Source organism: Bidens hawaiensis, unplaced genomic scaffold (genome assembly GCF_021521415.1).
Source record: "Bidens hawaiensis isolate Kalapana, Puna unplaced genomic scaffold, B.hawaiensis_p1.1 tig00012328_1, whole genome shotgun sequence".
In the NCBI taxonomy this organism is placed as follows: domain Eukaryota; kingdom Viridiplantae; phylum Streptophyta; class Magnoliopsida; order Asterales; family Asteraceae; genus Bidens; species Bidens hawaiensis.
Genome location: NW_027492003.1, coordinates 533,025 through 667,530, shown reverse-complemented (window position 1 = coordinate 667,530; position 134,506 = coordinate 533,025). Strand labels below are relative to the sequence as shown.

Below are 134,506 nucleotides of genomic sequence, written 5' to 3'. Positions count from 1 at the left end.
AATTAAAACAAGAATAGGAAAAATATGTTATAAATATAATTAATATATAATATTTTAATAGCATGTGAGAAAAAGTGAAAAACCTACCGGGAACGCCAAGCCAAACTTGGACGCCAGCGTGGATCCCGATCATGTCAACATAGCTGGCTTGAGTGGGGGTGATGGGGCGCGATTTGGTCACGCAATGCTAGCTTAACTGTGAAAGTCACCGTTCGAAAAAAAAGAAACAATTTTGCGACCATGTGACCAGTTTGAAACTTGCACGTTGTTAGATGCTTCAGAATTTGGATTCAATGAGAATATTCTACCACAAACGTACAAGCATTTCAAACACTTTGTTTCTAAGTAGAAGTTGGCTTCCATATTCATATGACCACATAGGTTTGTTTAATCAATGACTTGTTTTATCTATTAAGATTGATTAACTTTTTGACTTGATTTTGTTTATATTTAAGTTAAAACTTAAAAGTCTATTGTTTGATATTTTAATATTTTATTTTGTATTTTTTTAGTTTATATATTAGTTACAACGTTATCTAACTTAGAAGATGACACATAACAGAAGCGATAAAAACTATATATTTTGATAAATAGTTAAATAAAAACATGCACGGGAAAAAATATATTATTATAATTTAAAAGATGGTCTAACCATCGCATCACATATGAACCGTTTAGTATTTTGATGGCAAACTTATATAAATTTTAAAATTAAGGTATATATACTTTATATGAGTTAGGTTACTGTATAATAATTCTTAACATACAAAAATATACACGGATTACGTTCAACCCAAAAACAAAACGCTCAAAGCCAAAAATACAAAAAAACGCTCAAGAAAATCATAATACGCTCAAAACGGATTTCGTGAAGAAAAGCAAAAAAAAAATGATCAATTAACGATCCAAATCTGTATTTTCGTACGTTAAGGATTTTTGTATTCTATATTCTATCTACTTTATATTTTGTGACTTTGTGTCTATTATAAAATTGAAGTAATAAAGCTCTACAACATTATTTGTTTTATAACAAAGATAACTTTTTTTAACCGAGTTTAAAGTTACTCTCAATACTCGAGCGAGTCTTCTTGATACGATATGTCAACCATCTAATTTTAACGCTCCCTCCATGTCTGACTCACCATGGAACGTCATCAAGGAGACCACGACAACACTGTGAGAAAACCTATTGAGTACTATAAAATATTAAGCCTTAACTATCAACCGATACGATTTCAACATAAGGCCAACCGCGTCTGACGAAGATAAAAAAAAAAAAAAACGTAAAATAAGATTTTAATTATCCAAACGAGAGGGTCATTCTGACATCATAAATATATACACACAAAAAGAAATCGACTTATCTTGTTATAACTTTTTACAAAATAATAATAACAACAATAACAATAACAATAACAATAATAATAATTCTCAATTTCTCTCTCTCTCCCCAAATCTCTCACCGATTACCAGGTATGTATGTATCTATCTCAATACCTAATTTCTTCATTCATTATTATTATTTTTTCATTCATATATGCGTTGTTAATTCCGTCTCGTTCCATCAATTTCCCCTAAATTATCCAAATCTCAATTCATATGCTATCAAATTAACCACCGGCTAATTATCCTGTATTGATATTGCTTACAGCTTTACGGTTAATTGATTGATTATGATGTAATTGTTCAATTTGTATATTTACCTAGGTTTTCCCCAAATTTGCCCTAGGTGTGCTGAACAGTGTTCATAGATAGTTTACAGTTATAATAATAATAATAATCCAAATTATGATCTATTGGCCGATAATAATCCATACTTACAGATTGACTGATGAATTGATGATAATCCTAGCTTTCATTTTCGTTGCCGAGAGCAATCCCGTAGCATAATAATCGTAGATTTTACACTCGGTTTACGTTTGGTATATACTCGATTTCGTTTGTGCGTTTCTCTGTTTCGTTCGTAATAAAAATTTTTAGTGAAAGTCAAGTGTAAATAAATGGTTATTAAATGATCATATGAACTCAGTCATCACACGATGCGTTAGTTCCTTTCGTTCCGTCAGTTTTCCCTAATTTATTTAAATCTCAATTCATAAGCTATTAAATTAACGGCCGGTTGAAGATTTTATGCTAATATTGTGTACAGCTTCGCGGTTAATTGATTAATAATGATGTAATTGCTCAATTTGTTTGTATACCTAGGTTTTCCCCAAATTTACCCTAGGTGTGCTTGTTAGTTCATATAGTTTACAGTGTTAGATATTAATAATCCAAACTATGATCTGTTGGCCGATAATAATCCATATTTAACTTTCACTTTCATTGCCATGAGCAATCCTGTAGCATAATAATCATTGATTTTGCACTCGATTTATGTTTGATTTATAATCGATTTCGCTTTTAAGTTTATTCAGTTTGTTCATAGTTATTAGTGTGAGAGAAATCAAGTGAAAAACAAGTGTAAATAAATAAATGATTATGCTACATGATTGCTGTAATAAAAGTGAAAGTTTGGATTATCATTGGTCAAAATGTATCCCTGGGTGCTTAATAATTTACAATGGGAGAATTGGATTTTAATGATCCAAACCATGATCTATTGGCTGATAGTAATCCATACTTATAGACTTACAATTTGACTAATGATAATCCTAGCGTAATAATCATATATTTTACATTCAGTTTATTTTTGATTTATACTTCATTTTGTTTGTATGTTTATCCGGTTTGTTCATAGTTATTAGTGTGAGAGAAATCGAGTGAAAATCAAGTTTAAATAAATGAGATCATTGTACTGGGATTGCTGTAGACAACAAAAGTGAAAGGTAGGATTATCATTGGTTAACCCTAGATGCTTAATAGTTCATATATAGTTTACAGTGGGAAATTGGATTTTATATTGGCGATATCTGTCCATACTTACGGCTTGATCAATTATAATCCTTACTTTGATACAAGCAATAACATTAGTATCTTGTTGGTCCATATGGAAAACTCGGAATGATAAAATATTCAAGAACGAACCTTTTTCGATAGATAAGGTGGTGATTGATATCAAGACGACATCATTCCCTTGTATCATGAATAGGAGCAGGAGGTGTTGGGTTTGGGAAGATTGATGCGTGTTCAATTTTGTTAATTTTCCTTTGTAGTTTGGGTGTTTGTTTTGTTCTCGTTTGGTTACTTGAATGTAGTTCTTTCTCACTTTCTTGTATGTTTGGGCTCTTGCAGCTTGCAAGTTACCTTTTTGTGTTTTTCTAATATAATTTGGCCTTTAAAAAAGAACAAAAGATAATCCTAACGTTTACTTTTGTTGCCTAGAGCAATCCCGTAGCATAATAATCATAGATTTTAGACTCAAATTACGTCTGATTTATACTCGATTTCGCTCGTACGTTTCTTCATTTCGTTCATAATCATCACTGTGAGAGAATTCGTGTGAAAGTCACGTATAAATCTATGATGATTATTCTACTGGGATTGCTCTTGACAACAAAAGTGAAAGTTAAGATTATCATTGGTCAAAATGTAAGTATGGATTATTATCAGCTAACATCTCATAATTAGGATTATAAAAGTCCAATTTTTCGTTTATAGTGGGATAATAATAATAATAGTAATAGTAGTAATAATAATTGCTGTTTTTGTGATTCTTGTTTGTGGACATAGGAGGGAGGTGGAGAATTGATTAGAAACAGATGTACCGGCATATGGCGGCAACTGCAACGCATGGCGGACAGCCGACCGATAGTGGTGATGCTGTAGTGACTCTTGATCAAGTTCCTAGATGGAGTGATGGAGATTTCAGATATTCTTATGAAATTGAAGATCCTAATTTTCCAAACATACATTTTCCTGATCCGTTAGCATCGTCTTCTGGGGCGGATAGTAGTGGAAAAGTTTCTAGGTTTCCTGTTGATCATGAAGTTAATTCTAAGATTTATCTCTGGAGAGGGAATCCGTGGAATCTTGAGGTTGATGCGGTTGTTAACTCTACAAATGAGGTGAGCAGTTAATTCTTGTAAATATTTAGTGTTTAATTTTTATTTTGTAAGTTATATTTTTGTTGATCTTTTTTTTATTAATTTCAGAATTTGGATGAAGCTCATTGCAGTCCTGGTTTACATGCTGCTGCTGGGCCTGGTCTTGCTGAAGAATGTGCAACATTGGTAACATGATCTTTCTATTTATCGTTATACTTTAATACAAAGTTGTAATATTTACAGGCCTGTAAACAAACCGAACGGAACATGTTTGTACGTCGAGCATGAACCGTTAAGCGGACAAGGTTTTCCTGTTCAAGTTCGTTTATTAAGAAAATGAACTTGTTTGTGTTCATTCATGTTTGTTCGTGAACATAACAAACGGTCATGAATGTAAATGAAAATATACTTGAACGAGCATAATTGAGCTAAAACCAATCAAATATAAATGTGAACGGTTCATTTACAGGCCTGATTATTTATGTCATGTTGTTTACTGTTCAATTGAATCAAAGACATTGGTATATTTTTCGTGTCCCCATTTAATAACTGAATCTCTAAAGGCAAAATATCTGTTACCAAAAAACGTGTATTTTTGGTTCACAGGGCGGCTGCAGAACAGGGATGGCGAAAGTAACTAACGCATACGATCTTCCTGCAAGGTGAGCTGTCAAATTGTTGTTTGTTTATGATCAAACTATTAAATTCTACACTAACACCTAAAATTATATGTGAATGTATCTTCTTACAGGAGGGTTATACATACAGTGGGACCCAAGTATGCTGTAAAATACCATACTGCAGCAGAAAATGCTTTGAGTCACTGCTATCGTTCTTGTTTAGAGCTCTTGATAGAGAACGGGCTTCAAAGGTTATTTATACAATCATTTATTTTTATCTAGTTTCACATTCTGTGTAGTATATTTGGTAAAATATTGTGTTTACTGTTTACTGAAATCTGTTATTGCAGCATTGCAATGGGTTGCATTTACACAGAGGCAAAAAATTACCCAAGGGAACCTGCAGCTCACGTGGCAATAAGTAAGCAGCCATTGATAAAAAAATGCAGATAAAAATGTTTACTTGTATTATTTATACATTTGTAACTTGTACTCAATTGATACTTTATCTTTACTAATGCTTATTTTTATCAGGAACTGTGCGTCGATTTCTTGAGAAGCAAAAGGATAAAATTACAGCTGTAGTGTTTTGCTTAACGACAGCAAATGACACTGAAATATATAAGAGGTACGCTGGTTGACATTAAGTGTGTTTTCGTCATTGACATGTTTATTTAGCTCGAATTGGTATACATGAATCTTGTAATGAAGTGGTATGCAAATACATGAACTTATATTTGATTTGCAAATGTAGACTACTTCCACTCTATTTTCCTCGTGATAAAAAAGAGGAAGAGATTGCCGTTTCTAAGCTTCCTGCTGATGTTGGAGACGAAAATGGTGAAACAGTTATAGACGAAAGAAAAATCAGAATAAAACCATTACCAAATGTCAAAAAAAACAGCTCCTAAAATTCCCCGAGCCTCATTAGATGTTCCTGTTGGTGATCAAGGATTGGCTAGACGGTTAGTAACCTGTAAATCTCTTGTTTGTGGGCCCCACTTTATTCGAGAAGAAATAAAGTGGCCGTAAATAAAGAATCATCAATGAAGGAATATAAATAAATAATGTATGTTCTGATTTTAACAGGAACTCTTCATATTTGGAATCATATTTAGATCCTGCTTTTATGTCTATTATTAAAGATCCTGATCAAAGGCGCCAGGAACAATGGGAAAGAACCGCTCGAGCCCAAAACGGGTTCAACTTTGCTAAAATGTTAGGGTTTGGTGATCTCGGGGGCCCACCACTTTCTGCTTCTGAGGAATACTCGCTCCATTCTAGATACCTGGCCAAAGCAAATTCCCTTAATCTTTCTGAAATTGCAGAAATGAAGATTCTGTAAGTACTAATAGCCCTTGTGTTTCTGTTTTCTGAATTACAAAGTTAGGTTCGTTGAATTACAAAGTTTGAGTGCTTACATGGTGTACTAATGATTTAGGTATCGGGGAGGAGTAGATAGTGAAGGTCGTCCGGTAATGGTCGTAGTTGGAGCACATTTTCTCCTTCGGTGTCTTGACCTTGAAAGATTTGTTCTCTATGTAGTAAAGGTAAAAACGCTTCTTAGTAGACATTCTACAAGTGCTTTGACTTTTTAGGAGTCTGACCATCGTCAACAGCTAATCATCGCTTGAAATTGATAATTTCAGGAGTTTGAGCCCTTAATCCAGAAACCTTATAGTATTGTGTACTTTCACTCTGCTGCATCTTTACAAGTGTAAGTTCTTATTAACCATTTCTTAAATGATTTATTCATAAATGGATAATATAGCTTATGAAGTAACATTGTAAATTTTACTTTGGATCTAACAACAGGCAGCCGGATCTGGGATTTATGAGAAGATTGCAGCAAATACTTGGTAGGAAAAGCCAGCGGAATCTTCATGTAAGCAAATATTATATAATATCATTCAACAAAAATGAATAAAGAAATCTTGTTTCTAAAATATTTGTTATTATCCGTCAATCAATTAGTAATTTCAATTCTTTTATGGTTGTATTTCCTGCACACGCAGGCAATTTACATCCTCCACCCGACTTTTGGACTGAAGGCTGCCATACTCGCATTGCAACTATTAGTGGATGGCATGGTATGCAAATATGTACCAACATTCTTGAAATTTCATCTCTCTTGCATCTTTAAAAAATTGCAATGTTTTAAAAGCGGTATTTGACTTGTATCGGGTTGGGCTAAAAAATGGTACAACCGGTTGAACCGGGTTATACTGGAATGTTCAACCGGTTGGATAGTTTACCTTATAATTTTTTATAAATGCAACTTCAACTTCAAAAATAATCAAGTAAATGATTCCATAACAAAAAATAATCCAAAAGTTTATCTATATTAAAAAAATATTACAAAAGCACTCAATTTTAAAAAAAATAGTCCTAAAGTTTACACGTTTGAATGTTAATTGTTGGGTCAAAAGTAATTTTGTAAAAATATGGGCCGCAAATATAAAAAATTTCTCGGGCTTAAAACCGGTGTGCCGGTAAAAACCGGTATTTTAGAAAAAAACCACCGGTACGATGTTCTAGCAAACTGGCCAAAAATACTGGGCTCAAAATACCTGTCTGCTGTGCGAAATCCGGTTTAACCGGCCGGTTTGAACCGGTTTTAAAACACTGAAAAATTGCATCATTTGGAATCTTTAGTGTTCATAAAATAGCTACGGTATCCTTTATTAGTGGCAAAATTGGGAGATCTTGTAACTGTAGATATATTTTCAGCATATCTAAAATTTTATTTTTAATAGGTATGGAAAAAGGCTGTATACGTTGACCGACTTCTTCAGCTTTTCAAATATGTACCTCGTGAGCAACTAACCATCCCGGACTTCGTGTTCCAGTTGAGTCTTAGTCCCTCTCTCCTTCAAAATAATTTATTAAGAATAATGAATTTCTTAAGTCAAAACACTTAAATACATTCGTTCCATTTTAAAAAAAAATATGTAGGCATGATTTGGAAGTGAACGGAGGAAAAGGGCTTATTGTTGATCCAAGAACAAAATATGTATATCACCGACCTTAGGACACCACATTATTATTGTATGCCCGACCCGCTTCACCAAGGCTCTTTAATATAACAAGGACCCGGTTATGACTCAAATCCGAGTGGCTCCAAGATTCGCGCACGCAGCTGCAAAGTTTCTGTTGGGTATATTCCAAGTTTTGTGCTTTTTATAAAATGTATGTTGTGATGTATTTAATTTTTGTGACCCTGTTTAGTTTCTCCTTGTAAAGTTCTGACGTTTAGCTTGAGCTTGTTCTTGTATGCAGATCCGCATGAAAATATTTGTTATTGTTTGGAATATCCATGTTGAATAAGTTTGAATGGTAGTGCAGTAACCTTTTTTTTAAATAATTTTATACGTATTTTACTTCAAATATACGCCTCTTTATAGCTGCGCCTTAAAAGTACTTAAAGAGTTTACATATGAAGCCGCAAAAGGTTGTGAGCTTCGCTCATCTGGCAGACACAACCCAAGGAAAGATGGTGTTCGAATCTGGTTTGTCCAAGAAGCTGGGAAGTTTGATGGTATGGAACGAGGTGGAATCTCACGACACCGATCGAGGGAATAACTAGGTGTTGTAAACTGAACGACGATCACTGGATAGAGTAACGAACTTGCCCAAGGGAAGCGAAGGTATGTGTGACACGTCGTTTCACGTTACGATCAATTCTAATTAGAATGCAGCGGTAGGCTGCTGCGGATGTGCAACCATAGAAAGTTATTGTAGGGCCAAAAAGTGTGACTTGCGATATTAAATTACGAAACCGTTATATATTTTATGGTCAAGTTAACACTTAATGCCGACGAGAATACCGGATTCGAGACGAGAGCTTCGACATGCGTTTAACATCAACGGGAAAACTTCTAGAATGTTGTTTAGCTATAAACAGGACTTTAGTTTTCTATTTATGTGTGTGTTTTGTAAGGTGTTTTCACCCACCCAAGGGGAGCTCACCTTGGGTGGGGTCGGTTCGTTTATCAAATATATAATCTTTGAAATTGACGAGATTGTTCACTATCTTTATTATATTTATATTATTTTGTTCGGTCATTTGATTTCACCGCCCCCGTCTCGACTGATTATCAAGAACAAAACCGTTCGTATGTCTGACCCGGGTTCGGGACCTGCCGTTATAACAAAACCTTGGACCACAACTTAAAAATTTGTACACACTTGGTTTCAATGTCAAATTCCCGAATCGAAGTACATAGCAATGGACAGATTCCGCAATTTGATTAGGCAAAGACCAAGAAATAATTGGTGGGCATTAAATTTCATCTCCTTTTCAAAATTTAGATAATAGTCTTGGTAAACTGATGTCCTTACAAAAATGGTGGGCCACTAAAACACAAAAGAATCAATCAATGAGCCTCCAATCTAGACTTAAAAACAATAGAAAGTTTAATTTGCTAGAAGAATAAGCCTTTCATTTTTTTACTTCACTAATTACACAAATTGTTCTTAAATTTGGGGTTTGTCACAAATTATATTCTTTTAGTGGATGAAAGTTAATTTTGTTTGTAAAATTAACTGATGATCATTTCCTATGAGAAGATCTCATAGGAGTTTCTCTAATTCTAAACTTTTTTGATATAAAAGAGAAATTCACTAGACAAAAATACTACAGATGCAACATATAATAAAAAATTAAATGCTTTCTTTTTTACCGCTTTTTCATCTATGAATTGTTAATATAGGAATTTTCATCCTTTTTACCGGGCATCGCTACCCTTTTAATTTACTCTACAATAACAAAAAACTTGCAATAATTCTAAATCAAACGTCAACTATTTATAAATGAACATTCATTCATTCAGTAATTATAAACACTTCTAGTATTCTTCGTCAACCCAAACCTACTTGTTTCTCACATGTATTACATGAATGTTTAGTTGTAACTAGCTCTTTTTGAGAATTGGTGGGGAATATAACATGCATACTATCTTACGGATGTCCTTCATGGGTTGTCTTTGTCAAGCCAATAACTTCTCCACAGTTGCGAAAACACAAGTTGTTCCCTCAACATTAAGAGGCCGCTCGAAAAGATGTTGAATGAGCATTTGGAGTTCTACAAGCTCGTTTTTCATTCCTTTGACACCCATGTCATGTGTGGGAAAAAGGATGTGATGGGGAAAATTATGATTGCTTGTATTATCATGCATAGTATGACTATTGAGGATGAACGAGACACATACCTTAACTATTATGACCTATCTGAATTTATAAATGATAAACATGCTAGCAAACCAACGACGAAGAAGCTCAACTGAAGATGGTGAACAACTATTTCAATATTTTACTCATCGAAATGGAAGCTGTAACGATTCCGACAAAACCCGGTATACCCTAACCGGTAGACAATAGTTACGTTATATTTAACGTCGGGTACATGAATTACCATAGTAATTATACGAGAATACGTGGTTCACTGTATCGATTGTACGTGAATATATAATTCATCGTATTGAATATGCGATCAATCGATCGATAGTTATTGAAACCCGAACGAATCGAGGGTTCAATTATAGACGATATCTATAATATTTAGTGATGTTACGAAGCATTAATGCTTCGGGATAAGTAAAGTACGGCACAGAAAAAGAATTTCGATTTAATGATACGTTGGTACATTAAACGAAACCTTCAATACCAAACCGAGCAAGAGATGATCGATCAAGCCGAAAAAGATGCGCGATAATTAATAATATGATGTTTTAAGTTAATAAAAGTCATGGTTTAAGTTTTTAAAGTTTTTAAATCGGTTTTATATAAATTTCATTTTTAAGCCGAAAAACGACCGTTTTAGCCTCGTTTTAAGCCGAATTAAACATTTAACCGAAAAACGAACTGAACCAGATTATTCAAAACATTATCCGGATTACGAGAATCCAAATGTGTGGATGGGAATGGAGAGGTGGGTCCCACCCCACCCCCCCCCCCCCCACATGGACCGATCGGACTTCAAGGGGGGTATAACCCCTTTCATTTATTTTTTTTAAACAACAAATTCAAGATCACACAATACTCTCCACAAGATCATCTAAAAACCCGAGTTTTTAGCAAGAAAACCGAGGTAAAAACCGAGTTATTTACGTGTTCATCTTCGTTTCTTGAGGTTGTTTGCAAGAAAATGAGGTTTCAAAGATGAAAACCGATTCTTGCATGATCAAGTGATGTATACGGGTTATACAAGGGATCTTGGTCCAAGAAAGGAGTTAAACGAACCGAGAACGAATTTTTACGGTTAAATCTTTGTTTTTTAAAGCAATAACCGAAACTATAGTGTAAGAGGCTTGATCGTGAGTGTAACTTGCTTGGTATTGTGGTATGTTGGTTGTAGGTTCTGTATTTAGTGGTAGATAAGGCGGAAAGACGAGTTTGTAGCTTGTAGTGGCGGAAAACGAAAGGTATATTCGGTTTATGTTCGGTTTTGGAGATTTGGACAGATTGTGATGTGTTTAGAGTTAGGTCATGAAATTTTACAGAGGTGTTAGATATATGAAAATATGAGTTCTGTGAATTTTTGGTAATTTTTGGATAAAGGATGAATATTTGGTGAAATTAATGCTCGGTTTTGGCTAAAAATGGTGAAAAATAGTTAAATATCATGAAAAATTCTGGAAAATTGCAGATAAGCGTTTTATAACATGTATAAGTCACATACAAAATTTTAGGTCAGTTGGAGAAGTCTAAGTAGGCTTTTCAGTTAAACGAGTTCTAGGGTTTTCTAGCTCGGTTTTAGTTAAAATGGCATGTAAAAAGAGATTTTGGTTCTGGAAAAATTACAGGGGACTATGTGGATGGCAGGGGACATCCAGGAAAAATTTGGGATTTTTCTAAGATCGTTTGGTATTTACGACATATTTAGTGTTTAAATGGTGTTTAAAAATAGATAAATAAATATTAAATATAAAAATTAATTCTGGAAATAATTTTATATAATTCCCCACTGTCAAAAAGTGATTTGTGCAAAATTTCAAGATCCGAGATTGAACGGATAATTATTTGTGCAAAAACAAACTTTTAAAGCTTAAAACGCATAAACCGGTAAAGTTCGTCTAAACGAACTGACTGGTGTATAAAAACCCTAAAAATGAACTATTTTCATATAATAGAGTTAAACAAGTAAAAATGAATCATCCGAAAATAATTCGGATGATTTGGGTAATTTTAAACGATTTAACAGTTTCCGGTGCGCTAAAGACGGAAACGGGTCCCGCGGCCAAACGGGGCGTCTAAACCGAGCTCTAATTTCACAACTTTAACTAAATTATCAGTCAACAACTATTTTCGGGTCGTGTGTGACCAAACTCATTTTTGGAACGTAAAAACGGATAACCGTGCTAGGCACGCAAAACGAGAAAAACGACTAATAGTAGTTGTGACCATGGAACTCTAAACGATATCACAATCTGAGTCCGGAGAAGTGTATCTGGGTTAACATTGCCCCCAGAACGGGTACAGTGCTGGGTTAACAGTGTCCCCAGATGTACCGGTTAATTTGGTTAAAGTTATATTAATAATGAGTGTATAGTAACGATCGTAGGGATCATATTACAGATTGGACGTGTTAACTGATAATGATTGTTGTTACCTGCTTGCATGTGCTAAGGTGAGTTTCACGAGCCCCTTTTTCTGAATTGTTTTCAAATATTTTCCCTGGGCGGAAGCATGTTACTACTGAAATGTTTAAGTACATATTGAACGCATGGATTTGCGTGGATTTATATATATTTTATTGTACGGGAATCGTACGGAAATGTACTAAGATGGTAATTGTCTGAGTTGCTAACATTCTAAGGCCCCGGAACACGAGTGATTAACTGAAAGCCGGTAGAGTGTGGATAGTACTATTGGTCTGACAAACCCAACTGGTCCGGCATGGATTTGCTGATGTTTCCCTGTCAGTTGCACATGTCTATTTTGTTGTTGATATATATTTTGCTATGTAATGTTAGACATAGCGGTTTGGGGCAGGTCCGTGGGCGGGGGATATGCCACGGGGGTTGTGTGTGATAGTCAGAGGTTTCACTTGTGGCCTCAGCATAATTACATCGTGTTTCTGGGTTAACATTGCCCCCGGAATGAGTACGGTACTGGGTTAACAGTGTCCCCAGATAATATTATTTTATGATAATGATTTATCATGGTTTACTCGAATTGTGAAACTCACCAACTATTTGTAGTTGACCCGTTTTCTCACATGCTTTTCAGGTACAACTAAGATGAAGTGATTGCTTACGTGCTAAGTGCTTGATGTGTGTAAGATTTGCGTGCTGGATGTTAGGATACATTATAATAAATAGAATTATGTATCGTATTGTATGATGTGTGTATCACCTAGACGGTAATGAAATACAAGATAATGTAATTTGAGGTATATTAATGTATTCAGTTTTCTTTATAAACAATGTGGTTGATATCAGAGGTGTCTGTTGCATCCCGTTTACGTTTCCGCTGCGGTTACGGGGTGTTACAGAAGCTTATCCAGTATATGACTAATACGAAACAACTTCGCAATAGAGAAGCTCGTATCGCTTATGTGACAAAAATTTGGCGATAATGAATAATTATGTAGTTTGTACATTTGTAAATATAATTTTATATTTTATGCTACTATTGTAATTTTGTTTATCTACTCTATTAAGTATGTTTGATGAATACAAATATTTTTTTTTGAATATTTTTAAATTAAATATATATTGTTTATATTTCTAGTCACTTTTAATAAAAAAAACAATTATAAATTATATATAATTTTTAATAAAAAATAGTGAAGTTTGGGTTGCTAATGAGTGTGAAAAGTTTGATTTGATTAGATTGGGTAGGTGAAAGAGAAAAAAATTAGTTTTATAAAGTTGAAAAATTGGTTTGTAAATGAGAATGGTCCAAGTGAGTATTTCTTGATCATTTCTTCTAAGAAGAGGAGTTCATGTAATTGTATGAACTTCTTTACAAGTTCATTTAAGAAAATAAAGGCAAGAAAAAGAAAATTTTCTTTTCTTATCTTTTCTTTTGGTATCTTCTCTTTTGCTTTAACTTATTTTCTTTCATAATCTCTCCAATTTGGAAAGATACAAATTCTTTTATTTTACTTATCATTTTCTCTCCCCTCCCCTCCTTTTCTTTCTTTAAATGAAACTCGGGAACACCTCTTTTAAATTTTCATTCCTTTGCTTTTCTTAAATGAAACACGGGAACACAACATATTTTTTCCATCCATCCTTTTCCTTTCATTTTCTCAGTTAAATGAAACTCGAGAACACAGTGAGTAAATTATACTTTTCATTCTAGATATAGAAATTAAACATTTCATATTAATCCTGATTAAGTGAAAGAATCAACTTTACATTTAGAGTTTCGCACACATTTTCTCTATTCCTTGACTATTTCTTCTTAGAAAAGGAGTTCATGTAATTGTATGAACTTTTTGCAGAATATATAATTTTTTCAATATCATTAAAAAAAGCGATTCGCGATCGCGCATTTTCTAGGTTTCCCGGATTCAAAACTTTTCTAAAATACGAGTAAATCCTCAAACTTTCAACGAAATCATCTGTCACTAAAATCCCTTTGTTTAGTGTGTGAAGGCCTTTGGATTAGTCAATAACTCAATATATAATCGACATTTATAAAACCATATATTTTTTTTGTCTTATTAACTTTTTTCTTTGTAAGATAACATTGTAAAATAGTCAATAATACAACACACGTTCAGGTCCACATGATAAAAGTTGATATGACGTCTATACAAAACGCGCCCATATGTCTTTTATATTGTTTTTACCTCCATAAATTAACATGCTAGCTGTGTAAATCAAGTAGTGTAGTTATATATACAACATAATGTAATTACACTATTTGATTCGCACAGTTAGCACGCTAATATAATTTGTATCTTAACTTTCCCTGTAATAAAGAAGTGTCATCTCTCTTGATATTCAAAATCATTATCATAAGCTCCTTCTAAACTTTATATTCTATCCATTTTCTCTGTTCCAAAGCTATATCATATTCAAATCAAAGATCATGTCTTTAAGTGATATTGAAGTTCAGAAATTGCAAATTTCTCTCCAAGAATTATCCGATGCGACTAACGGGTTTTCCCACCAGAATCTCCTTGGAAGGGGTGGATTTGGGAAGGTCTATAAAGGCGTATCTGTTAATCATGGAGCCATCGCCGTTAAGGTGTTGGATCCTCGCCGAGGGTCAATAGACATGCAATTTAAAACAGAGATTGATTTGCTTTCAGCTCACAAACATGAAAACATCGTCTCACTTCTTGGTTTTTGTGATGAAGATGGGAAGAAGATGCTTGTTTATAAATATGAAAACAATGGAAGCCTCGATAAACATTTAGACCGCAAAGATCTAACTTGGATCCAACGACTTCAAATTTGCCTAGATGTCGCCTTTGGGTTACAATACCTTCATGATAATACTGGATCACAACATAGAATTCTCCACCGTGACGTTAAGAGTTCAAACATTCTTTTGGATGAGAATCTGAAAGCTAAAATCTCAGATTTCGGCTTGTCTAGAATTGGTCCCGCAAATATGCAGTCTACCTTTCTTATCTCTAGTGCTTGTGGCACAATAGGATATATTGATCCAGAGTACCTAAATACCGGTTTCCTCACACAAAAGTCTGATGTTTACTCTTTTGGGGTAGTGTTATTTGAAGTTTTGTGTGGAAGGCTCACACGTGTTAGAGAGTACACGGACGAGCGTCATAATTTAACTGTTTGGGTCAAAATACATTACAAAAGGAATACATTATTGAAGATCATTCATCCTGATATACAGAAACAGATAAACATGGCTTCCTTAGTTACATTTTCAACCATTGCCTACCAATGTTTGTTGAGCGGAAATGAACGCCCAAGAATGAAGATGGTAGTGAAACAACTGCAGAAGGCTCTTGCTAATCAACTAGTAAGTCGAAACTCGAAACAAACTTGTGGCTGCTAAAGGATTTACATTTCTATCAATCAATCAATCAATCATACCCAGTAAAATCCCACCGACAGCAGAGCTATAGGTAGGGTCTGGGGAGGGTGGGATGTAGGCACACCGTACCTCTATCCAAAGGAATAAAGAGGTGGCTTCCAGAGAGACCCTCGGCTCTAAGAACATGTGTATGAAAAAAAAAAAAAAAAAAAAAAAAAGTTTAACAGTTATATAAAAAAAAAACTACTACTAATTATAATAATATTAATAATAAGGTCGCAGTTTAACCGCAATATAAAAGCTAATAATAATAATAATAAAATTATAAAGCATTTCTCTCTTTACCTTATTTATTTATTTTTCAAATTATAAAAAATAAGTCCTAATGCCTACTTGTTTAGAATTCAGATGCACATGTAGCTTTTTGAATAGTGTGAATTTCATTATCAGATTAAAGTAATTATGTGTAAGAAATTAATAACCAGATAATTCATAAATTTTCTACACGAAAGAAGATGTAAATTTGCAGATAAAACAGATCAAATGATTTTCTTTATATAAGGGGCTTAGAGGTGTACGTGCACCTCTTTGTAGAAGAGTACAACATATAACGATATAACTCTATCGGTTGATAAGTTGAACTTTTTAGTAGAAACACACGACTACGGTTGTATAAGTGAAAATGATTAGTAGGAGCGCACAACTACTGTAGTAACCAAGTGTTGTTATTGTGCATAGTTATTGGCGAGCTAAGTTACTATGCTCATAGTTACATCTATTTCTTGGTGGTAACTTACTAGTTACTACTCTTATTGGTTAAGTTGTCATTGCTTAATTACTGGGCTCGATCACTTGCCACTACTGGACCATGTTGCCACTAATCTTTAATTGTTATTGATGATTAGTAGTTACTTACTAATATATACTCATAAGTTTTAGTTGTTTTAGTAGTACGAACTCTAGATGTATATTTTTTCTCATGAGCAAAATTCAAGCTTTGGATTTACTGAAATGAGCTAACCTTGAGTTCTTTCGAGTTAAACAAACCGAGTTCAGTTTTTAAGTGAGGTGTATATCACTTGCCAGCCGAATGAGCATCCACATCGTCGAACAAACTACCCACCTAAGCATCACCCATTTCTCAGATGCTTTATAATATAGTATAGGTATATATATATAGATATGTGAGTTAGCTAGTCTATAGGTTAAGTAATTCTTCTATTAATCAAATTGTTTACTCCTATTTATAGTACATGCCTATATTTTATTCCCTAACAAAAGTTTTTGGATGCATGATTAATGATAGGCACAAAGTCGTTGTGATGGTGACTTTGCTGCTCATCTCCGAGGACAATCAAGGTATTTTGGTCTCCCTTCTTGCTTAAAATATTTACAATATTCTTAAAAATGTATATCAAGTGCTTAGCCCTTTCCATATTATCAAGGAAACTTAGAGATTTATCGATTAAACAACTCAACATGTTAGACATCCTCTTCTCAGTCCCGTCCCGCCTCTTCTTCTCAGTCGTGGAAGTACGACGTCTTTATTAGTTTTAGAGAAGAAGATATCCACAAGACATTTGTAGATCATCTATATGCTGCTCTTTTACATAAAGGAATCTTCGCTTACAAGGACGAGGAACGACTTCCTCGTGGAGAAACCATTAGTTTGTCCCTTATTAAGACTATTGAAGAATCACGGATAGCTGTCATAGTATTCTCACAAAATTATGCTAGTTCATCTTCGTGTTTGGATGAACTTTCAAAAATTATGAAAAATAGGGAAGAGAAAGGGCAAACCGTTATACCTATATTCTATGAAGAAGCGCTTGCCCTCCACGAGTTGAGTAATAGCAACAAAGTTGAAATTTGGAGACAAGCACTTGTGGAGGCAGCTAACCTTGCTGGATGGGAAGCTCGTGTATGGGCTGATGGGTAATTTTCTCAATTCATCTATATTACTCCCTCCGTCCCATTATAAGTGTCCATGTTTGAAAAACACAAAGTTTAAGGTGGATTGAATGATTACCTTTTTTTTTCTTACCAAATGACAATAATGCCCTTGAAAAATGGATCCATCAATATTGTTTATTAATGTTAGTTGTGTGTGTTTAAGGGTAAACTTGGAAATTGACTATTAAATTATAAAAGTAGACACTTGTAATAGGACAAATAAAAAAAGAAATGTGGACACTTATAATGAGACGGAGAGAGTACTATATAAAGCATATAAGAAAGATAGACTTTAATTTACTCTGTATTTTAAGACGCTTAAGACGACTTTTGATGCCTTAGGTACAAGTGCTGTATGCAACAGTTCCAAATTTTCTCTATTTAGTAAACTTTTTCTAATTAGTTAATACATTATTTAATGCCCATGAGATTCATTTATTTACTATCTTAAATATTACTCCCTCCGTCCAATTATAAGTGTCATAATTTGACTTTTTAAGTCTTTCTTTTGCAACCTTGACCGTAAATATTTTTGTACGTGTCATATATATAATACTTGATGAAAATTATAACAATGTAAAATACATTTAAAACCCAATCCATTCATATATTTTATATCAAGTATTATATAACACAAACAAAATTATTGTTGGTCAAAGTTAAACAAGTAAGACTTGAAAAATCAAACTATGACACTTATAATGGGACGGAGGGAGTATCTTATTTTTAATAATACTTTAAATTAAGATTTAAATTTGCATTTAATATTTATCTTTTATAACTAAATACTATTTAAATTAAGTATGATCTTAACTATATATTTACATAGTTATAACAACAAAAACAATAAAACCCAAATACGGTCGGTGTATTGGATGTCGGGTTAGATTACGCTCTCCGAAAGAGCCTTGATGACATCCGTTGCATTATGTGGACAACACACTAGTTTCTTCAAATACATATAAGTGAGATGTTTGTAATCCACGGGTCAATTGCATTTACACATACACTAGTCTATGACAGCAATCTCATCTTCCTTTATAATTTACGAATGGAAAATACGTTTATTTACCGTGGCAGTTTGTTTTTAAATAATTATTTTGTTTGAGATTGCTTATTTTCACCAATTTATAACTTATTACCTTTTGAAAATGAATAAGATGATTGGGTATTGCTTTTGATGTGAGAGGGAAAAGTTAATAAGTTATACTTTTATAACTTATTAACTTACTGAAAAGTTATAAGGAATTTTCATAATGAATCCCAAACAGTACCCCTTATAATCGTTAAGCTAAAATTTGTTCGTCAAGTTTAGTTCTAACGCAAGATCTAGGATGCATTTTGTTTTGAAGGGAAGGCACTTAACACATTTGAGTGAACCCAATGTAATCTAGAGTTAGTTTTATGTAAGCATGGTTAGTATATAAATATCCTCTTGTAAACCCTGAATATACAATTAATACAACTAATTAGTTTTTCACATACACAAAGGCGTTTTAATAAAGTGAATAATTGAAGTGTATATAAAGCCATTGATATCATGTACGTATGTTTCTTTGTGAGTGCATATGAGCTAATTATCCCCTTTATGCAATGTGCAGGAATGAAACCAAACTCATCAATACAATTTGTGACGACATTTCATTAGAATTGCTTAGCTTGATGCAACGTTCTGAAGCAAGTGCTGAGGTCAATGCGAACACCTTCTTACCTGGCTTACATATCCGCATGCAAGAACTGAAATCACTTCTAAGAGTTGGGTCAGGTGGTGTTCAGATGGTTGGAATATGTGGGATGTGGGGTAGCGTTAAATCTACTCTCGCATCTTCTATTTATGACGAAATAAGGCACGAGTTTGAAGGTTGCTGCTTTGTCAATAATGTAAGATCCAGGTCAAGAAGACATGGCTTAAAAACATTACAAGAGAAAATTCTCAAAACTATTTTGAACTCAAATGTGATATTAAGGAGCATTAAACAAGGAATATACATGATGGAGAGAAGATTATGTGAGAAGAGTGTTCTAATTGTCCTTGATGATGTGGACCACATTGACCACCTAAAGGTGCTAGCTGGATCCAAAAATTGGTTTGTTAACAGGAGTAGAATAATATTTACCACTAGAAACCAAGATCTGGTGAATGCTCATAATGCTATCACACATAATGTGGAGATGCTAGATGATATACATGCTACTGAACTCTTCAATATGCATGCATTTGGGAATAGCAAACCAGTCCAAGCTGGTTTCGAGAAGGTTTCATTGAAAATGATTTCTAAATTTGAGGGGCATCCATTAGCAGTTAAAATTTTGGGGTCTTTTCTACATGGCAAAGACATGAGTGAGTGGATTAATATCTCAGATAGACTAGAAGGTTTCCCAGATGATTATATTCTGAGAAACTTCCAAGTACATGATGATGGAGTAGCGAAAGATATTTCTGATCAATTAATTACTTACTTGAAGGGGCTAGAGCCTTGTCGCCGAGGCTATAATGCTTGTGGTATTAAATTTTTCCGATGTTTGTGATATCCCACAATAGGTTTAATGTTTAGGTTATTTGCAATTGACATTCTTGTCCAATGGCATGGGGTGATTGTTAATACTTGAGATTATATGGTCTCATGTTTGAAACCTGACAAAATGAGGTTTTTCTACAATTGTGAGCCACACCTGAAGCGTCAAAATCAATATGATGGTTGACATCCCGTCTTACTCATGAATTGGGGCTAATTCCAAATGCTATTAAAAACTGAAAGGTCATCTGTTAGTTGATTCCGTGTTACTGTTCAGTTCGGTTTTTACCGCCCGGTAAAAACAGTTTTCAGATTTAACTTTGGGTTAAGGTTTAGTAGTAAAAATAAAACAAGTTTCAAACCACTTGGACTAGAAATTCAGGTTGCTTATGTAAGAAGATTTGCAGAAGATAACAAGTGGGTAGGATAAGGTGTAAGACCAACTTGTGTTTCAAGTTGAGTGTCAAGTGGGTGTCTAAGTAGTTTTGTGTTTCCCACTTTATAAATAAAAGGGTTTGTTTTTTTGATTATGTACACTAAAAATCTGTCTTGTTATAAGAAATATAACTACAAAAGTTAGTAGAAATATGGTCTGTTTTGTTTTTCTAGTTCAAGATCCGATTGTGACCAACAATTGGTATCAGAGCTTTGCTCATTGATCCAACCAGCTGTTACCTGGTCCAGTAAAACACTACAGCCACCGCTAATCACATAGGTCGAAGGTGTCAACCTGTTTACCAGCCATAACCCCTGTTTCAGCCTAGAATCTGATAAAAAAGTGAATCTGACCAGCAGTCCGTATGGCTGATTCAAGCAACAACAGTACCACCGCAGATCGAAACTCAGTTCCAGCAGGTGTTACAATCAGAGAAGTTTGGGAACAACGTCGTACCAATGTCCGTTACTAAGTACAATGAACTATACCTCTTGGGCTATCAAGATGGAGTCGTTCATGGATGCCTAAGGAATATGGGATGCCATAGAACAACCCGAAGGAGCTGACGTGGATGTCAAAGTCAGGAAGAAAGCAAGGGCTTTCATCTTCCAGGCGCTGCCGGAAGACATCTTGTTGCAAGTTGCATGTCACAAGGAGGCTAAGGACGTGTGGAACGCCCTTAAAGTTCGGTATCTTGGTGCTGAAAGGGTACAACAGGCTCGGATTCAAACCCTTAATCGAGAGTTTGAATTATTGAGCATGAAGGAGGCTGATAGCATTGATGATTATGCTAGCAAGATTGGTGGGATTGTGTCCATGTTCCAAACACTTGTAACGACGATTGAAGAAAAGGTGCTAGTAAAGAAGTTGTTGACTTCTGCACCAACCAGATTTCTTTCTATTGTTGCTACAATCGAACAGTATTCTGACCTGAATACTATGCCATTTGAAGAGATTGCCGGACGTCTCAAAGCATATGAAGAACGCATCAAACCCGTTGGAGCAGCCAAAGACTCTTCGGGTCGGTTATTACTAAAGATCTGAATGGCAAGAGCACAGATATGAGGCGAAACAAGTCGGCGAGGCCGAGGATCAACTCCGATCAATCACCGTGGTCGTGGTCGAGGACGAGGTAGATTTGGCAGCCATGGTCGAGGAGGTCGACACCCATCGAATAATAATCAAAGACCAGAACAGGCTGATCAAAATAGCAAGAGGTGTTACAATTGTGACAGGCTAGGTCACTTTGTAGCCAATTGTCGGGCTCTGAGAAAAACCGAAGGCGAAACTAATTTGGCAAGGGAGGATGATGATCCTACTTTACTAATGGTAAAGTCTACACAAGATTTGGTAATGTTGAATGAAGAAATGGTGTTTCCTAGCGAATATGCCAAAGATAGTACCGAGAAAGGCACTTGGTACTTAGATAATGGTGCAAGCAATCACATGACTGGTGAACGGATTTACTTTAGTGAAATCGATGGAAAAACGATAGGGCAAGTAAAGTTTGGAGATGGTTCAGCAGTTGAAATCAGAGGCAAAGGGTCGATTCTTTTGCAGTGTAAAAATGGCGATCAAAGACTCGTTACTAATGTTTATTACATTCCAGATTTATGTTATAACATATTGAGTCTCGGGCAACTTGATGAGGTTGGATGCAAGACAAATATTGAGAAAGGTTATCTCTCACTCTATGACCAATCGAGAGCAGCGTTAATGAAGGTCAAGAGGTCTCCAAACCGGCTTTATAAAGTGTGTCTTCATGTTGTTTCACCAACCTGTTTACTTTCTAAAATGAACGAGACAGCTTGGATATCACCGACCTTAGGACACCACATTATTATTGTATGCCCGACCCGGTTCACCAAGGCTCTTTAATTTAACAAGGACCTGGTTATGACTCAAATCCGAGTGGATTCAAGATTCGCGCACGCAGCTGCAAAGTTTCTGTTGGGTATATTCCAAGTTTTGTGCTTTTTATAAAATGTATGTTGTGATGTATTTAATTTTTATGACTCTGTTTAGTTTCTCCTTGTAAAGTTCTGACATTTAGCTTGAGCTTGTTCTTGTATGCAGATCCACATGAAAATATTTGTTATTGTTTGGAATATCCATGTTGAATAAGTTTGAATGGTAATGCGGTAACTTTTTTTTAAATAACATTTTTTATACGTATTATACTTCAAATATACGCCTCTTTATAGCTACGCACTAAAAGTATTAAAGAGATTACATATGAAGCCGCAAAAAATTTGAGCTCTGCTCATCTGGTTGACAGAAGCCAAGGAAAAATGGTATTTGAATTTGGTTTGTCGAAGGAGCTAGTTTGATGTGGTTTTTCGAAGCTGGGAAAATGGTACAATGTGGAGTCTCACGACACCGATTAAGGGGATAACTAGGTGTTGTAAACTGGAAATGAGGATCATCGGATAGAGTGATGGACCTGCGCGCCCAAGGGAAGTGAAGGTTCGTGTGGAAGTGATGAATGGTTGTTCCACGTCATGATCAATTCTAAATAGAATGCCGCGGTCCATGTAGGCTGTTGCTGATGTGCAACCGTAGAAAATTATAACAAAACCTTGGACCATAACTTTTTAAAACTTCTTGTCTTTGCTTCAATGTCATATTCCCATAGCAAAGTATATATACAGCAAAGACCAAGAAGTTTTGGTATTCACATGCATACAATTTGGCGTTTTCAAAGTAATTGGTTGACATTATAACCTCCTTTCTACTTCAATAATTAGATAAAAGTCTTGGTAAACTGATGTCCTTATAAATATGGTGGGTCTCTAAAACATAAAGAGTTAATCAATGAGCCTCCAATCTAGACTTAAAACAATAGAAATTTTAATTTGCTAGAAAAATAAACCTTTTTTTTAATCTTCATGACTAGTATACCTTGATCATTTTTATGAGAAGAGGAGTACCTCTAGTTCTATGAAATTTTGTAACTCTTTTCTTCAATATCATTATAAAAGGTTTCGGATTCTCTAGGATCCCACCAATTACTAACCCGTAATTCTAAACAATGGATACAAATTTTTGGCTGCTACTTAGTATCGGCAATAGGTCTGAAAAAGTATCTAAAAATAAAAACTTTAGATATCTGTACCCTGTCGAAGTAAGGAACAATGACATATATGTTTGGAATAGATTCCATTTTGAGAGAGTTGAATAAGCACTATCTCGTTGAAAAGTTCAACGGGTCGACGCTTTACCTTCCGGATCATCTTTATGGCCCCGCAAATGCCGCGGCCCTGACGAAGTTATTTTTTTGATATAAAATAAAATTTAAGCGGACAAAAATGCTACGGATGCAAGATATACTAGAGGACTGGATGCTTTTTTTGTCTTTTTTTTCATCTGTGAATTGTTAATAAAAACCCTTTTTACCGTGCATGGCTACTCTTGTAAATTTACTCTACTATAGCATAAACTTGCTATAATTGTAAATCAAACGTCAACTGTTTTCATTCGGTAATTATAAACACTTCTAGTATCCTTCGTCTCTCCAAGCCTTTTTTTTTTCTTTTCACATGTACGTATTACACGAACTTGTTTGTTTAGTTGTAACCAGTTTTTCAGGAATTGGGGGTCTCGGAATTAAAATCAACCATAGCATACCAAAGACAGTTTGGAACGTAGGTCGGTTCTCAAAGGTGGTCTTAAAACTCTCACGTGTGTCAACGCCAACCTTCTAGTAATCCGTCATTGATATTTTGTGTGAGTGATGTCTAGGTAAATTTTGTCAATAACAAGTTTGTAATGTTACAAATGCCATGCATGTTTTCCGACTGAAGTCACCATCAAAGGTCTACGACGATTCGTCTGTCATTAAAAGCCAGGGCCCTATACAGTGTGGAAAGCATTTGAATCAATCAATATTCATCATACAAGCAGATTGTCTTTGTCTTATTAGTTTAAGTTTTATGGAATAACATTGTAAAATAGACTAACACGTTAAGGGGTATATAACAAATGTTTGATATGAATTTATGATTTATATCTATATAAAAACCCCTTCATCTAATCTGTTCTACCTCACCCCATATTAAGAAAGAGTGATATCTCTCTTCATTTTCCCTTTTATTTGTTCTAAATTTATATCATATTTGATTCAAAGGCCATGTCTTCCATTGAAGATGTGAATCACTTGCAGATTCCTCTCCAAGAATTATCTGATGCAACTAACGGATTTTCCAAAGAGAATCTCATTGCGAAGGGTGGGTTCGGGAAGGTCTATAAAGGCGATCTGAAAAACATGGCAAAATCGCCATAAAGATGTTCTATCTTTGGCCAGGGTTTGGGGGCCAAAGAGACCCTGAATTTAAAAGTGAGATCGCTTTACTGTCCGTTTATAAACATAATAACATTGTCTCACTTCTTGGTTTTTGCGATGAAGATGGGCAGAAATACTTGTTTATAAGTACGAAAGCAAAGGCATTCTTGACCAACATTTAGACAGTCCAGATCTCACTTGGATCCAAAGGCTTCAGATTTGCATAGATGTTGCCCGTGGATTGCAGTATCTTCATGATGATGTTGAACCTCAACGTAGAATTCTCCACGGTGACGTTAATAGCTCGAATATTCTTTTGGATGAGAACCGGAAGACTTAAATCTCAGATTTTGGGTGGTCTAAAATGGGTCATGCGAATATGCAGTCTACCTTTCTTATATCCGGTGCTTGTGGCACAATTGGATATATTGATCCAGACTACTTGCATATTGGCTATCTTACACAAAAATCTGACGTTTACTCTATTGGGGTTGTATTGTTCGAAGTTATGTGTGGAAGGCTGACACGTGTTACAAAGTACAACGATAAGCGTGAATATCTAACTACTTTGGTCAAAATACACTGGGGAAGGAAAACATTGGATGAGATCATTTATGCCGATCTACATAAACAGATTAACAAAGCTTCCTTTCTTACGTTTTCAAGCATTGCTTACCGATGTTTGACGAGCGGAAATGAACGTCCAACAATGAAGGAGGTCTTGGAGCAACTAGAAAAAGCTCTAGATAACCAACTAGTAAGAGCATTCTCATTCTTTCTCCTATCTCCAAATCCAAAATTACTTTACAAATTATTACATTTTATCTCTCATTTTCAATTACGTAATACTTTTTATAGCTTTATAATTATCTTTTCTCACTTATTCACTCACAATAATTTTCAAAAAATATTAAAAAATTTATAGAGTGTTATAATAACTTTTTTAAATGGACAGAACACCAATGCATTTTCTCTCTTATCAACTTACAACATTTTAAACTACTCCATATATTATAAAAACTCTACTCACATAATATAGTGGACATGAGGGGTTTACATTTCTCTTTCTTTTCCATTATTATTATTATTATTATTATTATTATTATTATTACCTTAAAGCCTTTATTAATTAGCTTTTATTTGAATTATTTACAACTTCACTTTTTTCTTATTTTTAAAGGCAATTTTATTTTTAATTTAGGAGAGTCAAACATGAGACCTTGACTTTTTAAGAGACTTTGAATCTGCTACTTGGCCATCAATTCCAAGACTAGTTTTTTTTCACTTGATCCTCTTTTTTCACAAATTATTAACAACAAATGAAAATTATAAAAATCTGTATGTATCATCACGGGGATGCTTTTGTTTCGATTCGTGTAAAGGAGTTTATCCACTATTAAGATCGGTTTACTGAAAGCTAGATCAAGCTTATTATTTTTACAAATAAAATAAATTTGTTAAATATAATAAATATATGTTACATAAAAATTTAAATATACATATCATTATAAAAATAGCTAAATAATTCATATTGTAACATAGATATAAATTATAGTTATATACAAATATGATAAAATAAATAAAAAATAATAAATGAGTCGAGCTCGAGCTTAAATTTTTTCTTAAGAACCAATCCCAATTTTCAAAGGTTGAATCAATATAAAGAATGCAAAACAAATAAAAGAACACACAATTAAAGATAAAAACACTATGTATTATATGGGTTGAGTTATTCTACAAATGCCAACAAAAATAAAAAGCGTGAGAAGCCATAATTAATTGACATGTGTCAAGTAGGGACCAAAGGAAAATGAGTATACAAGTAATAGACAATAGTACACATTTTCTCTCTTCACATGTAAGTCACATGTTAATTTTCCTATCATTTTTCAACGTCTATAGCTTTTTCATATGATATTTTTTTGAAATTAAATTCACCATAATAACAAGTGTTTTTTATCTTTAATATGAGTATGATTTTGTTATATAAAAATAATTTTTTTTACGTCATTGTGTCTTTTTACTTACCATTGTGCCTTTCTGTTTGTTATTGTGTATTTTCGCCATTGTGTCTTTCAAATGATCATTGCGTTTTTTTTAAATACTAATAACATCGTGGTGTAATAATATGTAAATATAATGAAAAATACCAACAAAATATCTAATACATAAAACACAATGATGAATCCATATTACATAGTAACCTGAAACGTAAAACACAATAATGAATACATATAACACAATGGCCTGAAACAAAAAGACACAATGACCTAATCTTTGTTTTAAGTTTTATCTTTAATATGAGTACCAATTGAAAAACACAATGACCAAAATCTATAGCACAATGCATAGAAAAACCCAATTAAAAAATACAATGGACAATCAAATAACACAATATAAAAAACCCACTAATTATTTATTTATTTTTATATAACAATATACTATTCATATTAAAAAAAACGCTTGTTATTATGGTAAAAAAAATCTAAGAAAATATCGTATGAAAAGGTTACAGACGTTTTAAAATGATGGAGGAATTAACACTTGTCATGCATGTGAAGAGAAAAATTCATCATTAGTAGGTTATTACCTTTATACCATTCTAATCAATTTTTATTTTAAATTAATCTTCACCTTTATGCCTTCTCACCTTTCTCAATTTTGTGGTACTTTGCATTTTAACTTTACCATGTATTATAATTAGTATAATAACTCCATATCCAATAAAAGTAACCCTATCAAGCCATACTTGGTAGTGATCTATTTATAGAGTAACCCATATTTGCTATGCCAAGAAACTAATTAGCCATAATTATCACTTAACATGCTAAACCACCCATCTTAGATATATAATTGGGCATTTTAGATATAAAACTCAAAACGAACGAAGTTCAAGTTCAAGTCCACTCGTTTACACCAGGTTAGCCCAAAAGACTTTTTATAGAAGGTTAAAAGAGAGGTGTTTAACTACTTACCAACCTGATCTTAGAAGCAACACGTGAAAGAGAGGAACGTCATGTAGACTTTTTATAAATTTAAAGCATTTCAACTATTGACTTGAAGCTTTAATTTATTTATGGATTTAAAAGAGTTTGAGTTGAGTTTTAAATAAAGTTATATAAATAATAATGTTATAGTTTCTGTATTTTTTTCCCTAACTAAAGTTTTTGGATGCATGACTGATAGGTATCGAGTGGTTCGGATGATGGTGATCACTTTGCTGCTCATCTCCGAGGACAATCTAGGTATTTTCTGAAAATAATGATTTATTTCGGTTTCATTTATACGTAATTTTTAGAGATAAATATGATTTGCCCCTTGTGTAATATGGATGAGCGCAGTTTGAACCACTGATTCTTAAACTGCGCGTATTGAACCATTGGAGTTTCTCGGCGGGCTCAGTATGACTCCTACCGTTACAATAATAATTATTAAATAATAATAATAATAATAACACCACCAAACCCATAAGTCTCATCCTCCTCCGCTACCACCATTGTCGTCCACCAGAAAATGAATTCCATCATCGATACCAGCTTCAAACTGCCAACCCCCACCATCCTCCCACAACCAAACCCAAACACGAAATGCATTCAATTCAAACCAAACCTTAATAATCAACAGATTCATCATCATCATATCCACACACACAGTGTTGTTTTACATTATTCGTTTAAAATCTTTATATATTTTTTGGATCTTAATTATATTTATTGTAAGTAAGTTAATAATATACTTAGGGTTTGATTATGAAAGAGTATCACAAATAAATGAGATGCTATAACCCGGTTTAAAAGCTACTAGGTTTGGTGAGACTTATGACCTGATTATTTTTTACTATAAAATTATTTATTACTTATAAATAATATTATTTTGTTAAAGTTGAGGGTATCTTGGAAACGACCGTTAAGATATTGTTCAAATGGCCTTTGAGACCAATAATTTTCAAAGTCCAACTTTTTTTTAAATGGTGGTCAAACTGTTTTGTGGACGGTCATTGTGTGATAATTAAGTGTATTCTTCGCATATAAACAACAATCTTATATGGACTTAATTATTTTACACTAGCTAACTAATTCAAAAAAAAAAAACTCAATAGGTTATTGGCATCCTCTTCTCAATCCAATTATGCCCTCCTTCCCAGTCTTGGAACTATGTTGTCTTTATCAGTTACAGAGAAGCAGATATAGGCAATAAATTTGTAGATCATCTCTACAATGCTATTTTACGAAAAGAAGTCGTCACTTTCATAGATGACGACACAGGTGCCCGAGCTGGCCAATCCATCCTTAAGGCAATTGAAGAATCACATATTATCATTATACTATTTTCACGAAATTACGCTAGTTCTTCTTGGTGTTTGGAAGAACTTGCAATTATTATGAAACATAAGGACGAGAGAGGGCAAATCATTATCCCTGTATTCTATGACGTGGAACCCTCAGAAGTGAGATCACAAACTGGGCATTATGGAGAAGCGTTTACCATGCATGAGTTGTACAACAACAACAATAAAATTGACTCTTGGAGACAAGCACTTATGAAGGCAGCTGACCTTCCTGAAAGGCACTCTCGGGCCATGGTCGACGGGTAATTTACTTCTTTCATTTGTTCAAATGCCTATAAATAATTTATTAATAAAAAATATTACTTAGGGCACCCCACATCGCTGATGATGTGGGTGGTTTGTAGAAAGGATGACGGGGAGGCAGGGTTGGGCATGCGTTACGGAGCCAAGTACGCTGACTTAGGTTTGTGCGGAAGGATCTACATATACAAGTATAATACTACTTTTTAATGGGGTTTGTGGAGATTTGGTGTTGTGGAAGAAAGTTAAGGTTGTTAAAAAAGTTTGTAATGCAAGTGATGTGACGGTTTATGGAGTTCTAGTAACGTTACTGATACTCTTATTTGACAAGATAATTTGGTTTTGCAATATTGCTTTACTTTAGGAAATTATAAGTACATGGTGATTATTTTATGAAGTACTTGAATAATTGAGTTGGTCGTCAAGTTTTGTACTTCTTGATGTTATATATTGGATGCATTTTGTTTTGTAGGGACTAGTGAAGGTATATTGGAATTAATAGTTAAAGTTCATGTGTGGCTTGAAATTTATAAGCGCGATTCAATTTAGTTATTTAATTTAGTTGTTTAATTTAGTTGTTTATTTATTTAAGTTAAGTTAATTCATCCAAATTAGTAGAAGTTTAAATCATAATAGGTTGTTATTATTTGAGTCTATTCAATTTTAAAGGGTCTTAGTTTTTTTTTTTTTTTTTTTTTTTTTTTTTTTTTTTTTTATCACAATCGAAGTTTTATATAATTTACTATAAAACGATTACAATAAAGTGACAGGCAAACGGGCAACAAGCTGCGCCGCAACCCCCTTTTGAACAGCAAAGCCAATCCTGCTAAAAACGAAGCTTTGGGACCTAGAAGCTGAAGAGGTTCCGTGTACGACGCGCTGAACCCTACTAAAAAATTTCACAGCCTCTGGAGCCAGAAAACCAAATGTATCAAAGGCAAATGGTAGAAAGACATGTTGATTATCTAAACAAGCTTTCTCGTGTTTAACAACTTTGCACGATTCAGCCTTCAACGCAGCCTGACCCACAACAAACCCACGGTCCCTGAGCCCAACAAGAGGAGACACTCCTGTAAGATCCACACAGGCGTGTTTCCCCCTGCCCACCCGAACACAAGAATATCAGCTGGTCGTAAAGTAGACCTCCCTTCAATAGGATCCGTGAGAAAGTTAACAGGGGCCTCCTTTTTAGCAGAAATCCCTGCCCGTTTAAGAACATCACACAGAACATCCCTAACCAGATCATGTCTGTATTTAAAGCCAGACAATTCTTTGCAATGCACCGCATGGTCACCAAAAGAATCCAAACAGACCTTGCGACAAATTGGGCAAGGTTCATCCGTCGGGAACATAGGGATCATTAACCGGTACTTAAGGATAGCCCGATACTCCAAACCGACATACGTTGGCCTAATCTTTCAATGGGGATAGCCGTTAGAAAATCCTGAGCCCGAGGAGCCCGAAGGCATTCAAACACCGCCTTTTGGCGAGGGGATAGATCAAACTTCACTTCTAAACTCTAAACTCTTAGTTTTTAAATATTTAATTAATAAAACATTAATTTCATTTCGTTTCTGGATAACAAACCTCACAAACATACATAGCCTGTTCAAAAAGTCGGCACAAAATTTCTTTTTCTTCTTTTAATTCTAGTTTATTACAAGCCCTTGTTAATTATTTGAAGCTGCCAATTTAGATCAATATCTATTAATATCCATTAATTGGTATCAGAGCTAGGAATGTGTGTTGATCGAGCAACAATAATAGTAGTGTAAAGTCCCTAACAACTTCGGTCCGTTTAGTTGGGCAACAGGAAATGAGGTGAGTTTTTAGGTTCAACCCGTTTTTTTTATCGTGTGTTATGTTATCGGTGATTCTTTCTCGCCAAGGAGGATAATTGTAGTGAGGGGCTCGATTATTTTTAGCGAAAAAACCTATAGGCATGTCGTGGAAGAAATGAAAGGAATTCATTTGGCAACACAAAAACACTGAATAATGGGTAATTGTTGTCTTTATTAGTGGTTGATATTAGTGTGGGAATATCAAGGAAGAGTGTGTCTGGACAACAAAACTGCAATCAAAAGGGGTTATAAATCGAAGACGTGTACATGATTGGAGACAAACGTATTGCGGTTGTTAGGGAGAGCAGTTCACTCGCGTTTCATGTTCCAATTCTAACTTATACCAACTATACCATCTGGGTTGTGATTCCCAATGTATATGGGATTTGGGAGGTAACTGAACAAGGGACCGATATTGATTCAAGGAAGAACAATGTGGCAATAGCATATTTATTTCAAGCCATAAAAGCTCGTGTTACAAGTTTTGCTCAGTTCACTAGTGCTAAAAAGGTTTGGGATGCTTAGAAGACCTGTTTTGTTGGTGTTGATGGCTTACGGATGGGTGACTACAAACACTCGAATAAAAGTTCAAATCTCCGAAAATGAAGAACAACGAATTTCTTAATGACTTTGCTTGGAAACTTAGCCAACTTGCGTCACAAGCAAGTAATATAGGGCCACGACTGAAAACACAAGGTTGGTTTGGAAAATTTTAGGTTCTGTACCAGAAAAATTCGATACGTGTGCCCAATATTGAGTAGTGTGCTGATAATGTCATTTAATTAAGAAGCAATGGGAAAATTGAATGCCTTTGAGGAATGCCTCAAATAGGACTCACTGCTCACGAGTCGATTCCGATTCGAACAAGGGTGGGTTCGAGCTCAAGCTTGAAATTAAATGAGGCCGCTCACCTAGGCTCAATCTCGATTTTGAAGTTACATGGGCATTATATCGAACAAACGAGCCAATCCATGACATGATAAGTTTCAGGGGCTTCTTAACTTTGTCATAATGACAACATAAAAAATAACATGTTAATCCGTACAATTTTGTGAATATTTGTTTCATTTGAATATAGTTTTGCATGACATGCTTCACACACGACGTTCTGATCACCACTAAAGGAAAAATTAGTGCTGACATAAATATTTTAAATTTGATAAAATTTAGAAACATTGATAGGCATGAGGTGACATGTCGAAAGTGTTCGCAATCTTTTCTTATATTTAAATAGTTGAAGGAAAATAGTTAATTTGCCAAATCCCGAACCTTATAATTATTTTCAAAAATGCCCTTGAAACTAAATTTGAAACCCGAATCATGTTTAAAATTTTAACTTTTATCTGTTTGATATTTTCAAGTCAACACTTTGAATCCATAACAAACTTGACGATGAAAACTCTATTTGCATTCTCAAACTTTTAAAAATACTCGAATTTCTAATGTTTGACACGTAACAAATTTTGACCTAAATGTAGTTTACTTGTAGCAAACAATATATTTACCAACTTTTGATCCATAACAATCAAATTTAAGTTCCACAAAAGAACCCAAAACAACACTTGATAAAAAAAACTAAGAAATTAAATATGATAAACTTTGTTATATCTAAAAGTGATTGGTATATACTATCATTACATTTTAACATATATATAGTTACTAAATTAACTAAAAAAATAAATGGATAGAAATAAAGCTTATATTTATATATTATAAATTTATATGACAATTTACAACAACAACAACAACAACAATAACAACAACAACAATAATAATAATAATAATAATAATAATAATAATAATAATAATAATAATAATAAAAGAGATATTGATTTAAAAAATAATGAATCGACTTTTAAGCACATATATATAATTTAATGATTAAAAAGTTACTTTGTAAATTGAAAGCATATACGAGTTTTGTTTTTCATTACAATCTTCTACAATATACATAGTACAATATGTTAATTATAACATTTAAAATTATATTATTTTGAGTGTCTGAGAAACATGGTTTTTTGTTGATTTTTGGATTTCATTAAGTATTTTGGAATATATAGTAAACTAATATGTTAATATTTATTTTGTAAAAATGTGTGTATATATATATATAATATAATATAATATAATATAATATAAATAGAGTGTAAAATGAAAGTGAATAATTATTGACCTATTGCATATATTAATTAAGGTCAATTAAGATCTTAGTTCCATGCAAGGTGGTGGAAACCTTAGAGAAGATTATGAAGAGATTCTTTTGGGGAGGGGCTAATAATGTTAACAAGATGCATTGGGTGGCATGGGAGAGGGTTACTCTTCCTAAACACATGGGAGGTCTCGGTATCTCTAGATTGAGAGATGTTAACAACTCCTTGCTTGCAAAATGGGGATGGAGGTTTAAGACGGAGAAGGATGGTCTTTGGTCCAAAGTTGTGGAGTCTATGCACAGACAAAGAACTGGCTGGGAGTTGGTCCCGGTTAATAAAAAATATACGGTGGTTTGGAAAAATATTGCTAAATTCGTGAATAAATTAAAGCTAGAAGGTAGTAAGCTTGAAGATTTAAATAAAGGTATGTGGGGGTGATGGGAGAACAATTAGCTTCTGGTCGGATAATTGGGTGGATGGTGGCATATAGTGGTGTGTCCTTGAGGCGTCTCTCCAGGTTGTGGAGGGCGTCTGTGTTGTGGGTTTGGTTGGTTGTTTTATAAAGTTTACAGTTCAAAAAATTAAGATCTTAGTTTTGGTAGGAAAAAAATTATAAGAATTAAGCAAAAGATGACACGCGTCCACAATTATTTTACTTTATTAGAATATGTAGATTTAATTAGTAGGTTTTATTGTCTAAGTTTGAGTTTATCTTATATGAGTTAAGGATAAACATAGGTTTTATACGTTAATCTTTTAGTAGTTTGTTAATAGTAATTAGTAGGAATTTAAGTCATAATAAATTAGTAGGAATTTTAGTTTATAATTAATAAAAGTTTAATTTCATTTCTGGGTAAAGCTCACAAACATAGTTTGTTCATCGCAAGTCCTTGCTATGTATTTGGAGTTGCCAATATAGATCAATATCAGTTAATATCCATTAAAGTACTTCACACATTTGAGTGATAGTGAAGCATTGTAATGTATATATGTTAATTAAGTACTTCATGGCAGGATATGGGCTAATTACCCCATTTATGCAATATGCAGGAATGAAGTTAGACTCATCAAAAGAATTTGTAACGACATTTCATATAAATTGCTTAGGGTGATGCAGCGTTTCGAAGCAAGTGTCGCAAAAGCGGACACATTCCAAACTGGCTTACAGACCCGTGTGCAAGAGTTGAAATCTCTTCTAGAAGTTGGGTCAGGAGGTGTTTATATGGTTGGAATATGTGGGATGTGGGGTAGTGGTAAGTCTACTATCGCAACTTCTGTTTATGATGAAATATGTCTTGAGTTCGAAGGGTGCTGCTTTGTCAAAAATGTAAGAGCCAGATCAAGATCAATGTATGGCTTGAAAATGTTACAAGAAGAAATTCTCACAAAGGTTCTTAAAGTAAAAGCGACGATAACGGACCTTGAACAAGGACAAGAGATGATGAAGACTGAATTATGCAAAAACAATTTTCTTATTGTCCTGGATGATGTAGACCACATTTACCACCTAGAGATGCTAATTGGATCAACCACTTGGTTTGGTAACGGGAGTCGAATAATATTCACTACTAGAAACCAAGATCTGGTGAACGCTCACGGTGCTATCACGCATAATGTGAGGATGTTAAATGATATAGAGGCTATTGAACTCTTCAGTAAGCATGCATTCGGGAAACGTTAACCTGTACAAGGTTTTGAGAAGGTTTCACTAAAAATGGTTTCTAAATTAGGCGGGCATCCATTAGCACTTATACGTTTAGGCTTTTTTCTAGGTGGCAAAAACATGGGTGAGTGGATGAGTATCTTAAACAGAATTGAAGATATCCTAGTTGCTGAAATTCTTGAAAAGTTCAAAACAGGTGATGATGGAGTTAATAGAGATATTTTCAGTCGGTTACCTATTTGAGGGGGCTTGAGTCATGTTGATGCTTTTGCCATCAACTTATTTAGATGTTTGTTATATGGCCAATATGTATGTTTGGGAATACAGCCTGTGATGAACATGGAGATGATTCCATTGCTGAAAACACTTTGTAATTTGTAGCACATATGAAACAAAATTTTTTATTTTGGTAAAAAATGGGAGGAAATGTGAGAGGAAAATGGCTTTTAGGAGGGAGAAATTTTTTTGTGTTTTTGGTGATCGATGTATTGTCGGCTCTTGTTTTGTGACAACAAAGTTTCGTCAGTGTTCTATTATTTCAATGATGTAACTAGTTTGCAGTCTCTAGAGGGAGTAAAATGAAGCTATGACTTTAGTCTTCCACTTGGATAAGGCCCCCAATTTACACCAAAAAACATTTTTTTTGAACAACCAAATTTTTTCCATTTTTCAGGCTTTTACTCATGTCTCAAGTGAGACCGGAACCGACAACCATTTGTTTGTATATCATACACCTTAGCCACTGAACCATGCTAATGATTGTAACTTGTAAGACCAAAAACATACTAAATGATTAAATTTAAACCAAAGTTGGACAAAAACATACTAAACGATAAAAGTTATGTTTGAGTTATTTGAAAAGACAAACATATTCATGACTAGTTATTTAAATTTTCTTTGTAAATGTACAATTCAAAATGGCCTCAAATTCTCATTTTGTTTTGTTTTGGGCCTTCAAAAGGGTTGAGTCGACCCTACTAGTATGAATATTTTATTTAGGATTTGATATTTGAGATGACAGATCTCGTGAAAAAAGTTGTTACATTAAATCAAAGATGTACTTGTCTGTCTAGTATTATTTAAAATTTGTCATTTCAAATGGTAGATACTAACTTATTCACACTAAGTCTGTCATTTGATATAGTGAAACTCTAAAGAAACTTTCATGTTATTAGACAAGAGATGAAACACATTTACAACTTTTAGGATCCGTCATTTCAAATACAAATCACCTACAAACCAAAGTCATTAAATTTCTCTCCTACAAACCATTTGCCCGCCCCCCTTATATCTATTCCTATTATAAAAAAAATCTAGACGAAAACTCTCATTGCTGTTACTGTTGTTCTTTTCTTATATTTACTTTGTAACATGTACGTTTTCTAGCTGCGTTAAAAGTAACGGACTACCTTTAAATCGTGTTAGACGGCAATTTAGTTATATTTGCTATAGATTGTTTAATGATAAAATGTTATATTTGGTACGGATCGTTTAGTGAAGTTGTTGCTTTATATTGCAATATGCTCCGCCACAAATTAACCCTCATCAGCGGCTTCATATTTCCGTCGATTTTATGAGCATGTCATGGTTTTGGTGATTTAGGTCCTGGCCAAAATGTGCGGGCTGGAGTCGGATCCTGTAATTCATGCATGTTACGATTTAATTTGGCAGGAGTCTTAACTATCAATAGGTTTAGTAGTTAATATGTAATAACGGTCACAAGAGGGTTATGTCTTAATCCTCTCTCCTTAAAATCTAACTTTTTGTTAACCGCACCTTTCCATTTGCTACTCCACCCCCCCCCCCCCCCCAAAAAAAATAAAAAAATAATAATAAAAAAATATGTATATCATTGACCTTAGGAAAGTAAAGTATTCTTCTATATCATTGACCTTACAAAGGCTCTTTAATTTAACAAGGACCCAGTCATGATTCAAATCCGAGTGGCTCTAAGATTGATTTGCACATGAAAGTATTCTTGTATGTTGTGACGTATTTAATTTTTGTGACTCTTTTTAGTTTCTCCTTGTAAAGTTCTGATATTTAGGGGGTGTTTGGCCTAGCTTTTTAACAAAACTTATAGCTTATTTAGCTTTTTTTATAAATAAGCTTCATTTGGTGTTTGGTTTAGCTTTTTTAGCTTAGGCTTATAAGCTTATATAAGCTCATTTGAATAAGCTTATTTAAAGATGGTTTTTTAGCTTATTTGATAAAGCTTATTTGTTTAAGGGTGTAAATTACTCATTTGTCCTTAAATGGTGGTGAATTAGTAATTATTACTCTAACAAATTAAAAAATGATGGATTTAACAACTTATTAAGACACATAATTAACTTGTAGAATATAAGCTAATCCAAACACTTAAAAAAAGCTTATAAAATGATAAAAAATAAGCTATAAGCTAATTTTTTATATAAGCATAAACTTAAAAATAAAAGCTAGGCCAAACACCCCCTTAGCTTGAGCTTGTTCTTGTATGCAGATCCGCATGAAAGTATTTGTTATTGTTTGGAATATCCATGTTGAATAAGTCTGAAGTAACCTCCTTTTTTTTAATAATATTTTTGTACGTATTTTATTGTTTTTGTTTATTGAAAGAAAATATTCTGAAAAAGAATTTGTATTTACTAAGCTATAGTGTATAAAATAGTACATGTACATTAACTGAGCTATCGTTATCTTAATCGTGTCATTTATGTTACAGAGCTGTAGTGTATAATATATTATCAAATAATAATAATAATAATAACATTGATCCAAGGTAAGCTTTAAACAGATCCAATCTAGAACAAAACCTTTCAGGTTCATTACGTTTTCAAGCATTGCTTACCAATGTTTAATGAGCGTAAATGAACGTCCAACAATGAAGAAGGTCGTGGAACAACTGCAGAAAGCTTTGGATAACCAACTAGTAAGTTTTTTTTTTCATTTCATTTTAGCTTTAAAACCTTTACTAATCACTTTTTACTATAACAAATTCAATTTAAAAAATTCCCTAAGACTAACCTCCGGAGTTGAATCCTTTTGTTTGGTTATATGTCATAGGCATCAACTGGTCGATGGTCGGATTATCTCGACTTTGCTGCTCATCGCCAAGGACAATCTGCAAGGTATTTTCTGAATCTGATTTAAATATTTATTAATATGTAGATTTATAACTTTTACAAAGTGTAAATAAAAATATGATATTTGAAACATATATATGTTAAGTGCACCCTTTCCATCTTAACAAGGAAACTCAGCATCGATTTAATATATATTATTATATGATTTCCAGTTTACTGTTAAAATCCAAACCACTTAAATGTTTATATTTTTATTTTGAAAATACTAGGCAAAGGTATTGATTGTGTGAATTTTTTATTCTCATTTACTTCTAAACTCTTATGTCTATGTTCGGATGACTTGTAGTATTGAACGTTTATATAGCGCTCTAGAAGTTTGTCTTGTTGCATTTTAGTTGTTGACGAATGATTTATTTTATTTAGATGTAAACTGAAAATTATATAAATAATACAGTATTGATGCATAATTAGTAGTATAATATAATTATAAGTTACAATAACATTTTATTATTTTCTTAACGATGAATGGTACTTCTACTCTACTTTAGACCAATAATCCTAAATTTATCCATTGCCAAGGCTTCAACTTGAGGCTCTCCTTTAAAAGAGATGTCTCTCTACCAGGCTAGCTAGCACTATTGACAACATTTTACTATTAATACCTAAATATCCTTTTATTAAGTACTCTTTGTTAATGTGGAAAATGCCAATGATTCTCAACCAATTAGTTGAGAGAAGACACCAAGAACTTTATTTAAAAGGGAAAATATACAGTTCAAGTCTCATCCATGACAATATATACGGGTTCTAGGTTAGGCCCGGGTTTTTTCTCACCTATGTTGGATTCTGCTTGAGGCGGTCTCTACGTCAGAACTGATCATGGGATAGATTGATGACGAGCTTTTCTCCACGGGCGTGCTAGCCTAACATCCCCGGTTCTATACTCGGGTAATGATGATAACCATGTGGACCAATGGTCCGTTAGTGATCCAAATGACCATTTAGAATTTATTTTTATTGTTGAGAAAATGAGTATTTAAATAGAAAGCTGCTTCTTTTCTTGTATTTCCTATTTTAATAAATTGAAGTACATAAATTATAACTGTTGGTAATAATTTCCACTGTTCAATTTCATTTGTTGTGTATATATCGTTTCGTTTCAAAAACATTTCAGAAAAATTATGCATTGTACATTTGTCACATCGTTTTAAACCTCGTATACATGGATTTCTACAATACTAATTCCAGACTACTCAGCAGGTCATTGGCGTCCTCTTCTCAGTCGATTCCTTCATCTTCTCATTGGATATGGTTAGCTGATGTCTCTATTAGTTCTAGACGAGAGAGGCACAAGACATTTGCAGATCAACTCAATGATGCTCTTGAACGTCAGCAAATCATCACTTACGAGTCCTATGGAACAAATCCCGTGGGTCGTAAGAAATCCAGTAATAAAGTTCTTAAAAACTCCAGGATAGTCATCATCGTATTCACAAAAAAACTATATTGATTCTTCTAGCTGCTTGGATGAACTTACGTTTATTATGGAAAATTATACGACTGATACCAGAGGGTCAAATGTTATACCTATTTTCCATGGGGTGGAACCCTCTGAAGTAAGATCACAAACAGGTTATTATGGAGAAGCTCTTGCCAAGCATAAGTTGAACAACAAGATAAAGAGGGAAGTTAACTCTTGGACAAAGGCACTTGCGACGGCAGCTAGCCTTTCTGGATGGGACATGACAAATGGGTAATTATTTTCTTTCATTTTCTTTTACATGTATATGGGACGTGACAAATGGGTAATTATCGACTTTCCTTATCACACAATAAGCAATCCCAAACACATTTTTAACTTTACAAATCATGTTAGGATGCTCTAAGTAGGCTTAAATTAGAAATCCCCAAACACCCATAAGATTTCATAATCCACAATTCAATTATGTGTACACACACTTTGAGTATATAACATATGACATATTTTCCTACATGGTGATCGTTATAAACATGGTCAGAATTTTATAGTCAAAGATGTCCCTATAAAGTGTGACACGGCAACACCGAAAAAGAAGGACAAGAAGTCAAAGTGTGCTCCTAAAGTATAGGAGATGGTCTTGGTGTTCTAGAATGTTTATCTGTTTATTTATCTATAAGTTTGTTTTGTATTTGAAGTCAATTTAGTCTTCCGTATTTGAGTCGGTTAATAACGTATTCCTTAGGGAACAAGATAGTCTAGTATAAATAGAGGTCAATGTCGTTTATATGTTATGCGTCTTGTAATCAAGTTTGTCTTTGATATAATAAAAAGAGTCGAGGGTTGTCTCCCCAAATCGGCGTGTTCGAGTACGGTTTATTGCTCGATTCACTTCGTTTAATTTAACAAGTGGTATCAGAGCCTCGTTTAGGCTCGTATAAGAACGCGTACAAGGTTCAGAAGGTGCGTTTGAAGCAGTAGCAGGTTAGAGGAGGTCTACGCTTGATTTCAAGAAGGTATCATGGCTGATCTTGAAGTTACCAGTGGGATGAGGAAGCTTAATCAATCAAACTACAACACATGGTGTACTTGTATGATGTCGTATCTACAAGGACAAGATCTGTGGGAAGTTGTTAATGCTTTGGATACCGTCCTACCGAGAAACGACGTGAACGGGGCAATCGGTAAGTGGAGAATCAAAAAGGGTAAAGCGTTTTACGTACTCAAGACAACTATTGAAGAAGAACTGTTAGAACACATCAGAGACCTTCAGACACCGAAACATGCATGGGACACCTTGGCAGCCTTGTTTTCCAAGAAGAATGATGTCAAATTGCAACTGCTCGAGAATGAATTATTGTCAATAACCCAAAAGGATTTGACAATACCACAATATTTTCATAAAGTGAAGACCTTGTGTAGGGAAATCGGAGAGTTGGACCCTGAAGCAAGGATCGGGGAGGCTCGGATGAAACGAATCTTGATTCATGGGTTGAAACCCGAATACCATAGCTTTATCGCTGCGATCCAAGGGTGGCAAAACCAACCAACGATTGGTGAGTTTGAAAAACTACTGGGAAGTCAAGAGGCTCTAACTAAACAGTTGAGCGAGAGTCATGTTTAAGCTCCGGTGAAGTCTGAAGAGGAGGCATTGTATGCCGGAAGAGGAAGAGGAAGATCTCAGGCTAATGGAGGTGCCTATAATCGAGGTCGCGGTGGCAGACAGAGAAATTCGCAACCCCAAAGAAACCATCGGGAACCAGAAAAAGATCGAAAAGTCAAAACCGATGACAATAAATCCTCGCAAGATAGGTATTTCCTGTACCCATGTTATAATTGCGGTAAAAAAGGGCACATGGCTCGTGATTGTCATAGCCAACCAGTCGGGCAAGGAAACGCGGTTGAAATTCAAGATGAAGAAGAATGGGATGTCGAGGCGAGGTATGCACAAGACGAGCATGTGTATGCTCTAACCGCAACTACTACTCAAGATCAAAGTAACAAGTTTGATGAGTGGATAGTCGATTCTGGATGTTCGAACCATATGACCGGTGAAAAAGGACAATTAAAAGACCCGATCAACTATGGTGGTAGCCGTGTGGTGGTGATAGCAGACAACTCGAGACATCAGATTGCTCATATCGGAGATGTTCAATTCCCGCCAAAGAGAAACGGTCACAATCTAGTGCTCAAAGGTGTCTATCATGTTCCAGGTATGAAAAAGAATTTATTATCGGTTCCTCAAATTACCGAAACAGGTCGATACGTATTATTCGGACCAAAAGACGTAAAGATATTCGAAAAATATGAAACCAAATCAATCCCAGTTATTGAAGGAAAGAAGTCGGATTCTGTTTATGTTCTCTTGGCCGAAACCGCATATGTTGAAAAGACAATAACTAATGAAAATGCCGATCTTTGGCACCATCGTTTAAGTCATGTCGGATACGACAAACTAGAGCTTATGATGAAAAATAAACTCGTAAACGGAATACTGACGTTCCCGGTACATAAAGATGTTGTATGTGGTGGTTGTCAGTTTGGGAAAGCAAGCGAACAACCTTTTGAGCGATCTAAATACCAAGCCCGTGTCCCTCTTGAGTTGATTCATTCGGATGTTTGCGGTCAAGTGAAACAACATTCCTTTAAGGGAATGAAGTATATGATCACTTTCATTGATGACTTTTCTCGGTATGTTTGGGTATACTTTATGAAAGAAAAATCTGAAGCGTTCGAAAAATTCAAAGAGTTTAAAGTCGAAGCCGAAAGTAGAATTGGAAAAAGTATATGATGTTTAAGATCGGACAACGGAGGCGAGTATGTGTCTCACGAATTTTCAAAGTATCTAAGAGATCATGGAATTGCTAGACAAATCACGTGTTCCAATACACCGCAACAAAATGGTGTCTCAGAGAGAAAAAAACGACATCTGACGGAGGCAGCTGGAAGCATGATTCATGATAAAAACGTGCCAGGGCAGAGGCAATTAGTACGGCAGCTTATGTGATAAATAGAACCCCACAGCACGGTCTAAAATACATGTCTCCGTTCGAAAAGTTAAAACAATGTTAGACCGAATGTCAAACATTTTAAAGTTTTTGGTTGCGTGTGTTACGTGTTTATACCAAGTCACCTACGTCACAAACTTGAGAAGAAAGCAACCAGGTGCATTTTTATCGGGTATGATCAAGAACGTAAAGGGTGGCGATGTTGTGACCCGGGCACCGGTAAATGCTATACATCTAGGAATGTTATTTTCGATGAAGCCTCGTCGTGGTAGTCAAGAAATAAAGAAACATTACCCGATTCAGTAGAGTTAAATGAAAGATTAAATTCATCTATGTTCAACATCAATCTACCTGATGAAAAAGATGACAATGAGAATGAAGAGCAAGAAACGGTGACACCAGAAACGTTGACACCAGATGTTAGCGACCATGCGAATGAACGAGAAGATTTCGACGATACACCATCAGTTAGAAGGACGAGTCGAACAAGAAAACCAAATCCTAAGTATGCTAACATGGCTATAACAGTAGACGAAGCCAAAGAGCTGGAACCAGAATCTTTTCATCAAGCATGATTGAAACAAGAGTGGGTAAATGCAATGGAAGAAGAAATTTGTGCATTGAAATCGAATCAAACTTGGGAGCTCGTTCCTAAACCAAAGGAGGTCCAACCAATTTCGTTCAAGTGGGTTTACAAAGTGAAACGAAAAACAGATGGAACGATTGAGAGGTTCAAAGCTCGGTTAGTGGCCCGTGGTTTTTCACAAAAGTACGGTCTAGATTATGAAGAGACGTTTAGTCCGGTTGCAAAAATTACTACAATTCGTATGCTACTCGCTCTAGCTGCAAGTAAAGGTTGGGATTTGTGGCAGATGGATGTAAACAACGCGTTTCTATATGGTGACTTAGACCATGTCATATACATGGAACAACCGATAGGCTTCGAAAACAAGGTACATCGTGATTATGTGTGAAAACTAAAGAAAGCGTTGTACGGTCTAAAACAATCGCCAAGAGCATGGTTCGGTAAAATTGGCGAGTTTCTAGAACATAACGGGTTTATGAGTACCCCATCAAATGCTAGCTTATTTGTTAAAAAGGAAGGAGACAAAGTGGCAATAGTATTAGTGTACGTCGATGACTTGGTTATAACAGGTGAACTCAAAGAGGTTATTGATCTAGACAAAGCAAATTTAAGAACAAGATTTAAGATGAAAGATCTAGGAAGGTTAAAGCGCTTCCTAGGACTAGAGGTGGAATATAGAAGTGACAGTATTGTTTTATGCCAAAAGAAGTATTCAGTTGATATTCTTAGAAAGTTTGATATGGTGGATACCAAACCTACCGTCACACCAATAGATGTTAATACCAAGCTGCTCTCAGATGAAGGAAGAATGTGTGAGGATGCTACTGTGTATAGAAAGATGGTTGGTAGTCTAATTTATCTAACACTAACACGACCCGATATTGCGTTTTCGGTTGGAGTGTTGAGTCGTTTTATGCAAGAGCCAAGGGTGCCTCACTTGCATGCCTTGCGAAGGGTATTGAGGTATGTGAAAAACACAGTAGACTATGGAGTTAAGTTTAAGAGGGAGAGTGATGCAAAGTTGAGTGGGTTTTGTGACGCCGACTACGCGGGCGATCCAAATTGCCGAAGGTCAACTACGGGCTATGTGTTCTTAATGGGAGAAAGCGCCGTGTCCTGGTGTAGTAAGAGACAGCCAACGGTATCCCTATCTACTACCGAAGCCGAGTATAGGTCAGCCGCAATGGCGGCTCAAGAGATGGTTTGGCTTGTGCAGTTGTTGAAAGATTTGAACCAGAAAGTGGATTACAAAGTTAAGTTGTATTGTGATAATATGTCAGCAAAACAGTTGGCTGAAAATCCCACGTTTCATGCTCGAACAAAACACATTGAGGTACATTATCATTTTATACGAGAGAAAGTCTTGGAAGGAGACGTCGAGATGTTATATGTTGATACGAACATGCAAGTAGCTGATGTGTTAACAAAGGGGTTACCGAGTGTGAATATTCGAGAATTGTGCAAGTACATGGGATTGGAAGATGTCGGTGTTGAGAGGGAGTGTGACACGGCAACACCGAAAAAGAAGGACAAGAAGTCAAAGTGTGCTCCTAAAGTATAGGAGATGGTCTTGGTGTTCTAGAATGTTTATCTGTTTATTTATCTTTAAGTTTGTTCTGTATTTGAAGTCAATTTAGTCTTCCGTATTTGAGTCGGTTAATAATGTATTCCTTAGGGAACAAGATAGTCTAGTATAAATAGAGGTCAATGTCGTTTATATGTTATGCGTCTTGTAATCAAGTTTGTCTTTGATATAATAAAAAGAGTCGAGGGTTGTCTCCCCAAATCGGTGTGTTCGTGTACGGTTTATTGCTCGATTCACTTCGTTTAATTTAACATAAAGTACTTGCATTATTCAAACTTTTCATCGGTTAAGCTCTGTTCTAAACTTCTAATGTAAAATCTATGGTGCATCTTGTTTTGAATGCTATTACGGTACTTCATGGGTATATACTTCTTTTTTACGCAACGTGCAGGAACACGACGGAACACATACAAAAGATTGTTACCAGAATTTCAAGTGAACTGCTTGGCTTAATGCAGCATTCCAAACCAAGTGCCGAAACAAGTGCTGATACAGGCCTAATCGGTATAGATGCCCGCACGCAAGAGTTGAAATCACTTCTAGAAGTTGGTACAGGTGGTGTTCTCAAGGTTGGGATAAGTGGGATGTGGGGTAGTGGTAAGTCTACTCTCGTATCTTCTGTTTATGATACCATAAGTTATAAGTTCGAAGGTTGCAGCTTTGTCAAAAATGTTAGAGACAGATCAAGAATGCATGGCTTAAAAATGTTACAAGAAGAAATTCTCTCTGATGTTCTGAAATTAAAAGTGACTCTAAGTGACAATGATCATGGAATAAACTTAATGGAGACAAGATTATGTCAAAACAGTGTTTTAATTGTCCTTGATGATGTAGACCACACTGACCACTTGGAGATGTTAGTTGGCTCAGATGAGTGGTTTGTTGATGGAAGTCGAATAATATTCACCACTAGAAACCAAGATCTTGTGAATACTCGCAGTTCTCTAGCACATAATGTGAGGATGCTAGATGTTAAAGAGGCTGTTGAACTCTTCAGTAGGCGTGCATTTGGGAAAAGTGCGCCTGCACAAGGCTTCGAGGAGGTTTCACAAAATATGGTTTCTAAATTTGGTGGGAATCCATCAGCACTTATACGTTTGGGCTCTTTTCTACATGGAAAACACATAAATGAGTGGACGGGTATTTTGAATCGACTAGAAGGTAGACTGATTAATGAAATTCTGGATGAGTTTAAAACTCCTGATGATGGACTAGCCAGAAAATTCTTTCCTACGTTTGTTACTGAAGGGGAGAAAGCGGTTTCGTCGCGGAGCTCGTTGTGTTCAATTACTCCTCCGTTTCTTACTGAAGAGGAAGAAGCAGTTTCGCCGCGGTGCTCATGGTGTTCAATTACATAGATGTTTGTGATCTCACACGATATATATGAGAACGAAGTTTGTAGTGAACCGAGTCTATTGTATTAATATGGAGATGATTCCATGGCTGAGAACTCAATGTTATTTGTAGTGGAGACTTGTATTTATTCATTTATGGAGCACATTTACGGTTGTTTGTGTCTTATAATTAGTTATTTCTAACTTTGAAACATGTGTTTTATTTGGTTTTTATGTTTTCTCTTGGAAAATTACGTTTTTTACCCCTTAAATGGTTATTTAAATCCTACTACTGATACACAAAGAGTGGGCTGACTTAATTTGGAACATCAATTTGCCAAGGTCAAACTTTGAGTGCATCTTCACACTCTTGGATCCGATTGATACAAAACACCATTATTGAACGCAAAACTAGATGATGATCACTTCACTAGTTCATTACACGAAACAACCTTATATAGGCAGCAATTACAACGGAAATAAACGACTTGTAGTTCATTACACGAAACAACCTTAAATAGGCAACAATTACAACGGAAATAAACGACTTGAGTCAAAATCCTAACAAACTTAATGATAGACTTGGTTAACATGAACGTGCTAAACAAAACACAAAAAAATGCTTCTAACGGTCACTTCTGATTTGAATCACACTCAACATTCTCTAGTGATTCAAACCTCCTTACTCCCAATGTTTCTCTTAGATAACAAAACTGATAAGCTCCTAGTACCAATTTGTTAGCAGATATGCAAGTTGTTCTTGAGTGTGACATGATTTCAAGTTCACTTGATTATCTTCTACCAGATTTGTAATATAGTGATACTTGGTATTTCTGTTTGGTTAAAGTTAAAGGAACGTACAAGTACAAGCTCCGTTTGTGTTCGTTTACAGGTCCACTAACAGTTATAGTATTATTGTTTTCTGGACAAAAGGGTTCTGGGTCGACCCAACCCGGCCCATTATAAGTGCTACGATCTGCCCTTATGATTCAGGTATCGGGAGGAGTAGATAGTGAAGGCCGTCCGGTAATGGTTGTAGTTGGAGCACATTTTCTTCTTCGGTGCCTTGATCTTGAAAGATTTGTTCTTTATGTAGTAAAGGTAAGAATGATATTTTGACTCTTTTTTGGTCAACCTATGAGCATTAAACATTGTTTGAAATTGTTAATATTCAGGAGTTTGAGCCCTTAATCCAGACGCCGTATAGTATTGTGTATTTTCGCTCTGCCACATCTTTGCAAGTGTGAGTTCTTATTTCATATAATATATATTGGATTGTTTTGTGAAATATACTGTGTAAGTGTAAAAATAATGAATTTCCTTAGCTATAGTACCTTTTATTAATGGCAAAATTAGGAGACCTTGTGAGTTGTGACTATGGATATATCTAAAGTTTTATTTTTAACAGGTATGGAAAAACGCTGTATACGCTGACTGACTTCTGCAGCTTTTCAAATATGTACCTCATGAGCAACTAACCGACCTGGATTACCAAGGCTCTTTAATTTAACAAGGACCGGGTTATGACTCAAATCCGAGTGGCTCCAAGATTCGTGATTTTTTTTTAGAATGGGGTATATATGAGATTTATAATCACTTGGGGGGCTGGCTTTGTTTTTTAATCATAAATAGGGTAGTAGTTTTTAATAGTGGCGAATAAGAAATTTGGTATAGGTGTGTAAGAGAATATAAGAGGGTTGTCAGGTGAGAGAATGTGATTTGTATTTAATAGTGACGAATAAGATTAATTTCTTTTGATAGTGGCAAGTAAAGTTAATTTCGTTTGATAGTGGCGAGTAAGAGTGAGGTCACGTGACCAGGTATCGTTAGCACTTAGTAGTGGCGAATAACCTTAATATCTCTTAATATTGGCGAGTAAAAGGCTAGGCCCTGCTTGTATTCTACAGATTTTTTATATTTCATAAAATACTTTAAAATTTTATTTTTTAATATTGTTATACAAAAATGAAACCTAAATGTGAGAAGGAAAATTGGTTCTAGTTAGTGGAGGATTTTAAAGTTCTTATGATACGTCAGATAGTGTTCTTAATTATATATCTCTTTCATCTTAAAGACGCTAGTGTGGTTGGTAACTTGGTATACATTTATACTCATGACCGAAACTCTTAGGAACAAGGAACTGAGGAAGGGTTTTGTCCCGTGTGTTTAGGCTAAAAATTCTATATGTATCCCATATAAATATAAAATTAGTAAATATAACACATTACCAATATATTTTTTAGCCCAGAAGTGGTTATATATGATTTTTTTAGTCCAATCAAAGCAACTAAAATAAATAAGAAGTATTAATTTTATTTAGAAAAAAGAATATATGCGTAAGAACTTAACATTATCTTCTAAGGCCATCCGTAATGGGCGCCAACTTGGGGCGATTTCCGGCGACAACACCCCCCCCCTGCCCGCGATTTGTGGGCCGATAGGGGGAGGGGGCAACTTCTTCCCGATTGCTTCCCTTATAATTATATTATTATTATAATTGATTGTGAGAGAGATATATATATGTGTGTGTATATATAGGCTACAACATCATTAAACCCAAAAACAAATTTCTACTCTTGCTGACAAGGCGTCACGTGTCGCAATTCGTCCCTATTAGTAGCCTCTCCACTACGCATAGCCTAATATTTCCATTTTCATATAACAATATTAAAAAATAAAATTTTAAAGTATTTTATGAAATATAAAAAATCTGTAGAATACAAGCAAAGCCTAGCCTTTTACTCGCCAATATTAAGATATATGAAGGTTATTCGCCACTACTAAGAGCATCCACATCGGTTACCTTTTCTCAAGGTCCGAAGGGATGTGGCATCAAGCAGACTTTGTGGAGGAAAATTCCATTGACGTGGAACAAAGTTTTTGAAGTGGAGTTTGTGACTGCAAACTTACTGTGGACAAAAATGTGGGCCCAGATCCAACATCAACAACACTTTTTAGAATAATACTCCGTAATAATAATTCATAATACTTTTTTTTTAGAAGTATTTTTTTTGTTGTTTAGTAAACAAAGAAAAATTAACTCATAATACTTTAATAAATTAACACACATATAACATGCTTGAGAGGAAAGTGAAAAAATGAACATGTTGATAAGGTCATCGAACAAATGCACATATTTTTTTTATGAAAACGATTGATGTATTTATTTTTAATGTATTTTAATAATTTTTCATGCTTTATTTTTAATTTTCTATTTATTTAAAATACATATTCTTATAAATATATGCGAAATATAAAAATTAAATTTGTTATAAAAGTTATTTGATTAAATATAAAATTAATTGTAGGAATATGTGATGATATGGTGGTTTGTGGATGTTTGTTGTTGTGGAAGAAAATGAAAGTTTTTGAAAAAAGTTTGGAATGTGATGTGACACTGATGTGGCAGTTTGTAGAGGTTTGTTGATGTGGATGCTCTAAGTGCTAACGATACCTTGTCACGTGACCTCACTCTTACTCGCCACTATCAAACAAAATTAACCTTACTCGCCACTATCAAAAGAAATTAATCTTATTCGCCACTATCAAATACAAATAACATTCTCTCACCTGACAACCCTCTTGCATTCTCTTACACACCTATACCAAATTTCTTATTCGCCACTATTAGAAACTACTACCCTATTTGTGATTAAAAAACAAAGCCAGCCCCCCCCCCCCCCCAAGTGATTAGGAATCTCATATATACCCCATTTCTAAAAAAAATTCAAGATTCGTGCACGCAGCTGCAAAGTTTCTGTTGGGTATATTCCAAGTTTTGTGCTTTTTATAAAATGTATGTTGTGACGTATTTAATTTTTGTGACTCTGTTTAGTTTCTCCTTGTAAAGTTCTGATATTTAGCTTGAGCTTGTTCTTGTATGCAGATCCGCATGAAAGTATTTGTTATTGTTTGGAATATCCATGATGAATAAGTCTGAATGATGATGCAGTAACCTTGTTTTTTTTAAATAATATTTTTATTCGTATTTTATTATTTTTTGTTTTCTAAAAATATTTTAAATAATATTTTTATTCGTATTTTGTATTAACTGAGCTATAGTGTATAATACAGTTCCTGTATATTAACTTCATCTTTTTTATTAACTGTGCTATCATTATATTAATCGTGTCATTTTTGTTAGACCGCTATAACGTTTAATCTAATACCTGTGTACTTTAATATTAAATATTAAGTATCCAGGCTTAAGCGTAAAAGTGGTGTTCGAATACTTGGGTTTACATATGAAGGTGTTCGAATTTGGTTTGACGAAGCTGGGATTTTCGATGGGTGAATATGGAGTTTCACGGCACCAGGGGATAAATGAGTGCTGTAAACTGGAAACGATGGATCACCTGAACGAGTAATGGACTTGCTTACTTGCCCAAGGCGTGTGGAATTGGTTCAGGTGATGAATGGTCGTTGCACGTTGGGATCAATTCTTATTAGAATGGAGTGGTCTCTGTATCTACCTACGGATCGCAAAGGATCATGTAAAATCGGTAGGTGTGTTGCTGCGGATGTGCAATCACAGAATTATAAAAAAAACTTTAGACCACAACTTTTAAATTCTTTTATACAACTGGCTTCAATATCATATTCTCAAATCAAAGAATATAGCAATAGACAAATATTAATCTAATACTGTGCTATCATTAAATCAAAGAATATAGCAATAGACAAATATTCATCTTTTTTATTAACTGTGCTATCATTATATTAATCGTGTCATTTTTGTTAGACCGCTATAACGTTTAATCTAATACCTGTGTACTTTAATATTAAATATTAAGTATCCAGGCTTAAGCGTAAAAGTGGTGTTCGAATACTTGGGTTTACATATGAAGGTGTTCGAATTTGGTTTGACGAAGCTGGGATTTTCGATGGGTGAATATGGAGTTTCACGGCACCAGGGGATAAATGAGTGCTGTAAACTGGAAACGATGGATCACCTGAACGAGTAATGGACTTGCTTACTTGCCCAAGGCGTGTGGAATTGGTTCAGGTGATGAATGGTCGTTGCACGTTGGGATCAATTCTTATTAGAATGGAGTGGTCTCTGTATCTACCTACGGATCGCAAAGGATCATGTAAAATCGGTAGGTGTGTTGCTGCGGATGTGCAATCACAGAATTATAAAAAAAACTTTAGACCACAACTTTTAAATTCTTTTATACAACTGGCTTCAATATCATATTCTCAAATCAAAGAATATAGCAATAGACAAATTCCACTATTTGGATTAGGCAACAACCAAGTTTTGGTATTCACATACAAGTTGATATTATAAAAGTAATTGGTGGACTTAAAATTAATCCCATTTCAAAATTTAGACAAAAGTCTTGGTAAACTGATATTCTTACAAAGTTGGTGAGCCATCAAAACATAAATATTTAATCAATGAGCCTCCAATCTAGACTTAAAACTATACAAATATTAATTTAAAGAGTAAAAATACACTTTTCATTCTCTAATATATAGAAAATTAAACCTTTTTAATCTTCACTAACTACTTAACTTATTCTTATGTTTAGAGTTGTCACACATTTATGCTTTTGATGGATGAATGTTAAATGTTATACTGAGTATTCCTTGATCATTTTTAGAAGAATTCCTCTAATTCTATGAATTTTCGTAAAATACTTTTTTTCATCAAATCTTATTAGAAAAGTTAGAATTTTCTAGGATTCCACCAATTCACCATACAAAAATACAATGAACGAGATATAATAAAGGACTAAATGCATTCTTTTTGCCATATTTTCATATGTGAATTTGTTAATCTTCCAATGATATTTTCCATCAGTGATCTCTTGGTAAATTTCTTCAGTAACTGATCGGTAATTCATTACCCCCCTTTACCCGACGGATGCATCCGTCATTAAAAACCCTCCATAGTGTGGAAAGCATCTGAACCAATCAATATTCATACAAACAGGTTTGTCTTATTAGTTTTGGTATTATGAAATCAACATTATAAAATTAAGTATATTGCAAACCGCGTTAAGGGTCATATAATAAATGTTTTATATATGACTTGTATCTATAAAAAATTCGTTATTTTCTTTTACCTCACCCCTTCTATAAAGAAAGAGTGCCATCTCGCTTCATATTCAAAAGTCAAAACCATCATCATCAGCTCCTTAAGCCTTTTAAACTCAATCCCACTTTTCAGTTCCAAATTTATAACATATTAAGACCATGTCTTCCATTGAGGAAAAAGTGAAGCACATGCATATTCCTCTCCAAGAATTAGAAGACGCAACCGACGGGTTTTCAGATAGGAATCTCCTTGCAAGGGGTGGGTTTAGTAAGGTCTATAAAGGCATATCTATAAAACATGGCAATATCGCCATAAAGATGTTGGATCCTAGGCTAGGCCAAGGAGACCACGAATTTAAAACAGAGATTGCTTTACTTTCGGTTTATAAACATGAAAACATTGTCTCACTTCTTGGATTTTGTGATGAAGTTGGGAAGAAGATACTTGTTTACAAGTAGGAGAGCAAAGGGAGTCTGGACAAACACTTAGAAAGTGCAGATCTAACCTGGATCCAAAGACTTCAAATTTGCCTAGACGCTGCCCGTGGGTTACAATATCTTCATGATGATGTGGAACCTCATAGTAGAATTCTTCACCGTGACGTTAAGAGCTCAAATATTCTTTTGGATGAGAATTTGAAAGCTAAAATCTCTGATTTTGGGTTGGCCAGAATAGGCCCTGCTAATATGAATTCTACCTTTCTTATCTCCAATGCTTGTGGCACAGTTGGATATATTGATCCGGACTACCTGATCGACGGGTATCTTACACAAAAATCTGATGTTTACTCTTTTGGGGTTGTATTGTTTGAAATTTTGTGTGGAAGGCTAGCACGTGTTATAGCGTACAAAGACCAACGTCAGATTTTAACTAATTTGGTCAAAATACACTGGGGAAGGAAAAAATTAGATGCGATCGTTCATCGTCATTTACAAAAAGAGATAAAGACGGCTTCTTTACTTACGTTTTCAACCATTGCCTACCAATGTTTGTTGAGCGGAAATGAACGTCCAACGATGAAGAAGGTCGTGGAACAATTGCAAAAAGCTCTTAATAATCAACTTGTAAGTTGAGCCTCTTCTAAGCATCTTAAATTTCATCAATTATAATGCTTAAAGACATTTTTTTCTTTTACAACCTACCTACCAGTTATTAACAAAAAGTTGAAACTAATACTGTACGCATGCTTGATCACTAGAATCCTTATGTTTGGTTGTTTGTCATAGGCACCAATTGATTTATGGATGGATGCTGCTCATCACGAAGGACGATCAGGGTATTTATTCAGAAACTGGTTTATCTCAATTTCCTGTTCATTCTTAAAAAATTTAGAGAGCTCCTTCACGTAATTAAATATAGAGGAGCTGCCGAGAATGCTCTAAGGTCGGGATGGGGCATGGGATGGAGTTGTGTTTGTTTAAGGATGGGGATGGGATGTGAGTGCTAGATCACTCCATCATATCCAGCATCCTCTACGTCATCTTTAAATTTTAAATTTTTTTTACTAAAAACTCACTCTGTCCCATCAACTATTTCTTTATTCCAACTTTAAATTATAAAAATTTCTACACTAATTTTTATTTATATGAGATAGCATGTTCGTGAGTCTGATGAATATAAAAATGATGGATGAGATGTGAGAGGTTTTTTAAAATAAAAGCTATATTTTAAAAAGTATGATTTTTAGTTAAACTATAGCGTTAAAAACGGTAGCAAAATTCTACAAATTGAGGAGGGGGAGGGGGGGGGGGGCAAAATGAGAAGGATTTGTGGTCACAACAAAAACCTTAAAAAATTAATACAAAAAATGAAAAAAGAAATAATATATATATATATATATATATATATATATATATCAGAACTCTTAATTTAAAAATTTGAAGGAACCATTGAAAATTAACGTTTTTTATAATTTTATTTGTATGTTAGTGTTTTTTGAGTGTAGTTTTCACTTTTTATATATATTTCGATTACAATATAGAAAAATTAGTTTTGTACATATCTATGTTTTTTTACACATATGTAAATTTGTGATTAATATATGTAATATAAATATTTTATATAAAATTTGATAAAATTACTCTTAAATATTGTTAATATATAAAAAAATTAAAAAAAATATTTGGTTGTTAAGAGTTCCTAAGAGTTCTTATATATATATATATATATATAAACCCCCATGTTCTAAAAAAACAACGTTGAGGTAAAAATACCATTGTGTCTTTTTGTTTATTATTATGTTTTTTGTTTATTTTCGTCATTGATTGTGTCTTTTTTCTTGACATTGTGTTATATTTTGTTCGGTATTATGTTATATTTTGCGCTCTATTGTGTTTTTTTATTTATCATTTTGTTTTTTTTGTTTATTTTCATTATCGTGCCTTTTTATCGACATCGTCATTTTCATGTTTTTTGCTTTTATAGCCGACAAACAACTTTTACGACAGCTGCCTCTAACTCGCGTAGGGACAGCTTTTGTTAGGGGTGTGCACAAAACCGAAAAAACCGAACCGAAACCAATAAAACCAAAAAAACCGAACCGAAAAAACCAAACCGAAATAGAAACCGGTGGTTCTGTTTTGAACTTTAGCAAAAACCGAAATATTGGTTTTGGTTCAGTTTTGTATTTTGTAAAGAACCAAAAAACCGAACCGAACCGAAATAACCATAATCATTAAAACAAAATCCACCGATGAATATTTGTTTGGTTTTTACATATTGTTAATACAAATATATTTGGTTTGAAAGTATGATTAAAAACCAATAATAGGTACTTTCGGTTTTGATTTTGAATTTTAATTTCAAATATGTCTTTTATTATCTTTTAATATCTTAGGTCCAAATATTCAATTTTCTATTACTCATTAGTTTAAAGAAAAAAATGGCATGCTCGATTTCAATATATCGGGTCAATTGTTTTTGGCCCAAAAAGTTTTGGCTCGACTAGCAAAACCGAAAAAACCGCATTCAAAACCAAACCGAACCCAAAAACCGAAAAAACCGAAACCGAATGGTTTTAAAAAATCATAAAACCGAAAGTTTTGTTTTTGGTTCGGTTTTAATCAAAAACCGCACCGAACCACACCACGCACACCCCTAGTTTTTGTGTAGAGAACAACAACAATTTCCCTTAATTTGCTTTAAATTCCGTTTACATATGTTGCTTCTATATTAATTATTTCCAAACAATTCAACAGGTCATTGGCATCTTCTTCTCCGTTAATTCCTTCCACTGCTTCATCTCAGTGGTGGGAGCATGACGTGTATATTAGTTATAGAGAAAAGGATGGCAGAATGAGATTTGTGAGTCATCTATACAGAGCTTTTGCACGAAAACAAATCTACCATACCGAGTACGATGATAGAGCTTCTTGGTCTGGAACAGGCGGCCCATCCAACCTTACAAGTCTTAAAAAATCACGGATTGCCATCATCGTATTTTCAAAAGGTTATGCTTGGTCTTCTTCGGGCTTGGACGAGCTTACCACAATTATGAAACTTAAGGTCGAGAGAGGGTTAACCGTCATGCCTTTATTCTATGATGTGAACCCCTCTGAGGTGAGAAACCAAACAGGATCTTATGCACAAGCGTTTGGCATGCATGAGAGGAGGAACAATATTAATGACAAAGTTGAATCTTGGAGAAAAGCACTTCAGGATGCTACTGATATTTCTGGATGGGACATGTCCAAGGGGTAAATTTTCTTTTATAATACATACATTTATACATACAAAGTTGAATCCTTTTTTTTTAGAAAAATGGATTATTGGATATTATATATGTATACTCCGTCCGTCACATTACAAGTGTCCATGTTTGAAAAACATAAAGTTTAAGGTGGATTGAATGATTACCTTTTTTTTCTTATTAAATGACAATAATGCCCTTGAAAAGTGGGTCTACAAATATTGTTTATTAATGTTACTTGTGTGTGTGTGTGTTTAAGGGTAAACTTAAAATATAGGCTAATAAATTCTGAAGATGGACACTTGTAGTGGACAAATAAAAAAAGAAATGTGGACACTTATAATGGGACAGAGGGAGTATATATATACACTCCATCCGTCCCATTGTAAGTGTCCAGTTTGAAACACACACACATATATATATATAATATGGCCCCATATGATGGATTACATATATGTAATCTTGCTAACTACATTTTTGTTTATTTATTTATTTTGTTTTGGTTAACACTTCACTATAATGACACATAAATTAAAGTGATAAGTATTTTCTTTATTTGTGTAAATTACACAAAAAGAACTTCTGGATTTAATGTCTTTTGTGAGAAATTTGTTTGTTTTGATATTCACTCATAGTAGGATGTCAAGAGGATTGTTAAAGCCAAACATTTCCGAACCCAGGAGATACAGGGGCTGAACTCGCCATGACCCATGCACGCTCAAAACTTCTTTTGTGTAATTTTGAGCTAATTATCCATATATATGCAACGTGCAGGAATGAAACCGAAAGCATCCAAAGATTGGTTGACCAGATTTCATTTGAATTGCTTAGAGTGATGAAACCACCCGAAACAATATCTTATGAAACAAGTTTCGATACATACATAATCGGAAGAGAGCCCCGCATGAAGGAGTTAAAATCACTTCTAGAAGTTGGGTCAAGAGGTGTTCATATGGTTGGAATATGTGGGATGTGGGGTAGTGGTAAGTCTACTCTCGCATCTATTGTTTATGACGATATAAGTCACAAGTTCGAAGGCTGCTGCTTTGTCAAAAATGTTAGAGCCGAATCAAGAATGCACAGCTTGAAAATGTTACAAGAGAAAATTCTATCAGGTGTTCTAAAATTAGAAGTGACTTTAAAAGACATTGATCATGGAATAAACATGATGGACACACGATTATATAAAAACAATGTTTTAATCGTCCTTGATGATGTAGACCACATTGACCACCTGAATATGTTAGCTGAATCCAAATCCTGGTTTGGTGACGGGAGTCGAATAATTTTCACCACTAGAAATCAAGATCTGGTGAATGCACACAATGCCATCACACATAATGTGAGGATGTTAGATGATACAGAGGCTATTGAACTCTTCAGTAGGCATGCGTTTGGGAAAAAGGAACCTATACCAGATTTTGAGAAGGTTTCACTAGATATGGTTTCTAAATTTGGTGGGCATCCATCCGCACTTATACGTTTAGGATCTTTTCTACGTGACAAATACAAGCTGAATGAGTGGATGTATATACTGGCTAGACTTGAAGCAACCCCAGATGCTGAAATTCTAAAAAAGTTCAAAATACGTGATGATGGAGTAGTGAGAGAGATTTCTCACTGGTTACTTACTTGAGGGGAGTGGCCAGAGTTTGTGACCCGTAATTCATTAGTATGTTTCTCGTGTTTCTTTTGTTTATTATGTCTTTCGTTTATTTTAGTTGTTGGGTCGGTTTAGTACATTTAAAACAATGGTTTATGTTGAGTTTAGCTAGGGGCGCTTGGGTTTAGTTTTAAAGGTCCAATGGGTTCGTTTGTTTGTGCCACAGGCCAACAAACCCGGTTAAGGGGATATGGTTGAAATCCACGAATATAGGAATTGAATGTTGTTGTTATCTTATCATCAAACCGTCATCCCCAAACCATCGTGATCTTTCAGTTCGTTTAAATACGGTTCGGCTGTTTCATTGCAAGCTTGTGGTATGCTTAATTGGGAATGAAGTTTGTGATAAATAGTGTAGTGGACTACATTTTAAATTGTGTGAATATTGTGCCGGTGAAGCTAATGTTCATTCATCCTTTTGTTATTCTTACTCTTATTACTTTTTTACTTTGTAACACGTTTTTAGTTGTGGAATAGTGTAATGGACTACATTTTAGGTCGTGTGAATAGACAGACTATAGGGAAACCCTCAACATATACAACAAACAAACCAGAAACAAATTAACACTAGTGACTAACATAGGCCTGTGGACCACACGATTAAACTATATAATACTAAGAGCATCCACGACAATAAACATTTACAAACCGACACATCAACGCCACATCATATTCCAAACATTTTCCAAAAACCCCAACCTTCCGTCACAACAACAAACCTTTACAAACCTCATTAAATTATTATTAAAACCATATACAGTAGAAACTCAATAAATTAATACTCGATTATTTAATAAACTCTCTAAGATAATAATTTTTGCCGGTCCTGACTTGAGGATATGGTGCTAAATTAATAATTCGCTAAAATTATAAGATAATACATTTTTGATAATTTCTTTAGACCCAATATAAAATATAAATTAATAATTCTTTATATATAGCATATTACATGAATGATTTATGAAGGTTTCTTGAAAATGATTTATAAAGTGATACATTGAACACAAAAAACATAATAAGGTGACAGATTGAAGGTTTCTTTCAAATTGGCCGGGCCGTTCATTTGATATACATGCATTGTATACAATAATTAAGTGAAAGATTGAAAGGTGTTTGTAAACTAAGTATTCTACTATAAATTAATAAAATATTAATTAATATATAAATTAATAATTATTAATTTATCGATTAATTAATAACTCTTTTAATTAATAAATTTTGGTGGTCCCAAGTGTATTATTTTTGTCACACCCCGACTTATAGGGCATAGGCGTGTGACCACAAGTTGGTACCTGTTTTGTAAATACATCAGAGTTGCGGTTTGTAACGGAAGTCTTTAAAATATTATTATATTGAAAACTTATTAAAAACTCGGGTTAATTACCCGTTTGATATTTCAAATACATTTCTTGGAAAACATAATTCTTTTATAATATTTCCAAAAATATCTAAGCCATCAGATAGCATCAAATGACTATAACTCCAATCTTCTATTCCTTCTTGCTTGTCTGTTCTAACATTTCTTGTTTTCCCTGTAACATGGGTGTGAAAATACGTCAGCACAAAGCTGGTGAATAACGCTGACTCTAAAATATCTTTTCAATACCTTTGTGAACCAACAATAATACCTTTGTGCATGGGCGAAGCTATGTGGGGACCAGGGGTGGCCCCGGACACTGCCGTTTTCTCCGTCAGCATAGTAAATTTCGCGATTTTTCTCAAAAATTTTTATAGGTATTAAGCGCGGTCACCCCCAATGTAACTTTCCAAAATGCTACCGGTCACTATTGATTTTTTTAAAAATATAATACCCCGTCGTTTGTTTTTTTTTACCTAAAAACCCGCAATATTTATAAACAAAAGTTACAAAATAGTAGTCGAATAGTAAAAGATTTGTTTTTATAAATATTATAGGCATTTGCAATTCTTCTTCTAGTATTCACCCTTAGGGATGAGATCGGTACCGTACCGGTGCCGGTACCGATACCAAATATTTGGTTCAATACCGGTATTGAATGTAAAATTTGAGATATATACCGGTAACAAAACTCAAAACCTTGGTATCTATTCGTCACCGACGGTACCAAATCTGTACCGATTTCGGTAGCGGTACCCAGTATCAATACCGAATCTGCTTATCCATACTCACATTTCCTCTCGCATCATCATGAATATTTTAGGTCTTTGTTAGTTAAAAAATTATTTTGTTTTTTTTATTGTAAGAACAATTGTTTGAATAAATGAAGAAAAATTAGATATATAAATGTCATATTGTTTGACCCGACCCGACCCGAATCACCGACACGAGCCGAATTGTCGACCCGAAAATTTTGGAGTCCGTGATTTCGGTCACCCCAGTGACTAAGCCCAAGCTTCGCCACTGCCTTTGTGACTACTCATTAGGCACCCAACTACATTGGATCAAATTACCCTAAGTACCATGTACAATTAATTATATACACAATATCATTTCTCTGAACAGTCCCGTAGACCTTCAGAGGCATATTGATGATATGCATGGCCTTGGGGAACTCCGAGTCACCATGTATGTTTGGATCCAGACACATGTATACTCTTAATCAGAGTGTCCGTTTCTTATTATTGTACACAAAGTTTTAAGGATTCGTAAATCCTATGCAAACATTCAGACTCATTATAAAAGGTTTGGGGCGTATTCACCTTTTCAGTTTATAATCAGTTTCTGATACTGATTCCTGTTTTCTGTTCTCTTCTTGTTGTTTTGTTACCTCGGACCTATAGTACGAGAATAACATTTGTATATAAATATCTAGATCAACGTGTCAGGTCCCCGATTTCAGCTGGATCTTACTCAAATCATGCCATAACTCACACAAATAGATGTGTCGACAAGGGAGTTGATGACGGGTTGCTATATATAGAAATATTACCGTTTGTTAAAGGCGTAATCAATAACAAACATATGGTTGCTTAATCAGTAATCAAAGGTAAACAACACAAAAACAAGATTCACTCAAAAGATTTCAATTTATATAATATAAATCATACAAAGTGGATAATCGATTTAGGGTTTCTCGAAGGAAGGTTTTATCCGTACTATTACTAAGACAGCCGTCACACACAATATTCTTTCTTAATTAATGTGTCTGTCTGCCTTAGGCGGCGTGCCCTAAAACATTCTATTTATAGGCCTGCCACCCTATGACTGCTGTCATTCCTTCTAGAAAACCCTAAACGTAAATACATATTCAAATTACATATTCAGAAATATTCTAAGTGTAAAACAAGTCTTCCGGGTAGGCTTTGCATCAATCTTGTCTTTCCGATTATGCTTTGCCATCCTTCATGACTTGGTAACATAGAAGTGTGCTTGGGATCAGTTTCCGGGTAGACTTTACTTGAAGAGTATTTTACCAAGTAAAATACTCACCGGGTAGACTTCAATCTTCTTGACTTTGTCAGACTTTGCCCGACAAACCCTTACGAGCAACCTTGTTCTTCAATGGTCCCATCAACCCTTTGCTAGTGAATAGCTTATTAGCAAAGTGTGCTTGGTAGCACTGTTCCTTGCTAGAGTTGAACCTTGCCCGATGATACTTAAAGATATATCATTAAATCATCAAGCCTATTTGGACCATACTTATTAATGAATACTTTGCCCGGTCTTCCAATTACTCTAAAGCTTACTCGGAAGAGAACTTTACTTGGCTATGAAGAACAAACCTGCTTGATAAAGTTAACCTTGCTCGGATCTGCATAAACTAGTGAACCATGCCCGGTTATACACTAGTTTGAAAACCATGATCGGATATTCACTAAAGAAGACTTCCAGAAGATAACCTTGCCGGATAGACAAAATATCGTGCCCGGCCAAGTAAAACCTTGCTCGGAGGTCTAAGGTGTGCCCGGATCCATACTTAGCGAATTCTGAGGAGGTTGAGAAGATTCCAATCTTCCATATGTCACATAGAACAAGTATTTGACTTAACAATTCCCCCTTTAGGTCAACTTCTCGACCCAACAATCTCCCCCTAGATTGGAACACCTCAGCTGACCCAAAACATTTCTAAGGTTACTTACACTTAGTCAAAATACACATCAAATCAAAAGTAAAATTACATAATCAATTAACATAAACGAATTACATATTCAAAAGATTGTCCGAAGACATTACATTTTAAAGCCTTAATCTAGGAATTTTGTCTTTTCCATGCATTGTATGCGGCTTGCCTTCTGTTTGTTATCACTGATGCAACTCTCATTTTAAAGATATCAAGAACTCGGTAATGAGTATGACCTTCTGGTATAACCAAGTCCCTTATATCCATTAGATCTTCATCATGTAAGCAATTCAAGTCTTCATCCTTCTTGATAATCCCCATTATTTTTCCATCAGAGTTTCTCAGCAAATAATGGTCAACATCTTCTTTGTATTCCACTTCAGTTATGATGCCATTTCTTTGTACTGTATAGTTGGGGCGTGTCATTCTTCTTTCAAGACTTATGCAAGTGTTCATATTTGACAAAGGATTCCTATCTCTTACATTCATCTTGAAGTTTCTTTCAGCCATGTCCATCCTTCTTAACTTTGCAGTTCTCTTTGATCTGTGAAGTTGGGAAGTTCTCTAGTTTCTCTTTTCTTTTAGGAATCTGAATCCTTTTTCAGCTTCATCTCTTAAGAACTTAGAAAGATCATTCATTTGTCTTCCAGCCACTCTGTTTTTGTTTCTATAAACATACAAAGTGAGTGTGGCCATCATTTCTAGTTGTTCTTGAGTATACTCATAGAAATCACTCCTCACAACTATATCTCTTAGTTGTCTACTTTCCATAATCACTCTTAAGCATTCACACGCAGAATCATAGTAAATTTCTCTCGGAAGATCCACATCTTATTGTGATCTTTTTGTTCTTTGTTGTGCAGATCTACTTGATTCACCTCTTCCACCTTCACATCTTCCACCTTGTGGATGTCTTCTTGAGATTGGAGGCCTGAATGGAATAGACTTCTTTGGTTTTCCAGGCCTTAAGTTGAAAGTGTTGATGTATATTGCCTCTACCATCTCAGGTGGAAGGTTAGCTAACTCAACTATATCATGTCCAGCTAGTTCTTTAAGATTGAGCAACATTTTTGCCATACCAGTTCTGTTTGACAAACCAGCAGGTACAAATCTTCCATCTGCATAGTATCTAGGGTTCTCACCTTCCATTAGAGCTTTCTCCCATTCAGCCTTTTGGGTATAGAAGAGGTATTTCAAATCCTCCTTTTCCAAGGCATTAAAAGAGGCTTCATCCATTCCCCTTTGAGTAATCATTATGTTCCTTAGAATGTTGATCATCTCTTCATTTTCCCAAGGGACAAAAGGTTCATCTTCAGGTTCAGGCTTTACTTCTTGAGGGAATGGGGTTTCATCTGTTCTTACTTGTTCTTTCATATTCTCCCTCAAAGTCTGAATTCTTCTTCTCTTAGCCTGAGGTTCAACTGATGGTTCAGCTTGTTTGGTAGAGCTCTCAGTTTGGACCCTCTTCAGTTTTTCTTTTCTTTTCAGTTTATTGTACTGGTCCAACACTGATTCTCTAGATAGGTTCTCAACAATTTCTACCTTCAAACCTTTTTCCAGCAAATAACCACACATGCCTCCATACTTTTTCTTCAAATCTTCAATCTTTACAAGTTTCTCATTTTCTCTTACACACTTTTCAATCACCTTTTCTCTTTCACTGTTATACAGATCTTGTAGTTGATCAAAGTTGAAGTGAGACAAATCTTTCTCTGAATAGTTGCGCCTTCTGAGATATTCTCTGAATTTCTGGCTGTCTCTGTTCTTTTGTTCCATCTTTTTCTTGAAACCATCCCTCTACTTGTCAAGTCTCTTTTGCAACTGATCATCATCAAGATTAGCCAAAGTTTCAAAACTTATGTCATACCTCCTCAACTTTACAACCAATGGATGATTTCTCTTAGATTCTCTCATACTTAACTCAATATTGGCTCTCTGCTCATTAGTCATTTCAACTTGTGGAGATTCAACATTAACAGCTTCACCTCCTTTCCCTTGATCATCATTGTTTTCATCAGAATTATTAGTTTCATCATCCTCTTCAGTTGATACATTAATTGCATCTATATTTGGTTCATCTGTGGGTGGATGATCTGGATTCTGTTTAGTTCTAACAGGGATATCAGGAACACCTGGAATCTGTTGACCTGGTTGTAGTGTCTGCAGTGGAATTGCCCTGATTGGACTAGTATCATTATCACCATCATCATCAGGAGTTTCAATGTAACAATTATTCTTTTCATCCCATCTCCCTCTCTTTGTTTTCCTCTCATCATTTCTTTTCTGTTCATCAAACTTCCTCTTTCTTGTATACACTTGCTCAAATCTTTTGGCTCTTTCCATCCTGATTCTGGTGATGTTAGCCATCATTTCTTCAACAGTTTCACCAGTTGGCCTCTCAGGTCCCCTTTCAGGTTCCTTTTGGGGCATTTCAGATTCATTTTCTGGGATGAAAAGAATAATTGTTACATTGAAACTCCTGATGATGATGGTGATAATGATACTAGTCCAATCACTTGCTCAAATCTTTTGGCTCTTTCCATCCTGATTCTGGTGATGTTAGCCATCATTTCTTCAACAGTTTCACCAGTTGGCCTCTCAGGTCCCCTTTCAGGTTCCTTTTGGGGCATTTCAGATTCATTTTCTGGTTGGCTCTGTGGTTGAAACATACTAACCACCATAGCTAAAGAGTTGTCAGCTTCCTCTTGCTTCTTTAACTTAATCAAGGCTTCAATCACCTCTTGATCAACCACTTCTTTAATGATTTCTTTTGCAAACTTGGCTTGGTTAATCAAGGTTTCCTGCTCTGCCAATTCTACAGGGTCCATGGTTTGGGCCAGTATTTCTATGTCCCTTGTTTCCCTCAAGATATTCTCTTGTTCTCTTAAGGCAGCAGCGGCAGCAATATCATCATCTTTAAACAAAACATCTTTTTCTGGATACGCCCTAATAGGATCTTCTTCACAGACTTTTGTTTTACCTTTCTCAATTCTTCTTCTCGTATCTTCTTCATCTTCAGACTGTACATAGTCATCTATTTCTTTTTCAAGTGCTTCCAGTTCTGGGTCATGCTCTACTCTCTTGGAACTTGCTTGTTGATCAGTTTCTGGTTCAGTGTGTATAAGTTCCTCAGTAGCAACATTTTCATCAATGATTTCTTCAGTTTGAACATCAGTCTGTATGTCAGTTAAGACATCAGTTGCTGCATCAGTCATAATATCAGTAGCTACATCAGTGATGGCTACATTTTCTTCAGCATTTTTCTTTTCAACTCCATCACCTGTCCCTTCATCATTCTCTTCACTCCATTTAACATTCAATATTTCATCATTATAGTCATAATCTTGTTCTACAATATCTGATTTGTCACATTCATACTCATCATCTTCAACTCTTCTCTCCTCACTATCCTTCTCACCATCATCATAAGCATTTAAGATCAGTTTCAAACTGTCTACAGTCTCTACACCTGTTTCAGTTGGCTCATTTTCATTCTCCCCCTGTTTTGGGGCAGCTGAGGTCTTCTCAACCTCCTGCTCCAGGGTTTGAATTCTCATTTTAGCCCTTACCAACTGATTTAATAGCATGACATTCTCCATAGTGACCTCCTCATTCCTTCTTTTCAACTCAGCATTTTCTTTTAACAAGGTCAATAAGTCGGTGTCAGTGGGTGGTGTTGTAGGTTGTGATGTAGAAAATAGTTCATATTCAGTTTGTTCATGGGTTGTGGTGTGAGTTTGGAAAAAGGATTGTGGTGTTGATTGTGTATGATGTGGGCTTGGAATTAATATGGGCTAAATTATATATAAATATTATAAATATTTCCTACATTTTATATAGCTTTTGACGTGGTTTTTATTTAATATTACTCTCAACTGACACATGTTTAAAGTTCAAAGGTTTGATGAGACAACGAGTTTAAAACTAAATAAATGTTGTGTGAATGCATTGTAGGTGTCAAAGTCTTGGACTTCAAAATTTACAAGACATATGGGCTGGGCCCACAAGAAGATCAGAAAAATAAAGGATTTTTGACCAGAAAATAATAAACCGGTGGGCTTTAAGATGTGTTGGAGCTAAAAATAAAAAAAACCCTAATATGATATTATTATATAGAGAGCCGAAGCAGAAGTCATAATATATATATATATATTATGGTTTGGTGTGCGGCTGCTTAGAGCTCAAGTCAACGAAGCAAAAGAACAAGATATATTAACTATTATTATTCACGGGGGCTTTTTTGGTGAGAGCCGACCAGAGAGATAGATATATTATTATTATTTTTTTCCTTGAATGTGACCTGCTGGAGGAAGAAACAAAAAGTTGAAATAACTTGGAGTGTTCTCTTTTTGTGTCAAAGCTACGTTGTCAGAAGAAGACAGGATCAAGGTCAATTTTAGTTTAATTTTCAATGTGTAATCATATATATTTTATTTTGGTTTCATATTTTTTTATGAGTAGCTAAATTATTATACTACCTAGGTTTTGGTTGAGTACTATGTTAAATTTGATGGTTTGACGAGCTACTATTATTTGACTTTGGTTGATTTAATATTATGGTAAAGTTTTTAGTTGGTTTGGTCATAATATTGTTGACTGATTAAATCTAGTTTCTTACTTTAATATTTATTCCACTTGTGTTCAATAGTTTTTGGTGATTGTTAGACACATGATTAGGTTGTCTACTTTGTGTTTTCAACTTGTTTGCGGTTTATGGTCGAAAAAATCGTAGGAATAAGTATTGAAAGTGGTTTAGATTTTATTGTTCTTTCAATAGAGAGGCCGGGAGGTAATTTAGTGTTGTGTCATCTTTCTCTTTTGCGGGTTTGGGTAATAATTGCACGGGAGTGGGTTATCCTAGGTCCCTTAGACTATTGTGATACAAGTTTCGTTCAAGTTAATTAAAAATACCCCCTTTATATTAATATATATTGTATCCGAAGAGACCGGGAGGTGATTTGGGTTGTGGGGTACCATAGTATTATTAGGTAAGGTGAGATTGGGAGGTGATCCAACCCTTTAACAATTGAGCTTCACATGTCATTAGAGTTCTAGGGTGTCGTTGGTGAGTCCGGGAGGCGATCTAGCGCATTTGTAGTGGTTTTTAGTGTCATATTTTTAAGATGTTTTTTCAACCAAGTCAAGTTCGTTAACTATTAATTTAACTAGTAGGATTCCATTACCTAGGTAGTCGTTTCTCATATCTGTTTTAAACCCAATTTTTATAAACTTTTATTTTTAGTTTAAATTTTAATTAGTTAAGTTTTATTTGTTTAATTAATATAAAAAAAATCTAAAAAATCAAAAGAAAGTCAAGGTTAGTAATTTTCTAGGTTTAATAATTAGAGTTACCCATAGTGTCCTAGGTTCGATATCCGTTCTTACTTGCTAACTACATTGCGACCGGTACACTTGCCGATTGTGTGTTTTTTAGGTGAATTCGGTAAAACTTGGTATTTATTATTATATATGTTTTTCACACATCAAGTTTTGGCGCCGTTGCCGGGGACACTGGCAAATTCTTTGTTTAAACCGAGTTGATTATCTGATTTGTTTATTTGTTTTTTTTTTTTTGTTTTTTTAGTTAGTTTTTATTTTTCCTTTAGGTGCCTTTACTTGCTATTTGTGCCTTTAGGTTTAGTTTTTCCTTTAAAAAATAAAAAAAATAATAATAAAATAATTTTTATTTCAGTTTATGTATAATACCCGTTCTCAAGGCCCACCTTTATTCATTGCATCAAAAGAGCCCGAGAGAGAGTTTCAATAACGACTTAAGGAGACTACAGATTGCGAGATCGATTCACCCAACATACAGGTTAGGTGTCTCTACTCCTAGAATAGATATGGGCGACGCCGTTCCACCACCGAGACAAACCGTTCATGCTAGAGCCAGCGATGGCATCATGGGAGCCCGATCCACAATTGTCCGACCTGCTGCGACTAATAACCAAAACTGGCAAATTCCGTCTCACGTCATGAATTCTATCACTAATTCTGCTCAGTTCCACGGCTTGGATGACAAAGATGCTCCGGGACACCTGTCCCGATTCGTGCGGATCTGCGAAACTTTTAATATTAATAATATCTCGTCCGACGTCATTCATCTTAAGTTATTCCCATTCTCACTTTCTGGTCGTGCTGCTACATGGTTTGACTCTCTTCCAAATGCTTCAATCGCCACATGGGCCGACTTGAAATCCAAGTTCCTTAGGAAGTATTTCCCTCCATCAAAGGCCGGGCGTCTACGCGAGCAAATCCGTTCTTTTCATATGGACAACGATGAGTCCTATTATTCTGCGTGGGAGCGTTTCCAAACTCTTATAAGCCGTTGTCCTCAGCATGGCCTAAACGATTGGGCTGTGGTTGAAAAAATTCTATAACGGTCTTACTCCCGAAATCTAAAAGCGGTTCAATACCGCCGCCGGAGGAAACATGCTCGATAAACTCACCATAGAGGAGGCTGGAGAAATGTTCGAGAGCATTGCATTAGGGGATCAACATACACCGAGTAGAAGGTCCGTCTCGGCTACCAAGGCCGCAGCCATCTCAGCATCACGTGGAGTGCATCATGTTGATCAGAATACGAGTGTGTCGGCAGATGTGGAGGCACTGAAGAGGGAAGTGAAAGAGCTTAAGTTGCAAGCTCGTAGGTGTGAGATATGTCGTGGAAATCACGAGACAGCCGATTGTCCCGTTGATTCTCAGGATGAGGTAGAGTTTCTAGCTAATCAAAACCGTACCTTCAATTCTGGGTGGCGAAACAATAATTCTAACAGGCGGGCAGGTAACACCGGTTATCAGCAACGCCAGAATCTGTTCCAAGAACCCGCCCCCGAACCTGCTCCTGTACCAAATAGTACTTCTAAGATCGAGGAGATGTTGGCTAATCAATCTCAATTGTTAAATCCATTCTTACAAAATGATGCCAACACCAAATCCACTCTTTTGCAGCATGAGACGTTCATGAAGGGACAACAGGTCGCATTTCAGAATCTCGAGGCCAAGTTTGGTGAGTTGTCCGCAAAGATTGATCAACGACCCTCGGGGAGTCTTCCAAGTAACACTGTCCCAAATCCTGGTCCCACCTATTCTAAACCATTTCAAAATGCTCAGGCCAAGGCAGTGACTACCCGAAGTGGGAGAGGGGTCGTTAGAGATACACCAAGAGAGGAGGAAATTGACGAGGAGTTAGAGTTAGAGACACCGCCTGACAAGGTGACCCAGAGGCGAGGCCCAGCAAGTTCCTCACGGTCGGGCGGTGCGTCAGTTGAGAAGGAGAAAGAGATTGAGCAGGAACCGGTGCGCGTCTATAGGCCAAAACCGCCATATCCCGGTCGTCTAGTGAAGAAGAATGATTCGGAGCAATACTCTAGGTTTCTTGACATGCTTAAGAAGCTCCATGTGAACATTCCGTTTATCGAAGCTCTCGCGAACATGCCAAAACACGCCAAGTTTCTGAAAGATTTGCTCACTAATAAAAAGAAACTTGAGGAGCTTTCGACTGTTACTCTTAGTGAGGAGTGTTCTGCCGCCGTACAGAACAAGCTTCCTAGGAAGATGACAGATCCGGGCATCTTTACCATTCCTTGCTTAATTGGTAATCTTCATGTTAGCAATGCTTTGGCCGACCTCGGTGCAAGCATTAACCTCATGCCCTATTATGTGTTTGCCAAACTTAACGTGGGAGAGCTGCTTCCCACCCGAATGAGTATCAAGCTGGCAGACCGATTCGTTATGTTCCCAAGGGGCATTGTGAAGAACATGTTGGTGCAGGTGGACAAATTCATCTTTCCAGTTGACTTTGTCATTCTCGATATGGATGAGGACTCGAACGTCCCGCTCATCCTCGGCCGTCCTTTCTTAGCCACCGCACGCGCTCTCATCGATGTTGCCGATGGCAAACTGACTCTTCGAGTTCATGATGACACGGTCACATTCGACGTGCAGAAATCCATGAGGCATACTCAGCAGCATGATGACACTTTCTACTTCATCGATACTTTCATGATGCACGTAGGCGACTATCTTACGAAGGTCTGCCAGAGAGACATGTCCGACACCCAGATCATCGATGTGGAAAATCAGTCATTCGAGATGACAGAATTTGATTTTGAGTTGCAGGAGAAGGAGGAGCAGCAGTTGCTTGAGACAGGAGGACACGAGCCAATCATGAGTTCCCAAATCTTTTCTAATGTCCTCGCGGTTGAAGAGCGAGAGTTTCCAATCGAAAAGCCATCTGTTGAGAACCCCCCATCTTTAGAGCTAAAAGATTTACCATCTCACATCGAGTATGCATTTTTAGGGGAGGGGTCTTAACTTCCCGTCATCATCTCTTCGAGTTTGGAGACGGAGGAGAAGGAGAAGTTGATGGTTGTTCTGAAATCTCATAAGCATGCCATTGCATGGAAGCTTATGGATATCAAAGGTATAAACCCGTCGTTTTGCACACATAAAATCTTTATGGAAGACGAGTTTAAACCTGTGGTTCAGCCACAGAGGAGGCTTAACCCGAACCTGCAGGAGGTTGTTAAGAAGGAGGTTCTTAAGTTGCTCGATGCTGGTTTGATTTTTTCGATCTCCGACTCCGCGTGGGTTAGCCCAGTCCAGGTGGTCCCTAAAAAGGGCGGTATGACAGTTATCACGAATGAAATGAATGAGCTCATACCGACACGGACTATAACAGGGTGGCGAGTTTGCATCGACTACCGCAAACTTAACGAGGCCACACGAAAGGACCACTTCCCGCTTCCAGTCATCGATCAGATGCTAGAGCGTTTGTCAGGACAACAGTTCTACTGTTTTCTTGACGGCTTTTCTGGTTATTTCCAGATCCCCATCGCCCCAGGTGATCAGGAGAAGACCACATTTACATGTCCTTTTGGCACATTCGCGTACCGAAGCATGCCATTCGGATTATGTAATGCTCCAGCTACATTTCAGCGGTGCATGGTTGCCATTTTTCATGAGTTAATCGAGGATTCTATGGAAGTCTTTATGGATGATTTTTCTGTCTTTGGGAATTCCTTTGATGACTGTCTGCGTAACTTAGATCGAGTGCTTGCTAGATGTGAAGAGACGAACCTTATGCTTAATTGGGAGAAATGTCATTTTATGGTTCGTGAGGGTATTGTTTTAGGTCATAAGATTTCTAGTGCGGGAATTGAGGTAGATAGAGCTAAGATAGACACCATTTCCAAGCTTCCACCGCCCACTTCCGTGAAGTCTATTCGTAGTTTCTTAGGTCATGCGGGATTCTATCGCCGATTTATTAAGGATTTCTCGAAAATCTCCCGTCCGATGACCCAGCTTTTAGAGAAAGATAGGCCGTTCGATTTTAGTGAGGAGTGTATAAAGGCCTTTGAGTTGACTAAGGAGAGGTTAGTGAGTGCTCCTATTCTTGTTGCTCCCGATTGGACTCTTCCGTTTGAGATCATGTGTGATGCGAGCGAATTTGCTGTTGGAGCCGTGTTAGGGCAGCGTCGAGAGAAACATTTTCATCCCATCTATTATGCTAGCAAAACCCTTAACGATGCTCAGGAGAATTACACCACGACTGAGAAGGAGCACCTTGCGATTGTTTTCGCGTGCGATAAATTCCGTACCTATCTCGTGCTTTCTAAGACTATAATTTTCTCTGATCATGCGGCTCTACGTTTCTTGTTCGCTAAGAAAGATGCGAAGCCTCGACTCCTTCGTTGGATCCTTTTGCTTCAAGAGTTCGATTTAGAAATTAAAGATAAGAGAGGAGCTGAGAATGTCGCAGCCGGCCACTTGTCACGACTTGAAAATTCCGACTTGGACAAGACCCGGGAACAGGGGATTAGTGATGATTTCCCCGGTGAGACTCTACTGTATGTAAAGGCGAGTGAAGAGGGGTTTCCATGGTTTGCTGATCTTGCTAATTATCTATCCTCTGGTGAGTTAGTGCCCGGACTGACATATCAGCAAAAGAAGAAGTTCTTTGCAGATATCAAGTTCTATATTTGGGAGGATCCGTACTTATTCCGTATTGGCTCGGATCAGGTGATTCGAAGATGTAATTTTGGTGATGAAGCTCGTAGTATTCTTCGACATTGTCATGAGGGCCCGACTGGTGGTTATTTTGGTGCGACTTATACTGCCAAACGCGTGTTTGATGCGGGATTCTATTGGCCGACTATTTTTCGTGATACACATGAGTTTGTTCGTTCGTGTGACGCGTGTCAGAGAGCTGGTAACATCTCATCCCGAAATGAGATGCCCAAAAACCCCATCCAGGTAGTTGAGATCTTCGATATATGGGGCATCGATTTTATGGGTCTGTTTCCTTTGTCTAGAGGGAACAGATACATCCTCATTGCTGTCGACTACGTGTCCAAATGGGTGGAGGCTCAAGCCTTACCTAGAAATGACGCGCGGCTTGTAGTGGGATTCCTTCGAAAACTATTTGCTCGATTCGATACTCCTAAGGCCCTGATCAGTGATCGGGGTACCCACTTTTGTAACGCTCAGATGGATAAGGTTTTGAAACGTTATGGGGTCACCCATCGACTTTCTACGTCCATCCTCAAACTAGCGGTCAAGTGGAAAACACCAATCGTGGCATTAAGAGGATCTTAGAGAAAACAGTTGGGAACAGTCGCGGGGACTGGGCTGAAAAGCTTGATGATGCACTCTGGGCCTGTCGTACTGCATTCAAAACGCCTATCGGGACCACTCCCTTTCGGCTAGTTTATGGAAAGGCGTGTCATCTTCCAGTAGAGTTAGAACATCGTGCGTATTTGTGACAATCGTCAATTCCAGGTTAACTCCGTTAACTCAACTCCGTCAATTCAAACTTTAAGATCGTTGAATCTATAACGCACACTTCATTACATTTAAACTAGGGTTTAAATGACGCTTAACACTCACTACATGGGTAGTCTTTCGGGATTTGCACCGAAACGCAAACGAGTTGACGCAAACGATTGATAAATAAACGACAAACGTAAAAACAATAATTATATGATTATTATGTGTTAGGATTATATGCATGGATAGTAGTTATGGTGTCTAGAGGGTTATATGGATGCATGATAGTTCATAGATTGTTATGATGTTGAGTTTTGATGTGAACAGATTCTGGACAGAATATATATACGATGTTTAACTGACTGTAACGAAGTGTAAACGTGAAAATTGATTGAGATTGTGGGTACTGCAGTAAACTAGGTTGAGTCTAGTTTCTATAAAGTATAAATTCGTAATTTTTGGATAAGTGGAAGTATACTTTTATGATTTTACAAAAACGTGATGCAAAGCTGAGCTGTTAGACCTGCTGTTAGGTTATATTGTAAATTCTATATCTCATGAACTACGAGGCCAATTGGGTTGGTTCCACTTCTGGAAGTTGACTCACTGAGTTAGGAACCAAACCCAAGTGGTCTTGCATTTATTGGATTTTTCGTTTACCGGGAATTGCAAATAACATTCTGTTGTGCATGAATCTGACTGATATGAGTTTACTGTAGTGTTTTGATCATTATGAGAAATCTATATGGAATAAAAATAATATAAAATATGTTCTGGAAACCTAAGACATGTATGTTTCAGTGGTGATTTTTGGTGAATTAATTGAGATGATATGATCGGTGAAATAGTACAATCTTTCAAGTAGAAATTCTGTCACAATGAAACTAGCTGCTGAGTTGTGTAGGAATGCATGAAATATGATAGTTTTTATATAATTGTTGTATTTTGACCAAAATACCCTTGCGGGGAATAGTTGCTAGTTTGATTGCCATGAATTGACCAAATTGCCCTTATGGGGAATAATGGTTAGTTAGTCTTTGTTTGTTGACCAAAATGCCCTTACGGGAATAATTGCTTGTAAGTATGTTATTAATACATGACACGAAAGTAATTGCTCACTCGTGTATCGTATCACAATTGTACTTGTTTAAATCACACACGGTTCACAAACGAAACACGAAACATGATACGTGCATAGGTATTATGTGCCGAGTCTAGAGACTCGTTAAACGTTCCGATACTTAGAAAATCTCTTTGTTATTTTAGAACGCTAGAGAGTTTTCTACGACGCGCATCACTCGGTGATCTAATTTGGAATATTCTTCGCAAACAGTGAGTTCACTTACCCCGCTCTTTGAACTGTTTTCAAACGTTTTTCACTTGGGGGAGATAACATACTCCGATAAACGCATTTTTGAGATAAACACATATTTAAGATTTTGTTATAAATTATATATATCACTTGTAGAGGCTAAGCGGCACGTAACCCTTGAAGTCCCACGCATCGAACCGGTTAATATTTGGAATAGCGAGTCACTGTTGAGTAGTACTACTGGGTTTGACAAACCCCACCCGACGCTAAGCTCAACTGGAGGTTGAGTGGGTGTAATTTTGGCTAACACTTACCATGGTCTGGGTTGACCTGGTGACGGGCACTTGATAAACAGTCAGCTTCGGTCTCGAACCACTTAGTAATACTTGTTGTATAGATTAGCTACCTATCGATATATAATTTGACATAACATTATCTGGTAACACTTAAACGCTGTAACGTGGTTACACACTTAAACGCCGTAACGTGGTTACGCAAAACATTTAAACGCTGTAACGTGGTTACACACTTAAACGCCGTAACGTGGTTACGCAAAACTTTTAAACGCCGTAACATGGTTACGCAAAACACTTAACGAAAACGCTGAACTCAAACGCTAAACGATTTATCTTATATAACTTGTGAACTCACCAACCTCGTGTTGACCCCTTTTAGTATGTTATTCTCAGGTAGCCGAGGCGGGCGCGCGGTTTAGGAGCATGCATTAATGAAAACACTTTTATTCTGCAAACTTAATTTTAACAGTTACATTTGGTTTTAAGTCGTCCTGCGTGACGCAACTTTTGAATTAAGGTTTTACGCTTCCGCATTTACTTTCATTTAAACGTTTTTCTTTGGTTTGGTTATAACTAATGAATCCGATCCTGCCAGTTCACACCCTCTGACGGTAAAACTCCGTTAGTGGATTTTGAGGGTGTGACAGATTGGTATCAGAGCCATTGGTTATAGCGAACTAGAAACTGCATGCATACTAGACTATAACCGCGACGACCCATTAGTTATAATAATACGCACTGCATAGGTTTGTGTAGTCTTGTAATCTTATCTCTTACCTCTTTCGCTCATACGCGCGCATATACACGGCTTACCTGTAGAAATGTCGACGCCACCCTCATCATCATCCGATTCGATGACGCATGTTCACGGGAAGGAACCGCAGTTACCTACTGCCTCGCCACCCCACGTAGTCCCGGAACTCGAAGCTCCTGCACCGAAGAGGTACCGCCTATCCGGAGGCTTGTATGACAACGACGTTAGCTGGGAGTGGTACCCCAACATGATCAGACGTATGGTCTACCGTGAACAAGTTCCCCCATTGCCTCACCCGAACCACCCTGCTTACCCTAACACTCTACCACCTATACCCGAACCTGTAGAGCGAGTTCTCGCAGCTGTCGTTTCTTGTTTGGAGCGTGATGTGGGTTACATGCGCTACACTAGAGAAAATGTTGCCAGACTGTTTAAAGATGGAACCGAGACTCAGGAGGAGATTGCCCGCATGGCAGCGGCAACGAAAGAAATGCAAGAGACTAGTGAGCAACAAACGAAGGTTATGATGAAGATGCAAGCCGAAATGATAGACTTGAAAGCGCAACTCCAAGAAGCAAGGACCCGAACCGAAATAGCATTAGAACGTTGCGATATCCTACAAATGCAACTTGCCCAGAACGCAGCAGAACCCGAGGCAGAGCCTGAAGAGGAACCTGAAGAAGATCCCGAAGAGGAGCCTGAGGAGGATCCCGAGGAAGATCCCGAAGAGGAGCCGGAGGAGGAACCGGCTGAGGAGGAGGCACATTCAGAGGTGTCCTCCGATGACGACATCTAGTGATGATGACACTTAGATGGAGGGGTTGTCTCCATCCTAACTATTATTTTTCTATGATTTTAAGGATTGATTGGAAATACTTTGTAGCGAATACAATGGTTTTAATCATGAATTTTTACTTAGACTAATATGTGGTTGTGATGTGATGTTGTTCCTTATTTTTCTTTCTTACCTATTTTTTTTTATTACATGTATGGTGTGTTGCATATGAAAGAAAAATTCATGTTTAACATTTTATACTGTGATTCTAGGAAATGGCCGGAAGAAACGCTGGACGAGGACGTGGTAACATCAGCATGACTGCAGCTGAACTCCAAACCCTGCTGAATGACCATGTTGCTGCCGCTTTAGCTGCACACGTTCAAAATCAAACAGGAGGTCCGAATGGAACATGTACCTTCAAGAACTACCTTGACTGCAAGCCCAGTACGTTTAAGGGCACTGAGGGAGCTATAGGCTTCCTGCGTTGGGCTGAGAAGGCCGAGTCGGCCTTTGAGATGTGTAACTGTCCCCCTGCCAGTAGGGTCAAATTCGCTGCTGGGACACTTGAGGATTCCGCCCTCACTTGGTGGAATTCGAACGTCCAGATCCTTGGATTGGAACTGGCTAACGCGATGAACTGGGAGGAGTTCAAAAGCATGATGCGAGAGGAGTACTGTCCGAGGGAAGAAATTTCGAAGTTAGAATCAGAATTTTGGTCACTAAAGATGATAGGTTCGGAGATTGAAGCCTACACTACTCGTTCGCACGAGTTGGCTGTGATGTGTCCGCGGATGGTGGATCCGCCGAGCAAGAGAATAGAGATGTACATTGATGGGTTAGCACCACAGATTCAGGGTATGGTGACGTCTTCCAGACCAGCCACGATCCAACAAGCGATCCGTTTGGCTCACAAACTGACGGATCAGGCTGTGACCCAGGGTGCGTTACCACCGAGGGGTTCGACTGTTAAAGCCCGTGACAACCCGAGTAATGACCACGTCAGCAACAGTAACAACAACAGCAACCCGAACAGCGGGAAGAGAAAGTTCGACAACACCAGATCTTCATCCTCGAACCTCCCACCGCAACAACACTACCGTAAACCCGAGTTCACCCGGAGCTTTAACACTCAGAATCACAACAACAACAACTCCAACAACAACGGTAGCGGGCAGGTTTCGAGCGGATATGCTGGGAAGTATCCAAAGTGCAACAGGTGCAACTATCATCATGTTGGCCAGTGTGACCGTGTCAAGTGTCAAAGATGCGGAAAGATAGGTCACCAAGCGAAAGAATGTAGAGGAGACCTTGCGGCAAAGGGTGCTCCTAAGCAACCGATGACTAAGGGATGTTTTGAATGTGGACAGGAAGGTCATTTCCGGAAGGATTGCCCCAAGCTGAAACATAATGACAACAATGGGGGCAATGGAAGTGGCAGTAACGGTGGAGGAAATGGCAAAGGAAGAGCGTTTGTGATTGGATCGGGTCAAGCCCGCAATGATCCGCATGTGGTGTCCGGTAAGTTCCCTGTAAACGATTATTTTGCTTCTATTTTGTTTGACACTGGAGCTGATAGGAGTTTTGTGTCGAAAGCCTTTAGCCAACTTTTAGACCTTACTCCAACCCCGTTAGACGCTAAGTTTCCTGTTGAATTAGCTAATGGTAAAACTGTAGTAACAACTCATATACTTGCGGGATGTAAGTTGAAACTGTCAGGTCATGTTTTTGACATCGACCTTATTCCTTTTACGCTTAGTAGTTTCGATGTCGTTGTCGGCATGGACTGGTTATCCGAGAACCGAGCGGAGATTATATGCCATGATAAAATAGTCCATATTACCACCCCTTCCGGCGAGATCATTTCGGTCCGAGGCGAGAAAAGCGGCATGACCAACAGCATCATCACCCTTATGAAAGCACAGAAGTATCTACGAAAGGGTCATCCGGCAATTTTGGCGCAGATTGTTGAGAAACCCGCGGAGGAGAAACGAATTGAAGACATACCGGTTGTGCGAGACTTTCCGGAAGTTTTCCCGGAGGATTTGCCCGGACTCCCTCCTATTCGTCAAGTCGAATTCCAAATCGAGTTGACACCCGGTGCAGCACCCATAGCACGAGCCCCGTATCGGCTCGCACCGGCGGAACTTCAGGAGTTGTCCACCCAGTTGCAAGATTTGTTGGATAAAGGTTTTATCCGACCTAGCTCATCGCCATGGGGAGCCCCTGTCTTGTTTGTTCGAAAGAAAGACGGGACTTTCCGAATGTGCATCGACTACCGGGAATTGAACAAGGTGACGGTCAAGAACCGTTATCCTTTACCCCGAATTGATGATTTATTTGACCAGCTTCAGGGATCGAGTTACTACTCGAAGATCGATCTACGATCTGGTTACCACCAGTTGAGAGTGCGCGAAGAAGATATTTCAAAGACGGCTTTCAGAACACGGTATGGTCACTACGAGTTCTCGGTTATGCCTTTTGGCCTAACCAACGCGCCAGCCGTATTTATGGATCTCATGAATCGAGTATGCAAGGCGTACCTCGACAAGTTCGTGATTGTTTTCATCGATGATATTCTTGTCTACTCCAAGAACGAGACTGACCACGAAGAGCACTTAAGGATAATTCTGGAACTACTGTATGCTAAAGTCTCGAAATGTGAATTTTGGCTTCGCGAGGTTCACTTTTTAGGACATGTGATCAACGAGAATGGTATCCATGTCGATCCCGGTAAGGTAGAGGCCATCAAAAACTGGGAAGCACCTAAGACTCCGACTGAAGTGCGACAATTCCTAGGACTGGCCGGCTACTATCGGCATTTCATCGAGGGATTTTCAAAGATTGCTCAACCCCTCACCGCTTTGACTCACAAGGGCACTAAGTACAACTGGGGTGACGCGCAAGAATCCGCTTTCCAACTGTTGAAAACCAAGCTTTGTAGCGCCCCTATTTTAGCCCTCCCCGAGGGAACAGAAATTTTTGAGGTACACTGTGACGCATCTATACAAGGTCTCGGTTGTGTGCTGATGCAACTCGAGAAGGTTATAGCCTACGCCTCTAGACAACTACGGGTTCACGAGAAGAACTACACGACCCAGGATTTGGAACTCGGAGCTGTGGTGTTTGCTCTTAAGATATGGAGGCATTACTTGTACGGTACCAAGTTTACCATTTACACCGACCACAAGAGTCTCCAACATATCTACGATCAGAAGGAGCTGAACATGCGACAGCGTCGTTGGGTCGAGCTGCTCAAAGATTATGATTGTGCCATCAAGTACCACCCGGGCAAGGCCAATGTGGTGGCCGACGCCCTCAGCAGAAAAGAAACAGATAAACCCAGACGAGTAAGAGCATTGCAACTTACGATTCATGCCAGCTTACCCGATCAGATTCGCGATGCGCAACTGGAAGCTTTGAAAGATGAAAATCTTCCATCGGAACTCATGCGGGGCATGAACAAGAAACTTGAAACCAGATCGGACGGGGTCCGATATTTTGAGAACCGGATTTGGGTTCCACGATACGGAGAGTTGAGAACTCTAGTGATGGACGAAGCTCACAAGTCCCGATATTCTATCCACCCTGGCTCAGATAAAATGTATCATGATTTAAAGGCACTTTACTGGTGGCCGAACATGAAAGCCGACATTGCCACCTACGTGAGCAAATGCTTGACTTGTGCCAGAGTCAAGATTGAATACCAGAAACCATCTGGTCTACTGCAACAACCGGAACTCCCAATGTGGAAATGGGAGCACATCTCAATGGATTTTATTACGGGTTTGCCTAAGACACCGACGGGATGCGATACCATCTGGGTGATCGTTGACCGGTTGACTAAATCGGCACATTTCCTAGCGATTAAGGAAACGGACAAAATGGAAAGACTGACTCGAGTATACATGAAAGAAGTGGTGTCTAGACACGGAGTGCCTGTCTCGATCATTTCCGATCGAGATTCTCGTTTTACCTCACACTTTTGGAAGTCGCTGCAAAGCGCACTGGGCACACGTCTCGATATGAGTACAGCATACCATCCTCAGACGGATGGGCAAAGTGAACGGACTATCCAGACCCTGGAGGATATGTTGCGTGCATGCGTCTTAGATTTCGGAAAGAGTTGGGAACCCCACTTACCCTTGGTAGAGTTTTCGTATAATAACAGCTACCACGCAAGTATTAAGGCAGCACCGTTTGAAGCGCTGTACGGACGGAAGTGTCGATCACCACTCTGCTGGGCAGAGGTGGGTGATAGCCAAATCACTGGTCCGGAACTGGTACTCGAAACCTCGGAAAAGATCGTTCAAATCCGAAATCGCATGGCAGCAGCACGAGATCGCCAAAAGAGTTACGCCGACAAGCGCCGAAAACCTCTCGAATTTAAAGTGAACGATCGGGTGTTACTCAAAGTCTCACCTTGGAAAGGTGTAGTTCGCTTTGGTAAGCGAAACAAACTCAACCCACGGTATGTTGGTCCGTACCGGATAACTGAGCGCATTGGTCCGGTGGCGTACCGACTGGACCTACCAACAGAACTCAGTGGCGTACACGATGTATTCCACGTATCAAATTTGAAGAAATGCCTATCTGATGAAACCCAAGTAGTCCCTTTGGAGGAACTGCAAGTTGATGAACAGTTACGGTTCATTGAGGAACCAGTCGAAGTTTTGGATTGGGAAACCAAAACACTCAAACACAGCAAAATTCCAATCGTTAAGGTTCGTTGGAACTCGAGACGTGGACCGGAGTTCACGTGGGAACGCGAGGATCAAATGATGAAAAAGTATCCCCACCTTTTTGAAGGGCTAACCAAACACCGAAAACCGCGAAACCCGGCAAACCGTCAAACATCACCGGAGGTATGAATTAAATTTCTGGACGAAATTTCTTTTTACTAGGGGATGATATGACAAACTGAAATTTTTCTTCTTACTCTTTCAGACTCTCATCACGACTTGACTCAAATTTTCGGGACGAAAATTCTTTAACAAGGGAATGATGTGACAATCGTCAATTCCAGGTTAACTCCGTTAACTCAACTCCGTCAATTCAAACTTTAAGATCGTTGAATCTATAACGCACACTTCATTACATTTAAACTAGGGTTTAAATGACGCTTAACACTCACTACATGGGTAGTCTTTCGGGATTTGCACCGAAACGCAAACGAGTTGACGCAAACGATTGATAAATAAACGACAAACGTAAAAACAATAATTATATGATTATTATGTGTTAGGATTATATGCATGGATAGTAGTTATGGTGTCTAGAGGGTTATATGGATGCATGATAGTTCATAGATTGTTATGATGTTGAGTTTTGATGTGAACAGATTCTGGACAGAATATATATACGATGTTTAACTGACTGTAACGAAGTGTAAACGTGAAAATTGATTGAGATTGTGGGTACTGCAGTAAACTAGGTTGAGTCTAGTTTCTATAAAGTATAAATTCGTAATTTTTGGATAAGTGGAAGTATACTTTTATGATTTTACAAAAACGTGATGCAAAGCTGAGCTGTTAGACCTGCTGTTAGGTTATATTGTAAATTCTATATCTCATGAACTACGAGGCCAATTGGGTTGGTTCCACTTCTGGAAGTTGACTCACTGAGTTAGGAACCAAACCCAAGTGGTCTTGCATTTATTGGATTTTTCGTTTACCGGGAATTGCAAATAACATTCTGTTGTGCATGAATCTGACTGATATGAGTTTACTGTAGTGTTTTGATCATTATGAGAAATCTATATGGAATAAAAATAATATAAAATATGTTCTGGAAACCTAAGACATGTATGTTTCAGTGGTGATTTTTGGTGAATTAATTGAGATGATATGATCGGTGAAATAGTACAATCTTTCAAGTAGAAATTCTGTCACAATGAAACTAGCTGCTGAGTTGTGTAGGAATGCATGAAATATGATAGTTTTTATATAATTGTTGTATTTTGACCAAAATACCCTTGCGGGGAATAGTTGCTAGTTTGATTGCCATGAATTGACCAAATTGCCCTTATGGGGAATAATGGTTAGTTAGTCTTTGTTTGTTGACCAAAATGCCCTTACGGGAATAATTGCTTGTAAGTATGTTATTAATACATGACACGAAAGTAATTGCTCACTCGTGTATCGTATCACAATTGTACTTGTTTAAATCACACACGGTTCACAAACGAAACACGAAACATGATACGTGCATAGGTATTATGTGCCGAGTCTAGAGACTCGTTAAACGTTCCGATACTTAGAAAATCTCTTTGTTATTTTAGAACGCTAGAGAGTTTTCTACGACGCGCATCACTCGGTGATCTAATTTGGAATATTCTTCGCAAACAGTGAGTTCACTTACCCCGCTCTTTGAACTGTTTTCAAACGTTTTTCACTTGGGGGAGATAACATACTCCGATAAACGCATTTTTGAGATAAACACATATTTAAGATTTTGTTATAAATTATATATATCACTTGTAGAGGCTAAGCGGCACGTAACCCTTGAAGTCCCACGCATCGAACCGGTTAATATTTGGAATAGCGAGTCACTGTTGAGTAGTACTACTGGGTTTGACAAACCCCACCCGACGCTAAGCTCAACTGGAGGTTGAGTGGGTGTAATTTTGGCTAACACTTACCATGGTCTGGGTTGACCTGGTGACGGGCACTTGATAAACAGTCAGCTTCGGTCTCGAACCACTTAGTAATACTTGTTGTATAGATTAGCTACCTATCGATATATAATTTGACATAACATTATCTGGTAACACTTAAACGCTGTAACGTGGTTACACACTTAAACGCCGTAACGTGGTTACGCAAAACATTTAAACGCTGTAACGTGGTTACACACTTAAACGCCGTAACGTGGTTACGCAAAACTTTTAAACGCCGTAACATGGTTACGCAAAACACTTAACGAAAACGCTGAACTCAAACGCTAAACGATTTATCTTATATAACTTGTGAACTCACCAACCTCGTGTTGACCCCTTTTAGTATGTTATTCTCAGGTAGCCGAGGCGGGCGCGCGGTTTAGGAGCATGCATTAATGAAAACACTTTTATTCTGCAAACTTAATTTTAACAGTTACATTTGGTTTTAAGTCGTCCTGCGTGACGCAACTTTTGAATTAAGGTTTTACGCTTCCGCATTTACTTTCATTTAAACGTTTTTCTTTGGTTTGGTTATAACTAATGAATCCGATCCTGCCAGTTCACACCCTCTGACGGTAAAACTCCGTTAGTGGATTTTGAGGGTGTGACAGTATTGGGCTTTAAGAGCCGTAAATCTTGATTTATCTGCGGCGGGAAAGAGTCGTATCTTCAGATTCATGAGGTTGAGGAGTTACAGAATGAGGCATATGAAAGAAGTTGGGGATATAAGGAGCGGACAAAGGAACGTCATGATAAACATATTAAGGGTCCCAAAGAGTTTAAGTGTGGGGATAAGATTCTTCTATATAATTCCCGGTTAAACTTGTTTCCGGGTAAATTGAAATCCCGATGGGCTGGTCTGTTCGTTGTGAAGGAGGCCTTCCCGTATGGAACGGTTGAGATAGAGGCTGATGATGGACATTCTTGGAAAGTGAATGGGCATAGACCGAAGCATTATGTTGGAGGTCCACTTGGTGATCGCGAGGAGGAGGCGATCTACCTTGATCCGCCTGGAGAGTAGATGAGGAGAGCACACTCGGGACTTTGCCCGAGTTGTATAGTTTGTATAAAACTTAGTTGCATTATTTTCTTTTATTTTTATTCATCTTTATTTTATTTTTCTTTGAGTCTTTTTAGTCCTTAGAGTCTGTTTAATGTCTGCTTTGGGTTGTTTTGAGTTTTATTTTGCAGAATTGGATTTTCTCATTCGTACTCAATCTTCATTCGGATGAGGATTTTTCTGAGCCTATTATATTGTAGAGGACACCCAGAAGCTGCGGCCGCGAATGAAATGCTATACGGTCGCCTTGGAACGAGACTTGTGAAGATAACTGCATTATTGTTAGGGGAGTCTGTTCCAATTTATTGTTTTTTTTGCTTACATTTTTTATTCTGCTTTATTTTCTGTCTTTTTTTATTCCTACATTGGGGACAATGTAGAGTTTAAGTGTGGGGATGGGAACTGACGTTTTCTTTTGGTAAAAAAAAATAGTTTCAAATTTTATTAAAAAAAAAGAAAAAAAATATATAAAATATATAAAAAAAGAGTTAAAAAAATGTTCCGAAATTTTAATGAAATTTTTTGCAAATAATGGAAAATGATAGAAAAATTTAAGATTGGTTTTTAAAACTACTATTATATATGAGATTAAATAAAAGATAACGCACTAAACTTGGGATGTGTCGGTAGGCCCAACTAGCTTTGATAGTCCTTTTTAGCATATTTTATATATCTAATAATTTGAAAAACGGTGAAACCAAATTTCGATGCTTAGGGAGGATTACCATAATCTAAAAACTTTGAGATGGTAAGAATTAGATGCACTTAAACCAACACATCATATTTTTGGCTTTGACCCATTCAAGGTGAAAAATGGGGTTGATGATGTTGGCTAAAAAAGAGGGAGAGAGGAGAGCCTTGGGGTACGCTCACTTCTGCATTTTTGTTTAGGTTCTCGAGATTCTCAATCGCTTTTTTTAGTGGGGAGGAAGAGTGCTTGAATGACGATTCTCAGACGGCGTAAATTGACCGTTCACGAATCTGTCACCACATGTCCATCTTTTTACGAGCTTAGAATTAGTTATATATTTTAGGGTGATATAAAAGATTGAAAAGAAAAAAAAAGTATGTTTTGGAAGTTTGTTATGAAAGTTATGTATTGTATTATCAAAAGTTGTTCAAAAAAAGCAAAATACTTGCGAAGAAAGTTATGTATTGTAAAATGCCAAATGAGCATTCTTTAAAGTTAGTAAAAGAGGCCAAAGATGCGCATACTAGACGGGACTTAGAGTTTACATGCTACCTTGGGGATGGTGACTCTAAGGATACACTATTGGGGCTCGAAGGTTCTTAGTCAATAAATATCAAATTAGGATTTATAGGACAAAGTCCAATAATATTTAGGAATAGCTCGTACGACCTCCACATGACCATTCATCCATCAAAATTTCACCGAGTGCATCTAATTAGTACCATCAACGAGTCCTTGGCTTATGGTGATTTGTAAAACCATTTTGCTTTGACTCTAGTTTTTCTAGCTCTCTTGTCTGAGATGGGGTAGGTGTAATTTTTGGACTTAAAACGTGTAATGCAATTGGGGGCTTGATCTGCTGGTGGCTGGGTTTAAGTGGACAACAATATCGGCAATCGCGGTTTTTGCGTTTATCTGTGCTTAAAAGATAACCTATATGTTTTGAAAACTAGTCTTGAATTCTGATTCCATTGCAATATATATATTTTTCGGGGACGAAAAAGGTTTAACTGTGGGGATATTTGATATGGGCTAAATTATATATAAATATTATAAATATTTCCTACATTTTATAAAGCTTTTGACGTTGTTTTTATTTAATATTACTCTTAACTGACACATATTTAAAGTTCAAAGGTTAGATGAGACAACGAGTTTAAAACTAAATAAATGTTGTATGAATGCATTGTAGGTGTCAAAGCCTTGGACTTCAAAATTTTACAAGACATATGGGCTGGGCCCACAAGAAGATCAGAAAAATAAAGGATTTTTGACCAGAAAATAATAAACTGGTGGGCTTTAAGATGTGTTGGAGCTAAAAATAAAAAAAAAACCTAATATGATATTATTATATAGAGAGCCGAAGCAGAAGTCATAATATATATATATATATATATATATATTATGGTTTGGTGTGCGGCTGCTTAGAGCTCAAGTCAACGAAGCAAAAGAACAAGATATATTAACTATTATTATTCACGGGGGCTTTTTTGGTGAGAGCCGACCAGAGAGATAGATATATTATTATTATTTTTTTCCTTGAATGTGACCTGCTGGAGGAAGAAACAAAAAGTTGAAATAACTTGGAGTGTTCTCTTTTTGTGTCAAAGCTACGTTGTCAGAAGAAGACAGGATCAAGGTTAATTTTAGTTTAATTTTCAATGTGTAATCATATATATTTTATTTTGGTTTCATATTTTTTTTATGAGTAGCTAAATTATTATACTACCCAGGTTTTGGTTGAGTACTATGTTAAATTTGATGGTTTGACGAACTACTATTATTTGACTTTGGTTGATTTAATATTATGGTAAAGTTTTTAGTTGGTTTGGTCATAATATTGTTGAGTGATTAAATCTAATTTCTTACTTTAATATTTATTCCACTTGTGTTCAATAGTTTTTGGTGATTGTTAGACACATGATTAGGTTGTCTACTTTGTGTTTTCAACTTGTTTGCGGTTTATGGTCGAAAAAATCGTAGGAATAAGTATTGAAAGTGGTTTAGATTTTATTGTTCTTTCACTAGAGAGGCCGGGGGTAATTTAGTGTTGTGTCATCTTTGTCTTTTGCGGGTTTGGGTAATAATTGCACGGGAGTGGGTTATCCTAGGTCCCTTAGATTATTGTGATACAAGTTTTGTTCAAGTTAATTAAAAATACCCCCTTTATATTAATATATATTGTATCCGAAGAGACCGGGAGGTGATTTGGGTTGTGGGGTACCATAGTATTATTAGGTAAGGTGAGACTGGGAGGTGATCCAACCCTTTAATAATTGAGCTTCACATGTCATTAGAGTTCTAGGGTGTCGTTGGTGAGGCCGGGAGGCGATCTAGTGCATTTTTAGTGGTTTTTAGTGTCATATTTTTAAGATATTGTTTTTTCAACCAAGTCAAGTTTGTTAACTATTAATTTAACTAGTAGGATTCCATTACCTAGGTAGTCGTTTCTCATATCTGTTTTAAACCCAATTTTTATAAACTTTTATTTTTAGTCTAAATTTTAATTAGTTAAGTTTTATTTGTTTAATTAATATAAAAAAAAAATCTAAAAAATCAAAAGAAAGTCGAGGTTAGTAATCTTTTAGGTTTAATAATTAGAGTTACCCATAGTGTCCTAGGTTCGATATCCGTTCTTACTTGCTAACTACATTGCGACCGGTACACTTGCCGATTGTGTGTTTTTTAGGTGAATTCGGTAAAACTTGGTATTTATTATAATATATATGTTTTTCACACATCAGGAATACATGGATCAGAATGAATTGGACTTGATGTTGTTGGTGTTTGTGGTGTTGGGGATACATGTGTTGATGTTTCAGGTTGGCTTATGGTTAGGGTTTGGGGTGGGGATTGAGTGGTTTGATGTGGTGGAGTTAGTGGTGGTGATGGTATAATGGGTTGGTCAATGTGTGGTGGTGATTGTGGTGGTGTTGCAATAGGTTGTTCTTGATCCTCAAGTTGCTCCCCCTGATCAGGTGCATCAACATTCATAGCAACTCCAGCTCCTCCTTCATCTCCATCATCAACATTATCATTATCATATCCATCATCAGAACCATCATCATCATTTTCATCATCATCATCATCTTCCACTCCTTCCTCCTCTGAGCTCAACTCAGGCACTGGCATCACATTCAAGTCATGGTCCAACAACCATGGCAAGATCTCAGATGGAACATTTGAGTCAAATCTATTGGCCACACCCGGATTTCTGATTCTTCTGTAAGTGTCTGGGTTCTGCAGTATGTGTGTAGTGCCAATAGTGGGTAGATTTTGTAATTTTCTGTTGAAGATTATCTGTAAGAACCTTGGGTACTGCAGAAACCTATCTATCTCAACCTTCTTCAAGTTTGATACCAGTCCATCAAAAATCATTTTTGAGAAATTGAAAGGCAAATCATAAACAATTCCCACAGTGGCATTTGCTAGATCACGACTCATCAGAGTCCATGATCCCTATCTTGGGGCAAATCCCTGTATCACATGGTGAATGAGAAATCTATACAACATAGGGAACATTCCCTTTTGAAATTGTCCATCATGGACTGTTCCCTGATAACCCATTGTTTCTTCAAATATTTTCATCAGATGTGATGTATTGAAGTTTATTGGATTGTGGTCACCATCATTCAACTGCAAGCATTTTCTTATCATCCTTTCAGTTATGTGTATTTCTTGTCTTGCAACAGTTGCCTCAATTATCTTTCCATTGATGTCTTCAACAAGTTCTGCAGATCTCCAAAAATCCAGTGAATGATTTCTGTAGATAACAGGACATTTAGTGAAAGCAAAGCGGACATTCGATCGGGCCATCCAAGTAATCATTCTCGCCACCGGCTCGTTGTTAGGTGTGACTTGCAATAGTGCGCACATGTTGTGTTTCTTTTCAAAAACATACTTGGGTTGTTCTTCTTCAGCCATATCTGAACATCACAATCAAACATACTCAAAGTGAAATTAGCATAAAAGTTCATTACTTTGTACAATTTCAAGTTATAAATTTGTAGAAGAAAGAGAGAAATTTTATTAAGAACCTGATCTTCGATAAATTAATAACCTAAACACAAAAATAGAATATTAGTAATCAAGTACATAATCGAAGCCCATAATCAACTAATCGTGGTCGGAAAACAAGTTATTATTGCTTACCAAGTCGGAATTAGTGGGTTGGTAAAGTTAGGGTTTGGAATAATCGAATGCGATAGGTCGGTTTGGGTTTCTTTGATATTAAGCAGTTGCAGTGGAAGGAGAGAGAGAGAGAGAGGGAAAATAATGTTGAAAATATCCCTAACTCCCTCTTATATACCTTTTGAAAGTGAGTTTTAAATGCTTTTTGTCGTTTAGTGAATTATTGGCTGTCAAATATAATAATCTTATCCACTTGAAAACTTTACTCAGTAAAATTAAAAGGTTAAACTTTGCTTGGAAAAATTTTCATTGTTAATTGACAAAGTCTACTCGGCATCTTCCACATACAATCCTTGCTCGGTCAAGTTAACTAATTTAAAGTCAAGTAAATATGAAGAAAGCTTACCCGAAATACCAGATTTCTTGAGAACTTAATCACAAGATAAATAATCAAGTATAAAATATCAAATAAGCATTCTTGCTAGGAATCAATTAAGATACCCAAATAAATTTCTCAAATATAAATCAAGTAACTCAATCTAGCATAAACCCTATCAAAATCAGAAACACATTCAATCAAAACACACTTTGATGAACAGTGTGCCCAAGCAACCATCCTAAGATAGTGTGCCCGAACCACCTTCTTTACAAAGTATACCCGAACAACTTTCATAGAGTATAAAGTGTGCCCGAAATGATATCTTGCAGACAGTGTACTCGGAAAGTTAAATTTTGAAATTAACAAGTATATTGAGGGAACAATAGTGTACCCGGAATAGAAAGTGTGCTCGGAAGACAAAGTCTGCCCGAAAAAAGTTGTAATTTCAAAGCACTCATAATCACAAGTAATACATATCATGTCCGAGATGAAATTAAATATAAAAGACCTAAGTGTACTATAGTCTAAAAATTTCAAAGAGCTTGCCTAACAATCCTATATTAGCACTAAGCTTGCTAGGATTAATATATTCAAACATCAGGTATGCTTGAGAACTAAACTAAACAGTGTAGTCTACCCGAGAAAATTCAAATTATCAATTCATACCCGAAAAAGACAAACTTAGATAAAAACATCTAAGTGTTCCCGGAAAGGTTAAAAGCATAAAACCTTACTCGAAAAACATATTCAATCATAAACAATCAGGCTTGCCCGGAAAGTGACTAAAATAGTAACTCTACCCGAAAAGTATCAAATACATCAAAGCATGCCCGAAAATAGTAAACTTAGATAAAAGTATCTAAGTGTACTCGGAAAGGTTATCAAACATTAAACCTTACCCGAAAAACATATTCACACATATTCAACTGTTTTGTGCCCGGAAAGGTTTGAGAACATCAAACCTTACCCGAACTTACATATTCAACTTATTTTAGTTAAAATGCAACACTGTTTGACTTAAATCACTTGTCAAAGACATTTCTAAGTTATGTATCATTTCAGACCATAGTTTAAGAGCAAATGGTGCATTTAGAGATCAAATTTCAGTTATGTTTCTTTTCAAAACAATTTCTTTTATAGACTGAAAAGATCTCAGAAATGGGGTCATATTGACTAAGTAGCTTTCTCATTACTTCATTCTCAGCATTATTATGACTACAAAGACAGGTCAACAGCAGGTCTAGACTTAACGTGATTTTCATTTCTTTGGTGATATGATTAAGTTTCAATTAAGTTTGCAGAAAAATTTAATGGATAACACATATTGTTTTCTGATGCTCCTTATCTATCCTCAAGGCTTATTTGGCTTTCTCCAGATCACCCCAATTTGACTTTGACCCCCTGGTTTTGGTTAAAACTTTTAATGACATAACATATTTTGAAAATTTAAGAGATAGTTCTATTCAAGTCTACAAACATATGTGAGGTTGAACGTTGGACTTACATGCCACGCAAGTCGGACTTACAGGCCTTTCATTCAGGATGTTTAAAGGACTTATATGATTGCCTCCACTCTTGTAGTTATGGAATTAACCCTCATGTTTGTATTTTCTTAATAAAAATTTGTGAACAAGTATCAACTTTTGGATAACAAAATTTTGAAATTAAAGTAGTTAACAACTGTTCTTTGTCATTCTTTAAAAGATGTTTCATTTTGGGTAACCAAAGACCAACAGGCTTGTGTATGACTGGATAATCACTTTTCTGCCTATCATTTGAAAAGATTTATCTAGGAACATGCATAGACAACAATGTAACTCCACATAAATCTTAGCATTTTCTTTATGTTTATATCACCTTAGATTTTACATATCATGAGAAAGAAACCATACATGTTGATGACTGTACTAAGAGTCCTTTTAGCCTAATAAATCCATATGATTGGCTAAGTAGTCAATGTACTATCATTTTCCAAAATATTCAGTTTAATATTCAATCACCCCAATTTCTCTTAATTGGCAGGTAAATGGCTAGTCTGTTTGACCACAGGTGGTCAACAGGACCAAACATACATGTGAATATATGTCCTTTTAAAGTCAGAGCTATTGACAAGTTTTAAGTGAAGGAATAGAAAACAAGTTATAATTGCCCCAAATGCTTTCAGTTTTCTGGTTAATGGCTATCCATTTAATCTTTGCAGATTGCAGGACCAAACATACACAAGTGTATGTCCTTCCAACTGTGCAAATGACATAATTTTCAGCAAATATAACTTCTGAGACTTTTCATTGAAAAAATCCTTCTTTTAAGCTTCTTTAAAGCTTGAACTGAATAGTATTATCATGTCTCTACACCATTAATCAACTTGCTCATGTTTTAACCTAAATAAAGTATGTATGCAAAATTCATTAGAAAATTTCATTTTATCTCTTAATTTTGACATAAGACTCATTTTGACACAAACAGTTGTAACACATAATCAAATCTTAATCAAACTTAATATTATCAGAACAAGTAGACAGTACTAACATTCAAAGTCTATCCTATCTTAATAACATTAGAAGATCAGATAAAACACATATTCAATCAATCATAATCAAGTGATTACTCATGACATCAGATAAGCATTTAATCAGTTTATTCAATCCAAACTACTTATCATAATGTCAAAACAGTTTACTAATAGTCAATCATTAGCATCAATGACACATAAATAGCACAGATAATCACTTAAGCACAAAACAGATAACAGTAAACAAGTAACATATTCATAACATATTCATTCAGCATATAAATTTAACATATTCATTCAATATTCAAAGTATGTGATCTCAATCAAAAATAATCAATTAGCATATTGAGACACATACTAAGCACATATCCTCAATCAGACTTCATCTGAGTTGATCATACCCAGAGCTTTCAAAAGAAAGTTGAATCTGGTTCTGTCAAGTGGCTTGGTGAATAGGTCAGCCAAGTTGTCACTTGTGTCAACTCTCTGCATTTCAATTAAACCTTTTTCATTACAATCTCTAATGAAGTGATGTCTGATTTCAATATGCTTAGTCTTTGAGTGTTGGACTGGATTCTTAACAGTAAAGTATGCAGCAGTATTGTCAATAAGAATAGGGGTGTTCAGAAAATTCAAACCATAGTCAAGCATCTGGTTCTGAATCCATAGAACTTGTGCACAGCAGGCAGATGCAGCAACATATTCAGCTTCAGCAGTTGAGATTGAACAGTAGTCTGCTTCTTGCATTGCCATGACACTAGCCTTTCTCCCAAGAATTGACATCCTCCTGAGGTTGACTTTTTGCTCATGTTGCAGCCATCATAATCACTGTCTGTGTAGGCAATTAGATCAAATGATTGATTCTTTGGATACCAAATCCCCAAATCTGGTCTTCCCTTCAAATATCTGAATATTCTTTTAACAGCATTCATATGGGAGACTTTTGGACTTGACTGGAATCTTGCACACGTACACACAGCAAACATGATATCTGATAGCAGTCAGATACATCAGAGATCCAATTTTGGCTCTATATTCATGTTCATCCACAGGCTCCCCCTTTTCATCAGCAATCATCTTTTCCTTGGTGTCCATTGGAGTTTAGGCAGTTTTGTACTCATGACAGTTGAACTTGTTCAAGATGTCCTGCACATACTTATTTTGGTGAATGAAGATCCCTTCAGCTTTCTATTGAACTTGTAATCCAAGAAAGAAGTTCATTTCTCCCATAGAACTCATGTTGTATCTGGACTTCATTACTCCTTCAAACTCCATACACATTTGTTCATTTGTAGATCCAAAGATGATGTCATCTACATACACTTGTAACAGAAGTAAGTCTGATCCCTTCCTTTTGTAGAAGAGTGTCTTGTCAATGGCTCCTCTTTTAAAGCCATTTTCAAGAAGATGATTTGACAGCTCATCATACCATGCTCTAGGAGCCTGATGCAATCCATAACGTGCTTTGTTTAGCTTATACACCCTGTTTGGATACAAAGGATCCTCAAAACCTGGAGGTTGAGCTACATATACCTCTTCATCAATCTTTCCATTTAGGAATGAAGACTTAACATCAAGCTGGAACACCTTAATGTTCTTTGAGGCAGCATATGCAAGAAAGATCCTGATAGCTTCAAGTCTTGCCACAGGAGCAAAGACTTCCTCAAAGTCTATTCCTTCCTCTTGAAGGCATCCCAGTGCCACAAGCCTAGCTTTATTCTTAATCACCAAACCCCTCTCATCCCTTTTGTTTCTAAAAACCCATTTGGTACCTATTGCATATCTGTCAATTGGTCTATCAACAAGATCCCACACATGTAGATCTCTGAACTGAGCCAGTTCTTCCTGCATTGCTTCTAACCAACTGTTGTCTTTCAGTGCTTGAGCAATATTATTAGGCTCTATTTGGGATAGAAAGCAGGAGTAGAGACAGATGTTTGCAATTTCTGAGTGACTTCTTGTAACTCTTTCATGCAAATCTACAATGATGTTTTCAGAAGGATGATTCTTTTCCACATAAGGAGTTTGAACAATCATATCTGTAGACACAGTTGTGTCAAGATTTGACTCATTGAGTTCTGGTTCTTCAATGATCAAATCAGTCTCTGCATCATGAAATTCTGGTGCTTTATCATTATTTTGTCTTGAAGTAGATGCACCATTGTTTTCTAAGTTCAATCTTTGAAACAGATCTTGAAATCTTGCAGTAGATGCAGCTTCTTCTTCACTTGCTTGAGTCTCCCTTATTGTGAACTTGATTATTCTGTACATCTTGATTTATCTCAGTATGATCATGTTCAGGACTGTGATTGTTTTCTTGATTATCTTCTAGAACTTGTTCAACATTATCACTTGAGGAATTCTTCACAAACATATATTCCTTTTCTTTTCTAGCAACATTTTTCCACAATTCTTCTAAGTCCAGTGGTTTCTTCTTTTTTTCTTCAATTACACTGGTCTTGTAGAATGAGTCATCAAAGTCTTCATGATAAATCTTGAAAGACCTTATTAACTTTTCATGATCAAACAGCCATGCTGCCCCATCAACTGTATTGAATTGATTCTCATTAAAGATGATGTCAGTTGATTCTATAACACTCAAATGGTCTTTCACATATACTCTGTATGCTTTTGAGTGTGTAGAATATCCAACAAAGAAACAATCTAGAGATTTTGTTTGAAACTTGTTCAAATAATCTCTAGTGTTAAGAAGAAAACATTTGCATCCAAAGGGCTTGAAAAATTTGATATAAGGCTTTCTGTTGTGGAATATTTCATATGGAGTCTTGTTATGCCTTTTGTTTACAAGCACCCTGTTCTGAACATAGCAAGCAGTGTTTATGGCTTCAGCCCAAAAAGTAACAGGCATGTTAGCATCTGCTAACATGGTTCTTGCAGCTTCAATCAAAGTTCTATTTCTTCTTTCTGCAACACCATTTTGTTCAGGAGTTCTGGGAGCTGAGAATTGTTGAAGTATTCTATTTTCTGCACAAAATTCTTGCATAACTCCATTCTTGAACTCAGTACCATTGTCACTTCTCATCATTTTAACCTTCTTATCTCAATCATTGTTACACAACCCTTAATCAACTCTGTAGTCTCATCTTTGGTACTTAGGAAATAAACCCAAGTATATCTTGAATAGTCATCAATGATCACAAGACAATATCTTTTCTTTCCTATACTTGGCACACTCACAGGACCAAAGAGATCCATGTGAAGTAATTCAAGTATTTGATCAATTGAGTTGATGAGCTTAGGCTTATGAGTAGATTTGTGTTTTTTTCCCTTTTGGCATGAATTACAATGATCTTCCAATTTGAACTCTCTTGTAGGTAAGCCTATGACATGCTCACCTTTGACAAGTCTATTCATGTTCTTTAAGTTCACATGACACAGTTTCCTATGCCACAATTTGGATTCATTTTCAGTGGCTTTGGAAACAAAACATGCACCTCCTCTTGAAACAACTTCTTTCATATTCAATTCATACAAGTTGCCATTTCTTGGTGCCATCATCATAATCATTTCAGGTGGAATTACAAACTCAGGTTTTAAGATGAAACAGTGGGAATCATCAAAACTGACTTTGTATCCCTTATCACACATTTGTGATATACTCAGTATATTATACTGAATACCTTCAACATGAAAAACATTATCAAATGAGACTTTTCCATTTGTTAAAGTTCCTTTTCCCACAATCTTTCCACCATTTTCATCACTTCCAAATGCTACAGGACCTTCATACTTTTCTTCATAATTGACAAGTGATCTTTTGTCACAAGTCATGTGCCTAGAACAACTACTATCCGTATACCATATTTCATTCAGAGGAGTAGGCTGTTCCTACATAAAATAAAATTTGATTAGTTTAGTGATGAAGTGCAAGCTGTATCAACTTGCAACTCATCAGATTCAGTTTCAGAGGCAGCCTGGGAAGTGAGTGTTGTTGGTTCAGGATCTTCATGAGTGACTTCTAAGTTTTTTGAATTGTCTGTTTCATAACCACACTCTCTTGGGGTTTTAACAAATGAGGTTGAGTTCTGGTACTCAGCTGAGTCACTGGCATACTCCTTTATCACATAGTCCTTCTTTTCAGAATATTCTCTCACATCAGCAACTGTCTCAACCTTAGTTTCTGTCTTAGGTTTCCAAAGAAAAACTTGTGGTTCATATCCATGTTTTAATAAGAACTTCTCATCACCTGTCAGTTCTTTTGATTTCTTTCTTGAAAAGACACCTTTGTTTCTTGTCTTTTCATTTCTAGGTGAACCTTGAGATTCATCAGATTTGTCTGATTGAGTATCTTGTTTGATTCTCAAAGGCTGATAGTCCTTTTTGGTCAAATTTTCATGCTTCTTCTTGCTGATTTAGTCACTTGCTTCTTTGTTTTCACTTCAATTTTCTTCTCAATTCTTGTCTCCTTTGCTGACTTCATTTCATTTATGTTCATGGTTTCATTTCCACACACCTTTCCTTTTCCCAGGTATGCATCATACTTTTGTTTGTACAGGACAAAGTCTTGTCCATACTTAGTTCCATATGGGACATGAAAAGGCTGAAATTTCAATCTTTCATTACATGAGTCTGTGTGATGACCATATTCATCACACTTTTTGCACCATACATTGCCTTTGAATTTTTCATGCTCTTTTGGTTTCTTGAACCTTTCACTTGGCTTAGGTGTCTTGACTCCTAGAGTCTTCTGATTCTTTAACCATCAAAATCAATTGAAAAAGGAACAAATTCCTCAATCTTGATGTCTTGTCTTTCAAGTTTGCTTTTGACAAAGACAATTTTCTCCATAATCATAGGTTCCTCATCACTGCTTTCTTTAACCCTTGACTGTCTCTTTTCATATTCTTTCATAGTTTCCACCTCCAACATCTAATACTTCATGACTAGAAAAGATTGGATAAACTGAGATAAAGTTTTATGTATCAACTTCTTCATTTATTTTTTCTTTTTGTTTTGCTTTATCCTTTCCAACACAGTCTTGCTTGGTGGCCTGACTGCATTGTAGCTTATCTTCTTCTTTTCACAAATGTCAAAAGATACCTGTTCTCTTTTCATCTTATCATTTTGTTTCTTCATTCTTGGTGGGACTGGTGGATACTTTGGAAGTTGATCAACAGATTCTGGTTTCTTGTATTTTCTTCCTCTTTCAGCAGCTTTGATTTCCTCATCAGTGATTTGATCACTTAAATCACTTAAATCATCTTGATCCAATTCAACAGAATCAAAGTCATCCTCTGAGACTTGAACTCCAACTGACTTATCTTCTTTTACTTCTTCCTTAATTACAAACTCACCTTCTTCATTTACTTCTACCTTTGTGTACAAATCAACAAATTCTTCTTTGTCTTGAAAGACATCTCTGAATTGCTGCAGGTATGCATCTCTTTTTTCTTTGTCAACTTTTGGCATGAAGTTGTTATTGAATGGAGGTGGAACTGCTTTGTATTTGTCTTGGTCCTTCACTTGGTTCAGAATACCACATATGTTGCCTGTTGAGACCAAGTTCTTCAAAAATTCAGTTTCCATTTGCAGTTTAGTGTTTGGCACCTTTTCTTCAACTAACATCTTCTTTAATCCATCAATCTCAATGATATATCTGGATTGAGCTCTGTAACTGATCATGCAATCATCTTCCAAGCTTTTAATCTTTTCTTCACTGATCAGCTCACTAGCCTCATACCCATTTATGATACTCTGTTTCCTAAAACACTCACTTTCCAGCTTGCCTACTTTTGTTTTCAATTCATTGATAATTTCATTTAAATCAACAGTGGAAGCAGAGTGTACCTGAGATGATGATCCTTTTTCTTTCTCAATTATGGCCATGAATGCCACATTTGCTTTCTTGATATCATCTGCAATGTACTCTTCATGATTGCTCCAATCAAAATTTCCTTCATGTTGTGTAGTCACTGCTACATTTCCTTGATTTCTGATCTGATTTTGGTTTGCTGGAACAGTGTTGTTTGGAACATTTTGAGCTGCTTGAAGGTTTTGATTGTTGTTCATTTGAAAACCTTGAGTCTGTTGCATACTTTGTTGTTGATTGTACATTTGAGGCTGAAAGTTGTTGAAGTTAGGGTTGTAATTGTTGTTGGGATTGAAGTTGTTATTGTTAAATCTTGGTTGATTTTGTTGGTATTGCTGCTGACCTCTTGGTTGTTGATTCTGGAATTGATTCATCTGAAAGTTTCTTGGTTGATTGCATTCTCTTGCAAAATGACCAGGTTGCTGACAATTGTAGCAAATTGCTTTTGACTTGTCAAATCCAATCCTGTCATTAGGACCAGAAACCAGAGACCTACCAGTTCTGTTATACAGCCTTTTACTTCTCAAAGCCAACATGGCAGCTTGCCATTTCAAATCCATGTCTTCCAAATCATCTGCATCAATTTGCTCCAAATCATCTTGTACTACACTAGTGTGAATTAAATTCTTTGCAACAAAGGCATTATATTACTCAGTGAACATAGAAAGTAAGGCCTGTGTTTCATTGCCTTGTCCAATTCCACCACTAGAATAAGGTAAGTTCCCACCTGCCATAGAGGCAGAATCAGTGTCATCTATCAGTTGCACATTGAACCTCTGTTGATTTCCTTGATTACTTGTGCTTCCTCCAATGAAAGATTTTGGAGTATCAGCATTATGCTCAACTGGTTCTTCAATGATGGGAATTTGCTGTTGATTCTTAGTAGTCAAGTTACCCATTGGTTCAATCAATGCATTTGAAACACTGAAGCAAGGTCTTTCTTCCTTAATCATTTCATTTTCTATCATTTCAAGTTCTGTAGCCTGAAGAAAGCATACTACATCATCCAATTTCAATTCATTGAAATTATGCTTCTGAAGGATGAACTTGCAAGCAGTATACCATTCTTTGGGCATTGAATTGAGCAACTTGGTATTTAGGTCAAAATTAGTCATGACATAATCAGTTGTCCTCAACTCATTCACAATAGCTAGAAAACGTTCTAGTATTGATTTCAGTCTTTCTCCTTCCTTATATTTGAACATTTCCAACTGTTGCTTCAATCTTTGTTTCTTTATATTCTTCAGCTCAATATCCCCCTCATACATCTCAAGTATGGCATCATACATTTGTTTGGCAGTTTTATGATGTGCCACCTTGGTTAAAATCTCCCAAGACAGTCCTAGCTTAATCATAGCTAAGGCCCTGTCATCCACCTTTCTCATTCGTTCTCTTACAGCAGCAGTTCCAGCAGTATTTGCACCTTCCTCAACTGCTTCTTGTGGATCATTATTGATGGAGTTCCACATATCAACATCATTGTAGCATACGGCTGCTTCAAAAAGCACTTTCCATTTGGTAAAGTTTTCCTGTCCATACAATCTTGTAATCTTGTTAGTAGACACCTCTTGTTCCTCATATCCAGACATTTCAAAGACTTAAAATCAGTTTCTTTGTAGAAACCAAAGTTTTAAAATAATCAGATCTGAAAACAGGTTGTCCAGATCTGATGTGTCTGATACGATGACAATATCAGGTTGTCCAGGGGGAGATTTATATATAAAGATTAAAGCTTTTATTGAAATAAGGAAGAGAAAAACACCGGTAGACTGTAGATTTGGAAGAAAAATGAAGAACAGAGCTGCTGACGTCTCAAATCAATGGAACAGTGGTCTGCTTACGTCATCTTTCTTCAAATCTTCAATCAGCAACAAAAATCTTTCCAAAATAGCAGCAACAAGCTCTGATACCACTTGTCAGGTCCCCGATTTCAGCTGGATCTTACTCAAATCATGCCATAACTCACACAAATAGATGTGTCGACAAGGGAGTTGATGACGGGTTGCAATATTTAGAAAGATTACCTTTTGTTAAAGGCGAAATCAATAAAAACATATGGTTTCTTAATCAGTAATCAAAGGTAACCAACACAAAAACAAGATTCACTCAAAAGATTTCCATTTATATAATATAAATCATACAAAGTGGATAATCGATTTAGGGTTTCTTGAAGGAAGGTTTTATCCGTACTATTACTAAGACAGCCGTCACACACAATATTCTTTCTTATTAAATGTGTCTGTCTGCCTTAGGCGGCGTGCCCTAAAACATTTTATTTATAGGCCTGCCACCCTATGACAGCTGTCATTCCTTCTAGAAAACCCTAAACGTAAATACATATTCAAATTACATATTCAGAAATATTCTAAGTGTAAAACAAGTCTTCCGGGTAGGCTTTGCATCAATCTTGTCTTTCCGAGTATGCTCTGCCATCCTTCATGACTTGGTAACATAGAAGTGTGCTCGGGATCAGTTTCCGGGTAGACTTTACTTAAAGAGTATTTTACCAAGTAAAATACTCACCGGGTAGACTTCAATCTTCTTGACTTTTTCAGCCTTTTCCCGACAAACCCTTACGAGCAACCTTGTTCTTCAATGGTCCCATCAACCCTTTGCTAGTGAATAGCTTATTAGCAAAGTGTGCTTGGTAGCACTGTTCCTTGCTAGAGTTGAACCTTGCCCAATGATACTTAGAGATATATCATTAAATCATCAAGCCTACTTGGACCATACTTATTAATGAATACTTTGCCCGGTCTTCCAATTACTTGGCTTCATGAGCTTGGTGAGCCTAAAGCTTACTCGGAAGAGAACTTTACTTGGCTATGAAGAACAAACCTGCTTGATAAAGTTAACCTTGCTCGGATCTGCATAAACTAGTGAACCATGCCCGGTTATACACTAGTTTGCAAACCATGCTCGGATATTCACTAAAGAAGACTTCCAGAAGATAACATTGCCCGATAGACAAAATATCGTGCCCTGCCAAGTAAAACCTTGCTCGGAGGTCTAAGGTGTGCCTGGATCCATACTTAGCGAATTCTGATGAGGTTGAGAAGATTCCAATCTTCCATATGTCACATAGAACAAGTCTTTGACTTAACAATTCCCCCTTTAGGTCAATTTCTCTACCCAACACAACGATCTAGCTTTAGACCTTTAGTCTATTTCGTATAGCTTTAACCTTGATGAAAACATTTGGACCTTTAGTCCTTTTCTTTATTTACCATTTATATGCTACGTTTCTTCTTCAGGAAGAAACGTCTATTCTGAGTTTCTTCTTCAAAAAAAAACATTAATTTCATAATTATAATCTCTTGTATTATATTTCTTAGTCATAAAGAAATACTATTTTTGACTATAACTTTTGCTTAAGAAAAGTTATATTATACTTAATCGTAATCAAGGTTCGGCTATATCTTCGACTATGGTCTAAGCCATTTATAATAATAAAATAATAACTCAGGTAGAACCCCTTACCACGCACGGGTATTCAGAGTTAGATTTCCTAAGTTTATATGGGCAGCGCTTCTACTCTATATGCACATTTATCGAGGCGTTCTTGGTCCACCTTCCTTGGCACACAAATCGAGGCAATGTTCGGTCGCCGAGTCGTGCACGCACTTCGAGGAAAACACCGGTATTTGGTACGGATTATGAGGTAATGATTGTCGGGTCGGTGGCACGCAAAACGGTGTTCGGCACGGAAGTTGAGGCAGAGAGAGAAAGTTGTTTTAGAGAGAGAGTGGGGGTGTGCATACAAATGAGCCGATCACCCCCCTATTTATAGAAAATTTTGGATTCCATCGCGATACGGGATGGGCTCCTTTCTTCCTTCATCGCGTATCGCGATGCTTAGCTTTCTGAGGTTATGCCACGTGTTGCCACGTGGCCTGACACGTCTGCCACGTGTCCCCACGTGGTCTGACACGTTCTACCAAGTGCAAAGTGCGCCATCAAAGCGCCACATTGCGCCCAACGCCCTCGCCGTCGTCGTCGTCGTCGCCATCGTCCGAGCCCGAGCCCGAGCCCGAGCCCGTGCGCGTGCGCGTCGGGTGCTACGCACCCTCCGCTAGGACCACTTGGTGCACGATATTCATAAAAGAATATAACTATGGAAATTCTCTTCCTTATAAAGAGCTTCCATTTCTTTACCACTTTCCATGTGGGATGGATTCCATCCTCCTTATTTATACCTTAGTGGAATGCTTCCACTTTCTTACATCTTCCAATGTGGGATGAAATTTCTTTCATGTAAGTAAACTTAACTTAGGAAATATTTTTTTTATTTCCTTATTTTAATTATAATTCCTTATTAAATATCTTCTCATGTCTTGTCTTGATATTATTTTTGATCCCTCAACTTTCCTAAGTTGTCAAATTTGGATCGAAATTTTGGGGATGTTACATTCTCCCCACCTTGGAATGAATCTCGTCCTCGAGATTCGTTGGTTTAAGAGTGAATGGTTCTTACTTTTCTATCGTTGATTAGATCCTATCTAATCGGGTTCTTGTTGTTACAATTTGTATGTAGAATGACTATGGTCTTTATTTTGTTGTTAACTTACATCCTCGAATGATGTAACCAGTCCATAATTCAGAATATCATTAGTAAATATAAATTGCTAAACACATTGATCAGTTGTGTTTAACTATTTACCTTATCGTTATGTATTCTAAACATTTACTAATGTTAACTACATTGTTGTTTTGATTCAATCTGTTGAATCTATTCCACTAAGTTGTTGTTTAGATTCAGTCTATCGAATCCATTCTATCCTTGATCTTGATCAATGACGTTCTCTATATTCTAACAGTACTCTTTGTACATTAATTTCATTTGTTATACTTAGCAATTGTATTCTTTTGAATATCTTCAAGCTCTTTTTCTTTGAATTTTTACTAGGTAGGTAATAAGATTCCATCAGTTGTATTGCTTAAATGTCTTGTGGTCAATAACGAACTTCTTTCGTTAATATACTGACCTTGTATATTTAGATATTTTCTAACGTTTGGTATATCATCCTCCTAGATGATAACTTTTCTCAATGTTTTCTTGTTCTAAGTTTCGCATGAACTTTTCAATAATTGAACCTCTTGATTGTTCTTTAGAGGTAAGGAATATAAGCATTCTTGTGTATTAACACGATCTATATGCTAATATTTCATTTATAACTTAGGGACTTAAATACCCTTCTTTGATTACAAAACTTCTAGTTTAAGAACGAGTTACAATTAATATACAAAAGTTAACTAGTCTATCTTGACATTTCCTTGATGTAATCTTGTCATTCATTAATCTTGACTAGCTTTTCTTTTCGGGCATTCAGTCTTAAAGTGACCCGTTTCTCCACATGTAAAACATACTCCTAGCTTTTATGACATTCATCTATTGTGTGTCCTGCTCTCTTGCAGTATGCACAATTATTTGAATTTTCTAGTCGACACTTCCCAGTATGTTTCTTTCCACAAGTCTTACATGCTGACTTGGGAGTATTTTCTTCTTTTCCTAACTTCTCAGAATTTGTTGGTTTCTTGGCTTCTTGGTTTTCCTTCTTTTCTTCTTCTTGATTCCTTATCATACTGTTGATTAAGTATCCGGCTAATTCCATAGCCGAATCAACTTTTTCTGGCATATTAGATCGTACCATGTCTCTTATTTCTCTTGGTAACCCATATATATATAACGAGTTACTTTATTATATTCCAGAGTTAATAGATGTGGAACCAATCGGCAGTACTCTAGGAATTTAGTGTTATATTCCCTAAGATTTGTGCCAATAACCTTGTGATTCCATAACTCGGTTTGAATTCGATCCATTTCATGAGTTGGGCAAAATTTCTTTAATATTAGACCTTTGAATGTTTCCCAACTTAAGTTATACATTGTTTCTCGACCCTTGTTTTGAATTAGGGTGTTCCACCATTCAAGAGCTTCTCCCTTGAACATTTGTGAAGAATACTGGATAGCTTCCTCACCAGTACATTTGCTTATGGTGACGATTGATTCTTGTTGTTCTAGCCATCTCATAGAGGCAATACCATTCGAGTCTCCATGAAATTCTTTAGGATTGTAAACTTTAAAGTTCTTAAAGTTACATCCTTTTTGAATTTTTCGCTTCTTTCTTTTCTTGTTCCTTGGGTTATTATTAGTTGTAGAGCTATCACAAGTTTCTTCCTTTCTTGAAGAAACAGATTTACTTCGACTCCTCTTGTTAGATTTTGGTCGACTTTGACCGTAGAAAAGTCTTTCATAGCTTCCTTAATCATCTTTTGAATTCCCTCTTTATATTAGGCGGGAATTTCATTATCTTTATTATTAATGTTTTCTTTGTTTCCCGATTTCTTGGGAGGACTGTTGTGAGAGTTTGCGCTTTCTTCTCTTGACATACTACAATAAAATTTTAAAAGATAAGTCCAATATTCGAAGAACTTAAAACATATATTTTATTCATCTTATTATAGTTAAAAGAGTGCATATTATTTTTGTTACAGTTATACTCTCTACTAAGGTTCTATTTCTTCCATCGAATGACGAATTTCTTAATCTTGCTATCTCTCTTGATAGTCTCCGTTTCTTTTTCTTCCACCTCCATCTCTTCCATTGTTTCTTCCTTTTGAGTGCAAGCAAGGTAAGAATCTTGAGTTTCCGGAAAATATTTATACTCTCGAATATATTCTTCCGGATAATTTATTACTTCTTTTTCCTTTGGCATCATTGGTTTCTTAGATCTACTTGATACGTCTCCATACGTATTTTGATTCTGAATAATCCGAGCTAGTGAAATGTTAGAATCAAATGAATCTGAATCTTCCTCCGTTTTTGTTTGGCATGTACTTTCATCGCTAGATATAGGAATTGGGAGAAAATACGTTCCTATAAATCCTTTTCCTTTGCCAAATCGAGGCTGACATGATCCTTGGCAAGATTGACAATCTGACATCTGTGCGAGGTTAGATTTTAGGGATAGGAAGACGCTCCTATCTTATTTGTTATATCTTATCCGTATTTAGTTATGAATGATTTCTTGATACTTTTCAACTAAGTATCTTGTTTGCTTGAATCATTATTTGTATAATAAGTTTTCAAAACTTATCCTTAATCAAAGCCTAGGTATAATTAAATACCTAATTCGCTAAGATTGATGGCTCTGATACCAACCTGTCACACCCTGACTTATAGGGCCTAGGCGTGTGACCACAAGTTGGTACATGTTTTGTAAATACATCAGAGTTGCGGTTTGTAGCGGAAGTCTTTAAAATATTATTATATTGAAAACTTATCAAAAACTCGGGTTAATTACCCGTTTGATATTTCAAATACATTTCTTGGAAAACATAATTCTTTTATAATATTTCCAAAAATATCTGAGCCATCAGGTAGCATCTAATGACTATAACTCCAATCTTCTATTCCTTCTTGCTTGTTTGTTCAAAACTTTCTTGTTTTCCCTGTAACATGGGTGGGAAAATACGTCAGCACAAAGCTGGTGAATAACGCTGACTCTAAAATATCTTTTCAATACCTTTGTGAAACCAACAATAATACCTTTGTGACTACTCATTAGGCACCCAACTACATTGGGATCAAATTACCCTAAGTACCATGTACAATTAATTATATACACAATATCATTTCTCTGAACAGTCCCGTAGATCTTCAGAGGCATGTTGATGATATGCATGGCCTCGGGGAACTCCGAGTCACCATGTATATTTGGATCCAGACACATGTATACTCTTAATCAGAGTGTCCGTTTCTTATTATTGTACACAAAGTTTTAAGGATTCGTAAATCCTATGCAAACATTCAGATTCATTATAAAAGGTTTGGGCCGTATTCACCTTTTCAGTTTATAATCAGTTTCTGATACTGATTCCTGTTTTATGTTCTCTTCTTGTTGTTTTGTTACCTCGGACCTATAGTACGAGAATAACATTTGTATATAAATATCTAGATCAACGATCTAGCTTTAGACCTTTAGTCTATTTCGTATAGCTTTAACCTTGATGAAAACATTTGGACCTTTAGTCCTTTTATTTATTTACCATTTATATGCTACGTTTCTTCTTCAGGAAGAAACGTCTATTTTGAGTTTCTTCTTCAAGAAGAAACATTAATTTCATAATTATAATCTCTTGTATTATATTTCTTAGTCATAAAGAAATACTATTTTTTACTATAACTTTTGCTTAAGAAAAGTTATATTATACTTAATCGTTATCAAGGTTCGGCTATATCTTCGACTATGGTCTAAGCCATTTATAATAATAAAATAATAACTTAGGCAGAACTCCTTACCTCGCACGGGTATTCAGAGTTAGATTTCCTAAGTTTATACGGGCATCACTTCTACTCTATATGCACATTTATCGAGGCGTTCTTTGTCCACCTTCCTTGGCATAAAAATCGAGGCAATGTTCGGTCACCAGGTCATGCACGTACTTCGAGGAAAACACCGGTATTTGGTACGGATTATGAGGTAATGATTTTCGGGTCGGTAGCACCCAAAACGGTGTTCGGCACGCAAACCGAGGTAGAGAGAGAAAGTTGTTTTAGAGAGAGAGTGGAGGTGTGCATACAAATGAGCCGATCACCCCCCTATTTATAGAAAATTTTGGATCCCATCGCGATACGCAATGGGCTCCTTTCTTCCTTCATCGCGTATCGCGATGCCTAGCTTTCTGAGGTTATGCCACGTGTTGCCACGTGGCCTGACACGTCTGCCACGTGTCGCCACGTGGTCTGACACGTTCTGCCACGTGTCGCCGGAGTGCGACACGTGTTGATGACTCATCACGGCCCATCTCGTATCGCGATGGCCGTCTCCTTGGACTCATCGCGTAGCGCGCGGCGATGCGAGCGTGCGAAGTGCGCCATCAAAGCCCCACATTGCGCCCAACGCCCTTCGCCATCGCCATCGCCATCGTCCTCGCCCGAGCCCGAGCCCGTGCGCGTCGGGTGCTACGCACCCTCCGCTAGGACCACTTGGTGCATGATATTCATAAAAGAATATAACTATGGAAATTCTCTTCCTTATAAAGAGCTTCCATTTTTTTACCACTTTCCATGTGGGATGGATTCCATCCTCCTTTGTTATACCTTAGTGGAATGCTTCCACTTTCTTACATCTTCCAATGTGGGATGGAATTTCTTTCATGTAAGTAAACTTAACTTAGTAAATATTTTTTTTATTTCCTTTATTTTAATAATAATTCCTTATTAAATATCTTCTCATGTCTTGTCTTGATATTATTTTTGATCCCTCAACTTTCCTAAGTTGTCAAATTTGGATCGAAATTTTGGGGATGTTACAATTTTATAGAGTTTCTACTGTATATAATATATATGTATATATCCATGTGAGAGGGTGGAAAAATGAACCCTCCACCCCTTGTTTGTTGCAAGTTTGCATATTCAAACTCCACCATTAAAACTTTACTCCCACAACAATAAATTGAGTCCATACTTGTTTACCTTTCTTGCCACCTCATTCAAATCTTGGACATTGCACTCTGTTGTGAGTGCTCTAATAATATAATATATGTTTAAGATGATGGTTTTTTGAACCTCATCGATCGAGTCATATGCCCAAATGGGTCATAAGATTATGCAAAACTTGTATTTGAAACTTTTCCTATGTAAGATGTTTTCATGTACGGTGTAATGAGAAAATTTATATTTGGTATACGGATCGTTTAATGAATCCGTTGCTTAATGTTGTAATATGCTCCATGAACTAACCCTCATCAGTAGCTTTATATTCCAGGGGTTTTACGAGCTTGTTTGGGTCTTGATGATTTGGGTCCTGGACAAAATGCTCATGGAATGATGGAAAGATAATCAACGGTGTTCTTGAGTTAAAACCTGTAATTCGTGTTACGATTCAATTTTGCTTGAAGCCATGGAAGCACCGTATGAGTGGTCACGTGTTCTTGAACATTGTTGTCAAACTATGTGTAGTGGAGTGACTACATTGGGTGGCGATTTTTGACATGTGACGTCACGTCAACAAAGGGGTGATTTCAATTTTAGGGTGTACTGGTTTCTAGCCCAAATCGGCCCATCACATCATATATATACACACATATCTTATTACTCTATTAAAGCAATACAAGTTTTCACATGACATTAAACTAGCATGTCCACAACTCCACATAGGCTTCCAACTCATCAATTTTTCATTTATATATTTTCACATGTTAAAAATTTAATTTTAATCTAATCTAAAATTCTAATATTCAACTAAATTACGCGCCCGGTTCAATAGTCTTAAACCCGATTCTTTTCACCCACCCGTTCTCTCAAATCTAAATTTCTCTTAGATCTCTCAAATCTCAACATGCCTAGACCCTATTTGTTTTTCGGCGGCCATCTGTTTAACACGATTGAAGATTTATTGCCGGCCGTTTGTTGAAGGCGATTGAAGAGGAAAGCTTATATTTAAATCATTCTTCAATCGGTCCATCTTCTCCATCCAATATGTCTTGGCGGGTAGGTATGTTAATTATTGATTTTTTGATTTGTTTTAAGATTTTAACGTTTTTAATGTCAATAGGCTATTTAATTACATTATGTATACAATTTGTTGGTAGGTATCTTATTTTTAGATGCATGATATATATTTATGTGGACCCTGAACACTAAAACGTGTATTATTAGGTTTTTATCAAACTATAGGTTTTTAAATTTTTTATATTTATTCGGTAGGATTTTAATTTTTTTTATATAAATAGAAAACGTGTATTGTAGACCGTGGACACTAAAACTTGATTTGTTTTTTTTATCTATATACTATATATAATATATCAAAAAAAGGCAAATTAAGACACTTAATTTTAAAGGATTTACAATTGCTAATGCATCACGTGTTACTAAGGGTAAATTTGTATTTTAAACACAATTCATTCAACTTACAAGTTTGATCCATCATCTTTAACCATATTATGTTTTTAATTTAAACCTTAAACTAATTTCCCACCCATGATTTTTAAACGACTATATCTTTTTCATACGTTAATGTTTTTATAAAAAAAATTAAATCATAAAAACGAGCATTTTATTATTTTTAATTTGAATATGATATTGTTATATTTTTTTTTCAATTAAATAAATTAATATGTTACGTATGGGTGTTTAGTGTCGGTTTTTATGGTTTTAAGTTAAACTTGTGAGCCCAACCGTTATTACTGATTTTTTGTCGTCCAAAACCAAACTCAACCATTGAAAGTTGAAACCGAATCATTACCAACGGCTTGGTTCCAGTTTGGTTTCACAGTTTAAACTTTAATAATAAATTTAGTTTAAAATAATTATTAATTTAAATGTACCATCAATTATAACTAAACACCAACATAATATGATACTTGAGATGAATATAATTAAAGAATGATAATTTTAGCCACATAAATGGTAAATATAATGGAATATCTCATACGCGAAATGATAACAACAAATATCACAAAAAGAATCATATTGCAATTAGGTTAATTTAAAGTTGTATAGCCACATTATTTGTAATAAAAAGATTTATGTTCAATTACATTTTAACTATATCTAATATATATAACTAAACATATCTAATAATTAATAATAAAAAAGATTAAAATGCATTTAACATTTACAATCTGGTCTGGTGTCATATGGTCGGTGGCCGGTATAAACCGCCTACGCTTTGAAATATTTGAAACCGACCAACTAACCGAAAGTAAAAAAAAAGAAAAAGAAAAAATAAGCCAAACCAATGACCGGCTTAAAGGATTTCAATGTTTTGACCGAACCATAAACACTCATATTTGTTACGTGATTAATAGGGCCAAACACCCGTTACATTGCGCGGGCACCCGTCTAGTATTTAGTAATAGGATTTATAGTTTCTCTATAATTAAATAACTGTAATTAAAACTATAGATAAATATAAATATCAAAGCTTGGTATCACATAGTCTTTTTAAGATTTTTTTTTAGTTTTCAAACAAATTATTGTATAGATTTAACATTTAACAATCCACTCTCTTGGTCGAATGATGTGTTTTTCTTTTAGATTAATTAGTTTTATTTTGTTATGTTTACTTTTTTCTTTTCTTTTTGTGTGTTTTAAATATTTTGTTTTTGGTATAAATATATTTTTTGTGTTTAAGTATGTTATCTTGATGAAATATATTTTTAGATGTAGTTCGGTATCGTGACGAATCTAATAAAAAAAGTTATTTTGTTGTATTCAGACGTTGACGAATTTATTTTTTTGTTTAGTTTCGGTGCGGTATTTTGATACTGCCAAATTCGCGTCAATTAGCCAAAGAAGCGCACATGTTTCTTTCGGTATGTTAATTTGTTATATTTGGGTGTTAACAAACTTATTATTTGGTTTAGTTCTAGTGCCGTAATCCGATACCGACCAAATTTGCGTCAACTCACAGCCATACTGCACGGATTTTACTAATAGACTACAAGTGGTTTTAAATATGTTTTTTTATCCTAAGTTATACGTATTCCATGTGTTTACATTTTTGGGTTTATTGTTGCTACCATTATGAAGCTAACTGATACCTACCGCATTCGTGTCGTTGCACCACCGTAACGCGGAAGAACAATACCTAGTTAAGTAGTTAGTATAGTTACGAAGTTCAGTGTCAAAAAATATGTTTTTTTAGGCTTTTGTATATAAAATATATTTGTAGAACAAATTCATTATCTAGGTACTTGGTAGCATGGTATGTGGAATTCCTTTAATTCACTTTGTTGTGGCAATTGTTACCAATATTCGAATCCACCTTCATACCTTTGTGTGTTTCTATCTTTTGTTTGTAATGGTATGCACATTTGAATGTTTTTTTGTTTGTAATGGTTGCATACTTTCATTGCAGCACTGCCGCGATTGTATCCCTATAGTGATTGATTTCTATATATACACGTGGTTCATCTTAAAAGTACGGACGTGTTTAGCATGGTTTATACGGCTTGTATGCGTGGATATAATTCCATGTGTTTCGATTCGTGTCTCAAGGGCCTTCTTCGAGAAATTATATACCTCGACTAAGAGCCAAAATAAAAAGGCATAACAAGTAACGGAAATATAAGTTAATATTTTTAAACGACAAACGTTATAACAATAAATATAACAAAAATATAATAATTAAAATTAGATACATTAATAGCTAACGGTTAACCGATAATTCGTTCTCCTAGCATTCTTTATCAAATGGATTATGGTTTAGGCCCAATAACCTAAGCTTAACAAATGAATTATGAACAAAACAAATCCAGGTTTTAACGACTCACCTCCGTATCTCCGAAAATGCTCGGGTTTTACCGGTCAAATAAACGTCATTTTAAATATATTATGGGTTTTGACGGGCTTGCCGCCCTCAGCAAAGAAGATTTGATGAAGCTGTACAACTCCCCATTGGCGACAGTCGAAGATGTCCGAAAGGACAACGCGGACGGAATAGTTGAGAAGTTCAACAAGTGTGCATTATCTTGTTGACAATCAACTATTCAACTGTGAATCCGGCTTCGACTACGAGACCGACTGAAGAAAAGAAGCTGTCGGATCAAATACGAAAGACTAGAGGGAGATTGTAGAGCCTTGTTTTGTATTTTAGTCTTTTGTATTTGTTTAATCTATTCACAATGTATTTAGTTAGCTTGTTGGTTTGTTTGATGTATGTTTGGACCGAAGCCATGTTATAATGAGCCAATTGGGACGGTTCTAATAGAATGAGGCATGACATGCACTCCATAACCTTTTGAAATATTCTTATCTACATCTCACAAACTCTCTCCCTACTCCCTCTTTCTTTCTATTTCGGGTAATAACCAAACACAAATAAGATCTGAAATCTCGGTTGTTTACTAGTGATTTCCGCTAGCTAGTAAGTGAAATTGATTCAAGAACTTAGTTGTTTGATCCATTATTAGGACCTACATTAGATGCATATGCTTTAGTCTTTTAGAGTACATATTACAATAAGAAGCTAATTAATGTTTATAACTTATAATGTCTAATGATTATCAGGTTAGGTGAGGCCGGCGGTTAAGGTTAAGATAATCAAAGATAATGTCAACGATAATATATTTTATTTTTAATATATTAAGAGTTATTTTTAATATTCTTATATTCATATAAGAGTTATGCATGATAACGTAACAGTACTTATTTTCGAAGAATAGAAATAGAATATAAGACCAATCTTAGGTGCAAATTGTAGAGTTCGTCACTTGTAGCAGGATAGAGATATATATTGGTTTTAAATGGTTATTTAAATCCCACTACTGATGCACAAAGAGTGGGCTGACTTAATTTGGAACATCAATTTGACCAAGGTCAAACTTTGAGTGCATACTTCAATCTCTTGGATCAGATTGATACAAAACACCATTATTGAACGCAAACCTAGATGATGATCACTTCACTAGTTCATTGGACGAAACAACCTTATGTAGGCAACAATTACAACGGAAATAAACGACTTGAGTCAAAATCCTAACAAACTTAATGATAGACTTGGTAAACATGAACGTGCTACACAAAACACAAAAAATGCATACGACTCGGACATATTATTGACTCTCCATGTAGCTTCCACGCTCACCAACGGCTCGCTTCAACGGTCACTTCTGATTTGAATCACTCAAAACATTCTCTAGTGATTCAAACCTCCTTACTCCCAATGTTTCTCCTAGATAACAAAACTGATAAGCTCCTAGTAGCAATTTGTTAGCAGATATGCAAGTTGTTCTTGAGTGTGACATGATTTCAAGTTCACTTCATTAACTTCCACCAGATTTTTAATATAGTGATACTTGATATTACTATTCGTTTAAAGTTAAATGAACGAACACAACCAAGCTTCATTTAATTAAGTGTTCGTTCTGTTCCTTTACAGGTCCACCAATGGTTATAGTATTATTGTTTTCTGGACAAAAGGGTTCCGTGTCGATCCGACCCGCCCATTTTGGGTACTTACAAGGTGTACCTATGATTTAGGTATCGAGGAGGAGTAGATAGTGAAGGTCGTCCGGTAATGGTTGTGGTTGGAGCACATTTTCTCCTTCGGTGTCTTGATCTTGAAAGATTTGTTCTCATTGTAGTCACTAGTCAAGGTAAAAACACTTCTTACTTCTTAGCATACAGTTTACAAGTAATTTGGCTTTTTAGGAGTCAAACCATGCCTTAACTGAAGGCTGCCATTCTTGTATTGCTACTATTAGTTGATGTAATATATACACGTGTTTCATATTGCATAACATGATTTTAGAAGACGTTGGAAATATTTTGGAATAATAATTATTATTAGTAAATATCACTAATAAACCAATTATTAACGAGTCCAAAGAGTAAAGATGAATGTGATATCGATACTCTAAAGTGTTTAGTTAATAACTTGAACATTGGTAAAAAAGGAAATGAGTGTGTCCCACATTTGTAGAATGCTTGAGAGCTGCCTTAATATATTTGTGTGGTTGGACCGGATAATGGACAAATGTCAACAAGTATTGATGACTCAGCAGCCTGCGTGTCGCCTTCTGGAGAGTTGAGTGCCACAAGCTGCCTTGTGTCGATAATTGAGGAGAGTCAGCACGGCACGTGTCAAAGCATGAACTCACATCGTAACTATGACTGACATGCGTCCGATGACACATCACACTTCATTGCAATAAATAGGTGTGTGTGGGAGCATTTAAAAACTACAACCACAACAACAACAACAAAACACACAAACACCCACTAGTTCAGTTCACCATGACCAGAAGTTCGATCTAATTTCGTTGCACTCGAGATCTCGTATACTCTAGTACATGTATAGTTCGGGTGCTAGGTTAATCCCGGCAGTACACACTGTTGCTGCTGTTGTACCCTGGGAGACAGACGGGTTCACCTGGGTGGCCCGAAATCTGTTTTAAGGGACCTCTGTTAAATAGGAATCCTCAGCCAACACCCATTTTATGTTGCTTTCGTTTATTTCTGTACTTCGGTTTCCTTTATTCCATTATGTAATTTTATTTTGTACGGTTGTTTTGGTTCCCTTAACACTTGTATTGTAATCAATATATTAATAGAAATTTAAAGTTTATTGTTATACTTTAATTTTGTAATGGTGGTTCTACAGAAGACACTGGCAAAGCAATATATCAACACTATATACCTGGAAGTGTTCCAGAACAGTTCCCTCAAACAACCACAGAGCAACGAACGCAAAACATTCACGAGCTCATATCAAGTGAGATACATAACCAACTTAAGGCGGATTTGGTTCAACGCGTGATGGATAATCGTTCCGTTGATGTAGAAGACGAGGACGAATACGAAGACGAGGAAAACAAAGAAGATGAGGAGAACGAATACGAAGATGAAGACGAGGACGAGGACGAAGATAATGAATAGATTAGTATTTTTATATGTATTTTTTATCTGGGATATTGGTTTCTAATACTCTCAACTTTCACTCGTTGGCTAATACTACTCCTAACTATCGATTTGTTACCCACCACTCTCAACTTTCACCCTATTTGTTTTTGACACTCCCGAACTTAACGGGATCTTAATCCGTTAGTTTTTTTTTCTACGTGGCAATTTTAGAGTGACGTGGCATGCTAACGTGGCGTTTTCTTTAAAACATGTGGGGTCCCACAAGACAACTTCATCTTCCTTTTATGAAACCCTAACTTCATTACCACAACACATCATCCAACCAACCACCACCTCCACCACCCATCTTCACCCTCCTTCCCTGATTTTTCCGGCCACCGCCACACCTCTTGGAGTTTCCACCACCCAACAAACTCTTTCATGTCGACCCCTTCTTTCTAACCCTAAACCTTCAAATCAATTCACATTCTCAAACTCCTTGTAACTATTATTATTCTTCACACGATTCACATTACCAGACTATTGTAATGTTTTGTTAATTGCAATGCAAGTCGTCAGATCGGAAAAGAAAACTTCGGTATCATCAACCGGTGGTACAACTTTGTCTCTTTACCTTTCAGCTCCCGCTCTTGAAGTTAGACTCAAAAGAATTTGAGTGATTCATCGTCTAACGACATCCAGGTTACATCTAAGTTTCAATTTTCACTCTCCGATCTATAAATTACATTCTTCTAAGAAAAATGGGTAGCTAGATCACGAAATACTAGATGTTCTTATTACCCGGGTTAGGATTTCATATTACCAGGGTTATGTAATTGGGGATCTGGGAAGTGTAAATTGAGCACTGATTATCTAAATCTGACGGAAAAGATGGGTGATGGCGGCTCCAAGGGGTGCGACGATGGCCAGAAAAACAGGGATGGTGAAGGTGGGTGGTGGGGGTGGTGGTTGGTTGGACGATGTAGTGATGAAGTTAGGGTTTGATAAGAGAAATATGAAGTTGTCTTGTGGGACCCACATGTTTTAAAGAAAATGTCGCGTTAGCATGCCACGTCACTTTAAATTTGCCACGTCAGAAAAAAAACTAATAGAGTTAGAGTTCGTTAAGTTCGGGAGTGCCAAAAACAAATAGGGTGAAAGTTGGGAGTGGTGGGTAACAAATCGATAGTTAGGAGTAGTATTAACCAACGAGTGAAAGTTGATATTATTAGAAACCAATATCCCCTTTTATTTTATTTTTTGGTGTGTTTTTTTATTTTGATTATAATTTATATTTCTTTTATTTAGTTAATTTAATAAATTTTAATAAATAAATTGGTTTTGTTTGTTTAGATTAATTACAAAATAAAATTATAAAAAATGGTGACGTGGCACTGGAGGGGCTACAACACCATTACATCCCAAAAACAAATTTTACCATTTGCTAACTGGGCGTCACGTGTCGTAATTCGCCCAATTTGTATATATATATATATATATATATATATATATATATATATATATATATATATAAGGTTGGTATCATTTCAAAACTCAACAAAAATTAAGAACTTTTAGAAACTCATAACAACCAAACAACTTTTTACTTTTTTTTATATATTAACATTATTTGAGACCAGTTTTATGATATTTAAAAAATGTTTGATTACATATATAAATCACAAGTTTACACATGTGGACAATATATGTAATAACAAATTTACATATGTGTAAAAAACATAGATCTGTGTAAAAACTAATTTTCATAATTGTAATCGTAAATATATATCTTCAAATTGAAAACAACGCTCCAATAATACTAACATACAAATTTTTTTTGTAGAAGAGCTTTAGTTCGATCTTAAGAGTTTCTAAAGGTTATTAAATAATTTAAGAGATCTGTAAAAATAACGGACAAATTAAATTAACGTGTAAGTTGTGAGAATCAAGTAGTGTAATTATGTAATTACATCATAGTGTAATTACACTATGATGTGATTACATTATAGTATAATTACACTACTTGATTTTCATTATTAGTATTTTAATTTAATTTGTATTTAATTCAAACCCTATATATATATATTGTTTAAGTAGAAAGTGGCATTAGTGTAAGCATTATAGCAAAGAAAAAATCCAACGGCCTTGGCTATATACTAATGCCACCCGGCAATTAGGAACTCCTTTGCCTTTTCTTATGGAGTGAACAAGGAGAATATAATTACCTCAATTATTAATTACTTCATTTCATTTGTCTTTTGAGATATAAAAGTCCCATCGTTTTGAACCATATTTCATAGCATGCGCGTTTCTATACTAATAATTTTAGAACAACTCAACAGGTTATTGCCAGCTTCCTATTTTCAATCAAATTCTGCCTCTACTTCTCAGTCGTCGAAGTATGATGTGTTTATGAGTTACAAACAAGAAGATACCCGCACAACATTTGTAGAACATTTATGCATGACTCTTGAACGTCAAGGTATCTCAATATTCAGGGACGAAATTGATATGGGTCGACGCATGCATCAAGACACCATTAATGATATTCAAGAATCAGGGATAGCCATCATCATATTCTCAAAAGAATATGCTGCATATACTAGGAACTTGGAGCAACTTGAAGTTATTATGAAAAATAAGGGCCAGAGAGGCCAAATAGTTATACCTATATATTTTTACGTGAAACCCTCTGAAGTGAGATCACAAACTGGGCGTTTTCGTATATTGTTTTCCGGGCATAAATTGGACAAGGACAAACTTGTATCTTGGAGAAAAGCACTTGTTGAGGCAGCTAGACTTCCTGGATGGGACGTGGCCAATGGGTAATTTTCGGGTCCTGCTAATAAGACACTCACTTTCAAAATTCAGACACCCTTCATACGACTCGTATAGCTTATACGAGTCGTATAGATACCCGTACTCTGACATCCACTAGCTCTTTTTCCGACCAGATTCTTAAACGAGTCGTATGACTTATACGAGACGATGTTGATATTTATACGAGTAGTATAGCCTATAATACTCGTATACTGCCTATACACCCACTAGACAAATAGTATAACCTATACGAGTCGTTTTGGATCTCCATACACCAAGGGGTCGTCTCCGATAATTGTTAAAAAATAAATTGAGCCAAAGGCGAAAAAAAACTTTGGCCTTAAGTAAAATGGTATTTTTGTTGGGTTTAAATAATTTAATTTTTAAATGGGTTTGCTTGGTTATGATTTGGGTTGTGTATAAAATTTTTGTATAAAAATAAAGGTAAAATGTTTAAAGTGAGACTAGACACCACGACCTTTTGGTTGGAAGTCAATTCAAATTGTCTCGTATAGCTCATACAACTCGTATAGGCCTCCACTTGTATAGGCCTTCTCGTATTAACTGGTCAACAAATACTGACAAAAAGCTGCCACCTATACGAGTAGTATGAGCTATACGACTCGTATAGATGGGCCAGGGTGTCCAAACAGCAAGGGTGTTCAAACAGCAAATTGGATGTTAGAATAGAGAAGGCCTAATTTTCTTCTTTCATTTCTTCCAATGCATGATAACAATTAATTTCATCTTCCTTCATAATTATAAATAGAAGCCACCTTATAAACAATTTTCAGTCTACGACCCTTTGAATCGACTGACTTCTCTAATTTAATTTGTCGGATTGTTTTCTAGTGGACATTTATGGAATCCTTTAAGTTCATTGACATTCTTAGATGAATGAGTCAAAAGGGACGTTTTGAGGATTTCCTAATTTTTTATTTTTAAAACTCCAATTTAGGCCATTGTGAAGCACTAAAGTTTTATGTTAGGGAAAAATTTTCAAAATGTTCATTTTATCTTGTTAAAATCACATTTTGTCTATTTGAGTGGTTAATTCTCAAGAATGTCCACCAAAAAATATTCTATCAGCTAAGTGTTTAATCAACACTCTATTTGTCCAATAATCAGAAAATGTCAAGTGCCAAAAAATCCAGTCGAACAAATTGGACTTTTAACAAAATGTGATGATTATAATTGGGGGGTGGAAGATTATTTTTGAGAATTTTCCCTTTACTAACATGTATGTTTCTTTTATGTGAATATGAGCTAACTATATATCCCAATTATGCAACGTGCAGCCATGAAGTAAAATCCATACAAACAATTGTTGACCACATTTCACATCATTTACTTAGCATACGTTCCAAAGCAAGTGCTGAAACAAACTCTGATACGGAACTGATTGGCATGGTGACCCGCATGCAAGACTTGAAATCACATCTAAGAGTTGGGTCAGGTAGTGCTCATATGGTTGTAGTATGTGGAATGTGGGGTAGTGGTAAGTCTACTCTCGCATCTTCTATTTATGACGAAATAAGTCATGAGTTTGAAAGTTGTTGCTTTATCAAAAACGTTAGAACAAAATTAAGAGTGCATGGATTGAAAATGTTTCAAGAAGAAATTCTCTCAAATGTTCCGAAAACAGAAGTGGTATTACAGAACGTTGAGCAAGGAACATCCATGTTGGAGACAAGATTACGTCAAAACAGTGTTCTAACTGTCCTTGATGATGTAGACCACATTGACCACCTAGATATGTTAACTTTTAATAATATAATAAGTTTTTCTCTTATATGGATTTTCTCCAAACGTGCGCTATAATATATCTATCACTTTTCTTCCATTTCCATCATGTGAACGTATCTAGCAACTCTTTTTTACTAATTCCGTCTTGAGTCAGGTGGCATTAGAATAGAGCTTGTTGGTATTCTAATGGCACGCTCTTTACAAATAAATCAACATCCCGTTCTTGTTTTGGAGATCCTAAGTTGATAATTTACGGCGAAGAAGGATCTCTCTGCGAAGGTCGATAAACTCGACAGCATTAAAGAACTAAGTGCAATGTTGTGTGTCAAATCCAACATATATTTTCTGTAATAAACATAAATGACATACTGATAGAATGAATGGAAATAAGATTCGTGTCTCGGGGACACATATTAAGAGATTAACTGAATTTATACCAAAACGATTTAAGTGCAACTACACTTATGTAAGGCCAGCCCCATTCAAGGCACCTTACGTTAGTTGAATTTGCATACGAACAGTCTAAATCAGAGTACTTATAGATAAAAGCATAATATAATCATTCAAACATAGAGCAAATTTTAAAACATAAACCTATCTTTCCATAATCTAAACATAGCATAACATAAACATTCTTTACTCGGATGCCAGGCACTTCATTGATAGTCATCCCTGCCCTCAAGCTCCTCAATCATCATTTACTTGCGTGCATACTAAAAGTCAGCTATGCTGAGTGAGTTTAGTTTAACAAGGATCAAGTTATTCTTACTCATACATTAATGTTCGTATCCAAAGATACACATACCATACTTAACCTCTTCCTACATACTTAGCATTCTTAACACATAACTCATTCATAGAATTATAAGGATCTGTCATCCTTTCTTACACACAAATCAAAAGGATATGCCATCCTTTCTTACACAGAAATTATAAGGATTTGCTGTCCTTTTTTATATATAAATTTTAACAATCTACTGTCCTTTCTTACACATAAATTATAAGGATCTGCTATCATATCCACCACGACACGTGTAAGACCCATCAACCATCAACGTACCAAAACATACATACATTCATATACAATTAAGTATATCATACAAACATACAATATTCGTCACTAGTTAAAGCAATGCATATCAACTTACTTTATTCGTGAGCTATACGGAACAGATTGTTGGGATACTGTGCGACAAGAGGTTTCCAATTAAATTAAAGGGAAAGTTTTATAGGATTACGATTCGACCTGCGATGCTATACATAACAGATTGTTAGACCATCAAGAAGACACATATACGTAAGTTGGTGGTAGCATAGATGAGGATGCTAAGGTGGATATGTGGGCACCTAAGTAGCACGGGAACGGGTACGGGACCAGGATACGGGGACGTTACGGGTACGGGAAACGGAAAAAATTAAAAATCCTACACACGGGTACGGGAAAAAAATATATAAAAAATAGCTATTTTTATTTTAGTTTTTTTAAATTTATAATGTCAATTTTAAACCTTTTATGTATAGATTTATAAGTTTAAGGACCAAATGTAAACTAGTAAAGATAGAGAGGAGGGGGGGGAGTGTTTAATTGTTGAAATACACAAACTAATTTTACACTTTCTCATGTAATAACAATTAAGTTGCAGGGACTAAATGTAAACTATTGAGAGAGAAATGGGTTAATTTTTAAAAACTTAAACCTATTTAAACCTAAAAGTAAAAAATACAATAACCAGCCGCCTTCTTCTTTTTCTTCTTCTTCTTCTTCTTCTTCCTAACTTCCGGTGACTATTTCCGGCAGAAAATTCGGCGCCGGATTTGCTGCCGGAAAACACTATATGATCGCAAAAAACGTTTCTGAAACTTCGATCCGTACCCAAGCCCAAAGGCGTATTACAGTCCGTCCCCGATTTTCAGAAACGTCTGAAAATCGGGAAACGATTCGCCGATATTTCGCCGGCGTACCCGTCCCACGCCGTCCCCGGGATGGGGACTCAACTACTCTTGGCGTTTCCGTGAATCATAGGTGGGCACACAAGGTTAGACCGAATAAGAAACGAGGTTTTTCGGGAAATACTAGGGATAAGATATGGGAAGGCAGATTGAGATGGTTTGAACATGTAAAAAGGAGACAACCAATGACTCCCGTTAGATCAGTGGAAACTCTTATTATAGAGGGGAGGATGGGTAGAGGTAGACCTAAATTGACTTGGGATAAGATGATTAGGCGTGTTTTGCTAGACTCGCACCTCTCTGAGAACATTGTTATGAATAGGAGTTCCCGAAGACGTAGAATTAAGGTTAATGACCTTTAGGAGGAGAGGCTATTTCTTGTTATGGCCTTTATTATTGTTGTTGTTGTAAATTGTACATTGGTTTTATTTTAGTCTATCTATATTGAAATGTTGCTTGAAACGTACGCGTACTAATACCATATTTTTTAGTTTATTATATAATGCTATTCTTAATTTATTTTGTATAATTTTTTTTGTTTATCTATTTACTTTCGAGTTTGGGGTCTCGCCAGATCAACCTCTCTATCATTATGGATAGAGGTAAGGTTTGTCTACATCCCACCATCCTACTGATAGCTTAGGTTATTGTGGGAAATACTTGGTATGATTGTTTTTTTTTTTACTTTATTCGTGAGCATGCACACAACCCCAAATCATTAAAGAAAAAGGGGTCTAAAAACTCACTTGAATTCGGTTGCGCTCCGACTCAATTATAATTATTTTCTTTAGTGAGCCTTGCTAACTGTTTAACATTTACTTGCTAATGAACTGAACTAATCAAACTAGCCTAAATTATAATCTAAACGATGACCATTTGAGTATATAAGGTTAAGGCCCAACAGTTAGTACTATAACCGGCCCGATCACCTAGTTATTATTTACTGCTATTTTTTTATTAAGAATAGTTATACTAAAACTAACCAAATAAAAAAATTAAATGGGTTTTTAAATTTTAAGTATCATAGCTCAAAGACACTTCTATTTTATGTTTCCACTAACCATAAAAAGGAAAAAATGATTAATCGAATCTAAAATAAGTGTCGATTTTAAATCAACAGCCTTGAAGATTTGCTTAATGCCGAGTCTTCTAAATCACTCACCAGTACATGCAAATAATACCCTCCACCCACCACTTGTTTTTTTTAGATTTGGGCATCTTTGACGAATTAGTCCAAGTTATCATGTATTTCGGTTCCAAAGACCACAATGTTCAGCCAAGACTTGATCACTCTCCAAGCTCGAGAAGCAACTTGGCAGACCATTTCCATCTTATTTGCACAAAAGGGACACATGGCAAAAGGAATATCAAAGCCTTCATTTTACAGATTCACTTGAGTCAGAAACTTGTCAAGTAAAAGTCTCCACATGAAAATATTGACATTTTTAGGAATTCCTTTATCCAATCTCGTCGGAGAAGACACCTCCATATATAAGAGTTTTCTTTTCAATCATTTTCCTCACCCCTTTGACGAGAAACTCATTTGTCCATCACAATCCCACTCCTGCTGCTGCTACTATTATTATTATTATTATTATTAAGGAAACGTTATAGCCTCTAGCAGGATCCAAACGCATAACATGACACGTACGATATATTAACGAGACGATAAATAACATAGAATGATATCGAACCGAATGATTGTTCGTATATTGATAATAACCGAATGATTACACATTCATACATGCATACATATATAAGGTTAAGCTCGATCCGCCACCTAGAGGCGGCCTATCATTATAGAGAGAATCCGACATTCAGTCAAATGTTCTGAAATCAAAAGAGACGTTAAGGGGCATTGATCAAGGAATAAACATGATGGAGAGATGTTTACATCAAAACAGTGTTCTCCTTGTCCTTGATGATGTAGACCACATTGACCACCTAGAGATGTTAGCTGGATCCAAAACCTGGTTTGGTAACGGGAGCCGAATAATATTTACCACTAGAAACCAAGATTTGGTGAATGCTCACGATGCTATCCCACATAATGTGGAGATGTTAGATGATATGGAGGCTCTTGAGCTCTTCAGTAGGCATGCATTTGAGAGTAGTAAACCTGCACAAGGTTTCCTAGATGTTTCACTAAATATGGTTTCTAAACTTGGTGGGCATCCATCAGCACTTATACGTTTAGGCTCTTTTCTACGAGACAAAGACATGAGTAAATGGATAAGTATCTTAAACAGACTTGAGGCTATCCCGGTTGCTGAAACTCTTGAAAAGTTCAAAATACGTGATGATGGAGTGGACAAAGATATTTCCGACTGGTTATCTATTTGAGGGGACTGGAGTCGTGCCGCTGCAAGCCTTGCGGTTCCAAGTTATTTTCATGTTGTTCTTTCTTTTTTTTTCTTTTGTAGTTTTTTAAGGCCCCGTTACCGGTAACCCTACTTTCGTGTTGGATTTACTCATAAACACAGTTTTAAATATCAGAGTTAATTAAAAACTTTACGCGGAATATAAAACTTTCATAAAACATTACATATCGATTCATAATCATGTCTTAAAACATTCCTCTTGTCTTTCAAAATCAAAACATAACTTATAAAACATATCAGATCTTCAGATGCCAGGCTTTAGTCTTCTGCCATGTGTCCTCCACTCAAGCCAGCTGTCTCAACCTACTCACCTGCGTGCATACTAAAAGTCAGCTACGCTGAGTGAGTTCTAGTTAATCATACAATACCATACAATACCTTATTACATACATACGTACTTAACCTCATAACTTTCTTTCATACACACATAAGTACTCATGCCTTCATTCTTACTTACATACTTTCTTTCTTACTTACATACTTTCTTTACATTCATAATCATACGTTTTAAAGAGCCTTTCGCCCTATAACCTCACAGATATTATAAGGGTCTGGTCCCTAACATCACAGATATTATAAGGGTCTGGTCCCTAACATCACAGATATTATAAGGGGTCTGGTCCCTAACATCACAGATATTATAAGGGTCTGGTCCCTAACATCACAGATATTATTAGGGTCTGGTCCCTAACATCACAGATATTATAAGGGTCTGGTCCCTAACATCACAGATATTATTAGGGTCTGGTCCCTAACATCACAGATATTATTAGGGTCTGGTCCCTTGTTTTCGAATATTAGTAGGGTTCGATTCCCTCTTCGTTACCATACAACCATACATCATACCTCGAGTATTATTAGGGCTCGGTACCCTTTTCGTAACCATACAACCATACAACCGTCATTTCCTTCCTTTATTAACTTTATTACGTTCATACACATAAACATACATATCATACTTGCCATATTTATAACGTTACAACCTGACAGTACGTGCAATATCCGAAGATCGTTCACGTACCATCAAGCAATCGTTCATACATATCATACTTACCATATTTATAACGTTACAACCTGACAGTACGTGCAATATCCGAAGATCGTTCACGTACCATCAAGCAATCATTCATACATATCATACTTACCATATTTATAACGTTACAACCTGACAGTACGTGCAATATCCGAAGATCGTTCACGTACCATCAAGCAATCATTCATACATATCATACTTACCATATTTATAACGTTACAACCTGACAGTACGTGCAATATCCGAAGATCGTTCACGTACCATCAAGCAATCGTTCATACATAACATACTTACCATATTTATAACGTTACAACCTGACAGTACGTGCAATATCCGAAGATCGTTCACGTACCATCAAGCAATCATTCATACATATCATATATATCACATATGGCATACACTTATCACTTAGGATAAATGTATTAACAACACATCAAGTATGCACACAGCCCCGAAAACATAACAAGGAATGGGGCTAGAAACTCACCTGGATCCTGTTACGCTCGCCGTTGATCGTAATTCCTTTCTTTAACTGGGCTCGGCTAACTGTATAATATTTACACATATCAATTAACTACTACTACTCGTTTTGTATTTCTATCTATATATGACCCACAACGAACGGGGGTCCGGGGGCAGCGCCCCTGGAAGCGGGGTTCTAGGGGCGGCAGCCCCTAGCGGGGTCCAAGGGGCAGAGCCCCTGGCTGGGGTTAAGCTGCCAGGTCAGCTTGGAAAAATTTTATTTTCGATAACTGCCTTAACACATTTTCCATTAGGTTTTTAATTTATTTTATAAACGAACTTCGCTTTAGGCGAAGTTAAACCTTAGGCGAACTTGGCTTCAGGCGAAGTTAAACCTTAGGCGAACTTGGCTTCAGGCGAAGTTATACCTTAGGCGAACTTGGCTTCAGGCGAAGTTAAACCTTAGGCGAACTTGGCTTCAGGCGAAGTTATACCTTAGGCGAACTTGGCCGTAGGCGAAGTTATCCTTAGGCGAAGTTACGCTTGAAGGCGAAGTTACGCTTGAAGGCGAAGTTCATCAGGCGAACTTAATCTTGCAGGCGAAGTTATCGCGCTGCAGATCTGTTTGCCCATAAATCCTTCGTTTCTTAGCCAAATAACTCGATTTTGGTACCCACGGAATCGTATGATCGGCGCCTACAAATCTCAACCATCAAATCGGCCTAAAATCGACGTTTTAGGGGTCCGATTTGGGCAGTTTGGGTTTCGGGTCCGGTTAACCCATCAAATCCTAACCATTTTCAGTACTATAAGCTTTGGTGGATTTGTTCTTACCTTACCAACTCAGATCTATCAACAAAATCTCGGGTCTCGGCTTCGAATCTTGATCGGTTAGTATGTGTGTGTTTTGAGGAGTGTGTGGAGTGTGTGTGGAGTTTGGTGAGAAATGAGATATTTTGGGATTAAGGGGGTATTTATATCCCTGAAATCCCATTCTCATTTATCCTATCTCAATTAATCCAAGTCCATGACCCGCTCCTACTCGATATTAATAATTAAAACGCGAAATCACTAACATAACTTTCTTTATTCAACATTATAAATTTTAGGATGTTACAATTTTTTAGTTGTATAACTTTGAATAATTGAAAGCTCATTGTAAGTATTGTCGTGTAACATCTCGTTTTTCGGGTTTTCGGTTAATAAATTAAAATACAAGTTATTATGAGTCGGACTAGTGTTGGGTTAAATGGATATGGGTTATGGACTTGGGCTATGAAAAAAAGAGGAAATGACCATGGGCTTAAGCCCATGATCCATAATTATATAAGTCATTAAATGGCCTTTAATCATTCATTTCACACATTCCATCCACCTCCCAAAACACACACTTAAGCTCTCTCTCTCTCTAGCCGAAATATCGAGGAGGAAACGGATCCCGACCCAATGTATGATAGTATTTTGTCGTATGAGCTTAAATCCGTTAGATATAATCATGAAACGACGAGCCGACACCGTTAAACCGTTTAAGTCATGAGATCCGGGTGGAATCGGTTATAAACCGAACCTAATATGAGCTTAGGGGTCACCCTAGCTCAGATCTGGATCGAATGGGACGAAAAACGATGAAAAACGGTGTAAAACGGTGAAGATACGTTTTTCCGGTGAGTTTTCCGGCAATGGCGGCGCCGGAAAAACGTGTACGAGGTTGTCAGGGAATGTTCTGACAAATCTGACCTAACCCTAGTTCGCTAAGGAATAACTAGCGAATTAGAGGTAATTCGCAAGCTGATTCGCTAAGGAAAAACGTATCCAATTCGTTAAGGAAAAAGGGTAACGAATTACCCTTGATTCGTTATGACCAGTTCGTTAAAGGAGATAACGAATTAGAAGGTCCAATTCGCTACTTGGACTGGTTCGCTACATGAACTGATTCGTTAAGAGTCCAGTTCGTTAAAAGTCCAATTCGTGTAAGTAACCAGTTCGTTAAAGGTTCCAATTCGTTACAAGAACCAGATCGTCATGGCAAGTCAGTTCGTTAAGGATAAGTAACGAATTAGAAGTTTAACATAATGACAGAATGGTCCCTGGAAAAAGAATGATTTAATTACAAATAAGCCCTTGAACTTTTAAGTAGCATATTATTCAATGATTCAAAATGCTAATGGAAAATGTGTTAAGACAGTTAATGAAAATAAAATTTTTTCAAGCTGAACCCCAGCCAGGGGCTCTGCCCCTTGGACCCCGCTAGGGGCTGCCGCCCCTAGAACCCCACTGCCAGGGGCGCTGCCCCCGGACCCCGTTCGTTGAGGGTAATAATTAAACTAGAAAGGCGATATGTGTAGTGATAGTTTACTGAAACGTATAATTATTATACAGTTAGTCGTGCACAGCTCAAGAAGGGAATAACCGTAAACTGTGAACACAACCGCATTGAGGTGAGTTTCTAGCCCCCACTTCCTTGTTATGTTTTCGGGGCTGTGTGCGTACTCAATGTGATAGTTAATACACTTACCTTTAAGTGGTAAGTGTATGCCTTGTATGATTTATGTATGATGATTGCCTAACGGTGCGTGAACGATCTTCGGATATTGCATGTACCGTCAGGTGGTAGCTAAAGATGTGATCGCCATGTATGATGTAAGATAAGATGCATGTATGAAGATATATGATGTATGCATAATGTACGTACGATATGTTAATGGTACGTGAACGCTCTTCGGAGATTGCACGTATTGTCAGGAAAAGTATTTAAGAACAGGTATAGCATGAAGCTATGAAAAAAAAGGGTACCGGACCCTAATAATATCCGAGGATGAAGGGTGACCGGACCCTAATAATATCCGAGAATGAAGGGTGACCGGACCCTAATAATAATATCCGAGGATGAAGGGTGACCGGACCCTAATAATATCCGAGGATGAAGGGTGACCGGACCCTAATAATAATGTCTGAGGTATGTAGGTGAAACGCCCTTTATAATGTATGGTTAGATATGAATGTGCATGGACGAATGATGAACATGATATGTATGTAATGCGTACCTTCGGGCATGTATATGTGTATGAAAAGTAAGTTATGTGATTAACTAGAACTCACTCAGCATAGCTGACTTTTAGTATGCACGCAAGCAAATAGGTTGAGGCAGCTCGCGTGACTGAAGACACATGGCATGGAAATCGAAGATACTGGCATCTCGAAGAAATGTTGTGATGTTTTAAAGACTATGTTTTGTTTTAATTGACTACGAATGTTTTATAAGACATGATTTGATGGTTATGTAAAATGTTATGGTTGAAGTTTTATTATTCCGCGAAAGTTTTTGTTAACTCTGATATTTAGAACTGCGTTTATGAGTAAATCCAACGTTAAAGTAGGGCTACCGGTAACGGGGCCTTACATGTCTTCTTCTAAATCTTCATTGTTGCATATTAAATTTGATTGTTTAGATGAAAAGCTTCATATCTTGTTTCAATTAACAGATAGAAACCATTAATTGATCAACAACTTCAATTGATATAGTAATAACAAAAAGGGTGGGATTGCACAAAAAAAAACATCATATATAAAAGATTAAAAAGTTTAAACATGCACACTAAGTGTTAGTTAAAAAGTCACAATGAATGAATTGGTATAAATTGGATAAAATGATACTTTGTGTTAATTTAATGAATCCTTGTCAACATAGTTATGAATTATGCATCCTAAAATGTTATTGGTTGAAATGAATGTTGCTAACTAGGTTGAAGTTTTGAGGTGGACGAGTCGGTGTAGCCGTTCGAGTCCAAGTAAATTCTACGGATTAAGGTAAGTGTATCTTACACTCAGGCGTGTATTAAACGTGTATATGGCAAATCAATGATCGATTCTTGTTTAGTAATCCGCGTGTAAAGTTGATAGTTGGTGAGAAAAACAATAACGCTGCAGACTATTCATTTGATGGATGTTTTAGACTTTTATCTTAAAACTAATACTGGCAAACGGGTCGGGTCAGTAACGGCATAATTGGCTCAGCACGAGTAACGCCACCTTTTAGCATAGTCTTTGGCGTGTAACGGTACCAATTATGTGCGACGTCGATTGCACACATTCCAATTTGATTAAATGATAGGTTGTCCTTGACAAGTTCGGTCTGCAGACAGTTGGCAAGTCAAAGTCAATACACCAAAATGTTCTAAAATGATGGCAAAGCAATGATGGTTGGGAGAATATCTAATATGATTGAATGGGGGTGATCACGACAATGGATTGAAATGTTGAATAGCTCAAAAACGATGAAGAGTTAAAAGTACTTAGATTCTTGTTTCCGTGAGTGTCAAGGTGGCATAAAGCCGCAAAAACTTGTGAGTTCCACTCACCCGGATGACAGAATCTAAAGGTGAATGGTGTTCGAATTTTGTTTGTCGAAGGAGCAAGTTTGTTGTGGTTTGACAAAGATGGGAGTTCGACTGATGAATATGGAGTTTCACGGCACTAAACGAAAGGATTAATGGTCGTTGCACATTGGGATCAATTCTTATGACGATCTTTGTATATATATTTTTTCTTTATTTTTGGACAACAAAATTCCACCTTTATCTTGCATTAGCAAAGATCTGAACATACAACTTTACATTTGCGAGGACAGACAACATACCACTAAACAAATGGGTCTCGAGTAATCGTCTATGTATCTAATAATCCAAAGTGAAGTATTGTTCAAAATCGGTATGAGTTCGATATGCTGCGGACGCGCAACCATGGAAAATTATAACAAAACCTTGGACCAAAACTTTTAATATTTTTTATTTGGATTAGGCAACAACCAAGAAGTTCTTGTATTCATTCACCTTACAAAGTTGGTGTGCCTCTAAAACACGGATTCAAACAATGAGCCTCCAACCTAGACTTAACAATTAACACTATAGAAATTTAATTTGCTTGAGTAAAATACACTTTTCATTCTTTAATATATAAAATATACCTTTCATTTTTAATCTTAGCTAATTACATCAATTATTCTTATGTTTAGGGTTTGTCACACATTTTATTCTTTTGGTGTATGTTAAATAAAACGAGTATTCCTTGATCATTTCCTATAAGAAGAAGAGTTTCTCTAATTCTTTGAATTTCTGTAGAATACTCTTTTCTTCAGTATCATTAAAAAAAGTTTCGGATTTTTTAGGGTCCAACTAGTTTACCGAACAAAAATACTATGGGTGCAAGATATAATAGATGATTGAATGCATTCTTTTTTTGGTAGGTTTTTATTAGTGAATTGTTGATCCATCATTGACATTTTCCGTGAGTGATCCCTTGGTTAATTCTGTCACTTACCGCTCAGTACATCCATTACACATGCTATGTTTTCCGATGGAACCCACCTTCCCCGAAAGACTTTGATGGATTTGTCTGTTATTAAAAGCCATCTACATAGTGTGGAAGTTTTGTATATTCTTTTAATGCGACAATAACATTACAAAAATACAGTAATTTCTATAATGCAAAGCGTGTGAGATCTACATACTAATTATTTGATATGACATATATTTGCCATATGCGTTCATCTTTTTGTTTCACATTTTTTAATATTTTATCTCACCTCCTTCAAAAGAGAGTGCCATCTCTCTCCATGTTCAAAACCATCATCACCATCATTAGAATTTTTAATTAATTACATCGTATTTATATTAAAGATCTTGAGTCATGTCTACCAATCAAGAAGTGGATATTTTACAATTTCCTTTAAAAGAATTGTCGGATGCAACTAACGGATTTTCTGATGAGAGTCTCATTGCAAAGGGTGGGTTTGGGAAGTTCTATAAAGGCGTATCTGTAAAACATGGCAAAATCGCCGTAAAGATGTTGGATCCTCGGCTAGGCCAAGGAGACCATGAATTTAAAACAGAGGTTGCTTTACTTTCAGTTTATAAACATGAAAATATTGTCTCCCTTCTCGGATTTTGCGATGAAGATAGGCATAAGTTACTTGTTTATAAGTATGAAAGCAACGGAAGTCTGGACAAACACTTAAAGCGGACAGATCTAAACTGGATCCAACGACTTCAGATTTGCCTAGATGCAGCCAAAGGGTTGCAATATCTTCATGATGATAATGGAGCTCATCAAAGAGTTCTCCACCGTGACGTCAAAAGTTCGAATATTCTTTTGGATGAGAACCTGAAAGCTAAAATCTCTGATTTTGGCTTGTCCACAACGGGTCCTGCAAATATGCACTCTACCTTTCTTATCTCCAATGCTTGTGGCACAATTGGGTATATAGACCCAGAGTACTTGAATAACGGTTTTCTCACACAAAAGTCTGATGTGTACTCTTTTGGGGTAGTGTTATTTGAAGTTTTGTGTGGAAGGCTCACACGTGTTAGAGAGTACACGGACACGCGTCACAATTTAACAGTTTGGGTCAAAATACATTACAAAAGGAAAACATTATTGGAGATAATTTATCCCGATTTACAGAAAGACATAAACATGGCTTCCTTAGTTACATTTTCAACCATTGCCTACAAATGCTTGATGAGTGGAAATGAACGCCCAACAATGAAGACGGTCGTGGAAGAATTGCGGAAAGCTCTTGTTGATCAACTAGTAAGTTGTTGCAGACTTACATCTCTCTTACTATCCCTTATTTATGTCTGCAGATAGCATTCCAAGTCGTTTAAATTACATCATTTTATAAAAGTATTTTATGTGTACTAAATCTACCTGTATATACTGTTAGAACAAGATCATTCTTTCACATGTCAACTAATACCAGTACAATTTATAGAATTACTAATAAAGTTACAAATGTAATTTTAAATGTGGTATTAAATGAGGTTTTTAGATATTTATGAATTATAAAATTTTATTTATCATTATTTATATTTTATGAATCCATAAGGTATGTTATTACGTATATTATTAAATTTAACTTTTTTGTCGTTTTTTTTTAATCAATCGTGTAATACACGGGCTATACCCTAGTTAATAATAAGATAATTCATAAACTTTTCTACACGAAAGAGGATGTAAATTTGTGTATAAAACAGATCATACAATTTTCTTTATATAATGGACTTAGAGGTGTGCATGAACCGGTTTGGGTTAAATCCAAATAAAAACCGAAGTTAGTTTTAAAAATTAGTTTTAAAAAACCGCTTGGTTTTGGCTTTTCTGGGTTTGGTTTGCCATTCAGGCTTGAAAGTTTTGGGCCGAAAAAACAATTGGGTTACAAAGTCGATTTAACAGTTATAAGCATATTGTAAATCAGACTCGAGTTATGTATTTTGTTTTCTCATAAGCAAAACTTAAGCTTTAAGTTATACTGAAGGTCATGGGCATGTATAGATAAAGTTAGTTAACCAGATTAATTAATACTTCGTTTAATCAAATCGTTTGCTCTTATTTATAGGTACAAAGTCGTTATGATGGTGACTTTGCTACTCATCTCCAAGGACAAACAAGGTTGTTTGGTTTCCCTTCGTGCTTCAAATATTTATTAACATGCAGATTTATTATAAATATGTAACTTTGTATATAAAAAATGAGTGAACTACGGTTTTCATTCATGTGGTTTGTCCAAATATGCGGCATTAGTCCAATAGTTTCAAATTTGCGATTTTTGTCCTTGTGGTTTCATTCCACTTGCAATTAAACTCGACTACACTAACCCCATTAAGTCTGGTCGTTAAGCCCATCAGCGTACCCCTCACGTGAGAAACAGTTTTGTCCTTTTTCTCCCCAAATAAACCTCAATCTTAATTCGCAAGCCCTCCTCATGTAAGGAGCTGGGTGTATTTGGAAAAAAATGACAAAATTGCCCATCAAGTGAGGGGCACACTGATGAGTTTGACTACCAGAATTAACGGTGTTAGTGGGGTTGGGTTTAATTGCAAGTGAAATGAAATCACAGAGACGAAAATCGCAATTTTGAAACTATTGGACTAAAACCGCAGATTTAGACAAACCGCAGAGACGAAAACTGTAGTTACTCACCACTTGGGCCTCTTGTGATGGTTTATTCTACACTAATTAATTGCAAACTACTCAACAGGTTATTAGAATCCTCTTCTCAATCCAGTCCTGCCTCTTCTTCTTCTCGGCCATGGAAGTATGATGTATTTATTAGTTTCGGAGAAGAAGATACCCGCAAGACATTTGTAGATTATCTCTACGTTGCTCTTTTACATAAAGGAATATTCGCTTACAAGGACGAAGGACGACTTCCTTGGGAAGAAACCATCAGTCCATCCCGTATTAAGACTATTGAAGAATCACGGATAGCCATCATAGTATTCTCACGAAATTATGTTGGTTCTTCTTGGTGCTTGGATGAACTTGCATTTATTATGAAAAACAAGGAGAAAGGGAAAATCGTTATACCTATATTCTATGACGTGGATCCCTCGTATGTGAGAAAACAAAAAAAGTATTATGAGGAAGCACTTGCCATGCATGAGTCGAGTAACAACATCAAAGTAAAATCTTGGAGACAAGCACTTACGATGGCAGGTAACCTTGCTGGATGGGAGCCTCGCCAAGCCCGTGGGTAATTCTCTCAATTCATTTTATCATGCGCGCGTACACACACATATATATTGGATCAAATACAAATGACGACTTTTATTATGAGAAGAGTAAAAATAATTAATGTTATTATTATTATTATTATTATTATCGTTGTTGTTGTTGTTATTATTATTATTATATAACTTTTGAACTAGAGTAATAATTACACTATTTTTTTATAACATAATTACTCTATAGTTCAAAACTGTAGTTACACTAGTTATTTGTATGTTTTACTAAGTTAATTTTATTTGTACCAGATCCCACCTCATATTTATAAAAGATGTTTGTACTACGTGTTAATTACATTTACAGGCGAACACTAGCTAGTCTATGACTGCAATCTCATCTTCCTTCATAATTTACTAGTAGTATCTTTACTTTAGAATATCATTAAGCTAAAAATCGGACATATTTTTCTACACGGGGATCATTACAAGCTTCTTTTTGTGTGAATATGAACTAAGTATGCTGTTTATGTTACATCCAGACAGGAAGCAGAATACACCGTAAGAATGGTTGACCAGATTGCAAAGCAGTTGCTTAGCTTGATGCAACGGTGGGAAGCAAGCGCAGAAGCAAATGCGAGCCCAGTCCTAATTGGCTTAGAGACCCGCATGCAAAAGTTGGGGTCACTTCTAAAAGTGGGTCAGGTGGTGTATATATGGTTGGAATATGTGGAATGTGGGGTAGTGGTAAGTCTACTCTTGTATCTTGTATTTATGATGGAATACGTCATGAGTTCGAAGGTTGCTGCTTTATCAAAAATGTTAGATCTAAATCAAGAATGCATGGCTTGAAAACCTTACAAGAGAGAATCCTCTCCGATATTCTGAACTCGGATGTGATGTTAACGAGCACTGAACAAGGCATATCCGAGATGGGTAGTAAATTGTCTCGTAAAAGTGTTTTAATTGTCCTTGACGATGTAGACCACATTGACCACTTAAAGATGTTAGCTGGATCCAAAACCTGGTTTGGTAGCGGGAGCCGAATAATATTTACCACTAGAAACAAAGATCTGGTGATTGCTCAGGATGCCATCCCACATAATGTGGAGATGCTAGATGATATGGAGGCTATTGTACTCTTCAGTATGCATGCATTTGGGGAAAGTAAACCTGAGGAAGGTTTCGAGGATGTTTCACAGAATATGGTTTCTAAATTAGGCGGGCATCCATCAGCACTTAAGCGTTTAGGCTCTTATCTACGTAGCAAAGACATGAGTGAGTGGACGAGTATCTTAAACAGACTTGAAGCTGTCTCAGTTGTTGAAACTCTTAAAAAGTTCAAAATACGTGACGATGGAGTGGAGAGGAATATTTCTGACCAGTTACCTATTTGAAGGGACTGGAGTCGTGCCGCTGCAATCCTTGCGGTTCCAAGTTATTTTCATGTTGTTCTCTCTCTCTCTCTTTTTTTCTTTGTAACATGTTTTTTAGTTGTGTAACTTTGAATAATTGAAAGCTCATTGTAAGTATTGTCTTCTTCTAAATCTTCATTGTTGCATATTAAATCTTGTATGTAGGTTTTGACTAGAATCCTTGAATTTGGGTCATACATGATGATGTTTAGATTTAAACTAGTACGGGCAAACGGGTCGGGTCAGTAATTTGGAGAGTATGAATCGATACCTAAACAGATGCTCCAAGCAGACTTGACTGATGAAATGGTTAATTTGTCACGACAGTTAAAGATAGTGCTTTCATGATGCATCACACTATAATGTGAAGTCTTTAATATTCACACTTTATATATATATTTTTTGTTAATAGTACTTAGATTGTTGTTTCTGGGAGTGTCAAGGTGGCATAAAGCCGCAAAAACTTGTGAGTTCCACACATCCGGATGACAGGGTGTTCGAATTTGGTTTATCGAAGGAGCAAGTTTGATGTGATCTGTCAAAGATACAACACCAATCGAGAGGATAACTAGGTGTAGTAAAAAACTGGAAGCGTTAGATCACCGGAAAGAGTAATGGACTTACCTGGGAAAGGTCATGCGGAATTGGTTCGGATGATGAATGGTCGTTACACGTTGGGATCAATTCTTATAAGAATGAAACGAACTATCTTACTTATTTCTTTTCTTTTTTACAATAAAATTCTACCTTTACCTAGCATTTGCAAGGATTTGAATTCACAACTTCGCATTTGTGAGGAGGATATCATTAGACCACTAGCTCATGAGTAACTGTCTCTGTGTCTAAGAATCCAAAGTAAAGTCTTGTTCCAAATCAGTAGGCGTGCTGTGACGGATGCGCTACCATGGAAAATTATACTTTGGTCCATAACTTTTAATATTATTTTATCTGGATTAGGCAACAACCAAGAAGTTCTCTTATTCATTCACATACAATTTGACAATTTTAAAGTAATTGATGGACTTTTGTCTTCCATTTTAAAATTTATATAAAAATAATTTATGTCCTTACAAAGTTGGTGGGCCTCTAGAACAGAGTATCAAACAATGAACCTCCAATCTAGACTTAACACTATAGGAAGTTAATTTGTTAAAAGAGTAAAAATTATTTTGTCACATTTTATTCTTTTGATG

At 36.1% G+C, this 134,506-nt stretch overlaps 3 protein-coding genes and 2 pseudogenes across 4 annotated transcripts; all 5 read left to right on the top strand.

Moving 5' to 3' along the window:
- Positions 1–1,423: 1,423 nt before the first annotated feature.
- On the top strand, positions 1,424–7,962 carry LOC143540774 (uncharacterized; annotated as a pseudogene). Its single transcript, XR_013136643.1, has 15 exons — positions 1,424–1,473; positions 3,673–4,007; positions 4,095–4,172; positions 4,593–4,648; positions 4,738–4,857; positions 4,957–5,027; positions 5,141–5,234; positions 5,361–5,571; positions 5,696–5,947; positions 6,048–6,156; positions 6,256–6,323; positions 6,422–6,491; positions 6,622–6,696; positions 7,363–7,454; positions 7,562–7,962. The product of XR_013136643.1 is annotated as an uncharacterized LOC143540774 (transcript).
- Positions 7,963–14,650: 6,688 nt separating this feature from the next.
- On the top strand, positions 14,651–15,437 carry LOC143540764 (receptor-like protein kinase THESEUS 1 pseudogene; annotated as a pseudogene).
- Positions 15,271–133,607, top strand: LOC143540742 (TMV resistance protein N-like). The gene is made up of 4 exons (XM_077033723.1): positions 15,271–15,556; positions 16,878–16,930; positions 131,436–131,930; positions 132,441–133,607. The coding sequence occupies exons 1-4, from the start codon at positions 15,440–15,442 to the stop codon at positions 132,748–132,750; spliced, it is 975 nt and encodes a 324-aa protein (XP_076889838.1). The 5' UTR covers positions 15,271–15,439; the 3' UTR covers positions 132,751–133,607.
- LOC143540748 (TMV resistance protein N-like) lies at positions 39,267–46,079 on the top strand. Its single transcript, XM_077033729.1, has 2 exons — positions 39,267–39,818; positions 45,113–46,079. Exons 1-2 carry the CDS (start codon positions 39,610–39,612, stop codon positions 46,077–46,079), a joined length of 1,176 nt encoding a protein of 391 aa, XP_076889844.1. The 5' UTR covers positions 39,267–39,609.
- LOC143540763 (TMV resistance protein N-like) lies at positions 132,831–133,295 on the top strand. The gene has a single exon (XM_077033738.1). The coding sequence runs from the start codon at positions 132,831–132,833 to the stop codon at positions 133,293–133,295; it is 465 nt and encodes a 154-aa protein (XP_076889853.1).
- Positions 133,608–134,506: the final 899 nt, after the last annotated feature.

Excerpts from the sequence above, each read along its gene's own strand:
- LOC143540742 (XM_077033723.1), top strand. The coding sequence starts at position 15,440 with ATGGCTTCCTTAGTTACATTTTCAACCATTGCCTACCAATGTTTGTTG. Across the intron at positions 15,557-16,877 it reads AGGCTCTTGCTAATCAACTA|GCACAAAGTCGTTGTGATGG; the intron begins GTAAGTCGAAAC and ends GATTAATGATAG. Across the intron at positions 16,931-131,435 it reads CATCTCCGAGGACAATCAAG|GTTATTAGAATCCTCTTCTC; the intron begins GTATTTTGGTCT and ends ACTACTCAACAG.
- LOC143540763 (XM_077033738.1), top strand. The coding sequence starts at position 132,831 with ATGGGTAGTAAATTGTCTCGTAAAAGTGTTTTAATTGTCCTTGACGAT.
- LOC143540748 (XM_077033729.1), top strand. The coding sequence starts at position 39,610 with ATGGAAAATTATACGACTGATACCAGAGGGTCAAATGTTATACCTATT. Across the intron at positions 39,819-45,112 it reads GGATGGGACATGACAAATGG|GAACACGACGGAACACATAC; the intron begins GTAATTATTTTC and ends CGCAACGTGCAG.